The sequence below is a fragment of the Camellia sinensis genome, chromosome 9 (genome assembly GCF_055761805.1).
Source record: "Camellia sinensis isolate YWXY chromosome 9, ASM5576180v1, whole genome shotgun sequence".
In the NCBI taxonomy this organism is placed as follows: domain Eukaryota; kingdom Viridiplantae; phylum Streptophyta; class Magnoliopsida; order Ericales; family Theaceae; genus Camellia; species Camellia sinensis.
The window spans coordinates 120,798,994-120,925,927 of record NC_138969.1 but is presented as its reverse complement, the minus strand read 5'-3'; the positions used below and the strand labels follow the sequence as shown (position 1 = coordinate 120,925,927).

The following is a 126,934-nucleotide window of genomic DNA, read 5'->3' as shown; positions in this document are numbered from 1 at the left end:
GTCTAAGTCAACCCAAGAAAACTGTATACAACATTTTCAAAGACTTTGCCCACATGACCAAAATAAAACAGAATGACAAAAAGGCGAAGTCGGGTCTCGTGCGTGAGACGCAAGGGCTGACTCTTCAAAACCTTTGTTGTTCCTCACAGACTTCATTGAGGCTGGGTTTGAACTTCCCTTGGCTCACCTACAAACACATGAATGAGCGTGAGCGAAAGCCCAGTGAATAATATCAAATAAAGGAGTTATACAAACGGTAAGTAAAACAACATGCTTCAAACGGCCTTGGGCCCAATTCATATTTTTATTCATGTCAAACTGGCCTTTGGCCCATTCATTCATTTGTGTTGAAACAGCCTCTGGCCCATTCATTCATTCGTGTCAAAACGGCCTTTGGCCCATTCCTTCATGTCAAAACGGCCTCTGGCCCATTCAATCATTCTTGTCAAAACGGCCTCTGGCCCATTCATTTATTCTTGTCGAAATGGCCTCTAGCCCATTCATTCATTCATGTCAAAACAACCTTTGGCCCTTCCATTCATTCGTCTCAAAACGGCCTTTGGCCCATTCATTCATGTCAAAACGGCCTTTGGCCCATTCATTCATGTCAAAACGGCCTTTGGCCCATTCATTCATTCTTGCCAAAACGGCCTTTTGTCCATCCATTCATTCGTGTCAAAACGGCCTTTAGCCCATTCATTCGTGTCAAAACGGCCTTTGGCCCCTTCATTCATGTCAAAACGGCCTTTGGCCCATTCATTCATTCTTGTCAAAACGACCTTTGGCCCATCCATTTAGCATAGTAACATTGCCCACCAATCGAATCAACGAACTTATAAAACTTACATAGAAGTAAGTAGTTTGGATAACAACATAATTCAGATATCTTTGTTAAGATATTACTCACAGTGGTCGGCTGGTTGATTTACCCTAGAGCTTGACCCTACACATCACATAACACATATGGGTCACAACCGATTCAATCCGTTCTTTAATTCACATATTCCTCTTTAGGCTTCATTCTTATCTTCTTATCTCATTTACAAAGTTTGACGCATGCCTAAGAGTACTTAGAAGTAAAACAGAACGGAAAAAGAAACATAGAATGCACTTTCAAAATTTCAGAAGACAAGGTCCTCGCTCGAGCGTGGACTTCCCCGCTCGAGCGGACCCATGAGGTTTGCAAAAGTACTGGATGCATCAAAATTACGCTCGAGCGTGAAGTCTGCCGCTTGAGCTGAAGGCCTGTCTACATAGCTCCCCGCTCGAGCGTGAACTTCCCCGATCGAGCGGACATCCAAGTCTGCAAAAATACTGGGAGCATGAATTTCACGCTCGAGCAGCGGTTTCCCCGCTTAAAACTGTTGCATGTTATGCTTCGTTATAGATTTCTTTGCATGATCATGAGTTATGTTCGGCTTCTTGCATTGTCAGTTGCATTTTGCCCCCGCCTTCGGGCGCATATCTTTATTGTGTTGCATGTTTGTCTAAGTCTTCAGCCTTGTCAAAAATGGGTCGTCTCTGGGCTTTGACATTCACTCCCGTCATTGTTATGACTTTCGAGTTCTGTCAAAGAGGGGCAACTGTAGACACCCTATTTTTGACCGTCCTCAAGACTTGGACGTCATCGTTTGAACACTCGGTGATCATCCATGTTCGTGTTCGTCTTGAATTCTAGGAGGTCTCGGCCATGCGCCTTACCTCAAGACCTCTCGACTTGCCTGTTTTGTGTTTTGTTTTGCACCAAACACTTGTGTTTTGCTTTTGAGGAGCAAGGAATGGCTTGTTGGCCATCCCCACATCTCACCGACCATGGCTTGAGGCCACCGGTCATTGTTTTGTTGCCATCGGCCAAATGTTTGGTCGGTCGGCACTCTGTTTGGTCGGTCGGCTATTTATTTGGTCAATTTGGCATTTTTGGCTGCCCGATCACTGTGCATCTGCTTTTGGCAGATATTTTGTGCCAGCTGTGCTAGCTGGCACCCATTTTGCACCCCCTCTATACACGTGTATGGAGGGATTTCACTCTTTCTTAGCTTGTTTTGTAAGCTTTGCAAGAGTGATCCCCAACAAAGGGAGACCTTCTCCTCTCTCCTCAAGGGTTCCAGAAGTTGAAAGAGAGAGCTCTAAGATTAGGGTTTGCATAGTGTATCTATCTATCTCTATATCTCCCTCTCCTTTTGCCTTTGTGTGTGTTTGTTCTTATTTTTGGGCACAAACACCAAGTTCTACACCTTATCTTGGTTGCTGAGGAGCCAATAGGTTGGTCTTGAAGTTTTGGAGCTGGTTTGGACCTAAGGAAAGCAGCTGGAGTGCTGTTCTTGAAGGGGTCTACAAGGGTAAGAACCTTACCTTTGAATACCCCATTTTTGCATAGTCTTTTTGCCTACCTTGCATCTATTTTTGAGCTTAGTGTATAACAAAAAAAAGTTTTTTTTTTACTTTCTTAAAATAGTTATTTAAGGTTGTTTTGGTGTTTAGGGTTGTTTGACCCCTCATAGGCCTTGTTTGGCCCCCATTTTGTGCTATTTTGGTGAGCTCTAGGACCACCTGGTTTGGGCCTTCTCACCACTAAAATCTTGAGGGATTTCAGTGGTGGGGATGGTGCTTTAAGGTCCTAAGAAGGAGAGGGTCATCCCCTCTCCTTGTTGCCTTTAATGTTGGCCATTTTAGCTTCATGTGTGAGCATCTTGTTAAAACCATGTTGGCCATGTCTTAGTGGGTATTTGGTAGTATTTTTTCATGTTTTACCTCAGTTCTAAGTTGGTTTGGACACACCATGCTTGCTTTACATACTTGTCTTGTAATGCCATGAAATTGCCTTAACACGCGCCTAGCATTTAGACCACTATGCTTACTTGTTTTGGCTTAGCTTTGTGAAGCTTTTGTGCATGTTTTAGTATGCCTAAGGTCTGTTTGTGGTTGTTTTGGCCATCCATGACATGCCTTGTATAGCCACCTCGCATTTTGGCTTTTTAGCCTTGGGTGTGTGAGTGTTGAGAGTGTTGAGCATGCATTGCTTGCATCATTTCAGTGGTTTGGAACCACTTAACATGTCATTTTAGTCCCCATGAGATGCTCGTATGCTTGCATTTGATGTTCCATTAAGGCCTTAGAGGGTTTGTGTTTCATGCTCCATGAATGTGCCATTGCGTATGCCATCATGTTTAGGCCTCTAGGATGCCATGTCAATGTGTTTTTTTTTTTTTGGCTTTGTTTTAACATGCTAAAACCCTGACTTTGGTTGTTCAAATCATGTCATGTTTGGTCTTGCTAAGTGTAGTTCAATACCTCTTTGGGGAGCCTTAAGCTTTGGGCTTGCTTGCATGCCTTACTTGCATGGTTCGTTTGGTTTGGCACCTTTTCTAGCATGTTTTCAGAGTTTAACATGTTGGTTATATATCCATGCTTGCCCCTTTTAAGTGTGCTTAAAAGTCCCTCTTTTGTGCCTTAGTCTTTAGGCCAACTTGCATGCATGTTTGTATATATTTTAGACTTCATGTTCTTGGCATTTGGCCACTGTTTTGGGCTTATTTGAGAGCTGCCCAAACTAGTTTAAGTCCCTCCCTTGCATGTGGTCGCATGCTTGCCTTGTGTGTTGTTGCATATTTGGCCTATCGAATGTTATGGCATGCTTGAAACACTTTGCATTTGGCATGCATTTTCTTGGTTAAGTTGCTTAACATGTTGTCACGTGTCTTGCATACTTACATGTCCACATTGCATCTTGTATGCTTGCCATTAGCATAGTTGTTACATGCCTTGCATGTTTGTTTGCTTAAGTTGTGTGCCTATTGCATGTTTGTCCACATGTTCATGTTGCATACTTAGGTCACATGCCTAGGTTGCATTTTGCATGCATGCCTTGCCTCTTGAATCACCATGATAGAGGTTGGGTCCCTTGTTTGTTTTGTGTGCATTACATTTGACATTAAAATGCACACCTTGGCCTCTTTGGCCATCACGCATTGAAATGCGCGATTGGTGGCCCGAGGGTCGAGGATCATCCTCCTTTGAGTCGTGAACATGATAAAGAGGGTGTTGGTGCACACATTTGCTTGAAATGTATTACCATGCCATGTTTGCCCTCTGCTGCTATCAAAACAGGTTTCTGCAGACAAATTTTCCTGGTCGACTGAATATAGTGCCGATTGACCAATTATAGATGGCCGAGAGCTCAATAAATGGTCGATGACCATTACCTTATGGCCAGTGGTGTTCCCCCTTGGCCGATGACCCTCCACAGTGTTCAGAGAGTGTTCCTTGGGAATTGTGCAATCTTCAGAGGAGCAGAACAGGGTAAACAAAGGCAGCTTGTGCATGGCATTGGATTTTCGAGCGAAGCCAATCCGAGCATGCATGCATCCCTCTTCCCGAGGCCCTTTACTACTTTCAGTACCTTAATTGATTCGTTAATTAGTTAAGTGTTGTATGATTTAATTAATTAGCTCGTAGGTTAATTAGTTTGTATATTCTTTTTATTTCTCCCAGCGAGGGAGAATGTGTAATAAGTGTGGGTGCGTGTGTGCATGTCTTCTAACCCCCACTTCTTTCTCCCTTTTACTTACCTGCTTTTGATGGTTAGTATTAGGTCATATTTAATTTAGCATACCTTATGCTATGCATGCGTGCATCCATTCATTTGTAATGCACGCACCGGGCTCAGCGCATCATGCTAACTGCATAGTATTTCAAATCTAACTTGAATACGTGTTACTTGTTGTATTCCATACGCCATCCTAGGATTGGCCGAGCCTATTCTAGATTGCATTTTGTATGAGATGCATTAGCCACTTAACATGGACTTGGATCATACATTTGATTGCTAACAAGTTTCCTGTTTTGGCTCGGAGTACGCTGTAAGTATTTATGCTTTAGCATCTCGCATGAGTGTGAATGTTAACATGACAACATACTTACCATGTGACTATGTGCTTATGTGATATATCTTCCTGAATGCCTGTGGGTGAAGGTTGGATTGTTTGAGTTGGAACAACTCATAGTAAATCCGTGTTTTAGCCTACTCGTGAGTAACAAATTTCAAACCATTTTCCAAACAAACGGATATACGATGCTTTGTTCCAAATTAGGCGATCTAGTCTATACTTTTGTGTTGTGCGCACCATATAGTAAGATTAGCTAATTAATCAGAATAAGAACACATAACGTTTTCAAAACAAGATATCATGGTTAGTAGAGGCCGATCTTCGGATCGGGCAAACGGCGGTGCTCATAGTTGACCTTCCCCAATCGTACCCAAGTTCCCGAGCCGAGGCAACTTTGGTGATGACGGACACGTGGCCTTAGGCAAACGAGTCAGGATTTCCTAAATTCCCATAAAAGAAAATATTTAGGTTGCGACTCTGTATCTGGCAAAGCAGTCCATGTTTGGCACTTCTTTCTAAAAATCTGTTTTCTCAAAACGATTTGCCGGATTTGGACTCTTTGGTTCGGATTTTGAACTGTGACAATTTGAGTCCTGAACTGTAGTGAGCCCAAACGAACAAAACAGGATTCCCTCCCGAGGCGTTTGGGGGACGTCTACAGTTTCTGACGACTCTTCTGGGGAGTTTAGAGAGCTTGACTCGAACTCATGATGTCTTGTTTTGATTACACTTATGTGTTTCTTTGGATTGCATGTGCATTGGTGTGCCTAGGACACCGTGTTTGCTGTCTGCTATTCCTGAACGGTTTGCCGAAGGCTTGCTTTGTTAAAGCGTACCATAAGGCTGACCAGTTACGGGCTCTGCCACGATGGGAACACAAACTGCGGTTGTTGCCGGGGAACCCTTTTTTGACCATTCAACCTAGTGCATATCGGAATCCGTAGTGACTATTCCAAACTAGGACAGGTTGCTTACCCGATTATAGGTTGTTTGAAACCGCTGCGTATGTAGTGAAACCTTAGCTCCTAACAAAATAGGACAGGGAAACCCTACCCCAACATAGGGGTGTTTTGGTGTTTTGGCTCTCATTTACTTGCTATGTGCTTTTAGAGTGTATCTCTACAGGCAATGCGCATGTCAGTTTGCAAGTTCGAATACCAGGTCCGACGGCATCAGTATCAGTGTTTTTGAGAATCAGTTATGTCTGCGGGTATTCGATTCAGTTTTGGGGCAGTGATTTTGGGGAACATTGATCAGTAATAGAGAGCAGTTATTCAGCTATGCTTGTGTCTGTTCTGATTGGGCAGAAATGCTGCGTGTTTTCTCTTTCAGTTCAGAGATTTAGTACAGAATCGCCAGTGTTCTCCTTTGCTGAGGCAAGACAGACATCTGATCCATCAGTCACCGTTTAGTCCAGCAGACTTATGATGACGCAAAGTTCAGAAGAAATTATGGTTATGGCGGCCGCATTAGACTAAGGAATCATCTTGCAGGAGGAGACTAATGTTGAAATACCACATCCGCCCAGGTCGCCTGCCGCGCACCCGATTTGGGAGCCTCAGTTGTTTCAAGCTCGTGAGCCCACCACATTTAAGTTGATGGGAATGATTGGTGACCTTCAGAGGTTTGTGGCTGATCTTGCCTACGGAATGTTGGCTTCACCACCAACCACATCGTATGCCGGGAATTTCATACCGTAAGAGCCCCCGCTACTAGGACGAATTGTGATCGAGCTCAGCCAGCCTGAGGCTATCCCAAGTTATGGCAATGACATGCCAACAACAACCGGGTTTCGCTCTGATATAGCAATCCAAACCCTCGATCAGGCTGAGGCTAGAGGTAAGAATAAAGTGGGAACAGATGCTGATCCCGTTGAACAACGGTTGTGGGCAGTCGAGGCTTTGAAAACCGGGGGGATGAATAAGCAGCAAGTATTCGCAGTCATGACTAAAGCTATAGATGATGCTTTCCCCACTCCAGCCGAGGGCAGTTCAAGCCAGGCGAAAAATCAGGATAGGCCCCGTCATGCCAGAACAGTTCCTTTCACTCACAACCCTGCATCGGGAAAAGATCAAAAAGCCAAGGTAGTGCCTACCGACCCTTTCGCTAGTGCGTCTAACAAGAACCCTCAGACTTCGAAGTATCTGCCCCGAGGGCACAGAGTCTTTCATGCCCTCTACATGCCTTTGTCTAGGGCATTTCAAATTTTGGCTAAAAAAATGGGCATCTTAAACCCCTCAAACCTCGACCTCTCCCGAAGAATCTCCTTCTTACGCATGCTGCTGCCTTGTACTGCGCATACCACCAGCAAACCGGTCACAGCACCGACGGTTGTTTCTGCCTTCGCCATGAAGTGCAAGATTTGATCGACAATGAGGTCATCCTCCCACATACCTCAGCAAAGTCTGTCACCACTGAGTTGTTGGACTTCGAGGATACTACAAGTATGTGATCAGGGGTTGGACCACCTGCGAGCGGCGCTCGGTGTATTTCAGATATGGCATTTGGCACGCACTGTCGGGAGCATTTGCGAATGCAGTTTTGTAATTTGTGGCTTGGGTGTTGAGTCAGTTCTTTGTTTTGTTTTGGGACTGTCTCATTGTCTTGAGTCAGTCTTTTTGCTTAAGGGTCTGTCTTGTTATGTCGAGTCAGTCCCACTATATAGAAATCAGGTGATTCCAGGGTTATTGCCTCGGATATCATTATTTTGTTTTGTAATTATCCTTTTTCTTTCTTTTGAGTCTGTCTCTACTATGGAGCCAGTTGTAACCAGGAAATCTGACTAAAACGGCTGCGGCTATCATGTTTCCATGCTTATTGCTACTTTGAGCTAGTTGTGCCAGAGCATTTGAATGAAATGGTGAAGCATCTCACTTACTCTTCTGCACCTCGAATTCATTACATTGACCTAAGTTTTTCAAAAATTTTCTTAACACTGTGGTGATGAAAACGAAGAGGAAGAAATTCCTCGGGATTTGCAAAACTTTGATCATTTGAGAGAAAGAGAGGCGTGCTAAGCCCTTAATGATTGAAATCATGTTTGTTAACGTAAGTACAGAGAAGGACCCTCGCTTGATCCAGATTGGTTTCGCACTATCTTCAGCGCGAGCGATTTGTCGCTTTCTTAAAAACTTTCAAAAACAAAATGTTTTGCATAGTCCTGTGAAGACCTATGTGGAATCGCTCTCAGCTTCAAGACTTGAGCCCTTGCTTTCAAACCTTGGGCCTTAGTTCAGAATGTTCAACGGTCAACTATAAACATGAGGCCTGCGTGGCCAAATTTGAAGCAACCCTCGAACAAAAGGCCAAGAAAGTCAGATCAAGAAGATCAGACCTCATCAGAAGAAGCTTGCAAAGCTAAATCAGAAGCACTCCTCGAACTAGGGGCAAAAATGTATGATGTGCTCGAAGAGTCGAAGATGGATCTTTCTGTGAATCAATACAACAGCCACTCTCTTGAATACGGATGGCTTCAAAACCCTAAAACCATTTGGCATGGACTTCTTACACTTTTACCCTTTGAGAGGTTCGCTGGGCTGAAAACTCGAAAGGGCGACCCAGGCAAAAGTTAGAGCAAGAGAAAAGTACAAAAAAGAGGGAAAAGAAAAAAAAAAGGAAGAGAAAGAAAAATGCAAAAGAAAGAAAAGATGAAAAAAGAAAAAGGAATGACAAGATACAAAAAAGAATGGAAAAGAAAAGAAAAACAAAGCTCGCAAGGTTGAAAACCCAGAAGGGCAGCCTTGGCAAAACTTAGAGCGTAAAAAAGTGAGGGTTAATACACTAGTGAACCCAAACCCGAACTATGTAAGGCTTGATTCCCATGTTTGGGATACGTAGGCAACTTCATCCTGAAGTCCAGCCCCACGCACTTTCAAAGTGACTGTGTCCATATATTAGTTTTGACCATCTTCGTCTTCTCTTTATCCGAGAGTTCGGCTGCGATCATCACTAACGAGGACTGTTTACAGTATACTGCGGCGTTATCCAGACAAGGGGCAACTTTCCATTGCCATGAGTCGCCATTCATACAAGGGGCAACTTTTCATTGCCATGCAGCTCTCTTCAGGCAAGGGGCAATTTCCCTTTAGATCTGAGGTTGTGCATCTTGAGAGTAAGTTCCGTGCTCGTTGAGCAGGGACCGTTTGTAGAAATAGTTTTTGAGAATTTTTTTTACTGAGGTTGACTATTTTCTCAAAAATTATTCCATCTTTTCCAAAACTGGACCATTTTCTTGGACCCAAAAAAGGAAAATTTTCAGTGCTCATGGCCTGACTTGCATGATTTTCAAATCAAAATCGAACAAGTATGTTAATCTAACTCTCATTTTGGTTAAAATTGTTTTAGTAGAAAACAGAAAAATTGGTCAAAATGATGAACTAAGGGCACAGTTGAGTCAGGCTTCCTATCTTTCCCCCATCGCCAGCATACTTGCCAAAAAGGGCACATCTGAAGCTGTCATTAAAGGGTTGAAAGCTCTCTCAACCTCCAAGCAACGAGGTATCGAGCCAAGTGCGAAGCGCGAACCGGAATGGATCAAGATACTCCACTCCCTTATCAGGAACATTGACTAAACATCACCGGAGGAAATAGCTGCGAGCTGACAGTGTTGGGCATGAACCCACAACCTCTTGTTTATTCACCGACCATATCTGGGGAGGGATGAAAAATCAGAGATTGAAGAACAGAGAGATGTGCGATGAAAGAAAAGTGAGCAGAAGGGTTTTGAGAGAAAAAACCGAGCCTGAGGGCCGAGTGGTGTGAGAATCACAAATAAGAAGGGTGGGAAACAATACTCGAAGAAACTGGCTCCTCGTGATCTGAGGTCTCTTGTCTTTGTAACACGTCTGTGTGTCGTGTCTTTTGTTTTGTTTACCTCAACTCTTGTTTTGAGTCGGTTCCGAGCGTGTCTCGTTGTGTTTAGGTTGTTTATGTTTTGTTTTTCGTTATTGAGTCTTTTTCACTGTGTTCAGTCGTAGGCTCAATACCCGGTTGAAAACCCGTTTCTCAAATCGTTTTGTGCTCAGAGTACTGTGCCATTCTCCACATTTCTGCAAAACATATTTGTTTCTTTTGTAAAAACTACAGGGGTTCGACCCCCCCGGTCACTTGAAAACAGTGAACTTCCCATCTCTTCAAGAGTCAATTGTTTGTTCAGAATGGGCCGTGTGCAAATAAACAGAATACTGTGTTATAGGTTGTGAGTTCAGAATGAGCAATTTTCAGAACAAGCAATGCGTTGTATGAACTATGTGTATAGGCTGTGTGCCGAGTAAACCGAGTACTGTGTTACGAGCCGAGTGTTCAGAATGAGCAATTTTGTTGTATGAGTCGTTTTGCCGTTGGCCGGTTCCTCGTTTGATTATTACGATGCAAGTGTTTGATTTTCAGACAGGAGATCAATCTTATTTACATTGAGGTGTAATATGATGCAATGCAATGCGAAGTATGAAATTTACAAATGTAACACTTTTTTTTTCTCAGACAAAAAGTTTGTTTCATTTCATCATTTTTCAAGTACATAGCTTTGGAGAAAATAAAAACCTGCCTGCGGTAGTAGAAGGTACTCAAGCTACCAACAAAAACTAAAGCAAAACAAAAGAAGAAAAGCAGTAAAAATCTAGATCAGCATCAGTGGTTTCAGGTCTGAGGATCTGTCCTCCTCCTCTTCTTGGACGAGGGTCCAGGAGCATCGTCATCAGTACCACCATCTGAGGTCGAGCCTGAGCCCGAGTCCGAGCCATTGCCAGTCTCCTCCTCGGACAACTCTGCCTCTGCCTCCTCCTTGGACTCATCATCATCGTCAGGGATTGGTGCCCGAGAGCTGCTCCCAACATGAGTGCGCCCCGCTTTGGTGCGGGGATATATTGCCCCACCTCGACCTCCCCCTCGAGCGGGAACAGAAGGTCCAGCTGGAGCACCTCCCGCAGCCGACATCTGGAATGGAGGCTGAAAAGCACAAATGGCAAACGCATCAGTATGCTACGCAAAACAGAGTATGAATACTGTGAGCAGTGTATCAGTACAGAATAAAGTGTATGAGTACAGTGTATGACTGTTGTGAGCAATGTATCAGTACAGAGTACAGTGTGTGAGTACAGTGTATGAATACCATGAGCAGTATATGAATACAGAATGCAGTAACTGAGTGTAGTGTAAGAATGCCATGAGTAATGCTGTGAACAGTCTGTGGGATACAGTGTATCGAATGCCGTGAGGGCCGTATATCAAGTACTGTGTTGATGGTGCGATGCATTAGATTATGCAAAGTTTGAGATGATGGTCGAAAGAACGTACCGGGATACTATAAATGGCCAGCAGGTCGAAGCTCCGCTGTAACATCCCCATCATGGAGGCGTTTAACTCCAGGGATTGGCACGTATACTCGGATGAAGCCTACAAAAGTGTTAGAAGTATCAGTATTCTGCGGAATATCAAAGAGAAATGAAATGAAATGACTGTACAAAATGCAGTAGTACATACCGGAGGCAAGTCATAGAAACCGACTAGCTCGTGATCAGCCGGAGGGTGAGCGAAGGGGATCTGATAGGTCTTCACACCCTGCCCTTGGCATGTCACCATCGTGGGCAGTGCTGGCCAACTAGCCCCCGGTCCTCTCTGGGCCCCACTCCTGCCACGGACCCGAGCCACCCTGGCCGCTCCTGCTCCCGCTCCTGCCCTAGTCGCCGGCTCCGCAAGCCTCCCTCTCTCAGCTCGGCGACCACTGCCCAGAGGCCGCATGATATAGGACTGGACATACTCTGTGTAGTCGCCCTCGCCCCTGAAGCCCTCCGCATCCCAGCCGATCGTGTAATCAGCCATCTCCTCCAGGGTGTACCTCTCTGTGTCCCTCATGTGGATAGGAGGCGGACCTGGAACTATCTGCTCTGGTAAACCTAAGGTCTGGCGCAGGAAGCGCTCGCCCAGGTACCAAGCCCGATAGACCGGGCCCTCCAGCAAGATCCTGAACCGGGCAGTCTCCTCAGCACCGGCAAATTGCTCCCGAACCAAAGATGGCAATGGAGCCCAGGGCTGCCAGGTGATCTGAAAATGATATGTAGTCAGTTATCTACTATTATTGAAAATACAGTGCAAAGCGAAGCTTGAAATAAACTCTAACGTTGAAAATACCTCTGCGGCGATAATGGTATCGAAGTAGCAGCGGAAGAATATGAAAGACTCTCGGGGTCTCCGCACGCATCTCACGTCAAAACGACGGGAAAGTGAAACGCCAAGGGGAGTCTCCTCGTCGGGCACTGGCGCAAGCCTCGGGAAGTAGGCGTTGACCCACAACTGTAGAGCAAATATCAATTTGCTTATTAGATAAAGCAAAATGCAGAATGAAGCAGAAAACGCAGAATCGTGTATCGTGCAATGTATTGTGCAGAATGTATAGTGTGTGCAGTGTACAGTCAGTGTAAAGTAGATTATATATGTACTGTGGGTGCAGTATACAGTCAACGTGAAGTAGACCGCAGTGTGTGCAGTGTACAGAGTACGCGAAATGCAAAACAGAAATGTAAAAGAGAAAGAAAATGTACCTTCTAAGCCCGCCAGTAGCCTCCGAGCAACTGCTCGCTGCACCGGGAGGATGAGCTCATGTATCTATAGAGTGTGGCCAAGGCTGCCCCACCCCAGTCGTATCGCAGGATCTGTGTGACGTCCACTAAAGCGCTTAGCAGACAGAGAGGCACGGTGTTCGCCCGGTCGACGAAGATGGTCGTCCCCAATAAGAACATGAGGAAACCTTGTGCATACTGCTCCGCCTCCTCCTGAGCCATCGGTGCCTCCTCAGCTAAGGCTGGCTGAATCCTGAAGTGCTCCTCGAACCACGAATATCTGACGAAGCTTGGACGAGCAAAAGGCGGTAGGTCACCAATCAAGTACATCTGAGCGGCCTCCCACTCGTCCATGTCTGTGTCAAAGGGGATCGGATCACCCCCTACGCCGATGCTAGTGAGCATTGAGAAGTCATAGGGAGTCATCGTCATGTCTCCTGTGGCAGAGAAGTGGAAGGAGTCGGTGGTGTCCCATCACCTCTCCACCAGAGCGGCAAGAAGAGGCCTGCTCGCAGTAAGGTGTGAGAGTCCCCTGCAGAAGGCGCCGAAGCCGGCCTGGTCGACAATGTGATGGACTGCGTCCGGTAGCTCCATGTACCATCCGCAGGTAGCAACATTCCCATACCCCCGGAAGGCATGGGAATCCCCCTGTATTCAAAAACAAACAGTTGCGAAGCAATATTCAATATATAGTTTTGAAGAGCATTCAGAATTGGTAACAATACAGCGTGTGCGCACGTGTTCAGATTCAAACAGACATTGGATGCCGATGTGCTCACAGTGAACTATAGTGTATGATGTGTCAGGGTGTTTGAGTGTTTCAGGGCAAATACAGTGTGTGTGCGCATGTTCCAATTCAAGCAGATACCGAATGCAGGTGTGTTCACAGTCAACTACAGCATATAGTATATCGGTGTATCCGGATCAAACAGTTAAAGGCAAAATCGACTATGGCAGTTAGGTATTCTACTTTGCAAAAAATGAAATGGGGAAGAATATACCTCGGAAGCGCCGTATGAAAGGTGCGTCTCTGGCTCGCGCAGAAGCAGCTCCAGTGGCACCCTCCTGTCAAAACTCCTGAACTGGCGAAGTCCGTCAGGAGGCAGCACATGAATCGTCGGTCTGTAGGCCGCCAGATCGAATGGCTGGATGTGAAGCGGCAAGAGCTCGGCCTCTAGGTCCATATCTATCTCCGGGGGAGCCCCACCACCTGAAATGTCGTCTGCCATCTCAAGGGTAGCGTGAAAATGGCCGGAAGAGTGAAAACCGGGCAAGAATATGAAAAGTCAACCGAAAAGTCAACCCCGGGAGGGTAAAAAATGGCCGGAAAGGTCGGGGTGCAGAAAAGGCACAAAAATTGAGGTAAACTCGAGGGAAACAAACCCCGAGTGGTGAGAATCGAGAAAGAGACACTGAAACAAAGTTTTGTTCAGTTCAAAATATTCGAAACGCGGAGGTATTTGCGAATCGAACGTCGAAACGGGCCCTAAAACCGAGAAAAATGGCGGATCGAAGGAAGAAAAATAGCCTAGAGAGAAGGAGGAGGAAATTTCGAGCAAGAGGGAAGTGAAAATATAGGGCTAGAAGCCCTATATTTAAAGACCCGTGCCGATTTGACCAAACTGCCCCGATTCAGGCATATTTGGCTGGTCGGCCACATTGTTAGCCAGTCGGCCAAATAGATGGCTGGTGGATTTTTTTTGGTGGCCGATGGATGGCCGATGGATGGCCGGTGACCTCCCCCTATGGCCGGTGAACCTCCTACACCTTTGTTTGGGTCTTTGATGTGGTTTGGAGCCTCCATTGCTCAACACAGTGCAAGAGAGTGCATTTTTGAAGCTCAACCGGACTCCGTTTTGACCTCAGACCGTGTTTTCTATGTGTAGCACTCTAATGCATGCAAGGGTGTATCCTTTTCGTATCCTTTCTGTATCTTGCAAACATTCGGAAACTACTTCAAATGCATTGCATCATTATGCATGCATACACGCATTGTCATGCGCACGCCGACTTGCATTGTTATGCACCTCCACGCAGTCTGGCGAGACCTTAAATACGCTCAGTCTAGGAGACCTTAAGTCCTTTGAAGGTGCAAGACCTTTGGTGTTTGTCATGCCCGAACGACTCTTGGCGGGTTTTACCCTAGGTTGCATTGTCATGCATCCCTCGTTCGCATTGTTATGCGCCGCTCATATGCATTGTCATGCATTTCAAAAGACATGCGTTGTCGCGCGTTCAATTTCATGAATTATCATGCACATTTCATTTGCATTTCAAAAAAAAAAAAAACAACAAACAACAAACAAAAACAAAAAAAACAAACATGCATTGTCATGCATTCACTGTAAATAGTGCATATGCCATGCATCACTATAAATATTGCATTTACATACATTCCATTGCATATTGTATATATTGCATTGTAGCTTGCATGTATTCACTGCATCACATTCATCTACGGTTTGCGCCTTTCCATGTTGAGCTTGGTCTGGTATGTGCCCGTACTTTTCGCGTTGAAGCACGGTTATGATATTATGTGTACGCACCTAGTGTTGTGGGTGACGACACCGTTTTTATGTTAAACGTGGTCTGTATGTGTCCATGCCTTTCCTAGGCGAGATACGGTTTGGCCGCGTCCCTTATCCATTGTGAATATTACATTCCATTGCATATTGTATATATTGCATTGTAGCTTGCATGCATTTATTGCATCACCTCCATTTTTTGCATGCACCTTTCCATGTTGAGCTTGGTCTGGTATGTGCCCATACTCTTTGCGTTGAAGCACAATTATGATATTATGTGTACGCACCTAGTGTTGAGGGTGACGGCACCGTTTCCGTGTTAAACGTGGTCTGTATGTGTCCATGTCTTTCCTAGGTAAGATATGGTTTGGCCGCATGCCTTATCCACTGCATCCATTGCATTTTAGCTAGTAAATATTGCATTGTACATAGCTTGCATTGTCATGCATCTTTCCTTACATGCATTGTAGTGCATTCTTCCTTACTTTGCATTGTCATGCATCTCATTGTAAATATTACATTCCATTACATATTGCATATATTGCATTGTAGTTGCATGCATTCACTGCATAACATCCATCTACGGCTTGCGCCTTTCCATGTTGAGCTTGGTCTAGTATATGCCCATACTTTTTGCGTTGAAGCACAGTTATGATATTATGTATACGCACCTAGTGTTGTGGGTGACGACACTGTTTCTGTGTTAAACGTGGCTTGTTTGTGTCCATGCCTTTCCTAGGCAAGATATGTTTTGGTCGCGTGCCATATCCATTTCATTCATTACATTGTAGTGTAGTGTTTTGCATCCAAGATTTAGGATCACGATCTCTCCTGAGCAGAGCATGCCTCACTTATATCATCCCACCCAATTACTTGTATCTTGTGTCCGTCTACACAACTCATAGTTCTGCATGCGTACGCGCCTATTCCACTGCTGGTATTGTGGTTTGAGGGTGTCGGCACCTTTTCCATGGTAGACGGACTTTACATCTCCATCATCTTTATGATATTTGTGTGGTTTTGAACTGCTTATGGTTTGATCATGTTTCAATTGCATTGCATATCATTTGCATTGTTTATACATAGTTTTGTATATATTGCATTATCATTTTTCATCTATTCCGCATTGTTATGCGTTGTCACATAGGTTGCATTGTCATGCACTCCTTCACTTGCGTTGTTACGCAGCTTAGATTGCATTGTTATGCATGTTGCTAACGATAGCGTACCTGTTAAGTTTTTTTTCTCTTTCAGGCGCGATATTGCATGTACGGTTCATTTGAAGCTGGTGCAACTAGACGAGCCGCACTGGTATTGTATTCTCCGTGTGAGACGTATCGAGAATTGAATAATTCTCTCACATCCTTTCTGCATTATAATGTAGCTGGGTTCTTGCTTAAAACTCTTGCATGTTATGCTTCGTTATAGCTTTCTTTGCATGATCATGAGTTATGTTCGGCTTCTTGCATTGTCAGTTGCATTTTGCCCCCGCCTTCGGGCGCATATCTTTATTGTCTTGCATGTTTTTCTAAGTCTTCGGCCCTGTCAAAAATGGGTCATCTCTGGGCTTTGACATTCACTCCCGTCATTGTTATGACTTTCGAGTTCTGTCAAAGAGGGGCAACTGTAGACACCCCATTTTTGACCGTCCTCTAGACTTGGACGTCACCGTTTGAACACTCGGTGATCATCCATGTTCGTGTTCGTCTTGAGTTCTCGGAGGTCTCGGCCACGCGCCTTGCCTCAAGAACTCTCGACTTGCCTGTTTTGTGTTTGGTTTTGCACCAAACACTTGTGTTTTGCTTTTGAGGAGCAGGGAATGGCTTGTTAGCCATCCCCACATCTCACCGGCCATGGCTTGAGGCCACCGGCCATTGTTTTGTTGCCATCGGCCAAATGTTTGGTCGGTCGGCACTCTGTTTGGTCGGTCGGCCATTTATTTGGTCAATTTGGCATTTTTGGCTGCCCGATCACTGTGCATCTGCTTTTGGCAGATATTTTGTGCCAGCTGTGCTAGCTGGCACCCACTTTGCACCCCCTCCATACACGTGTATGGAGAGCTTTCACTCTTGCTTAGCTTGTTTTGTAAGCTTTGCAAGAGTGACCCCTATAAAGGGAGAGCTTCTCCTCCCTCCTCAAGGGTTCCAGAAGTTGAATGAGAGAGCTCTGAGATTAGGGTTTGCATAGTGTATTTATCTATCTCTATATCTCCCTCTCCTTTTGCCTTTGTGTGTGTTTGTTCTTATTTTTGTGCACAAACACCAAGTTCTACACCTTATCTTGGTTGTTAAGAAGCCAATAGGTCGGTCTTGAAGTTTTGGAGCTGCTTTGGACCTAAGGAAAGCAGCTGGAGTGCTGTTCTTGAAGGGGTCTACAAGGGTAAGAACTTTACCTTTAAATACCCCATTTTTGCATAGTCTTTTTGCCTACCTTGCATCTATTTTTGAGCTTAGTGTATAACATATAAAAGTCTTGTTTTTACTTGCTTAAAATAGTTGTTTAAGGTTGTTTTGGTGTTTGGGGTTGTTTGACCCATCATAGGCCTTGTTTGGCCCCCATTTTGTGCTATTTTGGTGAGCTCTGGGACCACCTTGTTTGGGCCTCCTTACCACTGAAATCTTGAGGGATTTCAGTGGTGGGGATGGTGCTTTAAGGTCCTAAGAAGGAGAGGGCCATCCCCTTTCCTTGTTGCCTTCAATATTGGCCATTTTAGCCTCATGTGTGAGCATCTTGTTAAGACCATGTTGGCCATGTCTTGGTCGGTATTTGATAGTATTTTTCCATGTTTTACCTCTGTTCTAAGTTGGTTTGGACACACCATGCTTGCTTTGCATACTTGTCTTGTAATGCCATGAAATTGCCTTAACATGCGCCTAGCATTTAGACCACTGTACTTACTTGTTTTGGCTTAGCTTTGTGAAGCTTTTGTGCATATTTTAGTATGCCTAAGGTCTATTTGTGGTTGTTTTGGCCATCCATGACATGCCTTGTATAGCCACCTCGCATTTTGGCTTGTTAGCCTTGGGTGTGTGAGTGTTGAGAGTGTTGAACATGCATTGCTTGCATCATTTCAGTGGTTTGGAACCACTTAACATGTCATTTCAATCCCCATGGGATGCTCGTATGCTTGCATTTGATGTTCCATTAAGGCCTTAGAGGGTTTGTGTTTCATGCTCCATGAATGTGCCATTGCGTATGCCATCATGTTTAGGCCTCTAGGATGCCATGTCAATGTGTTTTTCTTTTTTTTTTGGCTTTGTTTTAACATGCTAAAACCCTGATTTTGGTTGTTTAAATCATGTCATGTTTGGTCTTGCTAAGTGTAGTTCAATACCTCTTTGGTGAGCCTTAAGCTTTGGGCTTGCTTGCATGCCTTACTTGCATGGTTCGTTTGGTTTGGCACCTTTTCTAGCATGTTTTCAGAGTTTAACATGTTGGTTATATATCCATGCTTTTCCCTTTTAAGTGTGCTTAAAAGTCCCTCTTTTGTGCCTTAGTCTTTAGGCCAACTGGCATGCATGTTTGTATATATTTTAGACTTCATGTTCTTGGCATTTGGCCACTGTTTTGGGCTTATTTGAGAGCTGCCCAAACTAGTTTAAGTCCCTCCCTTGCATGTGGTCGCATGCTTGCTTTGTGTGTTGTTGCATATTTGGCCTATCGCATGTTATGTCATGCTTGAAACACTTTGCATTTGGCATGCATTCTCTTGGTTAAGTTGCTTAACATGTTGTCACATGTCTTGCATACTTACATGTCCACATTGCATCTTGTATGCTTGTCATTAGCATAGTTGTTCCATGCCTTGCATGTTTGTTTGCTTAAGTTGTGTGCCTATTGCATGTTTGTACACATGTTCATGTTGCATACTTAGGTCACATGCCTAGTTTGCATTTTGCATGCATGTCTTGCCTCTTGAATCACCATGATAGAGGTTGGGTCCCTTGTTTGTTTTATGTGCATTACATTTGACATTAAAATGCATACCTTGGCCTCTTTGGCCATCACACATTGAAATGCGCGATTGGTGGCCCGAGGGTCGAGGATCATCCTCCTTTGAGTCATGAACATGATAAGGAGGGTGTTGGTGCACACATTTGCTTGAAATGTATTGCCATGCCATGTTTGCCATCTGCTGCTGTCAAAACAGGTTTCTGTAGACAAATTTGGCCAGTCGACTGAATATAGTGCCGATCGACCAATTATGGATGGCCGAGAGCTCAATAAATGGTCGATGACCATTACCTTATGGCCGGTGGTGTTCCCCTTTGGCTGATGACCCTCCACAGTGTTCAGAGTGCAATCTTCAGAGGAGCAAAGCAGGGTAAACAAAGGCAGCTTGTGCATGGCATTGGATTTCCGAGCGAAGCCAATCCGAGCATGCGTGCATCCCTCTTCCCGAGGCCCTTTACTGCTTTCAGTAGCTTAATTGATTCGTTAATTAGTTAAGTGTTGTATAATTTAATTAATTAGCTTGTAGGTTAATTAATTTGTATATTCTTTTGGTCCCTCCGAGCGAGGGCGAATGTGTAATAAGTGTGGGTGCGTGTATGCATGTCTTCCAACCACCACTTCTTTCTCCCTTTTACTTACCTGTTTTTGATGGTTAGTATTAGGTCATATTTAATTTAGCATACCTTATGCTATGCATGCGTGCATCCATTCATTTGTAATGCACGCACCGGGCTCGGCGCATCATGCTAACTGCATAGTATTTCAAATCGAACTTGAATACGTGTTACTTGTTGCATTCCATACGCCATCCTAGGATTGGCCGAGCCTATTCCAGATTGCATTTTGTATGCGATGCATTACCACTTAACATGGACTTGGATCATGCATTCGATTGCTAACAAGTTTCCTGTTTTGGCTCGGAGTACGCTGTAAGTATTTATGCTTTAGCATCTCGCATGAGTGTGAATGTTAACATGACAGCATACTTACCATGTGGCTATGTGCTTATGTGATATATCTGCCTGAATGCCTGTGGGTGAAGGTTGGATTGTTTGAGTTGGAACAACTCATTGTAAATCCGTTGTTTTAGCCTACTCGTGAGTAGCAAATTTCAAACTCGTGTTTTAGTCTACTCGTGAGTAGCAAATTTCAAACCATTTTCCAAACAAACGGATATGCGATGCTTTGTTCCAAATTAGGCGATCTAGTCTATACTTTTGTGTTGTGCGCACCACATAGTAAGATTAGCTAATTAATCGGAATAAGAACACATAACATTTTCAAAACAAGATATCATGGTTAGTAGAGGCCAATCTTCGGATCGGGCGAGCGGGGGTGCTCATAGCTGACCTTCCCCAATCGTATCCAAGTTCCCGAGCCGAGGTAACTTTGGTGATGACGGACACGTGGCCTTAGGCAAATGAGTCAGGGTTTCCTAAATTCCCCATAAAAAAAAATATTTAGGTGGCGACTCTATATCTGGCAAAGCAGTCCATGTTTGGCACTTCTTTCTAAAAATCTGTTTTCTCAAAACGATTTGCCGGATTTGGACTCTTTGGTTCAGATTTAGAACAGTGACAATTTGAGTCCTAAACTGTAGTGAGCCCAAATGAACGAAACGGGATTCCCTCCCGGGGCGTTCGGGAGACGTCTACAACATCAAAATTCTGGAAAATCCAGAACATGTTCTTGAGCTTCAATTTGATGTTCAAAGGTTCCAAATGCATGATTTTGGCTCAAACTTCACATATACATATCCTAACATGGCATAAACACCAAATTACAACACAATGAAGCTCAATTTCACAATTTAATCACATGCATGTCTCAAATTAACTCAAACTCATCACCAACACACTAGATTCAAACATGCAAAACTCAAACTCCCATGATTTGCACTTGCATGTGAAATATACATAATATCCTCAACTTAATTGGTGAAGAGATGATCAAATACATGGATTTAAACCAAAAACCCAACATGGATCATACACATTGTGCTCAAATATGGAAATTCATAGTAATTTCCTACATGCATGCATCTATTGACTTTAAATTCAACAAATACAACTCAATTTCCTTATAATCAAACTAATTCATGTTCTTGACCATCAATCAAACTTGAATGCACAATATTACGCATTAAACTCATGAATTCCCTTACCTAGGAGCTCAATCTTCCAAGCTATAGCAAATTCTTGAGTTTAATCTTCAAATTCCCCAAACCTTGAGCCAAGATTACACAATTCTTTCCCTCTCTCTCTCTCTCTATAGCCGGCTCTCTCTCTTCTTTGAGTTCAAAATCAGCCAAATGAAGCTAAAGAGAGAATTGAGGGTGTAGTGCTCTATTACAACCAATTCCACTAATTCCAATACAATAATAATAAAGTAATTGGGCACTAATTCATTAATTTAATCAATTTAATCTAATCCGAATCAATTTTCAATCAAATTTCACCGTAAGCTCTAAAAATTACGCTAATCACAATAGCGTAGTCAATTTCGGGTTTCGTGGCCGATAAGGCCTTCAATTTAAATTCCAAAGCAGAGAATCAAACAGATATTCCTACGGTGAATAGATAAAAATTCAAAATTACATATTTTCACATAAATGGTGCACATAAACATATCAAACATATAATCATACTCATAATAAGGACCAATTAGCATAGTACAGAACAGGGTTATCACAGAACTGGTAGTATTTGAATATGAAAACGTCGTACTTGCTAAGGCTGGGATGTATGTGGGCCATGGATATATGATTGATGGGCTCTTTAAACTTAATGTGTTAACTGTTGTACCAACTATTGATTCTAATAATAAGAACATATCTTTTGCTTATATTGTTGATTCTTTTGATTTATGACATAGTAGGTTAGGACATGTAAATTTTGGTTCTTTGCATAGACTTGTTAATCTAAAATGTTTACCTAATTTTAATTTTGATCCTAATCATAAATGTGAAGTATGCGTTGAAGCTAAAATGACTAGAGTATCATTCAATAAAGTCGAAAGAAATACTGAACCACTAGCTTTAATTCACACCGACATTGGTGATTTAAAATTTGTGCAAACTAGAGGTGGTAAAAAAATACTACATAACTTTTATTAATGATTGGACAAGATATTCTTATGTGTACTTAGTGCGAAATAAAGATGAGGCGTTGAAAATCAACTTGGCAAGAAGATTAAGGTTGTGAAAAGTGAAAGAAGCGGTGAATATGATGCACCGTTTGATGAGTTCTTCTCAAAACTTGGTGTCATTCACCAAACCACTACACTTTATTCTCCTTAGTCAAACGGAGTGACTGCAACGAAAAATCGCACTCTTAAAGAGATGGTGAATGCCTTGTTAATAAGTTTGAGTTTACCCCAGAACTTGTGGGGGGTGAGGGGAAGCTATTTTATCAGCAAATTATATTGTAAATAGGATACAAGAAAACTAACCAAACACCCTATGAATTGTCGAAAGGGCATTGACCTTCTTATAATTACTTAAAGTATGGGGGTGCTTGCCAAAAGTAACAGTCCCTAGTCCCAAAACTACTAAAATTGGCCAAGAACCGTTGACTATGTGGTCATTGGTTATGGAAATAATAGTAGTGCTTATCGGTTTTTGGTATTCAAGTCAAGTATTCCCAATATACACAGAAATATTATTATCGAGTCAAGAAATGCATCTTTTTTTTAACATATTTTTCCTTAAAAAAATGATGATGAGAATCAAATACCTAGGGATATAGATATAATGGCTGAACAAACCGAGTCGTCTGAATTGGAAAATCCAAGTTCAAATAAATAAACTTTTAATGACACCATGGGAGGTGGTGAAGACCGACAGGAAGATGAACCTAGACATGGAAAAAGACAAAGGACTTCTAAATCTTTTGGTCCAGATTTTTTTTTTTCTTTTTGTTTGAAAATGAGCCTCAAAACTTTAAGGAAGCGATATCAGGTCCTGAAGCACCTTTATGGTAACCGGTTATAAATGGCAAAGTTGAATCCATTCTACAAAACCATACTTGGGAGTTAGTTGATCTTCCTCCAAGTTCCAAACCACTTGGATACAAGTGGATTTTCAAGAGAAAGATGAAAGCAGACATTTCAATTGATGAATACAAGGCTCGCTTTGTAATTAAGGGGTATAAATAAAAAGGACTTGACTATTTTGACACCTATTCCTATATGACAAGAATAACATCCATTCGCATGTTGATTGTTGTTGTAGCTTTGTATAATCTTGAAATACATTAGATGGATGTTAAGACCGCTTGTGATGCCCCAAAAATCAAGAACATTGAAGAATATATTAACAAACAAATATAAAGTTTATCTAAGGTTACAAAAGTAGGAAACGTCACTAATGAGTCCTTTGGTTAATAACCAAATAAGATCACTGGAAGGTCGGAGGAGTCAATATAGCCTTCCTTCCAAGTCCAACCATCTTAGATAGCAAAGTTACCATTTTCACAGATCTTGACAAGGTATTATCACAAGGACTACATGAGTTGACGAGAGAATAAGGTTAGGCTACATAGAATTTATATAGATATATAAGTGAAGTAATAATTATAAGATTGTATCTTAATTACGCTAAACGTTTAAACCTATCTCAAAACTTGATTACAATTTTCTAATCTCCTAGGATAGCCTTTAGTCTTCAAATATTTCTGTTTTTCCATTGTCCGCGTAAATTTTGTTAATACCTGGCATGAAACACTAATGAGCTTTGAGTGCTTAGTAAACGCACACACACCCTGTCACTTTTTCCCAATCCAATACACCATCACATTTACAACAAGTAAGTAATGAACCATGATATTCAAGTCAATAACAATGGATTACAAGGTTAGATGTTAGTATTCTAGAAATCTCCCAAAGAGATTTTATCATCCCAACCACAAGAATTGGACACCGGACTATTCGGAACTCCCCCTTTTGCTGTTTTGCATAAGTTACAATGGATACCTACAACGATTATATACCTCGCAGCGCCATTAGTGGACCTCAAAAGGGGTGGCAAAAAGAAAATGATTTTATCATCCTGAATCCAACTTTATCCTTCTAAAAAAGAATTTTATCCTCCTGAATGTCCCATCTAGACCCAACCTTGACTCACCAAATCAAACCATCACAAATAGTCCAAATACGTCCCTTCCATTCTAAGGTTCACTCGATAACCGCTTGTATAAGACTTAACCTTTATTTAGGGAACACATCCTATCCATCCATACTTAACACAATATCATCTCTTTATTATTCAAGTGATCGAAAACCCAATACCACCCTAATTATCTGTGAAGTTAGATGTCTTAAATTAAAGTTCGAACAACTTAACAAGATAGTAATATCCACATAAGCATAAGCATAAGCATCATATGAATAAGAAAAGGAACATAACCATAACACATGCAATATCATACCAAGATATGAACAAGTGATAATAAACACATCCATGAAGTCAAGAACATAAACTTACCAACAAAAGTAAATTTTCAGATTTGATGCACTTTAAAGATTGCGATTAAAGAGGCATTTCTAGATTTTTCCTAAATGTAGCCTTCCTATGGTTTGTAGAGAATTTTATCTAATTTTCAGAACTTCTTTCAAAAGTGGCATAGCTTCCCTAGATTTCCAGTTATTCAAGAAGTACTTTAGCGCTGCCCAAATTCATCGACTGTTACGAAAACTTGGTTCTCTCAAAACACTCACTCTTTTTTGATGGAATTTTTTTTCCATGAAATATAACACTTAAATTAAGGTGCTGAAATAAAAATTAGGCTAAGGAGATTTTTCTGTATTTTTCTAGAATTTTCACAAGTTGTCTGAAAAACTAGTCCTTTGAGCACCAAGCTTGAAATAGGAGAATAAGTTAGCAATGAGGGTAACCATGGATAATTTCACTTTTATTATGATGAAAACATACTAAATAGTATATATTAAACTCAGAAATTAGAATTGAAGATGTGCCTTTGGAAATTATGAGAAATCGTTGTAGAAAAAAATTAGTTTTGTACCAAATAAGAAAAAACACAACAGTGGAATAAGGTTCAACTCTTTTCATTTTTAACACAAGAATACCATTAAAACACATCTGAAATTAATGTTTAGAACTTGTAAGAACATGTATTTGAAAGAGGAAAATAAAAGAGAGGGTTGTGTTGTGACTTACTTGGTGTCTAGGTGAGACGATTGCACATTTTCTTCATTTTCTTTCCTTTCCTCCACCACCAAGCTCTCTCTTTCTATTTTTTTTTTCCTTTTTCTCAGCCATGGGGTAGTGTGTGTGAGTGTGTATGTATTCAACAAATGAGGATGAGTGGTATATTTATAGCGAATTTGGTGCGAAAAGTCCAAAATGCCCATTGATTCCAATTTAATTGAATAGTGCCTTGATTTAGTTTGAATGTAATAGAATAAGAGATGATTATAACCTTAATTATTTTTTTAATCATGATCTAGTTAAGTTTAGGATTAATTAAGTGCCTTCTAGTTACAAGCACATGTATACATATATATGTATATATATATATATATATCAAAATCAAATTTATACCATGTTCATCATGGCTTCCAAGATTTAAGGGATTTTTTTGTCCTAAGTATATCCTAGAAGATCCTAGTGTGTCCTAGCGGAGAAAAGTGGCCGACCATGATCTCAAGATTTTTATGTGTACAATTGGATGAAATATTTGTAGACAAAGATTGAATTAAGGTACATATATGTATATATATATATATATATATATGATTTGATTCTCATAATTTTAGAGAATATTAATTTTATTTGCATTATAATCTAGGGGGTGGTATAACGGTTGGCCATGATAAAGATTTGATGAGATTTTCACTATAACAAAATTGAATTTTTACAGCTTGTAATGCATGCCGTAAAAACTCTTTCATGGCATACACACAAATGTCAGTATATGACATGCCATGGAAAGTTGAGCGTTATTTACAACATGCAGATAAAGTTGTAAAAAGTAATAAATTAAACATTAGTGACATACTTTGTATGTTGTATATAATTTTTTTGGTCATAAATCATCATACTTTCCATGACATAATTTTGCATGCCTTAGATGTTTATTTGTAATATATTTATGGCATACTTTGTATGCTGTATATAATATTTTACGACATTTTGTTACATGTCATAAATCATTACACTTTTCACGACATAATTTTGTATGCTGTAAAAGGTCATTTTTAATATATTTATGACGTACTTTATATGTCGTATATAATCTTTTACAGCATTTTCTTACATGTCACAAATCATTACACTTTTCATGACATAATTTTATATGTCGTAGAAGGTTATTTTTAATATATAATATATTGTAGACGCCCTCCCGGGAACTCTCCGACATCCGCGCTCGCGAGGGGGGCGCGAATCTCGTTTCGTTCCGAGCTTACTGCTACAGTTTGGACTCAACGTCACGGTTCTGAATCTAATCTCGCAAAGTGCAATGCAAGACCAATAAATCACCAAAGAGTCTAAATCCGGCAAATCGTTTTGGAAAACTGATTTTTGTAAAGAAGTGCCAAACATGGACTGCTTTGCCAGATACAGAGTCGCCACCTAAATATTTTATTATGGGGGAATTTAGGAAACCTTGACTCGTGCCTAAGGCCACGTGTCCGTCATCACCAAAGTTGCATCGGCTCGAGAACTTGGGTACGATTGGGGAAGGTCATGCAATGAGCACCCCCGCTCGCCCGATCAAAGATCGGCCACTACTAACATGATATCTTATTTTTTAAAACACATGTGTTTTTATTCTGATTATTAAACCTAGAATTACTATGTGACGCGCACAGCATACAAGTATAGACTAGATCACCTAAGTTGGAACAAAACATTTCATATTTGTTTGTTTTGAAAAACGGTTGTTTGAAAATGGTTTGAAGTTTGCTACTCGCAAGTAGGCTAAAACGAGGATTTGATGAATTGTTCCAATTCAAGTAATCCATCATTCACCCACAGGCATTCAGGCAATTTATCAAATAAGCAAATAGCCTCATGACAAGCATGCTTTCATGGCAACAATAACACACATGCAGTATGCTAAAGCGTAAATACTCACAGTGTACTCCGAGCCAAAACAAAGAACTAGTTAGTAATCAATGCATGATCCTAGTTCATGTTTAAGATGGCTAATGCAACACATGTAAAATGCGACTAGAAATAGGCTCGGCTATTCAAAGATGGCATATGAGATGCAACATTTGATGACATGTATTCAACTTGGAATTGAAATACAATGCAATTAGTATGATGCGCCGAGCTCGGTGCATGCGAGACTGATGAGTGGATACAAACATGCGAGCATAAGTATGCTAATTTAAAAGGACCCTAAACTAACCATCAAAAGCAGGTAAGTGAAAGGGAGAAAGACATGGGGTTGGAAGACATGCATACACGCACACACACTTATTACAACAATATGCCCTCTCGACGGAGGGTCCGAATGAATAGTACAGACCAACTAATTGACTAACTAACAAGTTAATTAATTATTACATAACCGAATGAATAACTAGCTACAACTAATTATTACAAAACTTTATTAATTAACAAATTAACTAATTAAATTACAAAACCAAATGCTAATTAGCAAGTAAGGAAAACAGTAAACAATGTTGTTCCAGCTCTGGTCGGGGGAGAAAAGGATGCATGCTCGGTTGCCACCCCGAAAAGCTCTCTGGTTGCTCTTTAGAGGCTCTGTCTGCAGGGTGTCCTCAAGGAATTCCTGCTGAACGTTACCAAAACCAGTCTGGGGAATACACCAGTGGCCTGCCGGCCATGGGGAGCCACTGCCGACCCCCCTGCCGACCAAGAGTGGGCGCTGCCGGCCATCTACAAGGCACTGCCGGCCAATGATGTGCTGTGACACCAAGCTGCAACAGAGCACAAAATAGAGAAAAGGGAAGGTCTCCCAAGGGTATGTACGCACTATGCCATCCCATATCACCTCAAAACATCAAGGGAGAGGCATAGTCGGATCCAAGACCATCAATCACGCATCCTCGTGCATGATGGCCAAAGATCCAACTTGTGCAAATTCAATGTAAAATGAATGCACAAAAACACATAAATGCCTAGAACTCTATCATGGATAATCAAGAACGTAATTGAGACATGTTTCATCACTTGAAGTATGAAACGTCCCTCGTTTCTCGTGCTCGGATTAACACTTAATCTAAACAACAATGGAATACAAGCATGGCATACACAATGTGACTCAAGCATGCAAACATGTAATGCAATATGAACAACCTAACAAGGCTAATGGCATGCACAGTGCTAATGCACGCAACAACTAAGTATACACAATGCAAATGATGGCATGCTCAATGCAAACGATGGCATACTCAATGCAATGTAACCTAAGCATACACAATGCAAAGTATAAGGCATAGACAATGCGATGTAATGCAAGCATCCAAACAACATGTAATCAACCATGCTCAATGGACTTAAACCGAAACGGACAGACCTCAGATATGCCCAAATCAGTGGCCAAAATGCTAAGATGAAGGCACCGAAAACACATACAAGCATGCATGCCAATTGGCTCACCAATTAAGGTATAAAGGTGCAACTCTCAAGAACACCTAAAGAGTGAAAAGTGTGGAAGTGTAACAAAACTAAGTGCACTGAAATGGGGTGAGAAATGATGCCAAATCATTTAAACAACACAACTAAAGCATACGAAGATCCTTAAAGCATGGAGATATCAAAGAGGACCACAAAGGAGGCATGCAATACATGGCACAAATGCATGAACTAAGCATGGACAGAGCTCAAATAGGTCAAAATAAGGACCTAAACATGCTGAGATGAGGGCTGAAAGACCTAGACATGCAAGCATACAAGCTAAGCTATAAACTAAGCAACAAAGCACAATACTCAAAGGCACTTAAAGCATGATTGAAGTGGGAATATGGCAATGCTATAGGCTTTGAAATGTCATGTTAAGTGATGCCAAATCACGTACACAACACAAATGAAGCATGCAATGGTGCTCAAAGCTTGAGGCAAGCAAGAGCATTTATACTACAAGTATACAAAACATGGAGCACGTGGTTAAGGCAACCCAAAACAGTCCTAGAACATATTAAAATAAGTCTAAAATATGCATGGAAAGAAGTCAAAATATGCTAGCATGGAGGGCATAAGGCATGATGCATACAAGGCAAATAAGGTGGATTACACTACACCTATTAAGACCAAGCATGGGATGACTCAACCAACAAAAATCAGAGTTATGGCATGATAAAACAAGCCCAAAAACCCACTGAGATGGCATCCCAAAGACCTAAGCATAGAGGCATGCACAATGATCCATTCATGAGGCATAAAACACCAACCCCCCCAATGCATTGAAAGCATGTCAAATGCAAGTGTATGACCACATTACATGGACTGGAATAACATAACAAGTGATGCCAAATCATTGAAATAGGCCGAGTGACACATGCTAGTGGGCTCAATGCATAAAGCTAACAAGTTAGCTTGCACTATGGTTATACAAAGCAAGTCATGCATGACCAAATCAATACAAATCAGACCTTAAACATGCTAAAACATGAACAAAGTCTTCTTGAAGTTAAGCCAAAAGCATGCTAAAATGACATTTTAAAGCATGAGACACATTAGGCTAATTCATGGAAATGCTGTACAAGTGTATGGAGCATGCAAGGGCCAACCAAACCAAACCAAAGCAGAGTCATGACATGGCAAAACATCACCAAAAATATGCTGAAATGGACTCAAACCCAGCTATAGTGACATGCTACTTCATGAAGCATACAAAGCTAGTTTAAGAGATTTACACTACAAGTGTATTAACCATGCATGGAGTGACAAAACCAAGTAAAAACAGTGGCATGCTATGCTAAAATAAGCCCAAGTACAAGCTAAGATATGGCCAACATAAACTTACCAAAGGTGCTCACACATGAGGCATTCAAAGCAAGTAAACAAGACATAAAGGAGAGGGGATGACCCTCTCCTATTTAGGACACCAAAACCACTTTCCCACCACTAAAAATCCTCTGGATTTCAGTGGTAGAAAGGTCATGCAAAGGCTTCAACAAGAGCCTAAAGGGATGGCTCAAAACAAGGCCTAACAAGGCCTAAGAGGGGGTAAACCACCCCCAACGAAAAAGTGACCTTAAAAAAAAGATCTAAAGCATGCAAAAATAGAACTTTTTTCAGTTGAAAAAAAGGCCTAAAACAATATGCAAGGATGGCCAAAGTGAGGTACAAATAAATGCTAAAAAGGAGAATATACTCACCCTTGAAGTTCAACTTCGAAAGCAGCAAGCTCTGAGGCTAAAATTCAAGTTTCAAAGCTCAAGTACCACTCCCAAGAACCTCAGCTCAAAGATGGTGGTGTACCTCTATGTGTTGTAGTGCAAAAGTGCAAGAAAAATGGACTTTGGAGCACTATTCTATGCAATATATATATATAGAGAGAGAATGAGAAATGTAGAGAGAGAGAGAGATACAACTTCTCTAATAATGGCTCACCTCTGGTAGGGAGGGAGAGCCTCTCCTTATATAGAAGAAAAACAATGCAAAGCTTGTTAAACAAGCTTGGAAAGGGGCTCATCCCTCCAATTCGTGTATGGAGGAGAGATGAGTGAAAACCAGCTAGCTCAAAAGATCTAGGGTGAAACCTGCTGAGACAAGGGTTCTGCCAGCCATCAGTGGTGGCCGGCAGTGGCTCATTGATGGCCGGCAGTAACAAAGGCATGGTCGGCAGTACACCAAGAGAATTATGCTGGAAGGACCAACACATGGTCCAAAAATGGGGCAGAAAGGATACAGGGTTTGGAAAGCTCAAACCTGTGACGTTCCGCCGCGAAAGTCGAGCACTCGACGAGCAATCGAACTTGTGCCTGGATGTACCTGCAAACATAACCAAGTCTTAAGGACAATCAAAAATAGGGTGTCTACAGTTGTCCCTCTTTGATAGAACTCGAAAGTCACAAAGTGACAGGAGTGAATGTCAAAGCCCAGAGACGACCCATTTTTGACAAGGCTGAAGACTTAGGCTAACACTCAAAATTCAAAATAAACATGCAGAGATGCGCCCGTAGGATGGGGCAAAATGCAAATGACATGCACAATGATGAACATAACTTATGATCATGCAAAGAAAGCTGTAACGAAGCAATTATATTCAATAAATGCAATAATTTAAGTGAACGAATTCAAATCAAACTACAACTCATGCAGAAATGATGTAAGAAAACTGTACAATTCTTACTGTGCCTCACGCAGAGAAGGCTAAAAGCGACTTCCGAGATTACCCGGAGTCTCAAACACAACATCTCTCAGCGTATCACACACAGAAGAGGAAAGAGCAACACTTCTCAGTGTATCACATGCAAGAGAAGAAAAAGGCAACACTTCTCAGCGTATCATACGAAAGAGAGGAAGAAGGTAAACCTCTCAGTGTATGACACGCGAGAGAGGAAGAAGGTAAGCTTCTCAGCGTATCACACGCAAGAGAAGAAAGGTAAAACCTCTTTGTGTATCACACGCGAGAGGGGAAAGGTAAACTTCTCAGCGTATCACACACAAGAGAAGAAAGGTAAACCTCTCAGCATATCACACATGAGAGAAGAAAGGTAAACTTCTCAGCGTATCACACGCAAGAGGGGAAAGATAAATTTCTCAGCGTATCACACACAAGAGAAGAAAGGTAAACCTCTCATCGTATCACACGTGAGAGGGGAAAGGTAAACTTCTCAACGTATCACACGCAAGAGAAAAAAAGTAAACCTCTCAGCGTATCACACGTGAGAGGGGAAAGGTAAACTTCTCAGCGTATCACACGCAAGAGAAGAAAGGTAAACCTCTCAGCATATCACACGTGAGAGGGGAAAGGTAAACTTCTCAGCATATCACACACAAGACAAGAAAGGTAAACCTCTCAGCGTATCACACGTGAGAGGGGAAAGGTAAACTTCTCAATGTATCGTACACAAGAGAAGAAAGGTAAACTTCGCAGCGTATCACATGCAAGAGAAGAAAGGTAAACCTCTCAGCGTATCACATGCGAGAGAGGAAAGGTAAACTTCTCAACGTATCACACGGAAGAGAAGAAAGGCAAACCTCTCAGCGTATCAAACGTGAGAGAGGAAAGCTAAATTTCTCAACGTATCACACGCAAGAGAAGAAAGGTAAACCTCTCAGCGTATCACACGCAAGAGAAGATAAGGTAAACTTCTCAACGTATCACATGCAAGAGAAGAAAGGTAAACCTCTCAACGTATCACACGCGAGAGGGGAAAGGTAAATTTCTCAACCTATCACACGCAAGAGAGGAAAAGTATCAGTCAAACTGAATCGGAACTTGTCTGAATGAACCGTACATACAATACCGTGCATAAATGAGAAAGAAACTCGATAGGTATAATGCAATATAATGCATGATACTAAAGGAATGCAATAAAAAAACATAGCAGTGCTTTAGAAAGCACCTCATGGGGTGAATGGCGATAAACCGGTCTACTCTAACGGGATCTCCCCTTGTGTTCTTCGAACTTTTACCTTCAACTCACAGTACAAAAGGTTCTGAAATGCTGACAAAGAGCAACATCTGTTGGGGAAACCATGGATGCCGCTTTTCTTCCTGATCATACTCACAATTTTCCCTATTCTCCAACGGGGAATGGTACTCAGGGAGAGCACATCTGATTGCCATTCTGGCGTTGAAGCAGCTGGCACAATATTCTGTTCACTTCGAACAAACAGCTCATATAGCACACTGCTTATTCTGAACATGCATCTCACAACACAGTACTCAATTTATTCTGAACACGGCTCGTTCTGAACAAACAGTTCAATCTGAACATACAGAATGCAATAACAGGACATGCAAAAGTTGAAACAAATTCGGATGCTCCAAATTTTCCCTCTTTTCTTTTGCTTTGCAGTCTGGAACCCATGTAGCTTCAGATAGGTCTTGGTTCTACTGTTCTCACATAAACTAGGTCAAACCCTACAGTTTTATGAAAGAACAAATTCTGTTTTGCACAAATGTAGAGAATGGCACAGCACTCTGAGCACAAAACGATTTATTTTTGAAATTGAGAGATGAGTTCTTAACCGGGTATTGAGCCTACGACTGACCACGGTACACTACGACTCAACAAAGGAAAACAGAAAGGTAAACAACCTAAACACATCGAGAAACACTCGAAACGACTCAAAACAAGAATTGAAACAAAACAAAAAGACATGACACTCAGACATGCACAGGGAGTCTGTTTCTCTGGGTATTGTTTCCCACCCTTTCTCATTTGTGATTCTCACCTCACTCGGCCCTCAGGCTCTGTTTTTTTTTTTTTTTCTTTTTTTTTCTGAAAAGCCATTTTCTCACTTTTTCTCTTAACGTACATCTCACTATTCTTCAATCTCTCTCTCTCTCTCTCTCTCGCTTTTTTATCCCTCCCCTGGGTGGTTGATGAATAAATGAGAAGTTGAGGGCTCTTGCCCCTAGCATTCTGCTAGATTCTTCTTCTTCTGCTCACAACAGTGAACTTTCGCACAAAGGGGTTGTGCTACAACTGGGTGTGTAGCAAATCTGCAGCTGACATCGGTTGATGACACCTGCTGGGGAGTTTGGACATGATAAGATGTGTCCAAACAAGGGAGTGGAATATCTAGATCCATTCTAGTTCGTGCATCGCACTTGGCTTGATACCTCGTTGCTCGGAGGATGAGATAGCTTTCGGCATTTTGCTGTTAGAGCTTTCGGCATTTTGCTGTCAGCTTTAGTTGTGCCCTTTTCTGGCAGGTAGAGTGCCCTTTTTGGCAAGTGTGGTGACAATGGGGAAAAGACAGAACACCTGACTTAACTGTGCCCCTAGTTCATCATTTTGACCATTTTTTGTTTTGGCTTTCTACTAAAACAATTTTGATCAATATAAGAGTTTGATTAACATGCTTGTTCAATTTTCTCATTTGAAATCATGCAAGTCCGGCTATGAGTACTGCAAATTTTCCTTTTTTGGGTCTAAGAAATGGTCCAGTTTTGGAAAAAAATGAATAATTTTTGAGAAAATTAGTCAACTTCAATAAAAATTCTCAATTTTTTTTTTTTTTTTTTTTTTTTTTTTTTTTTTTTTTGGCGGACGGCCACTGCTCAACAAGCATAGAACCTAAGCTTGAGATGTACAACCTCAGATCCATCACAATGGAAAATTGCTTCTTGTCCGGACGGCACTGTATGGCAACAGGAAGTTGCGCCTTGTTTGAATAGCACCGCAGCACACTGTATGGCAACGGAAAGTTACCCCTTGTTTGGATAGCACCGCAGTAGACTGTAACTAGTTCTCATAGTGACGATCACAACCGAACTCTCGGATACAGAAATGACAAAGATGATCTGAACCATTACATGGACACAATCGATTTGGAAGTGTTTATGGCTGGACTTCAGAATGAAGCTGCCTACGTATCCCAAACATGGGAATCAAGCCTTATGTAGTTCGGGTTAAGGTACACTCAGGTATTAACCTCTCCTTTTACGCTCTAACTTTGGCCAAGGCCGCCCTTCTAGGTTTTCAATCTTGCGAGCTTTGTTTTTCTTTTCTATTCATTTCTTTTCATTCTTTTCATTTCTTTTTCTCTTTCTTTTTCGTCTTTTCTTTTTTCATTCTTTGCATTTTTTCTTTTTTGTTTTTTTTCTTCTTTTTCTTGCTCTAACTTTTGCCTAGATCGCCCTTCCGAGTTTTCGGCCCAGCGAGCCTCTCAAGGGTAAAATTGTAGCATTGTCCATGTCAAATAGTTTTGAGATCTCGAAGGCATCTGGATCTAGGAGAGTGGCTGCTGTTCGCTGATGATGTAGAAGTCCATCCAATGGGGGCTAAATTTCCCCCTAGTGTTGTTCTAACAACCCTCACCACTATTTACCGATTAAACACTGATTACTGCTAAACTGAGACTGATTATGATAAGTAATTGAATCAACTGAAATACTGAACTGATCGATTGAGTGCACTAGTTTAAATGCATGTTTATCTGTTGACTGTTTAATTATCTGTTCATGTTTTATGTTTAAACTACAAATTGAAGGCCTTATCGGCGGCCGAATCTGAAATTTATTGATGATTTATGATAATTAGAATTAATGTGATTTTATGGTATATTTAATTAAAATGTGATTTGGTATGTTTAAATTAGATTAATTATTGATAAATTGCAAACTTGGACTTAATCACAACCTTGCCATGCCTAGTGACCCACTAAATAAACACTTTAAGCCTCATATACACTTGACCAAAACATTTCATCAGCCTCTTTCCTTATTATTGCTGACTAGAGAGAGTGAGATAGGGAGTTAGAATGAATTCATCTTGTATTGCTTGGAAATTGGAAAGATTGGAAGAGTTTGTGATCAATTGAGCTCCTAGACCTTGAATACAAGACTTAAGGTAGAACATCCACCTTCTTGAACTTGTTTTTGAATTGATTCATGCATGGTTCTTGTGTCCTTAGTGATCTAAGCCGAGATTGGTCCTTATATGTTGAATTGAAGCTCATTTCATGCATGCATGCTTCCATTGTTGAAATTTGAGTTGTTTTCATGGAGAATTGTTACTTGCATGTCCAAGGTCTAGCTAAGGTTCATAGATTCATCTTGTTTTTGGAACAATTGGCTCATTAGAGCAATTATTTGAAGCTTGATAGTTGTTTGAAGTCTTGCATGTTCAATTGAAGTTATGTTCTTGAAATTTGGTTTGAAATTGGGTTTAATTCCCTCACCTTTGGGCCTTGATTTTACAAATTGAGCTTTAAATCATGTCATACTATGTATTTACAAGTGTTTTCCAGGAAATGGGCCCAAAGGAATCGAATTTGATTCATTTGAAGTTGAATTTGGGCTTGAGGTTCAAATCTGGGAATTCCAGATTTTGAACTCACGCTCGAGCGGGGTGACTAGCGCTCGAGCGTGAAATTCGTGCTCCCAGTACTTTGCACTGTTTTGAAGTCAGCTCGAGCGGGGTAATTTACGTTCGAGTGGGACCTTGTGTCTTACGCTCAAGCGGGTGTCGAGCGCCCAATCGAGCGTGAATTTCACCTATCCAGCACTTTTGCCTGTTTTTCAGTACGCTTGAGCGGGTAAGTCTGCGCTCGAGCGGAAACCTTTGTCTGCATTTCCGCTCGAGCAGAGTAACCGACGCTCGAGCGGGACCCTTGTTTTCTGAAAATGCTTTTAAAGTGCGTCTTTGCATCCTCATTTCATCCTAGGCATTCTTAGGCCTAGTTTAAGGCATCTTAATGAGGATATAGATGTAGAACCACACCGAGTCAAAGTGGGGACTAAGTCTTTGTTTCCCGAATGTGAACTTAGTGTGTGTTCATCCAGTAAACTGTGTAGGGTTGGCATCTGAGAACGCGCTCTTGCTTAACTGTAGCCCAGAACTCTATGAGTAACAATTGTGTAAAGATATGTTCAAATATGATTATCTTCTGAGCAATTGAACTGTATTGTTTTTCGAAATGATACTGTTATTGAATGAATGATGTCCTAATTGTGAACTGTATTGTGGCATCCTTAGCAACTACTGTTACTGTTACTGTTACTGCTACTGCTACTGTTACAGAGATCCCTGTCAGTTCCCATGTTGGAACCACTACTTTTTACTGATATGATGGCCATCAACTGACTGTTTGGTCTGAGAAGACCTATTGTACTATTTTGCTAGTGGATGTACCACATATGATTGTAATGACTGAATAACTGACATACTGATTGAAATGATTGTTTTCAATACTGGAAGGACATTCATTCTTAACCTCTTTACGTATTATGTTATTCACTGGGTTTTAGCTCACTGCTCATATATATATGTAGGGTTACAGGCACCGGACCGTTGCTAGAAGCGTCGGGGTAAACTCTAGTTTGGTCAAGCTAACCTATGTGCCTCACTGCGAGGTTCCGAGCCTGCCAAGCTAAGGCTACGTGGTGTTTTAGTTTCCCCCTTTCTGTTCTATTTTTGTATAGACTATATACATTGTACTGTACTATTTTAATTGGGATTAAGTCCCTGTCCTGAACGTTTGTAAATATTGTACATACTGTTTTGCACTAATTGTATATATATATGAAAAGTCTTTTTGCATACAGACTATCAGAGCTCATTGCACATTCTCTATTTACTGTTTTGGCTTCCGCCATGCCCCTGTACTCTGTATTATTGTTTGACTGTTAAGCAGGCCTTCGGTAATCACGGATTACTGGCCAGTTACGGTGCTAAACCCATAGGGGCGTGTTTGGGTCGTGACAGAGTGGTATCAGAGCGATACTTAACCACGAGTTATACTGCACACACGTGTCCAAATGAGCTATAGGGTGTCCTAGAAAAGCAATTAGGGCATCACATGAGCATGAAAAGTGTGTGTAGACATGACATGAATATGTGTTAATGTGTTGAAACATATAACTGCTCATGTTTAAATGTTTAAAGTATGCAACTTCCTATCTTTATTGTTATAATGTTGCATATAGTGAAATGGATAATGCAAGCACTGCTAATGAAACTGAATCCTCTGAGGCAAACATGGCGAGGTTGGAGAGAATGGTGGAACTATTAACCACAAGACTAGAAAAACAACAGAACCAACAGCCCCCACCTGCTCCAGTACAACTAGAGCCACCTGTTAATGATGATATCATAGCTCTGACACAGAAATTTAGTAAGATGAAACCGTCATCCTTTCAGGGAGGCCTTGAACCCTTAAAAGCTGAAGCCTGGGTTCTTGAAACAGAAAAGTTATTTGAAGTGTTCCTGTGCTCTGAAGCACATAAAGTATTGTTGGCCACCTTTACCTTGCAAGAAGAGGCGAGAAGGTGGTGGATGCTAGTCCGTGACACTAACACTGTTGTAACTTGGGCTTAGTTTAAGGAGTCATTCTTTGAAAAGTACTTCCCTCAGTGTGTCAGGGACTGAAAGGTGACTGAATTTGAACAGCTGAAACAAGGTACCATGTCCGTAGGAGAGTACGAAACAAAGTTCACCGAACTTGCTAGATATGCACCACACATGGTTGATACAGATTACAAAAAGGCCAGGAAGTTTGAATGCGACCTGAATGCGGAAATTCTTGACAGAATAAATGTACTGAAACTGTTGAAATATGTAGATGTTCTTGACAAAGCCATCATGGCCGAAGCAAACATTGAGGCATTGAAACAGACTGAAACACCCGCAACTAAGTGGCGCGGGAAGAAATGGGGTTTTAAATTCAAGAAAGGTAGGAATAACCCACTGAACAAAAAGCAAAACTCAGGGTCAACCACCAGCTCCAGTTAGGGAAGTGGTTCCATACCGCCCTGCTCCGAGTGTGGTAAGAAACACAAAAGGGTTTGTTATAAGTTATCTGGTGCTTGTTACAGGTGTGGCAAGGTGGGCCATATGGTAAAAGATTTCCCCACTGCTCCTTAGGGCAATAGTAAAGCTGCAGCCAGCGGCGCAGCATCAACTGCTCCACCAAAACCTAACCCCAAAGCGACTGGAAAAGAGCCTATGAGGCAAGGCTGAGCGTTCGCACTCATACCGGGAGACGTACAAAATACTGAGACCGTCGTGTCAGGTATCCTCTTTATTTGTACCCAAAATGCTTATGTACTGATTGATTCGGGGTCCACACATTCATACGTGTCGCATGCTTTTTCGCAAAAATTGAATAGACCATTAGAACCTATGAATTATCTGTTAACTGTATCTTTACCTGTTGGGGGATCTATGACTTGTGCTTATATGTACCATGCATGTGAAATTATTGTTGGGGATATGCATCTGTATATTGACTTACTGTCCTTGAACATTGACCATTTTGATGTAATATTGGGGATAGACTGGTTACAAAAATATCATGCTACTATTGACTGTGTAACTAAACAAGTGATTTTCCGTCCACCTGGTTTACCCGAATTTGTGTTTAATGGGGTTGGAGTAGTACCTCCCACGTACCTGATTTCATCCATGAAAGCCTGTAAATTGATTAAGAAGGGGTGTAAAGGGTATCTGTGCTATGTATTGACTGTACCTACTGATGATAATGCTAATGTGAACAGTATTCCTATAGTCAGAGAATTCCCAGATGTTTTCCCTGATAGTCTACCAGGGGATTTGATTGATAGGAAGATTGAGTTCACTGTTGATGTAATTCTGGGTACACAGCCAGTATCCAAAGCTCCATACAGAATGGCACCTACCGAATTGAAAGAACTGAAAGTTCAGCTGCAAGAACTGTTAGACAAAAAGTTCATCAGGCCTAGTACTGCACCGTGGGGCGCACCTGTCTTATTTGTGAAAAAGAAAGACGGCTCACTGAGACTCTGTATCGGCTACCGTGAATTAAACAAGGTAACTGTGAAAAATAAATATCCATTGCCACGTATTGATGACTTATTTGATCAGTTACAGGGTGCCCAAGTTTTCTCTAAGATTGATCTCTGATCCAAATATCATCAGCTGAAAGTTAAACCAGAAGACATTGATAAAACTGCTTTTCGAACGAGATATGGACATTACAAATTTTTAGTTATACCTTTCGGAGTTACCAATGCACCTGCTGCATTTATGGACCTCATGAACAGAATCTTCAAACCATTCCTCAATGACTTTATTGTTGTATTCATTGATGACATTCTAATTTATTCCAAGAGTAGAGAAGAACATGAACATCATCTGAGACTTGCCTTATAGACCCTAAGAGAAAAGAAACTTTTTGCTAAACTGTCTAAATGTGAGTTTTGGCTTGATCATGTTATGTTTTTGGGACATGTTATTAGCAAGGATGGAATTTCAGTTGATCCACAGAAAGTTGAAGTAGTGGTAAATTGGCGTAGACCAACAAATGCTACAGAAATCTGAAGTTTTTTGGGATTAGCTGGATGTTACAGAAGATTTGCCAAAGATTTCTCCAAAATTGCCTTGCCGTTGACTCAATTGACTCAAAAGCGGATATCATTTGACTGGACTGACCAAAGGGAATCAGTATTCCAAGAGTTGAAAACTCGACTTGTGACTGCACCGGTTCTTACCCTACCCTCAGGTACAGATGGTTTTACCATTTTTAGTGATGCTTCTCATAAGGGATTGGGATGTGTTTTAATTCAGAATGGGAGAGTTATTGCCTATGCTTCCCGACAACTGAGACCGCATGAAAAGAACTACCCGACCCATGACTTGGAACTTGTTGCAGTAGTATTTGCATTGAAAATATGGCGTCAATACCTTTATGGGGCGACATATGAAGTATATACCGACCACAAGAGTTTGAAATATTTCTTCACACAGAAGAACTGAACATGAGACAGCAGAGATGGCTAGAATTGATTAAAGACTATGACCTACAGATTTTGTACCATCCGGGGAAAGCTAGCACCGTTGTCGATGCATTGAGTCGGAAATCGATTGGGAACTTAGCCTGTTTACTCACCGGACAGAAAGAGTTGCTCTGTGACCTTGAAAAGTCTGAAATTGAGATTGTTTGTGAGAATAAGGTGGAACAATAGCTGCTATTTCTGCTCAACCAGTACTGATTGAAGAGATTAAAGAGAAACAACAACAAGATGACTTCTTGAAGAAGATCATCGAAGAGCAGGAATCTAAACTGAAATCGGACTTCAAATTTGAGAATAATGTACTGAAATTTCAGGGAAGATTGTGTGTACCGAATGACTCTGAACTGAAAAGAAGAATTCTGCGAGAGGGCCACAATTCAAAACTGTCTATCCATCCAGGGAACACAAAAATGTACCAAGATTTGAAACTGAATTTCTGGTGGCCGGGAATGAAGAAAGAAATTGCTGATTTTGTATCAAAATGCCTTCATTGCCAACAAGTCAAAGCGGAACATCAACGACCCGCAGGCTTACTGCAGCCCTTACCTATACCAGAATGGAAATGGGAACATATCACCATGGATTTCATTGTTGGTTTACCTCGCTCCAGTAAAGGTATGGACTCAATTTGGGTTATAGTTGATAGATTGACTAAATCTACTCACTTCTTACCTATCAAAACAATCTATAATGCGGACAAATTGGCTATACTCTATATTGATGAGATTGTTAGATTGCATGGAGTGCCTGTGTCCATTGTTTCTGATAAGGACTCGAAGTTTACATCGAGATTTTGGCAAAGCCTACAGACTGCATTGGGTACTGAACTGAGACTGAGTAGTGCATACCATCGTCAGACAGATGGCCAGTCAGAAAGGACCATCCAGACTCTGGAGGACTTACTGAGAATGTGTGTCCTTGATTTTCAGGGAAATTGGGAAAGCCATTTGCCATTGGCTGAATTCGCCTACAACAACAGTTATCACTTAAGTATTGGTATGGCGCCTTTCGAGGCATTGTATGGCAGAAAATGTCGATCTCCGATTTGCTGGGCAGAAGTTGGAGATGGGCCTTTGCTTGGGCTCGAGATTGTGTAAGAAACGACTGAGAAAGTAAAACTGATACAACAGAGACTGAAAACTGCACAAAGCCGACCGAAAAGTAATGCAGATGTCCGAAGGCGAGACAGAGAGTATGAAGTAGGTGATCACGTTTTTGTGAAAGTGACACCGATGAAAGGCCAGACTCGTTTTGGAGTTAAGGGCAAACTGGCACCGAGATATGTCGGACCGTATGAGATTATTGAGAAAATCAATCTAGTGGCGTATCAAGTAGCGCTTCCGCTTGAAATGGAGCATATGCATAACGTCTTCCATATTTCTATGTTGAGGGACTACCTCTGGGATCCTTTTCATGTGATAGAGCCGACCCGTGTAGTGCTAAGTGATGACTACACTTATGAAGAACGGCCTATTCAGATTGTAAACAGACGGGTCAAGAAGTTGAGAAACAAAGAGATTCCGTTAGTGAAAGTTGACTGGCAAAACCATGGTGGCGTGTATGCCACTTGGGAAAGGGAAGATGACATGGCCAAGAGATATCCTGAACTGTTCCCTCTGAATCCTGTTTTCTTCCAGAATGAAGGTAACTCGAGTTTAGAGGACTAAACTCTTTATAAGAAGGGGAGACTGTAACAACCCTCACCACTGTTTACCGATTAACCACTGATTACTGCTAAACTGAGACTGATTATGATAAGTAATTAAATCGACTGAAATACTGAACTAATCGATTGAGTGCACTACTTTAAATGCATGTTTATCTGTTGACTGTTTAATTATCTGTTCATATTTTATGTTTAAACTGCAAATTGAAGGCCTTATCGGCGGCCGAATCTGAAATTGATTGATGATTTACGAAAATTAGAATTAATGTGATTTTATGGCATATTTAATTAAAATATGATTTAGTATGTTTAAATTAGATTAATTATTGATAAATTGCAAACTTGGACTTAATCACAACCTTGCCACGCCTAGTGACCCACTAACTAAACACTTTGAGCCTCATATACACTTGACCAAAACATTTCATCAGCCTCTTTCCTTGTTATTGCCGACTAGAGAGAGTAAGATAGGGAGTTAGAGTGAATTCATATTGTATTGCTTGGAAATTGGGAAGATTGGAAGAGTTTGTGATCAATTGAGCTCCTAGACCTTGAATACAAGACTTAAGGTAGAACATCCACCTTCTTGAACTTGTTTTTGAATTGATTCATGCATGGTTCTTGTGTCCTTAGTGATCTAAGCCTAGATTGGTCCTTATATGTCGAATTGAAGCTCATTTCATGCATGCATGCTTCCATTGTTGAAATTTGAGTTGTTTTCATGGAGAATTGTTACTTGCATGTCCAAGGTCTAGCTAAGGTTCATAGATTCATCTTGTTTTTGGAACAATTGGCTCATTAGAGCAATTATTTGAAGCTTGATAGTTGTTTAAAGTCTTGCATGTTCAATTGAAGTTATGTTCTTGAAATTTGGTTTGAAATTGGGTTTAATTCCTTCACCTTTGGGCCTTGATTTTACAAATTGAGCTTTAAATCATGTCATACTATGTATTTACAAGTGTTTTCCAGGAAATGGGCCCAAACGAATCGAATTTGATTCATTTGAAGTTGAATTTGGGCTTGAGGTTCAAATTTGGGAATTCCAGATTTTGAACTCACGCTCGAGCGGGGTGACTGGCGCTCGAGCGTGAAATTCGTGCTCCCAGTACTTTGCACTGTTTTGAAGTCAGCTCGAGCAGGGTAATTTACGTTCGAGCGGGACCTCGTGTCTTACGCTCAAGCGGGTGTCGAGCACCCAATCGAGCGTGAATTTCACCTATCCAGCACTTTTGCCTGTTTTTCAGTACGCTCGAGCGGGTAAGTCTGCGCTCGAACGGAAACCTTTTTCTGCATTTCCGCTCGAGCGGAGTAACCGACGCTCGAGCGGGACCCTTGTTTTCTGAAAATGCTTTTAAAGTGCGTCTTTGCATCCTCATTTCATCCTAGGCATTCTTAGGCCTAGTTTAAGGCATCTTAATGAGGATATAGATGTAGAACCACACCGAGTCTAAGTAGGTACTAAGTCTTTGTTTCTCGAATGTGAACTTAATGTGTGTTCATCCTGTAAACTGTGTGGGGCTGGCATCTGAGGACGCGCTCTAGCTTAACTGTAGCCCAGAACTCTATGAGTAACAACTGTGTAAAGATATGTTCAAATATGATTATCTTCTGAGCAATTGAACTGTATTGTTTTCCGAAATGATACTGTTACTGAATGAATGATGTCCTAAGTGTGAACTATATTGTGGCATCCTTAGCAACTACTGTTACTGTTACTGTTACTGTTACTGTTACTGCTACTGTTACAGAGATCTCTGTCGGTTCCCATGTTGGAACCACTACTCTTTACTGATATGATGGCCATCAACTGACTATTCGGTCTGATAAGACCTACTTTACTGTTTTGCTACTGGATGTACCACATATGACTGTAATGACTGAATAACTGATACTGATTGAAATGATTGTTTTCAATACTGTAAGGACATTCATTCTTAACCTCTTTACGCATTATGTTATTCACTAGGCTTTAGCTCACTGCTCATATATAAATGTAGGGGTACAGGCACCGGACCGTTGCTAGAAGTGTCGGGGTAAACTCCAGTTTGGTCAAGCCAACCTATGTGCCTCACTGCGAGGTTCCGAGCCTACCAAGCTAAGGCTACGGGGTGTTTTAGTTTCCCTCTTGCTGTTCTGTTTTTGTATAGACTGTATACACTGTACTGTACTGTGTTAATAGGGATTAAGTCCTTGTCCTGAACGTTTATAAATATTGTACATACTGTTTTGCACTAATTGTATATATATATATGAAAAGTCTTTTTGCATACAGACTGTCACAGCTCATTGGACATTGTCTATTTACTGTTTTGGCTTCTGCCTTGCCCCTGTACTCTGTATTATTGTTTGACTGTTAAGTAGGCCTTCGGTTATCTCAGATTACTGGTCGGTTACGGTGCTAAACCCATAGGGACGGGTTTGGGTCGTGACATTGTGGATAGGAACTCAATTGTCCTACCGCAATACTTTCTTCTTTCTTCCCTTCTAGGGTTTGGCTTTCTTGCCAGTCTTCATTGGTTTACAGAACGACCTCACTTTCACTCTTCGAGCACATTTGACATTTTTACCCCTAGTTCAAGGGTTGCTTCTGATCTAGCTTTACAAGCATTCTTTTGACGATGTCTGACCTTCTTGATCTGACTTTCTTGCCCCTAATTCGTGGGTTGCTTCAAATCTAGCCACACAGGCCTCACATTGTGGTTGACCTTTGAACATTTTGAATCTTAGTTCAAGGTTTGAAAGCAAAAGGGGACGAGTCTCGAGGCTAAGAGCGATCCTAAGCTACACAATCTCAAGAGCGATTCCACACAGGTCTTCGCAAGACCGCACAAAACATTGTTTGAAATCTTTTAAGAAAGCAACAAATCGCTCGCACTGAAGACAGTGCGGAACCTATCTGGATCAAGCTAGGATCCTTCTCAGTACTCACATTAACAAGCATGATCTCATTCATCAAGGGCTTAGCATGCCTTTCTTTCTCTTAGTTGATCAAATTTTACAAATCTAGAGGAATTCCTTCTTCTTTGTTTTCATCATAGTGTTCAAAAAGTTTTGAAAAGCTTAGGTCAATGTAATGATTTAAAGGCGCAGGAAAGCAGGTGAAAAGCACTGCCGTTTCATTCAAGCATCTGGCACAACTGGCGCAAAGCAGAAGCAAACACAAGAGAGTGAAAATTTACTACAGTTTCATTTAGATCTTCTGGTGTAACTGGCTCCATGGCAGAAACAGACTCAAAAGAAAGCGAAAAGACAAACACAAAAACAAGCAAGTGATGTCCGAGGTAACACCCCCAAAATCACCCGACTCTAACAAAACAGGACTGACTCGATACAACAAGACAGACCCAACTAACTTAGTACAAAAAGACTGACTATATGCAAGATAACAAAACTAACTGAATACCCAAGTTAGATAATACCAAAAAAACTAGCATTCGCAAATGCTCAAAACAGTGCGTGCCATACGCCACATCCGGAGTAAACTGAGCGCTGCCCGCAGGTGGTTCATTCTCTGATCACATCACATTATCCTCCAGGTTCACCGACCCAGTGACGATAGACTTTGCTGATCTTGGTGGGAGGACTACCCCGTTGTCAAACAAATCCTGTACTTCGTGGCAAAGATGGAAACAATTATCAGTGGTATGGCCAGTCTGTTGATGGTACGCGTAGTATTGGGTGGCATCATGACTAGGTGGAAGACGACTAGGGAGAGGTCGAGGCTCGAGGGGTTTGAGATGCCCCTTTTCAGCAAGGATTTGAAGAGCCTTGGACAAAGGCATATAGAGGGCGTGGAAGACCCTGCGACCTCGGGGTAGATACTTCGAGGTTTGTGGATTTTTGCTAGATGCACTGGCAAAGTGGTCAGCAGGTGCTGGCTTGGTCTGCTGATCTTTCCCGTGTGTAGAATTAGAGTTGGAAGGAACGGTTCTGGTACGATGGCCCTTCTCTCAATTTTTCCCTTGGCGTGAACTTCCCTCGTTCTGAGTGACAAAAGTGTCATCCACAGTTTTTGCAGCAACTGTGAGCACTTGTTGTTTGCTCAGTCCCCCGGCTTTCAAAGCCTCAACAGCTTGCAGAAGTTGTTCATAAGGATCAGTGTCTGCCCCCACCTTGTTCTTACCGCTCGCCTCAACTTGGTCGAACGTTTGGGTTGCTACATCAGTACGAAGCCCTGTTGTTGTCGACATGTTATTGCCCAAGTTTAGGATGGCTTCAGGCTGGCTGAGTTCAATTACAATTCGCCCCAGTAGCGGGGGCTCTTCTGGTATAAAGTTCCTGGCATGTGATATGATCGATGGCAGAGCCGACATTCTGAAGGCTAGATCAGCCACTGATCTCTAAAGATCGCGGATCATTCCCATTAGCTCAAAAGTGATGGGCTCATGGGTTTGAAATAATTGGGGTTCCCAGATTGGATGTGCGACAGGTGAACTGGGCGGGCGTTGCATTTCAACATCGGTCTCACCCTGTATGGCGATTCCCTGGTTTAATGCTGCTGCCATGACCACAATTGCTTCTGAATTTTGCGTCATCACGAGTCTACTGAACTGAACAGAGGTGATGTGACTGGTGACCAATGGATTGATGGACCGGTGAGCCTTGACTGGCCTTTCTCTGCCTTGCCTCAGCGAAGGAAAACACTGGCTGTTCTGAACTGAATCTCTGACCTGACAAAGTCTATTAGCAAAAGTCCAATGAATCTCAAGGGATATTGGAGCCTTCTGAAGTTACGGTTCCCAAGACTACCCTAGCAAAAGAGAAAACAAGCAGCATCTCAGCCCAATTTCACCAAGACAGATGTAAGCATAGCTGCATGACTGTGCTCTCTACTGAATTCTGCTCAAAATTCTGCCTGTAAACTGATACCCTCTGGTAAAACTGATCCCCAGAATACTGATGCCCTCAGGCCTAATACCCGGACTTGTAAATTGATATGCGCATTCTTGTAGAGGTATACTCTAAAAGCACATAGCAAGTAAATGCGAGTCAAAAAGACCCCTATGTTGGGGTAGGATTTCCCTATCCTATCTTGTCAAGAGCTAGGGTTTCACTGCGCACGCAGCGGTTTCAAACAACCTATAATCGGGTAAGCAACCTGTCCTAGTTTGGAATAGTCACTATGGATTCCGATATGCAGTAGGTCGAATGGTCAAGAAGGGGTGCCCCGGTAAAAACCGGGGTTTGTGTTCCTGTCGTGACAAAGCCCGCAACCGGTCAGCCTTATGGCACGCTTTTCAAAGCAAGCCTTCGGCAAACCGTTCAGGAATAACATATGGAAAACACGGTATCCTAGGCGCACCAATGCAAATGTAACGCAAAGAGACACATAAGTGTAATCAAAACAAGATATCATGAGTTCGAGTCAAGTTCTCTAACTCCCCAGCAGAGTCGCCAGAAACTGTAGATGCGCTCCCGGGAACTCTCCGACATCCGCGCTCGCGAGGGCGGCGTAAATCTCGTTTCGTTCCGAGCTTACTGCTACAGTTCGGACTCAATGTCACGGTTCTGAATCTAATCTCGCAAAGTGCAATGCAAGACCGATAAATCGCCAAATAGTCCAAATCCGGCAAATCGTTTTGGAAAACTAATTTTTGTAAAGAAGTGTCAAACATGGACTGCTTTGCCAGATACAGAGTCGCCACCTAAATATTTTATTTTGGGGGAATTTAGGAAACCCTGACTTGTGCCTAAGGTCACGTGTCCATCATCACCAAAGTTGCCTCGGCTCGGGAACTTGGGTACGATTAGGGAAGGTCATGCATTGAGCACCCCCGCTCGCCCGATCAAAGATGGCCACTACTAACATGATATCTTATTTTTGAAAACACGTGTGTTCTTATTCCGATTATTAAACCTAGAATTACTATGTGACGCGCACAGCATACAAGTATAGACTAGATCGCCTAAGTTGGAACAAAACATTTCATATTTGTTTGTTTTGAAAAACAGTTGTTTGAAAATGGTTTGAAGTTTGCTACTTGCAAGTAGGCTAAAACGAGGATTTGATGAATTGTTCCAATTCAAGTAATCCAACCTTCACCCACAGGCATTCAGGCAATTTATCAAACAAGCAAATAGCCTCATGGCAAGCATGCTTTCATGGCAACAATAACACACATGCAGTATGCTAAAGCGTAAACACTCACAATGTACTCCGAGCCAAAACAAAGAACTAGTTAGTAATCAATGCATGATCCAAGTTCTTGTTTAAGATGGCTAATGCAACACATGCAAAATGCGACTAGAAATAGGCTCGGCTATTCTAAGATGGCATATGAGATGCAACATTTGATGACATGTATTCAATTCGGAATTGAAATACAATGCAGTTAGTATGATGCGCCAAGCCCGGTGCATGCAAGACGGATGAATGGACGCAAACATGCAAACATAAGTATGCTAATTGAAAATAACCCTAAACTAAACATCAAAAGCAGGTAAGTGAAAGGGAGAAAGACGTGGGGTTGGAAGACATGCACACACACACGCACACTTATTACAACAATATGCCCTCTCGACGGAGGGTCCGAATGAATAATACAGACCAACTAATTAACTAACTAACAAGTTAATTAATTATTACATAACCGAATGAATAACTAGCTACAACTAATTATTACAAAACTTAATTAATTAACAAATTAACTAATTAAATTACAAAACCAAATACTAATTAGCAAGTAAGGAAAACAGTAAACAATGTTGTTCCAGCTCTGGTCGGGGGAGAAGAGGATGCATGCTCAGTTGCTGCCCCGAAAAGCTCTCCGGTTGCTCTTTAGAGGCTCTGTCTGCAGGGTGTCCTCAAGGAATTCCTACTGAACCTTACCAAAACCAGTCTGGGGAATACACCAGTGGCCTGCCGGCCATGGGGAGCCACTGCCGACCCCCCTACCGACCAAGAGTGGGCACTGTCGGCCAAGAATGAAGGACTGCCGGCCATCTGCAAGGCACTACCGGCCAATGATGTGCTGTGACACCAACCTGCAGCAAAGCACAAAATAGAGAAAATGGAAGGTCTTCCAAGGGTATGTATGCACTATGCCATCCCATATCACCTCAAAACATCAAGGGAGAGGCATAGTCGGATCCAAGACCATCAATCACGCATCCTAGTGCATGATGGCCAAGGATCCAACTTGTGCAAATTCAATGTAAAATGAATGCACAAAAACACATAAATGCCTAGAACTCTATCATGGATAATCAAGAGCATCGGCGACCGAGAATTGAGACACGTTTCATCACTTGAAGTATGAAACATCCCTCGTTTCTCGTGCTCGGATTAACACTTAATCCAAACAACAATGGAATACAAGCATGGCATACACAATGTGACTCAAGCATGCAAACATGTAATGTAATATGAACAACCTAACAAGGCTAATAGCATGCACAGTGCTAATGCACGCAACAACTAAGTATACACAATGCAAATGATGGCATGCTCAATGCAAACGATGGCATACTCAATGCAATGTAACCTAAGCATACAAGTGCACTGAAATGGGGTGAGAAATGATGCCAAATCATTTAAACAACACAACTAAAGCATGCGAAGATCCTTAAAGCATAGAGATATCAAAGAAGACCACAAAGGAGGCATGCAATACATGGCACAAATGCATGAACTGAGCATGGATAGAGCTCAAATAGGTCAAAATAAGGACCTAAACATGCTGAGATGAGGGCTAAAAGACCTAGGCATGCAAGCATACAAGCTAAGCCATAAACTAGGCAACAAAGCACAATACTCAAAGGCACTTAAAGCATGATTGAAGTGGGAATATAGCGATGCTTTAGGCTTTGAAATGTCATGTTAAGTGATGTCAAATCACGTACATAACACAAATGAAACATGCAATGGTGCTCAAAGCTTGAGGCAAGCAAGAGCATTTATACTACAAGTATACAAAACATGGAGCACGTGGTTAAGGCAACCCAAAACAGTCCTAGAACATATTAAAATGAGTCTAAAACATGCATGGAAAGAAGTCAAAATATGCTAGCATGAAGGGCATAAGGCATGATGCATACAAGGCAAATAAGGTGGATTACACTACACCTATTAAGACCAAGCATGGGATGACTCAACCAACAAAAATTAGAGTTATGGCATGATAAAACAAGCCCAAAAACCCACTGTGATGGCATCCCAAAGACCTAAGCATAGAGGCATGCACAATGATCCATTCATGAGGCATAAAACACCAACCCCCCTAATGCATTGAAAGCATGTCAAATGCAAGTGTATGACTACATTACATGGACTGGAATAACAGAACAAGTGATGCCAAATCATTGAAATAGGCCGAGTGACACATGCTAGTGGGCTCAATTCATAAAGCTAACAAGCTAGCTTGCACTATGGTTATACAAAGCAAGTCATGCATGACCAAATCAATACAAATCAGACCTTAAACATGCTAAAACATGAACAAAGTCTTCTTGAAGTTAAGCCAAAAGCATGCTAAAATGATATTTTAAAGCATGAGACACATTAGGCTAATTCATGGAAATGTTGTACAAATGCATGGAGCATGCAAGGGCCAACCAAACCAAACCAAAGCAGAGTCATGACATGGTGAAACATCACCAAAAATATGCTGAAATGGACTCAAACCCAGCTATAATGACATGCTACTTCATGAAGCATACAAAGCTAGTTTAAGAGATTTACACTACAAGTGTATTAACCATGCATGGAGTGACAAAACCAAGTAAAAATAGTGGCATGCCATGCTAAAACAAGCCCAAGTACGAGCTAAGATATGGCCAACATAAACTTACCAAAGGTGCTCACACATGAGGCATTCAAAGCAAGTAAACAAGACACAAAGGAGAGGGGATGACCCTCTCCTATTTAGGACACCAAAACCACCTTCCCATCACTAAAAATCCTCTGGATTTTAGTGGTAGAAAGGTCATGCAAAGGCTTCAACAAGAGCCTAAAGGGATGGCTCAAAACAAGGCCTGACAAGGCCTAAGAGGGGGTAAACCACCCCCAACGAAAAAGTGACCTTAAAAAAAGATCTAAAGCATGCGAAAATAGAAATTTTTCAGTTGAAAGCAAGGCCTAAAATAATATGCAAGGATGGCCAAAGTGAGGTACAAATAAATGCTAAAAATGAGAATATACTCACCCTTGAAGTTCAACTTCGAAAACAGCAAGCTCTAAGGCTAAAACCCAAGTTTCAGAGCTCAAGTCACACTCCCAAGAACCTCAGCTCAAAGATGGTGGTGTGCCTCTATGTGTTGTAGTGCAAAAGTGCAAGAAAAATGGACTTTAGAGCACTATTCTATGCAATATATAGAGAGAGAGAGAGAGAATGAGAAATATATATAGAGAGAGATACAACTTCTCTAAAAATGGCTCACCTCTGGTAGGGAGGGAGAGCCTCTCCTTATATAGAAGAAAAACAATGCAAAGCTTGTTAAACAAGCTTGGAAAGAGGCTCATCCCTCCATACATACACGTGTATGGAGGAGAGATGAGTGAAAACCAGCTGGCTCAAAAGATCTAGTGTAAAACCTACTGAGACAAGGGTTCTGCCGGCCGTTAGTGGTAGCCGACAGTGGCTCATTGATGGCCAACAGGCCTCATCAATGGCCGGCAGTAACAAAGGCATGGCCAACAGTAGCATAGGATGATCGGCAGTGCAGCAAGAGAATTATGCTGGAAGGACCAACACATGGTCCAAAAATGGAGCAGAAAGGATACAGGGTTTGGAAAGCTCAAACATGTGACGTTCCGCCGCGAAAGTCGAGCACTCGACGAGAAATCGAACTTGTACCTGGATGTACCTGCAAACACAACCAAGTCTTGAGGACCGTCAAAAATAGGGTGTCTACATATATTTACAGAAATATAATCTTGCAAAGTAAGCAGAAAGTAGCTTATAAAATGCAATCTATGAACAAACCAAGCAGAAGCAGCAATTATGAAGTAAGCAAAAAAATGTAAGATCTATACACCAAACAACCTGCATACTATCTTCTATCCTCAACTTTTATCATATCAAGCTGATAACAACCTCAAACATACAAACCAAGAAAAGTATCAAAATCATAAGATTTGAATCTATCAAATATGATAGGAACATATAGCATAACCAATTCCTTAAATTCAATACAACAAGAAAAATGAAGTGTCAATTTAATGAAAGGAAAAAAAAAATTCCAACAATCCAAGAAAACAAGAATGAAAGCGGGAGTCATTTGCTTCTTCAGAAAAAATAAATAAATAATAAATTAGAGGTTATTTTGGCTGCATCTATGTACATGGTTAACAAGCCCTCATTTAAGTGCCTTATGGAAAAAATTCTTGACATGAACTAGTTAATCAATACTTAATAGTTAATACTAAAATAATTCTGTGGTCACTTACAAAGAACGGATACTAGCAAACACCACAATCTATGGTCTCAGAACTACAGCTGTGGACTGGAACCTGCAACAATTCCATAGCATAACCACATATCAATTTTTGGATCACAAAAGCAAATTTTCATTCTAGAAAAAATTGTACATACAGAAGATTTATAAATAAAAAATGTATATATATTTGTAATACGCATACTGAAAAACATATATGAGATGAAATATTCAAAAGAATTATAATATAAAAAAACATTATGAGAAGAGAAACAAGATCTAAATTCTGAAAGTGATAGTTGTTGTTTGTTGAGGACAAATCAGTAGAAATATGCAATGCTTCACACATAAAGTGGGAACATCTCAGAAATTTAAGAGAACTTTTTGGCCCAGTATTATAAACCAATTGCTAATCTTCTGGGCAGACCCAAACTATACCATCCCTTATGAAGAAGGAAAAAATGTCACACATGATGGAATTTAATGTCTAGAATATACTACTTAACCTTATTTTTATAGTTAGCAAATTTGCAAACATTCATTCTCTAAGACATTGAATGACAAAAACAAAAGAGAACCAAAATTGTATGACTTTTTCCTTAAACCTAACCATTTGCAACATAATAGGTACAAGGTCAGGCAAAAGAATGGAATGCATGGTGACCTCTATTTGAAATAGAAGAAAACCAAATATGCTTTAGGTAACAGGATATCTGATTGAGAAATGCATTCTTACATTTATCCATTCATCATTTGGATTGATATCCGCAGACCATCAAGTGCAAGCCATATTAAATCAAGTTACAAAAAATGATATGGATCATTAACATAAAGTAGTATAGAAATTTCTGGTTCCAAAGTTATCTTGTGCCAAAGCTCAAGGTGTTAAGATAAGGGATTTGTATATTCCCATTAAAGTATGCAACAAACTCATGGCCAAGGGAAAAGAAATGTAGGATAAACTCATGATCAGTGACTTGATATTTTAATTATGTGAATTTAATTCCAAGTTGCATTGAGGATGATTCAGCAAGTAGCATTGGATGTTTTTTGGGAATAACCAGTAGATATTCCCTAAAATTAACAACGGCCAATTATAATAAGTATGTGTGGAGAAGTGGTTTGGAAATACTCTTTGGATCCTGTAGGACGCTCGTGATCCTCAGCTAGTCACCTAAAAAGGAATGAACACTCTGGTCGAGGGTGCCAGAATTAGCACTCCAACGGATAAGTCAGTGTATACTCTCTTGGTTGCTTCTATCTCAAGTTAAACTTTTTCTCACATACCTCTCTTTGGCTAATGATCCTCTATTTATATTTTTCTTTTGGGCCTCAGGATCGGGCCCACCCTTAATCCATTGCACGTTTATGTATTCGGCCTTAGTTCGACCAGCTCCACAGTCAATTAAGTTATTCTGCTTTGGGATCATCCAGGATGAAACCGAATACAAATTTTGTCCTTCACTGTCCTCATACCATTATTCGGCTTTATTGCCCCCATAATATCCAGCTCCCACAATTGCCCCCCAAACATCCTATTAATGCCAGTTAGTCGACATGTTTGGTTTTGAACTTGAAAAATCAAGGAAAGAACGGCGGTTATCCTCATTCCAACGCATGTCAGAACACACGCTTTTCTGGCATCATTACATCTTCCCGCCTCTTCGTACGCTTCCTTCATTTAATGCAATTTGAAACTATGTTGTCCCTTCGAGTGTAAGTTTTTTGAATACTCAAAGCTTCTGGTTTGCCTCTCGATATACTTCCATTTCGCGACCTCTGCAACTTCCTTCTGTTTCTCATTGTCTCTTCTGCTTCTTGTAAGTTCTCTTCTTCTTCATTTGGAATCCCATTTCCTTGTTTATTTTTGGTTTCGCATAATCTTTCGGTTGGCTAGAATGGCAAAACACTTGAAAGAACTCCTTTCTCCGAAACAAATTTCTGATTTTCGACTCCATTATTCCATCCTTGACGACATCCATTTGTCACTCGTGGTAGACAGCACCACTGATATGGAGAGGACTGATGAAAGTACAATCATCTTTCCTCTCTTAACAATTGCTGAGGGCGGAGTCCATTTTCCCCTTCATCCATTTTTAAGGGCAGTTCTTCGATACTGGGGTCTAATCCCTTTCCAACCTAATGTAAATTTTTTCCGAATCATAATGGAGATTATAGAGTTAAACTGATGCCTTAGGATTAACCTTGGTATACCTGCACTTCGGCATTGTTTTGCCTTAGTCAAATCTACTGGCCGGCTGGGACGCTATTTTCTCAGGGCCAAGGATACCGATCATCACTTCGTGACTATGCTTGCCAACTCTGGCAATTGTGTTGACGATGTCATGGTCGTTGTCCGCGATAACTGGGAATTTGGCGAGGGTGAAGATCACCTAGATCCAGTGCCTGGGCGAAAAGGCGAACCAGGTGGCCGTATAGTCGCCCACGTATATATGTTGAATATTTATCCGGTTTAAATTCGTCGTACTTACGATTTCATTTTGTGCAGGTAACGACTTGAAAAAAGTTCTTGTTTCGGTCGACGACGCTGTACTTGCACAGATTAAAGCCGCGCTCCAATTCTTTGGCCGTTCAAATCTTTATAAGCAAGGTAGGGCAGCCAACATACTTTTAAGATATGAGCTGACCTTCTCCACATTTTCAGCTGTAGATAATATTCTGGTTCCGAGGGGTGAACAGCAACTCACGGCGATTATTTTTTCAAACTTAAAGAATCTTAGGCAAATTGGTCTTGAAGATTCAGATTTGGAGCCAGCTGATGAACAAGTAGCCGAAGTTGCTGAGCAGCTGGATCAACCCTCGGACAGTTCTGAAAGACTAGAGCTTGACGCGATACTAAATTCGGTTTTTGAGGAAGCCGGCCTCAATCCTCCATCAACTTTGAGCCGACCGGACATCTCCTTCGAAGATATTTTCACCAACTTAGGGGACCTACCCCGCTCATATCCTGATAACATGGCTGGTGAGTCGCTTACTCAATTGGCCAAGAAGAAAAATACTGAGAGGATGGCTACACGCAAGAAAGCTGAAGCCGAACGATCTCAGCCTCCACCCCCTCCACCTGAAGTTAGGACTGAGTCTATACCACCTGCTCTTGTTGAGGAGATGGCTCATGCTGATACGGCTGAAATTGAGCTTATTGTCGATCGACAAGAGGGCCAGGTGTCGGAGCAACGGGGGGAAAAGCGTCTAGCCGATACCGAAGATTATTAGGAAAGCCTGGTTGATAAATGGCCACGCATAGAAAAATTTGGCCTGCTGTACTGTTTACAATACAACCTAGGATAAAGAATGTACCGATTGCTTCTAATGTATCGGCAGTGAAAGATGTTGCAGTGGCCTTGAGCTTGGCCTCCTTAATTTCATTGCCGGTTGACAGGGCGACCTTTCAGGCAAAGCCTGATCTGATATCCATAGCATTAGCCGCTCAATCAGCGATATGGGTATGTGTCTTAATCCTTAGTTTTACATCGATAACTAAAAATTTGTGTATATCACCTATCTTATAGATTTATTAGTTTGTAGGCGGCATGAAGGATAACAGAGATTGGTCGTTACCAACATGACACAATTAAGCAAATCGACTTTCTGACTGCCGAAGTGGAAGCTGAAAAGAACAAAGTAGCAACGGCCTCTCGCCGAACCGAATCTAAGGCCATAAAAGTGGCGAAAGAAAGAGCGAGGGCCAATGCCGAAGCTGACAAGGCCAAGAATTTTGATCGATTGAGATTGACCGCTAAAGGAAGAGCGAACATGAGTGAAGAAGCGCTCAAATTGGCCAACGAGGTGATATCCAAGTTGGAGGCCGACTTGGAGGATTTGAAGAAAGAGAAGGAAAAAGCCGAATCTGAGACATCCTAGGCCTTCTAAGCCGGCCAGGACGCAACCTTAGAGAGCTATGCTGAGGAAGTGCCTAAGTTCAAAAATAGGGGCGTCAAACACGGCTGGCTCAAAGCCTTAGCAGCCGCTAACGTGATATCAGAACAACCAATTTCGTACAAGCAAGTAGACGTTAAGTCGCTGGAGTCTAACCCTGAAAACTAACCTAGGCTCAAAGTGATTTTCATTGTGTTGGTATCTGAATGTATGTAGGTTTTGTTAGATTTTGACTGTATTTTGGTTAGAAGTTTAATCGTAAGGTATCTTTCATGTGTAATTTGACTTATGTATGTACTCAATTTATGAATGAAAATTGCCTTTGCTTTTCTGCTTAGTGAATGTACTCGATTTGTGAGTGAAAATTTCCTTTTCTTTTCTACTTATTGAATGTGTGTGTAAATAGTCAAGTAAGATGTAAAATCATGAAATAAGTTTTAGCGGCACTATTAAATCAATTCAGCGGTAGATTAACTGCTTAGCTTTGTCAAGCCAAATATACTAGTGCACCTGCCCTTACCCCAGCAGATTGAACGTGGTCAACGATTAACGGCCATTCATGAATTGGCTGGGGCAACCTATCTATTCGGCATAAAGGACTTACGTAAGGCCGAATAGATTAATTAATATGCCCTGGCCCCAGCGGATTAGTGAAGGTGGCCAAAGATTATCGGCCATTCATGAATTGGTTGGGGCAACCTATCTGTTAGACATAAAGGACTTACGTAAGGCCAAATGGATTAATTAATCTGCCCTTGCCCTAGCGGATTACTGAAGGTGGCCAAAGATTATCAACCATTCAGGAATTAGCTGGGGCAGCCTATCTATTCGGCACAAAGGACTTATGTAAGGCCAAATAGATGAATTAGTCTGCCATTGCCCCAGCGGATTAGTGAACGTTGCCGCCGATTATCAGTCATTTATGAATTGGCTGGGGCAACATTGAAAAGATCGCTTTGGGAGCGGTGCACCCGTGGGTAATAAAAAGGGTGGTTGCTTCATGCGCGTAGGTCCCATTAGCGTGTTCAGACTCAACTCAAACCAGTCTGTTGAAAAAGGTTAGATAAGTGCGAATGTCGGGTAGACTATTCTTCAATAGCAGAGGAGAAGGTATGACATCGGCTGAGCTGGACTCAGCGATGAATCGAGGTAGGGAACCTTCACGAACGGGAAGTAGGACGTCTAGAGAGCGGGAGAGGCATCACTCTCCACGTCGTCGAAGTAGGTCACCTAGGAGGGAGAAGCGACAGCGGGGGAACTCTCCTTATTCGCGAAGCGAGGCCAATGGGGCACTGTGCCCCGTTGAGTTTTTCAGTCTTTATTGAGAACAAACCAATAACGGAAGCAGATTCGATCATCCGAGATCTAAGCATGGCAGTAGAATTTGTACAACAGATTTTTCCGCCAGAAGCCCAGCAGTCGATGATTGGTCGACCAAATTTCGAAGTGTTTCGAGAGGGCGTTCACGGAGTGGTGAAAGGACTATACACCGCCTATGAGATCGGCATACGTCATCGTGCCACGTGGTGGGAGATCGAACAGAAAGTTGAATGCATTCGTAATTTAGAGGCCCGTGCGGAGAAAGCCGAGTGGGAGTTAAGAAAAGCCAAAACTGCCGAGACTCAGTCGGCCGGCCAAGCTAACCCGATTGTGGAGGAAAGGGTGACCCAGCGTCTTATAAGTCACGCGATTGCCGATCTCGATACGACAAGCATGTTTGCAATAGAAGCTGCAAAGACCAGGGCTTATCAACAAGACTTCCATGCGGGCCGGAAAGTTGGGATAGAGAAGACGAAGGAAAAGCTCACCGAGAAGGTTTGTTAATGCGAGAATCGTAGATTTAAGCATGGATGGGTCAAGGTTCTCCATGCCGTAGAGGCTCTTCGCACAGCAGGCGTTGATTCGGCGTTACCATTATATTAGGGTCATCATTTTCCCTTCTCGGCTTTCGAGGTCAAGAAGAGCGACGACGAGGGTGATACCGAACAAAACTTAATGTAATGTACCGCTTTAACATGAATTGGAAGTGAACTATGTATTCTCAATTAATTTAATGAAACATATTATTTTAAACGTCGGCATGTTATTTCAGTCTACGTTTATAGATTCAGCTATGGTCATCTTTCATTTGATGTCAACTGCGTTTATGTGTGTCAATCACAATATTCATGAAGAGGGCTCCGAATTCAGAAGCTCTTTCGTGCCAACCGTGCTTTCATGAAGGGCGTTCCGAATCTGGAGGCTTATTCGGCCTAAACCTGTATTGCACGGATGGGGCTCCAAATTCAGAGGCTTTTATCTTTGCCAATCGTGATATTCATGAAAGGCGCTCTGAATCCGGAGTCTTATTCGGCCCAAACGTGCCTTGCACGGATAGGGCTCCGAATTCGAAGGCTTTTGTCTTAGCCAATCATGGCATCCACGAAGGGCGCTCCATATCCAGAGGCTTATTTGGCCCAAACGTGTCATTCACGGATAGGGCTCCGAATTCGAAGGCTTTTATCTTGGCCAATCGTGATATCCACGAAGGGCGCTCCAAATCCGGAGGCTTATTCAGCCCAAACGTGTCATTCATGAATGGGGCTTTGAATTCGAAGGCTTTTATCTTGGCCAATCGTGATATCCATGAAGGGCACTCTTAATCTAGTGTCTTATTCGGCCCAAACATGTCTTGTACGAATGGGGTTCCAAATTCGAAGGCTTTTACCTTGGCCAATCGTGATATCCACGAAGGGCGCTCCGAATCCAGAGGCTTTTATCTTGGCCAATCGTGACATCCATGAAAGGCGCTCCGAATCCGGAGGCTTTTAATTTAATGAACTAGATTTCGTATAGTGAGGAAATAAGAAACCTTGCATTGAAAAAGTGAAATTTGTACGTGTTGAACATTCAAAACAAGTGTCATGCCCCACAAGTCGGGTTAATGATAGAATTTATGCAAATGCGCGGAATTCCAAGGACGTGGCAGACTTTTCCCAGACATGTCTTTTAGCCGATATGCCCCCGTGCCGACGATTGACTCAATCTGATAGGGGTCGTCCCAGTTGGGACCTAGCTTTCCGTCGGTGGGGCTCCTAGTAGTGGGAAGGACTTTCTTTAGGACCAATTCTCCGGGTATATAACGTCGCAGCTACACACATTGATTATATGATTTAGCGAGCTGCTGCTGATATCGCGCTATAGACGCGAGGGCTTGGTCTCGGCGTTCTTCAATCAGAGTTAGATCCAAAGCTAACATCATGTCATTACGGCCCAAGTCAAAGACCTTTGCTTTCAAGGTGGGTAAGCCAATCTCCAGGGAAATACTTGCCTGAGTTCCGAAACAAAGGGCAAACAGCGCTTCCCTAGTAAACCACCTTGGTGTAGTGCGATGAGCCCACAACACACTGGGGAGCTCTTCAACCCACCTGCCTTTAGCTTTCTCCAACCGTTTCTTGATGCCGTCCAAAATGGCTTTGTTGGAGGCTTCGGCTTGACCATTGCTCTGTGGATAAACTGGGGTGGAGAAATAGGGCCGAATACCATACGTGCTGTACAATTCTCAGTAGACGCCGCAATTAAACTGGGTGCCGTTGTCTGAAATAAATGCTCTTGGAATGCAGAATCGTGTTATAATATTTCTCCATAAAAATGCTTAACATCAGTATCTCGAATGTGCGTTAGTGCCTCCACTTTGACCCATTTTGTGAAGTAATCTGTCGCGACAATCAAAAATTGCTTGTTGCCTGGGGCACGAGGTAATGGTCCGACGATGTCAAGTCCCTATTGGGCGAACGGCCAAGGACTAGTGATAGAGCTTAACTCTTCAGCAGGAAAATGGGTTAAAGGGGAAAACTTCTGGCACTGTTCACATTTCTTGATGTAACACTCGGCATCAGCTCTCATTGTCGGCCAATAATACCCCTATGTCACAGCTCAATGAGCCAAAGAACGCCTGCCAGAATGGGCACCACAACTACCTTCTTGTATTTCAGTCAGGAGTTCCTCGACTTTATCCGGATGGACGCATTCTAGGTATGGACCAGAAAGGGATTTTTTGTAGAGCTTTCCTTGCGGATCAAAGTAATATCGTAGGGCTTTGTTTCGCAGTTTGTGTGCTTCTTTCTTATCCGTCAGGAGCTATTCAGAAGACAGGAATGCAATGATAGGGTCCATCCAACTTGGACCTGATTCTATGATATTGATTTGAATTGACTCTGAGGGGGCAATGCTCGGCTCAAGGATGAATCCTACTTCAATTGTCCGTTTAATTTTTAAGTTGATGGCGGAGGCTAGGCAAGCCAGGGCATTTGCATATGTGTTCTAATCTCGAGTTATTTGATTTAGTTCATGATGGTCGAATTTTGCTAGCAAAGAATTCACCGTTTTTATGTAAGTTGCCATACGGTCGTTTTTGGCTGCGTATTCCCCCTTCAATTGGTTGATGACTAGCTTTGAATCGCAGAAGATAAGCAGACGCTGAGCACCAAGGAGATGTGCATTCTGTAAGCCAGCTAATAATGTTTTGTATTCGGCCTCATTGTTCGATGCATCAAAGCCCAGTTTAATAGCCTACTCGATTATTGCCCCGTCGGGAGCCATGATCACCACGCCCGCCCCACTGCCACGTTGGTTGGATGATCCATCACAATACAACTACCAAAGGTCCCTAACATAGATTCTCCAGTTCGATTTAGTTTGAATTTGATCAGACTTAAAGTCGACGAGGCATCCAATGAATTCGGCCACAAAGTCGGCGAGCACTTGCCCCTTAATTGAGGTTCTAGGCAAAAATTGAATATCGTACTGGCCAAGTTTGAGAGCCTATTTTGAAACGCGCCCTGATGCTTCTGTACTACAGAGTACTGACTGGAGGGGGTAATCCGTTAGTACTCCAATGGTATGCCCCTTAAAGTAATGCATCAGCTTTCTTGCTACCATGACGAGAGCAAGGACGAGTTTTTTCAACGGAAGGTAATGTGTTTCGGCATCAACCATTGCTTTGCTCACATAATAAACTGGTCACTGTTCCCCAAGTTCTTCGTTTAATAGTACGGCGCTAACGGCCCGGTCGAAAACTGCCAGATATAAAATAAGCGGATCACCTGTCGAAGGTGTTGTCAAGAGTAGAACTGATCAGAGGTAAGTCTTTAAACCATCCAAAGAGGCTTCGCACTCGAGGGTCCATTCAAAAGCTTTACCCTGCTGAAGGGTGTGAAAGAATTGTCGGCAGCAATCTGTGGAACGATTGATGAACCTATTGGTGCAGTGGCCATCCCCATCAACTTTTAAACCTCTTTAACCGACCGAGGAGAGCCAAGTTCTAGAATTGCTATGATCTTCTTCGGGTTGGCTTCGATTCCACAGTGGTTAACAATGTAGCCAAGGAATTTGCCAGATCTGATGCCAAATGCACATTTGGCAGCGTTGAGCTTCATTTTGTATTTGCGAAGAATGCCGAATGTCTCTTCCAGATCGACCATATGAGTTTGCTCTTTTTTGGACTTGACCACCATATCGTCAATGTACAGTTCCATAGTACGGCCGAGTTGTTCCTTGAACATGGCAGTGACTAGTCTTTGGTAGGTTGCCCCACATTCTTCAACCCGAAAGGCATGACCTTGTAGCAATAGGTCGCTCTTGGGGTGAGGAATGCAGCTTTGTCTTGGTCCTCCAGATGCATAGCAATTTGATGGTAGCCTCTGTAGGCATTCAGGAAGCTCATACGTTGATGATGTGCCGTTGCATCTACGAGTTGGTTTATTCTGGGGAGGGGAAAGCAATCCTTGGGACAAGCTTTGTTTAAATCCCTGAAATTCACACAAGCACGCCAAGTTCCATTTTTCACAGTATTCGACAGCCATGTAGGATAGGTCACTTCGCGGATTGCCCCGGTATCAAGCAACCGGTCAACTTCTTCAACAACGGCAATAGTGTGTTCCGCGGCTGACCACTGGCTTTTCTGTATAATCGACTTACATTTGGGATCAACGTTTAAACGGTGCTAAGACATAGATGGATCCACCACTGGCATCTCATATGGTGACCATGCAAATACATCAAGGTTGCCGAGTAAGAAGAAAATTAGTTGTTGTCTGTCGACTTTATTCAGGGAAGCGCCGACCACGAAGAACTTGTCAGGATTCCCGTCAATTTCAACTCGATCTAGGGCTTCAGTTGCCTTTTAAGTTGGAAGCCACCCAACGTCATTGAGGCTCTCTCGATCCGGCACCCCAATTGAATTCACTTCCAACTCTCTTGGTGTCTTTGTGGCAAAAAGATAACATGCTGTGCCGATTTCTAGGAACCTCGAATTTGTTCAATATCGCGTTCAGTCAGAAAGTGAAGTAGTTGATGATAGGTGCTTGGCACAGCCTGTATGGTATGCAACCAAGTTTGTTCCATGATGAGATTATATGGTGAAGAAAGCTTGACAACTAAAAATTCTACATCCACTGATCGGGGAGCCCGCCCGAACTGGTAGTGTGATTTTGCCCAATGAATATTCCGAATTAGCGTTGAAGCCGAATAACGGATAATGAGCTGGAGACAGGTCCGACTCAATGAAGCCGAGTTTGATGAAGGTCTTGTACTACATAACTTCTGAAGTACTCCCCTGATCAATGAGAACACGCACAACGGTAAATCGGTTTATGCGTAGCTCAATGACTAAGGGATCAATTTGGGGGAGCGTTACGCCGGCCAAATCAGAATCATTGAAAGTAATACTCTCAGCTTCATGGGGCCATTTCGCTATTGTGATTTGCTTTTGGGGGTTGGGATGCAACTGAATTGTATGTACGGCGGACGCCGTCGGCAAACTATATATCATATGGATTACGTCGAGTGGGGGTGAATCCTGCCGTAAAACAACTGTTTTGGTTGAGTTCTTTCGGACGTGTTGCTTAAGCCAACCGTCTTGTACCAACTCCTCAATGTTATCTTTCAAAGCATAACAACTGTCGGTATCATCACCGTGGTCTTTGTGATATTCGCACCGCTTATCCCGTCTCCTCGTGTCGGGAGGTCCCACCATTTTGGGTGGCCATTTGAAGAATGGAAGGTGTTGAACTTTAGACATAACCGTGCTGATCAACTCCGACAACTCCGTATATTTCTTGTCTGTGTGCCTTGTGCACTTGCTATCCACTTGAAGTTGTTCATTAACTCGGTGGGAACATTGGTCATTTGATCGGAGCGAATCTTGTCTTTTGTCTCATTTAGCCCGATTCTGTGGTTCAAGACTCTGTGATGGTATAGAATTTATCGGATGAACGATTTCAAATGGGGCTGTCTTGTTGGCCTTGTTCCCGGCTTTGACCCACAGGGCGTCATGTTCCACTTTGCAATATTCCTCAACTTTCTTCATTAACAACCAGACTGTTTTGGGGGGCCTTCTGGTCAAGGAACTGCGGAGGGCACTATTAGGATACATCCCCATTTTAAAGGCGATGATGGCCATGGAGTCATTGTAGGCATCATCTACGAGATTAAAGCATTCCCAATAGCGCGCCAAATACGCACGTAAGGTTTCCCCTGGTTGGATTTGCATTGCCCAGAGAGAACCAGCTTGCTTAGGATGGACCTCATTGGTGATGAACCTTGCCTTGAAGGATTTTTGGAGTTGATGGAAGCTCTTAATCGATGCCGGTTCTAATTTATAATACCATCTGACGGCCAATGGTCTCAAACTGCTCGGAAATATTCGACACATGAGGGCCTCGTCGTCTGCATGCAACATCATGGCTTGCTTATAATGACGGATGTGATCAGTGGGATCCGATTTTCCATTGTATAGGGTAAACAATGGAGATTTGAACTTTTTGGGTAGTACTGCCCTTGCGATCCGTCGCACAAAGGGGTCATGTTGGTCCTCTTCGTCTGAATCATTTCTCCTCCTCTTATTCCGTGCATGCGAACTCCCTTCGGAAGAACTGGAGACTTCAACTCGCCCATTCTTTTTGGATTCTGGGGATGATGAGTCAAAATCACTGCCACTATCTTGTCTCCGAATTCGAGGTCATCAACCATCCTTTCTCAGAGGTCGTCCCAAGTCTTGGCACCGGACCTGTTGGGATTTTGCCACCTCCAAGGCCAAATCCTGTCGAAGATGCTCGTTCTCAATCATCATGTTTTCCAACCTCTGTTCATTTTGCTTCGCCTGATCCATAATCGCTTGCATTGTCTCTTGAGTTGATGTCGAGGGTGAGGTCTGGGCAACTGAGTCGAAGTTCAAGGTCCTTCGTGCGGCAATGTTCTCTGGCCCAAGCATGTTGCTTAGAGTGGTATCAACTCGTGGCGTAAGGTCGTCAGTGACTACCAGAGGATCTTCTGTTACGCCCGCCATGGATGTGCTACAATATTCCCACAGACGGCGCCAATTGTGGAGAAGTGGTTTAGAAATACTCTTTGGATCCTATAGGACGCTCGTGATCCTCAGCTAGTCACTTGAAAAAGAATGAACACTCTGGTCAGGGGTGCCAGAATTAGCACTCCGACGAATAAGTCAATGTATACTCTCTTGGTTGCTTCTATCTCAAGTTAAACTTTTTCTCACATACCTCTCTTTGGCTGATGCTCCTCTATTTATATTTTTCTTTTGGGCCTCAGAATCGGGCCCACCCTTAATCCATTGCACGTTTATGTATTCGACCTTAGTTCGACCGGCTCCACGACCAATTAAGTTATTCGGCTTTGGGATCATCCAGGATGAAGCCGAATACAAATTCCGTCCTTCACCGTCCTCATACTGTTATTCAACTTTATTGCCCCCATAATATCCGGCTCCCACAGTAGGAAATTCACAGAAATACGTCAAACACAACAAGATGGCCAAACCCAACAAATTTTTAAAGTAGTAGAAAGCATACTAAAAGAAAAAGAAGACACTCAAATATGATGTATGTCAAAGCTTCCAAGCTTATACGAACGAAGGACCACACTATTGACCTCTTTTCTTTTCTTTTTTTAATGAAAAATTGATCATGAATAGCATAATTAAAAACTGTAAAATGCAATTGCTTTAACATACCCATGCACAATAGACAATCATTAAACCATCCCCAATAACAAGTCTAATTATGTAAATAGAATCCAAAAATATCAAAAGGAAACACCAAGATGTAAATAAAATCCAAAAAAACTTATACTTAGAAAGAAAATATTTTTTTAATTTTCTAAAAAAATCACTAAATTCAAAAAATATAAAATTTAATATTTTACAACATGAAATGTATGTTGTCTTAAGTGCAAATATTTTTTAATATATTTTTGTATGCCGTGAAAATATATATTTTTTACAGCATACTTTTGCATGTCATAAAAAAAACGAATTGAATTTTTTTATTTTTTATTTTTTTGTAATAGTTTCACGACATTCATTAGCATGTCATGTGAAATTATAATATTTTAGAACATGAAATGTATGTCGTCTTAAGTGCAAATATTTTACGACATATTTTTGTAAGTTGTAAAAACATACATTTTTTACAACATACTTTTACATGCCATAAATATATGAATTAACGACTTACATGGTATGTATGCTGTTATTGACAAAACATTAACGGCTTGCAAAAAAAAAAAAATGTCATAGAATGTACTAACTACGACATGTATTTAATGCATGCCATAAACATGATGCCATAAATAGTTAGTTTTGTTGTAGTGCTTATTAATCATTTCGTGTACAAAAGATCTCCCAGGTGCAACTTGTTTAATTTGGAAATTGGTACAAGTATGTGTATATACATATGTGTGTGTGTGTAAATGTACAAAATTTTTCCATATATCCACATATCTTTCAATATCTCCCATATCTTTCCAAATCTTTCCATATCTTATATTTGATCACAAAAGTACACTATATATACAAAGATGAGATAGCTAGCTATAGTAATTGGATTTGGGGATATTATTTCTTTATTTTTGTGTACAAATTATATCTAATTAGAAGAGATTTATATACAAAATAAATCTAAACTACAAATGTATATATATAAGTACTAATTTAGATTCAATTTGTAATTCAAAAAATGTGAGTGCTAAGGTCTTAATTTATGAATTGGAATATTTATGTAGTGTTTAATTTAATTAGGATTTGGAAATTCAATTCAGTTAAAGTTTCTTTATTTCGAATTAAACGGTGAATTGTAATGAGAGTCAAAAATTTAGGGTTTTTAAGCAAAAAATATAATAATGGAATTAATTTAATTATTATTAGGGCTTTGGAAATGATCCACGAGTTCCCAAGTTTAATCAAGGTTTGCGAATATTCAGTTGTCGCCCGTTTTCGACTCTAGGGTTAAAATTGAAATTAAATAAGAAACTGAAGGTCATTATTGAAATAATTCAAAAGTCAAGGACTTAACAGGGTTTACAAAATTTATGGGTCTCATACCACTTTCTTAAATAGAGAATTAGATGAAGAAATCTACATGGAACAACCGCGTGGGATTCGGATTTCTAGTCAAGAGAAGAAGGTTTGCAGACTTGTCAAATCTTTATATGGATTAAAGCTAGCACCAAAACAATGGCATGAGGAGTTTGATCATGCTATATTTTCGGATAAGTTTAGAATGAACGAATGTGACAAATGTGTCTATGTCAAAAACATAGATAGAGGTTAGGTCATGATTTGTCTCTATGTTGATAATATGCTCATCATTGGCAGCAATATCAAAATGATAAAGTCTACCAACAAAATGTGGAACAAAAAGTTTGAGATGAAAGATGTGGGAGCAGCAGATGTCATACTTGGAATGAAAATATCTGACGGATATGCCTTGTCCCAGCCTCATTATGTTGAGAAAATTTGAGAAGCATGACAACCATCCTGCTAAAACACCTATAGATGATGATGTTCATTTATTAAATAACACAGACAAAAGCCTATCACAATTAGAGTACTCTCAAATCATTGGAAGCTTGATGTACTTAATGAATTGGACATAGCCTGACATAGCCTTTACAGTCAGCAAATTGAGTAGGTACACAAGTAATATAAGGAATGATCATTGGACAGCTATAATTATGGATTACATTATACGAGATATCTAGCAGTACTTGATGTGAATTGGATATCAAAAACCATTGACTCAAAATTCACAAGTGACTATGTCTTTACTTTGGGAGGCGAAACATTCTCTTGGAAATCCTCTAAACAGACTTGCATTGCTAGGTCCACAATGGATTCAGAGTTTATCGCTTTGGATAAAGCTGGAGAAGAAGCAAAGTGGCTCCAAAATTTCCTAGAAGATATTTCGATGTGGCCAAAACCCATACTAGCTATATGCATACACTGTGATAGTGAAACAGCAATAGGACGACAAGTCTAGGCACATTCGTCAACGACATAATACCATCAGGCAGTTGCTCTTGAATGGTATAATTACTATTGACTATGTAAGGCCTAGATATAATACTGCGGATCCATTAACAAAAGAGCTAGCTAGAGAGCAAGTCTTTAATTTATAGAGGGGAATGAGATTAAAGTCTATTAATGAAGAATCACCATAATGGAAACCCAACCTAGAAGACAGGAGATCCCAAGAACTAGGTTCAATGGGACAATTGAATTATGGAGATTCACTAATCACTAGAGAAGTTTACTCTCCTACCCATTTCTATAAGAAGAAAAGTGATCCCTGCAGCGTTGTCAGGATAAGCTTTGCTTTTAATGATTCTTATATCTTGGTTATCCAAGTGGAGTGTGACGGGATACTCTTAATGAGAATCACCTATGTAAGTGTGAACTGAGCCAGTTCTATAAGAATCAAGGGTGAATTCTCTAGAGAACTCACTGAACCAAATATTGTTCAGGGCCAAAATGAACACAGCCGTAGAATAAGACTATGTCTGGTGATACTCTGTGTGTAATCTATTGTCTTAGGTTACACCAACAGCTAAACAGGTCAAGGCATTGCGTCCACTAGATAATTAGTAACTTCGATAGGTTTTCACTAGGGAAGGTTCAAAGCCAAAAACAACCTATCCCGAAACAAGCATCTCCTTAATGTACTCTCGTATTTTTTGCATGTTTGTTGCATATCTGTTTTGGTTAACTCCATTCATGTGGGGGATTGTTAGAAATTTGAGTTTTCTAGGCTTATTTTTGGGCAATTTTGAGCACAAATTAAAGTGGGACCCGTGCACCATTTGAGGTGGGCTCGATTGGTGACATGTTCCTTGCTACGTGTTGAATCATGCCTTGAAGAAGGTTCGTTAAAAACATTTCCAAGTGAATGGAAAGTTGACGTCATTTTCATGTTCATAAAAATGGAAGTGGAATAGACAAAGTGGGTTTGCTCATTAAATAACTTATCCCACATTTAAACAAGTGGAGAGTTTATATGAGTATATAAACTCTAGGTTGGCATACTTAGGATGGGCCCCAAGGGGCACTCCAAGTTTTGTAAAGAGGGGAGTTATGGACAAAGTGGGTTTGACCCAAATCCACTACACGCTTGCACGTCGTTGCCACCATTCAACTGCCCAACCAAGTCGTACCGGGCACGTGTGCATGGTGTGGTTGGGGTCTTAACTTTAATTTTTTGAACAAAATTCATTTCAATTTTTTCAAAACTTTTGCGGAAAAATTCAAAATTTTGAACTATTTTGATTCAAATTTTTGCCAGAAAAATTTTGAATTTGAATTTTATCAAATCTGAACTAGTTCATTCTCTTCCCTTCTCCAATTAGCTCTCTTCACTCTGGTAGTTTTTTGATTCGCACTGTTTGGAGGGTCTCCAAACCCATCCGAACAGTCATCATTGTAATGCCCCGAAAATAATACAAATAATCTAACTCATAAGAGAAATGATTATAATAAAATTGGTATACTTTCATGTGTTAGAGTTCGTATGACAAAAGATAATACATGCAATATACATTCACAAATATTCATTCTGAATCTATAGCATGTAACACCAGTTAACAACAATAAAATAATTTCCCTACAAGCTTACATCTTTCCAAGACATTGCTTGGTTACAACAAAAGGGAGTCATAAGCTTCATATATATGAAGCCCTTGTCCTGAATAAACATTTAAACATAAAATAACAAAAATCGAGCCTCCATCTTCTAAGTCCTCCCAAGCTACGTCCTTGGAGGAAGCATGTTACGGGTACCTGAAAATGGTTTCATAAGTAGGTTGAGCCAAAGCTCAGTAAAAACAATCTATCACATTATATGAGGTTTAACTAATATATAAGTGTCAGCTAACATTCAATAGTTATGACCAACATACAATCTTCCTATGACCATTCAGTAATGATACTCACATCCCAATCCATTTCCATTTATTCATTCCATGTTAATTAGTTTTATTTCAATTCATATGCCAGGTGCATAATTTTCCAAATAACCCAACCGAGACTACAACTCAGTGGTTCTCATTTTATATAACTATCACACAAGAACTTCAGCCTTGTCATTTTACAAAAAATTCGTCCGTGGGATCGGCACCCATGTATGCAAATGATTTTGGGATTTTCACCCTGGACCGTCCGGCCAACTTAGTTTCAATGGAGTCCATCTCCTATCTCCTCTCAAAACATGAAGTACATCCCTTTTCTTCTCCCAAAACATTATACATATACAATGTATTTAAAGTATCATCATATTCACTGACTATCAATTATACATATTCAATGCCTTAACACACCGTCATGTTCAATAACATAATTAAATGATTGGTTTCAATTCACCTTATCCTCATGTAATTTCTACAACAATCATAATTATTCTCCACCGATAGCCCAATACAGTTATTTCTAAACAGCTATATAATCTTTATAACAGATAATTCATGAAATTTCCATACGTGAGTGATTTAACAAATCCAACTACATTATTCATTCATACATCCTCCCAATTTCACATTTCTCAAACCAATTCCACTATTTATACAAAATAATTATTTAACACACATTAGAGCAAACTTCCCCCTTTTTTAAATATCAATTCAAAGGATAAATCCACCATTCTAACCCAAGATAACCTCATATTCAAAACCCCATATTCATTTATAGAACACAACATAGAAATCCCTCTTTTCAATTTGAATCCAAACCCCAGGTTTTCTCCAAACATCCCAAAACTCAGCATTTATACATGACAACAAATAACTAGGTTAAAGATCATAACAAAGTGTAGAATATCCCTACCTTAAGTGTAGAAGGCCAAAGGAAAAGAGGAGGAACTTCAAAAATGATGAAATCAAACTCTATCCGGATGTAATGGTAGCCCTTGAGGTGCTCCACCTTTTTCTCAAAGGGAGTAAGGTAGAGAGACCCTTAGATCCTAGGGGATTTTTAGAGAGAAGTCGGTGTTTAGAGAGAGAAAGAGCCGATCTAGAGTTTTTGAGTAAAAAAGGTCAAAAAAATAAAGAAGAAAGTGCTGTTACGACTTGATATACGCGAAGCTCGCTTGAGCAAAGGAGTTGTTGCTCGAGCGACCAGACACAATAAGTGACCTCGCTCGAGCGCAAGAAGCGTCGCTCGAGTGCAGGATACATGCCTTCAGAAGTTTTACAGACACACATCGTCGCTCAAGCGAAGAACATCACCCTCCCAGAAACTTTGCAAGCCTGGAAAAATGCTAGGAGCTCACAAAGCTCGTTTGAGGGCAAGCAGCCTCGCTCATGCGAAGAAGCAAATTTCTGGACAGTAACAACTTGAACAACTAGCAACCAATCTATCCCAAACATGCCCAAGGCACTCCAAAACTCCAATTCAAAGACAAACGAGGGTAAACAAGACATGGATAACAATATTAAACCACAAAACCCGAGTCCGGAATATAACAAAAGTTGGGTCAAAATCGGGATCGCTATAATCATGGAGCCTATAAATTCAGACCTTGTCGAGCAATTCCTTTATTCGTTTTTTGTATTTTTCTACATATTTCCTAATCTTTTTTTTTTTTTGCGTGTGTGAAAGTTCAACACATTCTATTCGCCAATCCCAATCTTGTAGTGCTACGTTGTTAAGGTGTAGTCGTTGCATCTTGGGAGGTCAGTGTCATTGTTCTCAAGCACCATAGCGAGGACATAATGATCTTCAGAAAAGTGTGTCCAATACACGCCTCAGATTTTCTATATTTCTACATTTTTCTATGTTCTATAAGTTCTATTTATTTTATTTACAATTTGTGATCTTGTTCTTGTAATATACTTCAACAAGAATTTCTTTTCTTATTTGTGTTTTTCAGAAATATTATTCTCTTTCGAAAAGATAATTTTCTTTTTTTCCAAAAAATAATTTACATTATGAAATTATTTTAATACTTTTATTATATAAGTCACTTTTTTTTTTTTTAAATACACATAGTTCGCTAGTTTAATAAATAGTTTCCTTCAAGAGCCACTCTAATTTTTATCAGTTCACAAAGCTCCTCACTATTTGGTTGAAGCTCATTAAACCTACAATCATTCCTATATTTCCATAAGGACCATAGGACAACCATAAGAATTGTTCTCCAAAGCTACATTTCCCCTTTTTTGAATTTCCACCCACTTCACCAGTGCAATAACATATCAACAGATCCAGGCAAAGCCCACTGAACACCCCACCAATCCATTATATTGGACCATACCCTCCAAGCAAAGGGACAAAAAAGCATAATATGGTAAACTGATTCAATATCTAAATGACAAAGAACACATTCTAAACTCACCTCAATACTATAAGATACCAATTCTGTGTAGATAATCAGATGTCTTAAGCCTACCTTTCCAAGCAAGGCAGGCCCATTAATTGATTCACACCATTTAGCAGTGACACAACTGAAATGTTGCATACTAAAATGATACAAATAAAATATTTTGAGGACTAAATATGTAATCAGTAAAAAAATAAAAATAAGAGTAAATTATACTAATAATCTCAATAATTTGTTGTTTTTTAAAAAAAGATTGGAGTTTCAATTGAATGAACTACTGAGTCTAGATTTAAGATTTTAGGATCCTTCTGTTAGTCGTATTTAGTAGGTAAAATGATAAAACCACTCGATCTCCCATCTATACATGTAAAAGTGTATTTATATACACTGCAACAAGAAGGCAAGCTTAAATGAACCATTTCCCAACCTTCTATTATATATTTCTTGATCGTTTTGACATCAATGAATTAGAGTGTTGCTAATAGCACTTCACTTTAAATTCTTCTTTGGCCCCTTATCTTTTCAATAAAATAAAATAAAATAAAATAAAATTTATATTACAATTTTATTTTCTCATACAATTTCAATTTTGTCATTATCCTTTCTTTTCAAAACCCCAACTCTCTCCATCTACCACCACTAACTCTAGCCACTCATCCAACTTTAGATCCAGTGCCAGCCACTACCAGCCCTTCCCTATGACCACCCAAACACCTCAGTCTCATTCTCACTCTTCTCGTCTCTTCTTATTCTCTTATGACACCCATGGCCTCTCCCTACTACCATTCTGCGCCATCCCTATAGATCACAATGGAGAATTGCGTCGCGACAAAGAGAGAGGGAGAGAGAGAGAGAGAGAGAGCATTGGAGGAGAAGGAATGGAGTTACATCACAGGTGAAGGAGTCTTATGGGGCCACGAGGTCTTTGCGCAGGGGTGGCACTATAGGCAATGAGAATTGTGGGTGACCCCAGAGAGACGATGAAGACTGGGAAGAAAGTTAGGGAGGTCAAAGGAAGGGAGGAGTGGGAGAGGGTCCACTAAAGATGAAGGGATTGGGCAAAAGTAGAGAGGGTTAGTGTTGAAAGTGGTAGGAATGCTAATGATGGAAAGTTGGTGGGGATAAAAGGTCCAAAAAATAGAGTTATAGTTGAGATTAAAGTGAGGTTCAACCAAAATGAGTTAGGAAGTCATTTTGGGGGTATGTATCCAAAGAAGTGAAGGTTTTAAAGTAAAAGAGTATGAGCATTTAAGAGCACTCTTAATTACTTTATTGATCTTTTTTTTAAGGGAATGGCTCCTCTCCATACTACTACGCTCTATATTTTATTCTGTGGGCTCCATCATGAGTTCATAATGATGATCTAAACCGTTCATCTCATGGGCTTAGAAATAAAGACGAGTAGCGTAAAAAAGCAATTTTATTAAGCATCACTAAATGCATAAATAAATTACATTTTGTTTTAAATAAAGTGAAAGACAACTATGAATTTAAAATTAAACCATTTATTTTCTAAGAAAAAATGCGATTTGTTCATCAATTTTTTGGGATGATCTAAATAAGTGTACTTTTTAACTTTTTACAAAAATATGTGCGGAAAAGTAAAAAGGTGATGTGACCTAAAAAAGATAAAAAAAATATAAAATAAAAAAGTGTACTTATATAGTGTACCCCAAACCAAGAGCATACAATCTTTATTGTAAGGTTTATAAGAATGGTTTGAATTATCATTGTGCACCTAGAATAGGACTTATAAAATAGAATATGAGAAATAATAGCATAAAGACGAGTCATTCTCAATTGGCAAACACCAATAAGAGTGAATGTGGTTCGGATTGGTTCGGTTTGGGATAAAACCAAGACTAATCTGTTATACGGTTCCATAAAAATTGAAACCAAGTCAATCGATTTAAATCATGGAACCCATTTGAATCAAACCATTTAAACACAGTTCGTTTCAATTTGGAATTACAATGTCACATTATATGTTCATATGAAAAATCACATAACATTCACCAAATAAACTCGTATTAAGAAAACACTGTTCAATATTAATCTATCTATGATTTTTCAAAACATAAACATTTTGATCTACTATTAACTTAAACAAATATAATATCTAGTAAATAAACATATTATTTAACATATAATAAGCATAAAACCCTCATCAATAAATGTTGTTGTGACAACAACAATTATGAAACTAAAATTATACTAAATAATCAATAATCCATTCTGGCGGCATAAAAAAAGAAGATAAAATAGAGACAATATGAATTTCGGTTTGGTTTTATATATAAGAGGGAAGAATTTTATGCATCAGGGTGTATAGTAGGTATATGGCTTAAGTTATATATGGTCTAGTTTGGTTCCAATCTAGAATCGTGGACTTAAATCCGAAACCGATCCATGAAGACCGATTCTACAATTTTTCAAATTAAAATTGAATCACAAATTAAAAAAATCAAACCAAATCTACCGAATTAAACTAAACCGATTCAATTTATAAATTTTTTAGATTACTTGCTCAGCCCTAAACACCTATATGAATTAAAGTGTAAGGTGGGTTCTAGACAATATACCACTTCATCCTAAGTTAGGTTTCCACTCAATCTTTAGCCTCCTGCAATGCTTTTGAAGTACAAGTCATGGACTTTTTTAATATAATCTTATAATGACAACAATTATATACCACCATTGAATTACATGTATTTATTACAAATTTACCACATCATTATAAAATATAATATACTTACTCAAAAATTATAATAATACTATAATATTTGACTATCTCTTTGTACTATATTTTTCTTGTCGTCTTATGCATATATGCATAGCCTGAATTATGCAAAAGTTATTAAGTGCCCTTTTCATAAGCTCACTAAGCCATTGAAGAAAATGTGTTCCATTGCTTAGCTAACGCAACCAGCTTTGGAGCAGCTCAAGCTAAAATTGAAGACAGTTAATCAAGAAGTGCAGCTGCATTCGCAGTGCTTATGTCAGCAAGAAAATGAGAAAGATTTCAATAGATATAAGAGAGATAGATATATAACTGAAAGGTTACAAGAGAGAGTGAGGGAGTTAGAGTTTGTTATAACAAACTCTAACCATCTTGTATAAAGTTGTGTAAACACTAGTTAATTGATTCATTGAGAATTCATTTCAAATTTTGTTATCGTATCAGAGCTTTAGAAGCTCTCATGAGCAAGGTCCAACAATGGTGATTTCTTATCCTTCGTCATCAAATTCTCAATCTATACCATCAAATCTCAGTCTTCTTGTTTCAATTTTTAATTCATTGATTACTATCAAACTTGATTCTACAAATTTCTTGATTTGGAAAAATCAACTTCAAAATGTCCTTCAAGCGACAGATTTCCTTGATTTTGTCACTGGTTTGGTGCCTTGTTCAGTTTCTGAGATTCTTGATTCATCAGGAAGCACAATGTCAAATCCAGAATTTCTTCAATGGAAAACTATAGATGCACATCTTCTGAGTTGCATTACCGCAACACTCTCCCTTTCTGTGTTTTCTTCAGTTCTTCGTCATCAACATTGTTTTCAAGTATGGAGTGCTTTAGAGAAGAGATATACTTCACTTTCTCGTTCTCATATTCGTCAGTTGAAATATCAGTTACAATCAATTACAAAAAGAGATTCTTCAATGAAGGAATATATGACTCAGATCAAAGAGATCTCCAATCAACTTTGTCTTGCTTCTTTAATGATTGATGATGAAGACCTGTTGCTCCTCACTTTGAATGGATCCAACCTCTCAGCCATCTCATTCTTCATCCTCTTCTTCAGGTCCTCAGTTGAAGGCTTATTCCACTATAATCAATCTAAACTCATCTAACCAGTCTTCTTTCCCTACTGAGTCATCTTCTACACCTTAGTACATTGATTCTGCAGCCACAAATCATATCACCAATGATCTTGGCAATCTTCATCTCTATCATCCATATCAAGGACCAGATCAAGTGATTGTAGGAAATGGCCAGAGTGTTCCTATTCAACATGTTGGTAAGGGCTTATTACCTACTCCAAAATATTCTTTCCAGCTCAATAATCTTCTGCATGTTCTTACTATTTCTTCAAATCTCTTATATGTTCATCAGTTAGCTAAGGATAATAATTGCAAAGTTACTTTTGATACTAACTCCTTTATTGTTCAAGACAAGCATATGAATCAGGTCCTGCACAAAGGCCCTAATGTGAATGGTCTTTATCAATTTGTATCATCTTCTTCCCAGTTGTTTTAGGCTCATCTTGCTCACACTTCATCACAAATTTCCTTGCCCATATGGCATCAAAGGCTTGGTCATCCTTCACCTTTGAAGTTTCATCATATTACTCATCATTTATCTACTAGGTTTAAGAATAAGGATTGTACTGAGTTTACTTGTACACAATGTAGTATTGCTAAGATGCATAGACTCCCTTTCAAACTGTCTAGTTCTATTGTTAACCAACCATTTTTTCTTGTTCATAGTGATGTTTGGAGTCCATTTACTACGTCTATTTCTAGTTATAAGTACTACTTGTTTTGTTGATGATTTTACCAAATTTTCTTGGATTTATCCCCTTCATGCCAAAAGTGAGGTGTTTTCTACTTTTTTAGTGTTTAAAGCTTATGCTAAAAACCAATTCTCCACATCTCTCAAAGTTTTACAAACTAATAATGGGACAGAGTTTGTGAATCACAAAATGACTCAATATTTGGCTGATCATGGTATTGTTCATCATCTCACCTGTCCCTATACACTAGAACAAAATGGGATCACTGAACGGAAGCATCAACACAACACTGAGACTGCCATTGCTTTGATTTATCAGTCTTCTCTTCCTCTTAAGTATTGGTTTGAAGCTTTGGCTACTGCTATATTTCTTATAAATCGAATGCCTAGCCTTTCTCTTAACCACAAATCTCCTTTTCTACTTTCATTTCACATCATTCTTGATTATGACTTTCTTAAAGTGTTTGGTTGCCAATGCTTTCCCTGGCTTATGCCTTATGCTTCTCACAAGTTAGAACCTAGGTCTATTCCATGTGTTTTTATAAGGTATCATCCTTCCACTAAGGGTTACAGATGTTTAGATCCTCTTTCAGGCAAGGTGTTTCTTTCTAGACATGTTCTTTTCAATGAGAGTTGCTTTCCTCTCTCTTCAGCAGCTTGCTTCCTCTTCTTTATCTGTTGTTCAGTCCTTTTTCTGGCCTATTTTTGTCTCCTCATTTGATTCTTTGCCTATCTCATCTGTTTCTAATTCTGATTTCTTTACCTCATCTGATTCTAGGCCTGGTTCTATGCCTCGCCCTGCCCCTGTGCCTCAACCTGTTGCTGTTGCACCAGCTCTTTGTCCATCAATTGCTTTAAAGTCTCTTCCTCATTCTCCCACTTCTGCTGTTTCTCCTACCTTACCTACTTCTTCTCCTCATTATCTTCACCCTCTTCCTACAAATTCATCTCCTATTCCTATTTCTTTTATCCGAATTCATTTACCAGTTTCTCCTGCTCTTCCTTCTTCTGCTGCAGTTCCTCCACTTAATACTGATCCTATGCTCACCAGATCCAAGGTCTGTCATCTCACCCATGCTCTTTCCCTTGATCTTACTCTTACTAAGCCATCTAATGCCACTCAAGCCCCGCAGTCTCCTCTTTGGACGGCTGCCATAACTGAAGAATTTCAAGCCCTACAAAAGCAAGGCACTTGGAGTTTGGTCTCTCTTCCTTCTCACAAAACTGCTATTGGTTGTAAGTTTGGGCACGATGATGCGGTGCCTCAACTCAAACCCGATTTGGGGTAGAGTTCTCTAATTTATGTTAGTGATTGGAAGAGCAGTCGGTGAATATATCAATTGATAACTAATGGAGGTGTAATATATCAATCTTTTTTTTTCCCCATATTTAGTAAAACATTCTAATCATGGACAGAAACATTTTCAAAAAATATGTAATACATAAAATTCATCGAACCTTTCATAATTACACACAATACGTTGTTCAAAGACATTACTCAGAAACTTATCAGACCTTTCAAAGATTATCAGATGATGGGATAATTCCCAATAGCATGAAACATATTTAAACTTTGACAGAACAACCTCTGGGCCAACTTATAATAGATAAGACAGAATGACTTCAAGTTCATCATAGAGCATTCATCAAGCATGCCACAATAAATTATCAAATGGGAAACTCATTCATGCATAGAAAAATATCTTTTTCAGAAAACTTGTCATATCCTAAACAATCAGAGTTTCGTAGCATATCTAGTCATTTTGGGGAAATTATTCGGAAAACTCATCATACCATAAACATGTCGGAAGTTCATAGCATATTTTATCATTTCAGAAAATACTTATCATATAGAACATTTCGTAATGAAGATATAGATTTCATTAAACATCGCAGAGCATAGCCATTTTCAAAATCATTTATACAAAAATATCTTTTACAAAGACATTACTCACTTAGGTCCATGGTCAACTCACACAAGGTCACGCAGTATTCATCTATGTCAGAAGTACCAAATTTAATTGATGGTAGGACATCTCTAAATAACACGGATCACATAAGTTTCATTCCAATGATCACTCATTTTCAGATCACAATAAAGGAATAAGCCTTGAATTAATTCTCATACAAATATTTCATCCTTAGTCAATAATGGTGAGTTTATGATAACAATATGTTAGGTTCAAAACAAAAACGCATCAGAACAAAATTATGTCTTTCAGACAAATGGTAGTCCACAAAAGAAACACAATTTTCCTTACATTTACATTCATTCACAAGATTATATGTTCGTGCTGAAATGAGGAACAAAACTTCACTTATCATCCCATAGAAAGATTCACAACATGACCTTCTTTTCACCAATGATCCACTTCAATAACCCAAATAATTTGATTAACAAACATATCATCTCACTACGTTAACAATGCCCGTTCGTATTCTTACACGTGGTAGGACAACATAAGCAGCACCTCATTCTTACTACCTTTCCCTCAAGACACTAAATACAAATTAGCTTAATACATAATATCATATCAAGTAACTCTATGGTTCAAGATTTCAAATAATATTTTCCCTCGCCAGCATACCTATCTCAATTTCCTCAACATACACTCTATCTCTACAAATTAACATACTCAACACCACCAACATTCTATTCACAATTTCACTTTCCCTGTATCACTAAACTTTCCTAAAATTCCACCGAATACTATGTAATCACAGATCATGATACTTGTATTTATTAACATTCCATTTCATCCCTACTTCTAGAGTCATAAGATGCAGACTGTTAACACATCGCATATCATTCATTAATTACACCATAACACATAGGTTCACATCCTTGATTATATAACACACAAGCATACAAAGCTATGGGTGGGGCAGTTTCTTCATCTCTGCTTCTTATATCAGGACATTTTCTAATTCTCATACTCGTTATTAATCATTGCATTTCTCAGTTGCCATAATTCCATACACTTTATTGATTCACCACCACCTCAGTTTCCCCAAAATTCCTCATAGTTACTTTCACATGTAATCCATATAGAAACTACATTTAATCTCTATTCACATCACGTTCCTACAATCATGCTTACACTTCTCAATTTTAACTAAGAACATCAATATTCCACGCCTTTCATAACTTGAGCCTCAATATCATACTCATTACACAAACTCGTTCACATTTCATAACAATTATTGAATTCTCCTTAGTCACAAACTCAATCTATGAAACAATAAATATGGATCTCCTTTTAGTACTCCAAAGTCCATAAGAGATCAAATTCTCAGGCTCAATACTTAACTGATTGTATAAGCTCACATACTTCTTTCAAAATGCACATCATCTCATTTCGTTACTAGATACATGCAACTTAAATGCATTCTACACACTCTAATGCTCAATGGACACGTGTGTGAGATTTTAACTCGTGCTCTGATACCACCTGTCACGACCCAAATCTGCCTCTAAAAGTTTGGTCCATGACCGGCTTGTACATAGGCCTCAAAACAGAATTTTAAAATGATATTAAACCAAATACGGGGCCTTAGGCGGAAGCAATATCAATAAAAGACAACATCCATTGAGCTTGTGCATACATGATGGTTTAATTGGATTTAAGCATTTAAATACATTCCAAGAGTTATATATATAATCACAGAATTCATATAGATCTCACACACTCTTACATAAGACTTAATAATTTATATGACTCCCAACACAAATTATGGCCTTCACATAGAGACATACCCCGGTGACTTGGCAGATAGGCGAACCTTAATACAACTCTAGTGTCAATCTCCGACGACTCACCTACAGAAATATTCATAAAAACGGAGTGAGCAAGGCTCAGTGAATAATAGCAATGTAAGGAGGTTAATTAATTGAGCATAGACTTAGAGAATGTAAATATGCATATCAAACTATACACAGATCTTATACATCATCATATTTTAAAACGGCCTCAGCCCCACATGTAACACAGAACGGCCTCAGGCCCATATATAATACAGAGCGGCCGTAAGCCCAGATATGATACAGGACGACTGTAAGCCCAAAGATAATACAGAACGGATGTAAACCCGGATATAATACAGATCGACTATAAGCCCAGATATAATACAAATCGGCTATAAGCCCAGATACAATACAGAACGGCTGTAAGCCCAGACATAATATAGAATGGCTATAAGCCCAGATATAATACATATCGGCTTTAAGCCCAGATATAATACAGATTGGCTTTAAGCCCACAGATAATACAGAACGGCCTTAGGCCCAACATATTATGCAAAGCGGCCTCAGGTCCAGATATCAACAGATTGGCCTCGGGCCCATTATTAACAAAACAGAATGATTCCAGATACACAAAGATATCATTTGTTCATAATACACATATGTTCCATTTGTTCATCATAAATTCAGATAGTTAACTTGTAGATAACAAAATGTCAGTATTAACTCTTAACAGTAAGCAAAACGTACTACTACAGTACTATTACTCAATAGCGCACCAAGATTTTCCTATGGTTTATTACAAGTCGACATAGTTGTCTTGCGGATAATAGAACATTAATAATAACTATTAACAGAAGGCAAATGTATCACTGCATTAATAGGGACAGAACAATTCACATCATAACGGCCTCAGGCCCACGTCTATTACTAGGGGCAGAACAACCTTAGGGCCCGTTTGTTTTGGGAGATAGAATGGAGGGAATTGATAATGAGGGGATTAATAGTGAGGGGATTGTTAGTGAGGGGATTGATAGTGAGGGGATTAATAGTGAGGGGATTGATAGTGAGGGGATTAATAATGAGGAATTGTTAAATTATTTTTATATAAAATAATAAAACAAATAAAAAAATATAAAAAATTAAACATTATATTTAAAAAAAAATTCCAAATATATAAAAAATAAAAAAATTTCTAATCCCCTCACTATTTTCTAATACCATCCCTACCTCCTCCTTACCAATCCCCCTTCCAAGGGTATTAGCAATACCAAGGGACTAATAGTCCCAACCCTTTCTCTGCAAACAAACAGGGGCTTTAGTAATACCTTGGTAGTACTAGTCCCAATACCCTCTCTATAGCTCAAAACAAACGGGGCCTTAGGTCCATATCAATGCCATTATTCAAGCATATCGATTAATTGAATCAAAGCACAACATTAATGGAATAGACCATTCACAAATAACAATACATAAACCATAATCACAGGAAGTAAGTGAAACATATTGTTACACTACTATTACACACAGTGATCGTCTCCCGGTAGTAATGGGACGATGTCCTCGTCTCGACCTAGAAGTACAGTGCACAACACATAATATGAGTTTATACTCGATCATTTACTTATTCTCTTTGATCATTCAATCAATTAGCCATGGTGGTACCAAGCTCATTATTCCTTAATAAGTTATAATTCATGTCTCAGAAAACTGGAGAAATCGATAGGAAATGGTTTAGGTGAAGAAATGGTACAAAACTGGTTGACAGAAAGTGAATAGTCGTCACTAATTTGGGCATAACTATTTCTGTATTTAGAATTTGAGAGTTAGACCACCACCAGTAGAAACTAGACTTCCAGGGCTTGATTTTAGGCTCAAGAATCACTCAAAACGGAGTCCGAAGGCAAAAGATATGCTTATTCAAAGTTGGCTGAACAGAGCCGTCTCCCGCACGTGAGGGAAACAGAACCGCATGTGCGTAGGAATGACAACGGGGCGGGCCGGGGCCGGGGATCACCCTCCCCGTCCCCGATCCCCGAAGCTACAAAATTTCCCGTCCCCGCCCCCGATCCCCGACGGGGAACCCATCATCCCCTCACCCCCACCCCCGCCCCCTACCCCTAACGAGGATCGGGTTTTCCCGACCCCGAAAAATCCCCGCAGCTCTCTCTCTCTCTCTGTTTAGCTTTCTCCCTCAATCATAAATCATCAACAATAACATATTTTCATCAACAACATCAACGGCAACAACATCAATTTCATCAACAACAACAACATCAAGATAGATAGATAGACAGATCGAGATAGATCGATAGATCTAAAAAAAAAAAATGAAGTCAGATCGAGATAGATAGACACACACACATCTGCTCAGATCTAGTATACATGCACAGATCTGCTCAGATCTTCCGTGTATGAAGGTTCGGTAGTGGTGCGGAGGAGGAGAAAACGGTGGAGGATGATAAGGAGACGACGGGGGACTGCGTACTGCCGCGGAGGAGGAGACGAGACGACGCCATCACCGACTGCAGAGAGAAGAGAGAATGAGAGAGAGCCGTCGCCACTGCGGAGTGAGAGAGAGTGGAGGAGAGAGAGAGAGAGAGTGGGAGTCTCTCACTGAGAGACAGATGAGGAAGGAATATATGAGAGGGTTATATTATTATATGTATATATATAATATATATGAATAGATAGAGGGCCATTATAGTAATTTTCTGTCGGGGGAGAAACGGGACCGGGGTCGGAGTTGAGCCTGTGGAAACTATCCCCGTCCCTAGCCCGAAACTGATCGAGGATTCATTTTCAAATACCATCCTCGGCCCGTGGAGAGTATTTTTCAGGAAAAAACCGCTCTTATCGGGGACGGGGGGTCGGGTCCCCGTCGGGCCAGGTCCAAATTGCCATCCCTACACGTGCGGCCCTGGGCAGTTTGCAGTCCGAAAATGGCTGAAAAATTGGAACTTCTCATTTTCAAAATCAAACCTCAATTTCATGTAGATCAAAGCCCAAAACTCTTTAATACATGATAAATTTCACATCCTTGGCTTCCATTCCAATTTATATCGCCAAAATACTACTCAATTTCTCAATCACAAGAACAAGATTATGAATTAGAACACAAAAACATAAAGTAGCCATGGTTTGGGGTTTAAAACTCATTTTCATGGGGGAACCCTCTTTAACCTCTTTAAGAACCATAAAACCCCTACAAGAAATTAAGTTGTAACATAAATTCATGTTATGGACAAGGATTCAACATCTTATTGCTTGAAGAAAGAAAACTTTACATATAATCATAAATAACCCAAGAACTCATTATTTAGCCTATAATCTTCAAGTATTGAGTGGGAGGATCTTACCTTAAGCCTTCACATCACTTATTCTTGTATAACCATGATGAATTCAAGCCAAATCCTTGATTTCTTCATCATCCTCAAGGTTTCTCTTCTTCTCATGCTTCTCTCTTGCTCTCCCTCCAGATTTTTCTTTCCTTAGATATTTTCTTGGCTCAAAGGTTGAGTTGAACCCCTCATATAGCATACCTATCTATATATATATATATATATATAAGCTTCCACAAATAGGAAGGGTCAAACACGCCCTTATGAATTGCACAAAATTAAATTTTAATTAAATTTTCCAAATGACTTTAAAAATCCCGTTGATCACAAATATGTCATCTGTTCTGGTTTTTGAAGTCTCTAAGGCCTTCAATTTGCAGTACAAAGTTAACCACCCAAACATGCATTAACGAATCAGACAAATTAGATTTCCAATTAATTCTCCCAGATAGTTCTAAAAATTCCCATTAACATACCCAAGTACTCAATTTTGATTTCTGAACCTGTAAAGGTCGGTAATTTCAATTTTAAAGCCGTGACTCAACAGATAATTCCTCAATTTGAACAAATATCGTTAAATTAAAATGCATTAACCCACAAGGACATAAAAGTGATTTCGAATACGGATTTTGGGATCGTTACAGTTTACACAACCATTAGGCTAATTGCCCTGTTGAATTTTATATGTAGATTATCTATAGAAAAAACCAGATTGATTTAATAAGGATAATTACATAATTTTGTTATATTCGTTATCAAAAAATAAATAGTTTATTTTAATTAATGGGGAATTTATTCATAAATCCATCTTCACTTACATATGTTTCACTTAGTCCAAATAATTTTCTTATGTTACAATAAGTTTTATGAGTGACAAAACTATCAAAATACCCCTGATAATAATAGGTTGAAACTTACATTAATATTCACATTGATAGTATGAACGTTATGTTATGTGAACATCCATACTATCAAATATAAATGTTCACATTACCAAATTGTTAAAGGTTCAAAAAATATTTATAAGGGTAAAATTGTTCATAAAATACCTTAAATATGATAATTAGAATTTGGTGGATCAAATATCCAAATAATAAGACTTATTGAAATACAATAATATATATATACATATATATATATATATTAATCAGCAAAAAGAAACTTTATTGATGAAAGGAGCAAGATACATAAAGGACTTACATCAACAAAGCAGAGAAGTGCATTGAGTATCATAACTAACCTCAACAATTCCAACTAGGTTGGCACCGCGAAGGAAGCACAATCATATGTTAGCACTTGACCTAAAGATTGGTGAAATATAAGAATATGTTATGCACTAAATGAGATATAAGTACTTAAAAGAAGATTTCTTAATAAATTCCCCTTTAAAATTATAATTATTGTTAATTTTTTTGAAAACAAATATAACAAAATTATATAGCAATAATTATGAAATTAAATTATTTTTTTGTGAGAATGATCTATCTATAAAACCCGACCAAGCTATCTTATCAATATATTTACCTAAAAAAAAAAGCCTTTAATATAGAAAAATAAATGATTCAAATCATTTAAACAAACTGCCTGATAGACTCCAGAAGACCCAACCAAAACAGCTAATGCTAGAGACAACCCTCACTTCTTTTTTTAAGATGGAAAAGCCATGAGCCTCGTTACGTTATTTTTAACATAAACCAATTACGTTATTAATTTTTTCAAACTCTAAAAAATGGAGAGCATTTAATCTTGTTAAATTTTATAAGAGCATTATTATTGGATTTGGGGCCACAATTGTGCTTGTGTGATTTATGAGATTCATTTTGGATTTTATTTTGATAATTTGAACATAAAAAATTAAATTAATTGAATATCGACGACCTTTTATCAAATCATATTTGTATTTAGTTTAATACATACATATTTTATATATATATATATATATATATGCTTTGATGAAGGAATTATTAGTACTTGATTAATTTGATTTTTTATAACTATATTCTTCTCGATATTTTTTAAAATTTGAACGATTCAAATCATCGAAATAAGATTCAAAATGAGTCTCACAAACCGCACAACAGCCATTGAAGTGCTTGATGCACAACAATGACACCATGTCCATTATTATTTAAGACAAAAAATTAGATCCACTTCTCTAAGTATCAACAAATTATATTACTTATATATCATTGGATCTAAAAATAAATTTAGAAAATAAAATTATATATCATTTTTCATTTTGTTATAATTAACACACAATTTTGAATACGTGTCACAATACAGAAATTTAAAACCATTGCTACATGGTTTACCCACCAGCAGACGGGCACCCACTGCATACAACAACATTAGAAGACTAATAAATTTAGAATTTACTCACAAAAATGAATTAATAGTTGAAATTCATTTAATTGTCTTACATGTCATCAAAGAAAATATTAAGAATTTCAAATATTTTATTAATATTTTTACAAAATATATGACATAAATGTAAACTCTACACTCATATAAAATATTTGATAAAAATATTAATAAAATATTTAAAAATCCTAACATTACCATCTCCTCAATTTAACTTTTATCATACAAATATATTCAAAATAAATTATAACTCAAACATTTTTGCAGCGGATAATTGTTTGCCTGAAGAGTGTAACACGATTCAATCACAAGTTTCCTACACGTGGCAACAGGCCCCAGCAATGTCAGCCACGTCAACCCTTATGCGTGTAACCCTCACAAGCACCCACGTCATCAAGCACACACCTCACCATCATCCCCTCACTCTTATATACCATCGATCCTGTCGTCCTGCATTCAATGTCCTTCCCACTGTGATCATCTAAGGCATCAAACGAGAGAGACTTGAGCCCTCAAAACATATCTGGGTTTTCCAATGGCTTCATCAGGTGGAGAAATACCGGGACTAGTGCCGGAGAAAGGAGAGCCGATTCCGCCGGGGAAGCCGATGTCGACGGAGCAGCGGTTTCTGGATAAAGGTGCTCAGATGATGCAGTCTCTCAAGCCTGTCAACCAGATCAAGCAGCACGTCTGCACCTTCGCTTTCTACAGCCAAGATCTCACTCGCCAGATTGAGACTCACCATTACCTCACCCGCCTCAACCAGGATTTCATCCAGTGTGCCGTTTATGATACCGACGACTCCCACGGTCGTCTCATCGGTACACCTCCCCCTCTCTCTCTCCTTATGTGTTTGTTTTGTGTGTGCATGTGTGGATTAATTGCTGTTTGGATATATATATATATATATATAAATATGAGCATTGACAATTGACAGAGACTCCATTCAATCACCCCCACAACTCTATTCATACGTGACGGGTTGTGATTGGAAGAAGAAAAAAAAAAAAACAAAACAAAACAAAACAAAAAATAGTCAATCAAAAAGAGAGGGTCAAGAGGGTGAGAGAAAATGAAATCTTAAACATTTTTATATATATATTTGTTGAGTAATTCTACTATACACCCTTCCTTTCCTTTTCATATTTATATTATTTTCTTTTTGGTTATGACTAATTTTACTAATGAGATTTTTTTATACGTTATATGTTGTTTTGTTATGATTTTTCTTTATAAATTAGAAGTCATGATATTTTACGCAATATGTTTATTATGTCTATGTTATTTTAATATGTTCAATTTTATCTCTTAATTTAACAGATTGAGTCATTTAATTCAATAAATAACGGTCGTTAGATTTGATGAACGAAAACTCAAACGATGTATCAATTTGATCCCTGCAGTTTACATGATGTACTCATTTGATTCCTGTCAAAATTAAGCAAATTAAAATAATAGTGATCAGATTGACACATTATGTAAATTATAGGAACTAAATTGACATGTTGTGTGAACATGTGACAACTTTCTGTCTAACAAACCTAACGACCGTTATTTATTGAATTAATATGTCACTATTCCTTAAATTAAGAAGTAAAATTGAGCAAATTAAAATAACAAAGATTAAATTATCACATCGTGTAAATTGCAGATACCATTTGCATAATTTACCTAATAAATTAATATATCTAACTTATTTGATTCAAAAAAGTTAACTAATGTGCTTGGTTACAATTTTATATTATAATATATTTCCCTTTTTTTAGTTGTTTAGCCTTAAAAAGTGAGATTTTCTTGAGTTATAATTTGTAGCATTTTAGCTTATTGGAAACTCTTAAATATGTGAAAAGGGTTTTTTTCAACCCAAGAAGTAGGAGCTCCAACATCACTCTAAGATTGGTTAAGAGATTAATATGTATTTGGAATCCTAGTTATTTTAGGCAACTTGTGTATTTTTTTCTTGTGTAATTAAATAATTATCTAAAAATATAAAATTCAATTTTGGTAAATTTTGGATGACCCATCATCTGATTTTTTTATTTTTTATTTTGGTACAATCAAATTGTTCCACAATTGTATTATACAGTTAATATCCGTTGGAAATTTACATACATCAAGCAACTTTGTATATCGTAGAAATATAAAAATATATATTCAAAAAAATAAAATAAATAAAATTTGTCATTTTTTGTTTTTATTTTTTATTTGTTTTTAGTAATTTTTTTTTCATATTTATTCACAAATATTTTAAAGTGTATCGCATCTAAAAAAAATTTAAAATTTGATTGAAATATGGAAAAGTTACTAAAGGCAAAATAAAAAAGGAACTAAAAATACTCAAAATTATTTTTCAAAAATAAAACCAAACATACTTATTTTTGTTAACAAAATTCTACCGCATACAATGTTCTCTGATGTAGATTATAACTAATGTGAATTAATTTTGTTGGTGAAAATATCAGGAAAATTATATTTTATTGATAAAAAATACAAAGAAAATGTTATACAAATAGATCAAGCTGAGGCACGGATATCTCATTTTTTTTAATGAAATCAAGCCCACTGCGGTAGGAAGAACCCAAATACCGATCGCAGCAGTCACGAAAATATGACTTGTCCCCTACAGAATACAACAGCCCGACTACTTTTTGTATGGTTCAGGCCAACTCTGCACAAGATAGTGAACCCAAAACTCCACTAAAAAAAAACTCTTCTTTGGCTAGTAATCTTTTAAGTATAAAAAATAGTTGGTGGAGAAAATAGTAAATGAGATGAACTATTTATAGGCCAGTAGGATTTTACAAATTTTACCAAAAAATAATAATAACCATTAAACTAGAGAAAAATGAGTGTCTCCAAATATTAACTCATCACCAAGTCCATGAACTTCAAATTAATCTTTATTCATAACAAGACAAAAGGTCCCTAAAAATTAATGAATCTCCATTTACCAAACAAAATAAGATTTATGAACAAAACTAAAAAAGTCACAAAAATAAATAAATAAATAAAAGATATTAAAATGGTCCCAAAAAAAAAAAAAAAAAAACTCTTCTAAGGTTAAAATGATGTAGCTTAGGTGTGGCAAGTTGTGAAAAATAAAAAAAAAAATTAAACACATCGTTGTGCGTATAGATCACTTATTCATAGAATCCGGATCCTCGGCCGCCCTACCCCGCAGCCCCCCAAAACGACGTCGTTTTGGGGGTTTTTTGTTTTTTGTTTTTTATTTTTTTTTTCCTTTTCTTCTTCTTCGTTCTTGCCTTCTCTCTCTTCGAACAGAAACTAGAGGGGAGGGGAGAGGAAGAGGGAGAAGAGGGAGGAAGGAGGAGGGAGGAGGCTGCGAGCTCGCCATCGCAGCTCATCGCCTCGCCGCCTGCCGTCGCAGCCGTCCGATCGTCGCCCGATCCAGCTCGTCGCAGCAGCTGCACCGCCGTCGCCTCCGCCTCCAGCCCTGCCTCCGCCTCCTCCTCCTCCTCCTCCTCCCCCACTGGTTATGGCCCCCTCCTTCCCTTCCTCCTCCTCCTCCTCCCTCCTCCTTCCTCCCTCGTCCTCTCCTTCCTTCCTCTCTTCCTCTGCGTTTTTTTTTTTTGAAAATTTGCTCCTAAAACGACGTCGTTTTGGGGGCTGCCAGGTATGGCGGCTGAGAATCCGGACTCCTTATTCATATGCCTTTACCTGTGGAAAATAAGAAATAAGTAAGGCGTCGTTTGGTTTTGACTTTTTTAGTTAGTTTTTTTATTTTTTTAATTTTTTTAATCTGAAATTTTTTTAGTCGTTTGGTATTCTTATTTAACTTTTTTGACTTCTTTTACTTTAGAATAACAAAATTGCCCTTAGTATAGAATGATACTTTTTTGACTTTTTATTTGTATATGGAATAATTTGATACTTTTGTAATTTTTTTGTCTTCTTGTGATTTTATAATTTTTTTTTTTTTTGTCTTTTGTAATTATATAGTCTAGAAGGAAAACCAAACCAAGGCTAACTATACTTCAACAAGTATTTATGGATAAAAAATACAAGTCTCATTTGACTTTTTAAAAATGCTAAAAAATACAATAATCAATAGATACACATTAAATTCAGGTCATGCGAATTCTCAATCATAAACCAAAAATCTGCCATAAAATGTTTTCCCTTAAACTTTCAATTTTGTAGGGATAACAGTTGATATTAGATTAAAAAAGTTTATTTTTTTTTTTTTTTTAAGTAAAATAGTCCAAACCCAACCTAAACTTTCTTCCCAAATGAATCCATACTAACCCACACAACCAATTTTTAGATGCCAATTTTTCACTTAAGAAGAACGATAAACTAGACGCTGATTTTATTATTATTTTTTTGAATTCTTACTTTATAACTTTCTTACATGTGCTCATGAGTAGGATTCGAACCAACCCTTCAAGATTACCGTAGAGAAGCTTCCCCTAAGAACTATATATTTCTTATTCTCCAGAAGTAAAAATACATAAGTAAAAAGACATATATTTCTTATTCTCCATAAGTAAAAATACATATATTTTATAAGTGATCTGATAGTATAGTAATGTACTTAGAATTTTTATTTATTTATTTTATCACTCCAAATTACCTCTCGACCTTAAAAATATATGTTTTAAGTCAATACAACATTATGTCACTTAAAAAATAAAAAAATAAATAAAAAAGACTCAGGAAGGCAAGTTTTTTATTTTCTGTGATTTAATAAAGTGATCACTAGACTATTAAACAACAAAAAATGAAAAACTTGCCTTCCTGGGTCGTTGTCTTCTTTTTTTTTTTTTTTTTTTCACAATCCTATTTATAGGAGAATTTTGGAGGGCTGGGCGCCTCAATTCAAGTCTCAGCAGGTGATATTTCGACGCTGTTTTTTGTTTCGACGCCGTAATTATACACTAGGGGTCTGTTTGGTAACGTTTATATTTTCAGTTTATATTTACAAAAAATTTTTAAATTGGTTTTTGTTTATTTTTAAAAAAACATAAACTACAAACGCATTTAGTAATTGACAAAATATTTAAAAAAATTTAAAAATATAAAAAAGAGTGAGAAATGGCAATTGGTGGCAAGTGGCGGTGGAAGACGGTGGGGGAAAGTGGTGACGGTGGGTGGTAGGTAGCGAGTGGTGGTGGGTGGGTGGCTGACGGTGGCGGGTGGTGGATGGTAGCGAGTGGGTGGTGGGTAGTGGTGGATGACAGGTGTTGGTGGGTGGTGGTAGTGGCGGCGGGTGGTGATGGTAGGTGGGTGGGTGACGGTGGCGGGTGGTGGGTGGTAGCGAGTGGGTAGTGGTGGTGGTGGTGGTAGGTGGTAGTGACAGGTGGGTGACGGATGGCGGGTGGTGGTGGGTGGGTGATGGTGGCGGGTGGCGGGTGGTGGCGGGTGGGTGGTGGTGGCCAGTGGTGGCAGGTGGGTGGCGGATGGTGGGTGGTGGCGGTGGGTGGTGGTGGTGGCGGCGACGGCGGGTAGGTGGCCGGTGGTGGTGGTGGGTGGGTGAGTAACGGTGGTGGGTGGTAGTGAGTGGGTGGTGGTGGTGGGTGGTGGATTGCGGGTGGTAGTAGGTGGTGACGGGTGGGTAGTGGTGGCGGGTGGGTGGTGATGGCGGGGGGTAATGGTGGATGGGTGGGTGGGTGGCAGTGGCGGGTGGTGGGTGGTGGGTGGTGGTTGCAGGTGGGTGGCGGATAGCGGGTGGTGATGGGTAGTGGCGGGTAGTGGTAGTGGTAGGTGGGTGGCTGACGGTGGTGGATGGTGGGTGGTAGTGAGTGGGTGGTGGTGGTGGGGGTGACAGGTAGGTGGTGGGTGGTGGTGGTGGTGGTGGTGGGTGGCGGGTGGGTAGCAGGTGGTGGGTTGCTGGCGGTGGCGAGTGGTGGATGGTGGTGGATGGTAGTGACGGGTGATGGATGGTGGTGGTAGTGGCGAGGGGTATGTGGTGGTGGCGAGTGGGTGGCAGGTAGGTGGTGATTGGTGGTGGCAGGTGGTGGTAAGGGGTGGGTGGTGGTGGCGGCGGAAGACGGTGGTGGAAAATGGTGGCGTGTGGTGTCTAGTGTTAGGTGGTAAAAAAAAAAAAAAAAAAACTAAAAACTCAAAACGGAAACACATTTTTTGAGTTTATATTTTTTGGCCAAATTTATAAACTAAGACTACTAATTTATAAATCAAAAATTTACCAAACAAGTTTTTATTTGAGTTTTTAAAATTTTTATAAATATAAATAGAAAATTAAAAACGTAAGTGTTACCAACGACACCTAGATAACTTGTCCACACATGGTTCTCACCTTTCATGTTTTTGTTATTTTATTACATTTTGACCTCAACTTATTTAATAATTACACTATCATCTTTTTGGATAATACACAATGAATCATAATTTTAAATTAAATTACATTTTATCACACATAATTGTAAAATTAAATCTACTTTTCCCTAATCATGATTACTTGATTTAATGTGATATTAAAATTAATTAAACATTTAGGGTGTCACAGTTTTTCTCGCAGTATAGCCTATTGTGCACTAGCATAGCAAACACCCTTTACTTTGTTATTAATACAGTGTTAACACACGTGATGATTATAAAAAAAAATATGAAAAAATTGTAGTCATTATAGCATTATTAAAAAATAAATATATGAACTTCATTTTTGAAATGTCCAACCAAAACTTACTTATTTTGCCCAAAAGCCTAGAAAAAAATATCTTATGCCCAGACATAGACCGAAAAAACCTCTTTCTCTGAATGCAAAGAGTGAAAAAAAAAAAAAAAAAAGGTTCTTTCTTATCAAGAGGCCAAAAAGCAATCATCTCTGAATGGAGACACTAGACAGGCTGAAATTTTATTTATATAAGAGACCAATAGATAAAAACTTTTTATTCAATGGCTCAACTAAAAAAATCATTATCCTAAGACGTTGCCAATATTAAAGCCTATAATTTTAGTTGCAATAATTGAAAATGAAAATAAATTTTAGATAAAAGATTCACAAATACAGAAAATTATTAAATGTTTGTGGCCAGATTCGTGACCAACAAGCTGCAACCCCTGAGGGTTGATGCTTTGATGGCTCTACGAATCACCAAGGAAGAAGGCCTCAGGGCCTATGCGAAGAGGTACTACGAGGTGTTCAACCGAATACCTGAATGCAACCAGGAAGTAGCAGTCGTATCCTTCAAGAACGGCCTGAAAGATGACTGCCCACTACGGAAATCTTTGGCAAAAACATTGCCAAAAAGCATGGAAGAACTCATGGCAAGGATTGAGAAATACGCCAGGGCCGAGGAAGATACATCGGGAAACAAGGAGGTGAAACAAGAAAAGGGAAACGGCTCGCCAAAGCGAGGCCGAATCAACAATGGACCGACCAAACAAGAAATAGAATTAAGAAATAAACAGGCAGTAACAACGGTATTCCGGATCCCAATCCATAAAATCTTAGATCGGATTCGAAATCAACCTTATTTCAGGGCTCCAGCAAGAGCACCAGGGGAATTCATGGGAAGGAACGTTGGTAGACGTTGCGCCTACCACAATGAAGAAGGGCATCCAACTCAAGGTTGCAAAGCCTTAAAAGCACACTTGGAAGACCTAGTAAGACAAGGCCTTCTGAGGGACTTGGTCGACGAGGCCAGAACGAGGGAAGAACAGGCAAGGTTGCCTCAAGCACCAGCGGCACCCCCTCCCCCAGCAGAGCTACCACAAGCAGGATAACCGAGGGTGGTTAATGTGATCCATTCAAGGGTCAACGAAAACGAAGTCAGAGGAGAAACCCAGAGGGTAAGACATTTACAGCATATCTACCAAGTCGGGGAAAAGAGACATCGGCCAGAAGAATGCCAAGGGCCAATGATAGCCTTTACTGAAGCCGACCTAGACCTGGTCCAACATCCGCATAATGATGCCTTGGTAGTATCCCTCCAGGTTGGGGAGTGCCAAGTAAAACGCATCCTAATAGACCAAGGCAGCTCCTGTGACATCATGTACGTCAGATGTTACAAAGAGCTAGGCCTTCACCCTGATGACCTAGAACAATCCAGCGGCCCGATGGTCGGCTTTAATGGAACGCCGACATGGCCACTGGGCGCAACAAGCTTGGAGGTACAAGCCGGCACTAAGAAAATCAGGACGGAATTCCTGGTGATTGACACACCCTCACCATACAACATCATCCTGGGAAGACCGTGGTTGCATGCAATGGGGGCAGTTCCCTCGACGTTGCATCAACTACTCCGGTTCCCAACAGAGCATGGGATTGAAGAAGTCAGAGGGGATCAACTACAAGCCAAAAATTGCTCCATGGCAGCAATAAAATCCACCTGTAGTATACGAGAGCCAAAGAAAGCAGAAGTTGAAGACGAGGACATGGAAGTCCTAGAAGACGTCGGGAAAGAGCCAGCCGAGAAAAGCGAAGAGGCGCTAAAGAAAATCCTCGTCCAGGAGGGCAACGAAGAACGGTTTTTTCTTCTCGGCTTAGGCTTAGCTAGAGAAGAAGAAAAAGAACTGGAAGATTTTTTAAGGGCAAACATAGAGGCGTTCGCCTGGACACCTTATGAAATGCCTGGTATTAACCCCGAGGTCACTTGCCACAATCTGAATGTCGACAGATCGGCAAAACCTGTGATTCAACGAGCCAGAAGGCCGACGTTAATGCACGTCGAAGCAGTCGAGGAAGAGGTAGACAGACTCCTTGAAGCCAGGGCCATCCGAGAAGTCCAGTACCCAACGTGGCTGTCCAACACAGTAGTAGTAAAAAAGAAGAATGGCAAGTGGAGAGTTTGTGTAGACTTCACCAGCCTCAACAAAGCTTGCCCGAAAGACAGCTTTCCTCTGCTCAAAATCGACCAACTGGTAGACGCCACCTCGGGACATGAAAGGATGAGTTTTTTAGATGCATACAGAGGGTACCACCAGATTGCTATGTACCCTCCAGATGAAGAGAAGACCGCGTTCATCACCCCGAAAGGCCTGTACTGTTACAGGGTAATGCCTTTTGGGCCTGAAAAACGCAGGAGCAACCTATCAGAGGTTAGTGACAAAGATGTTTAGACACCTGATTGGCAAAACAGTAGAAGTCTACATCGATGATATGGTCGTAAAAACCAAGGAATCAAAAGGTCATCTTGTCGACCTAAAAGAGGTCTTTGACATACTCAAAACATATCGGCTCCGACTCAACGCCTCAAAGTGCGCATTCGGAGTTGGGTCAGGTAAATTCCTAGGATATCTGGTAACAAGAAAGGGCATTGAAGCCAGCCCAGACCAAATCAAGGCCATCCTGGAACTACAGAGCCCAACATCGGCAAAGCAAGTTCAAGTGCTCACTGGAAGGGCCGCAGCCCTAAACCGATTCATCAGCAGAAGCTCAGACAAGTGCAGACCCTTCTTTAACCTGGTGAAAAAAGCCACAGACTTCCTGTGGACAGAAGAATGTGAAGCTGCCTTAGCCGACCTAAAAAAGTACTTGACCACAACCCCGGTCCTTTCTAACCCAATCCCAAGGGAGGAATTGTTTTTGTACTTAGCAGTCTCTGAACACGCAGTCAGTGCAGTGCTAATCCGAGAGGAAAAAGGGGAGCAAAAGGCCGTCTATTACGTAAGCAAAACTCTGGCTAACGCGGAAACAAGGTACCTACCACTGGAAAAATTGATGCTAGCCTTGGTAATGGCCTCAAAGAAATTGAGCCATTACTTTCAGGCACACAAGATTGTGGTTCTAACAGAGCACCCACTGAAGTCCTTATTACATCAAGGAGACTTAACAGGAAGAATAGCAAAATGGGCAGTAACACTAGGCCAGTTTGACCTAGAATTTAGGCCAAGAACAGCAATAAAGGGCCAAGTTTTGGCCGACTTCGTCGCAGAACTCACACCTGAAGCCATCACACCTCGGGCTCCGTCGAGCCAAGAGGAACATTGCCCCGACAAGCAAAAAGAATCCCAGTTAAAGACAAAAAAGCAAGAGAAAGAAAAGCTCAGACCATGCAGCATCTACATCGGCGATTCATTCAGACTATTCGTCGATGGAAGTTCAAACCGCCAGGGAGCAGGAGCAGGAGTACTGCTGATATCTCCAGATGGAGAAATTGTAGAACAGTCCATCCGTCTGGGGTTCAAAGCCTCCAATAATGAAGCAGAATATGAAGCATTAATTGCAGGGCTAAAGCTAGCAGCAGCAGCAGAGGCAGACGAGGTAATTGTTTTTTGTGATTCACAATTGATTGTTAACCAGTCAACAGGGGAATTTGCAGCCAGGGACGAAAGAATGTCGGCATATGCAAAGGAAGTCATCCGACTGGCAGCCCTATTCCAAAACTGCAGATTACTCCAAGTAAGCCGAGATGACAACACCCACGCCGACGCGTTAGCCAACTTGGCCAGCTCAATTCAAACTGGAAAAACAAGGACAATTATGATCGACTACATGTCGGCCCCGAGCATAGATAAACAAAGCATTGAACAAGAAGCAATGTGCGTGGGCCTTGGACCAAGTTGGATGGATGCAATCATTGCATTCCTAAAAGAGGGAAAGCTGCCAAAAGACCATAAAGAAGCACATAAAATTAGGCTGAAATCGGCCAGATTCAGTCTAACAGAGGAAGGCCATCTCTACAGGAGGTCCTTCACTGGACCACTTTTAAGGTGCGTACATCCTTTGCAGGTTGAAGATTTCCTTTACGAGATTCATGAAGGAATTTGTGGAAGCCACGCAGGGGGCAGATCGTTAGCCCACAGGGCCATTACCCAGGGGTATTGGTGGCCCTACATGCAAAAGGATGCCGAAGCTTATGTAAAGAAGTGTGAACAGTGTCAAAAGTTTGCACCTTTGATACATCAGCCAGCTGCCGACCTAAACCCAGTATCCAGCCCCTGGCCGTTTGCCCAATGGGGCATGGATCTGATTGGACAACTTCCCCAGGCAACTGGGCAGAGAAAATACTTGCTGGTAGCAACAAACTACTTCACAAAATGGATAGAGGCAGAACCTCTTGCCAAAATCCGAGATGTGGATGTCAAGAATTTTATTTGGAGAAACATAATCACCAGATTTGGGATTCCAAGAGCTATAGTTGCCGACAACGGAACACAATTCGACAGCAAACTTATCAAAAACTTTTGTGCAAAATTCAAGATCAAGAATTATTTCTCAACACCAAGTTTTCCTCAAAGCAATGGGCAAGCAGAGGCATCCAACAAAGTAATCCTGGATGGAATAAAGAAGAGGCTCCAGGCAGCAAAGGGAAAGTGGGTGGACGAATTGCCCAACGTACTTTGGGCATATTGAACTACGCCGAGAAGATCAACAGGAGAATCCCCATTCGCCATGGCATATGGCACAGAAGCAGTCATCCCATTGGAGATCGGCATCCCAGGGATCAGAACCCAGGGAGTAGAGAATGGCACCAATGACATACTCTTAGCCCAAGACCTGGATTTATTGGAAGAACGAAGAGAGAAGGCTGCGATTCAGCTCGCAGTATACCAACAACAGCTTGCCAGAGCTTACAACAAGAGAGTCAATCCAAGAGATTTTCAAGTTGGCGACTTAGTCCTAAGAAAAGTCGTCGGGAACAAGAGGGATCCCAGGGAGGGCAAGCTTGGCCCAAACTGGGAAGGACCCTACAGAGTTACTTCAGTACTTGGGAATGGAGCATATCGGCTTGAGGACAATGAGGGCAAAGCATTGCCCAGACCTTGGAATACTTGTAATTTGAAATTTTTCTATCATTAGAAAAACATCATTGTTTGGCCGATGTTATCAATAAAATCTTTTCAGAATCCTTTCAACATGATCGATTGATAAAGTTATGCATGGATGTTTTTGAAGACATATCAAACTCAAAGCTAAGCCGATGTTATTCCTTAATCCACTTGTTGAAATTTGTAGCAATTTACAAGTTGGAATTAAGCTGATTCCTTATCTTCACTTGTTGAAATTTGTAGCAATTTACAAGTTGAAGTTAAGCCGATGTTATTCCTTAATCCACTTGTTGAAATTTGTAGCAATTTACAAGTTGGAATTAAGCTGATTCCTTATCTTCACTTGTTGAAATTTGTAGCAATTTACAAGTCGAAGTTAAGCCGATGTTATTCCTTAATCCACTTGTTGAAATTTGTAGCAATTTACAAGTTGGAATTAAGCTGATTCCTTATCTTCACTTGTTGAAATTTGTAGCAATTTACAAGTTGAAGTTAAGCCGATGTTATTCCTTAATCCACTTGTTGAAATTTGTAGCAATTTACAAGTTGGAATTAAGCTGATTCCTTATCTTCACTTGTTGAAATTTGTAGCAATTTACAAGTTGAAGATAGGCCGAGGTTATTGCTTAAGTTCTCATAGCAATGTGTGGGTCGTTTAAACCCAAGGGAAGATGCTTAACACTTGTTGAAATTTGTAGCAATTTACAAGTTTATGTTAAGCCGACGTATGATCACCCGCCGAGGTATACAGTAAGTTACAGGTTAAAATAAAGGCTAAGTATATTGTTCATTACTTGTTGAAATTTGTAGCAATTTACAAGTAGGTAGGACTAAGCTTACTATTTAATACTTGTTGAAATCTATGAAAAGACTGCAGGACAGTATCTTGCCGAAGTAAAAGTTTCATGGTTATACCCGAGGTATGAAACCCCGAGGAGATTGCATAAAGAAAGCAACATGAGGAAATATGCAAAAATTTTCTAAGCACAAGACTATATATCACAAGATTGAAACATTCAAGGAAAGAACTGTTGCAGTTACATATTGAAGAAGCCACGTCGGCCAAAAGAAAGAGTTCTGCATTACCCAGAAAGTACAAAGTGCAAAGTACAGAAAAAAGAAGGAAAAAAAGTACAAAAAACATTTTCAAGATTCTTCAGTATCAGCCACTGCAGGAACGGGGACCTCGGACGATTCAGGTGGAATCTCCTCGGCCACTTTCTCCGCTTGTATTTCGGCATCTATCTCTGCCAATGTTGTGTCAAGACTTCTTTCAGTCAGAAGGAGGTCAGATGATAGATACCCTTGAACAGACTCCCTGGGCACTTCCTCAGCATCATCACCCCCCTCATCTTGCGTTAAGTCCATAACCAGCTCAGCAGGAGGAGGGGACTTGACTTCGGCAACACTCTTGGGTTTTCTCACCAAGGCCTCACCATCATATTTTTCTTCATCTTCCTCCTCGGCCTCGGACTCTGATTCACCTTCAGGAGGAGGTGGAGGAAATGGTAACGGAATAGCGTCGGCCTGACGCAATGGCGAGTCAGCAGGAAGGTCAAGCTTCTTTATCAAGGATATCCAACCAAGGGAAAATCCCCTGTTGCATGCCTGCCTGACTTGAAGCTTGTAGTCCTCTGCGACGTCGGCCATACCTTGAGCATAGGCCTTTTCATCGGCCTCTTTGATTTCGACCTCTTTAGTGGCCAGAGCTTGCTGGAGTTCTTTCTCCGCTTGAGCCTTCTGAACCTCGGCCTCTCTTTTCTCGGCCTCAGCAACCTTTTTAACGGCCTCAGCAGCCTCGGCCTTCTCAAGAGCTAGAGTTTGAACCTTAGTTGCAGCCTCGGCTTGATCCTCCAATTTTTTCATTTTTGCTTCAAGAGACCTAATCTCTCTCTTCATAGAAGATGCTTCCCTCTTCATATCAACCAACCTTTGACGATTTTCAAAGGCTTGCATGGAAAATGAGTGGGCATGCTGAATGGCCTGCAAAAAGAACAGAAATGTGAGACAGTACTCTCAGTGAAGAACGGAAGAAAGAATCACAAGTACAGACAGAAATACTTACTTGAGCAGAGTGTTGGAGCATCAGAGCGTAATTTTCATACTCACTAAACTTGGCATTTCGCTCCAAGTCATTTGGTAGAAGAAGAGCAGTGCTAAGGGCGACAGCAACGTTGATGTCATCAGCACTTTCACTAGCCATGATAGGCCTATCCTCCAGGGATAGATCAGGGGCCCAGGGGACGTCGGGCTTCTTCGAAGCCGAGGTCGTCGCAGACGATGACCTTGGCCTCTTTGTTTGTGTAGACCCTGAGGGTTGGCCCTCAGCAGACCTTTTGGCTGAAGTAGAGGCTGATTTTTTGCTTTCAGCTAGCTTCGAAATCGGCAGAGCATCCTCAGCCTCGGCATCTGTAGCCTTGGCCTTAGGCTGAGCCTTTTTTACCCTCTTCGGTTTGGGTGGAAGCATTGTTTGCATTGGTGCGGCTTCGGCGTCAGTTGGAATGTCGGCAAGAAGATCTTGGACGACAGGCCTTGGACGAACCATTTCGGCTGTTTTTACAAGCTTTCTTCGGCGTTTACGTTCTGAAATTGGTATTAAGTAGGGGGCCGAAGTTGATGGAAGATCGGCTGGGTCAGATGTGGATTCTTGATCTGTTCGGGATGTAGAAGCAGTTAAGGTTGTGGCTGTAGGTGGAGAAAGGCTCTTTTTCCTTTTTCTTGGGACGTCGGGTAAGGTGGATTTGTATGTAGGGATGAAGTTTAGTAATACTGGGGCTTTTCATTTATGGATTGGGAGGCCGAGAAGTGTTTTCAGATCTGTTCCTGGGAAGAAGGATTGGCGAAAATTTTTCGGTGGCTGATGAAGATCTGCAAAGAAACAGACGTCAGAAATAAAGTATTAAAGTCTTAAGTAAAAACAACTAAGTGTTGACTCAGGGCTCTTACTCTTGCCCTCTATAAGTGTTCGAGGAAGAGGGTAGAGGTGGACATCTTCATCTGGGCCAAATTCCCAATTTCCAGAAGCAATGAGAAAATCATCTCCAGCCCCCTTGTTGGAGTCTGGGAGGTCGGCTATAATTTTGTACTGAGTGGATCTCGGCTTAAAGTAATAGACAAAACCCCTATCCTTCAGATCGAGAGGGCACATGGTATAACAATATTGAAGGTCGGCTAGGGTGATTCTAAGGTTTTCTTGCCTAGCTAAGGCAATAATACCGTTAATTACCCTATAGGAGTTGATAGTAAGTTGCATAGGGTTCAGCTTATAGAAATGGAGAACTTGACGAAAAAGGGGATCGAGTGGAAGCCGAAGTCCACATTCGGTAAAAACAACTATTGGAAAGGGCATTGTATGATCTGTGGGCACGATGGTATCATTATCCCCAGCCAATTTAAGATGAACATCGGCTGGGATAGAGAATTCTTGCCTAAAGTATTCAAGTTTTGTTGGGGTATTCACCCTATGCCTCCACATACCCATTATGTTGGCTTAAACTAAGAGGAATATGTTTCAGAAGGTGGGCGTTTTTCAGGTTTCCCTAAAGATTAAGGGTTCTACAGACAAATCCCAAATCTATAAGGTATGAAGATAAAAATCGAGGGCACAGATCTAGGGCAGATACAAAAAAGAGAAAACAAAGATGAAGTTTCAGATTCAAGAACAGAGGTATAGTTCTCAGAAACAATAGAAATACAGAAAAAATCAAGGACAACGGCAAAGAGAATGATGAAAAAGCATAGAAGTTCAAGGTAAAAGCCACAAATTCAAGATACAAATAAATCCAAGACCTCGAACAAGATCAGTAATGGCAACAGACAGACAAAAGCACATAAAGAGAATGGAAAAATTAAAGAAGAAGATCTTACCAGGACAAATGAAGCCAAGGCTGTGCTCGCCGAACTCAGAAATTGATTGCAACAGCAAAGAGGGCTTTTGCAAGAATTAAGAGCAGTTCCAGAAGAAAGAATGAGGCAATGGCAGATTCAAAGAAGAATGAGCTTTTCAGAGAGAGAAGGAGCGAGAAGATGGAATGCAAAAGTGAAGAAAAGATAGAGGCAAAAGAAAAGTTTTGTCAAAAATATGAAACGGCGGCAAAATTAGGGCAATCATTACGCCTAGGGTAACGCACGCGTCAGACGGCGCAGATGAAATGAACAGACAGCTTCAGGCGCGTCACTAACACGCTCCAATAAAGACGAAACACGTAAGAGAAACAGTTAGAGATGCATGACAGCTCATGCGCATGGGAGAATACGATCAAAGCCTTGTTCTCCGAAGAGAACACGTCGGCTGAAAGTAGATAAACTTGACAAAATAGTTTTTGAGCCATTACTCAGGAAAGAAGCGATAAAATTTCAGAATAGGTTCCATCACCTCAGAATGCCGAGGTAATAGAACCTAGGGGGCAGTTGTGGGGATATATTTTCTGTATACCAACACGTGGCATGGTGACGCCGACGTGTCAGCCGAGGTGCCACGTGCCCTGGTAGTTTAAGCCGAGGTAATCTCGGAGAAGCCGAGGTCATCTCCGAAGATATCGGAATCCGAGATATGGGGCAAGAGTCCTAAGGCACAAAGGGGATTGAACCAAGATAAGGATAAAACTCTCAAGGAGTTTATCTATATCACTTAAAAGAGTCCAGAGTAAACAGTGAACTAGAATCCATAGAAGTCATACTTCTAGTGGGACTTGGATTGAGTATATTATAAAAGAGAGGCACCCCCATGGGTCTAAGGTATATAACATATACTTTAAGTATTCAATTTAGTACTTGATTATCTTTGAGAGATATACTGACTTGATCGTCGGAGTGCCCCCGGGTGGAAGAACCACCGCCGGAGCTTTTTCTTTCTGTTTCAGGTTACTTTAGCCATCTGTTCTGCTTGTGCTCTCCAGCTGATCACTAAATGGGCAGTGTGGTCAGATTTCACCCACACAGAAATATATAATCTCGCTTATATATTTGTTTTGTATTCTTAGTCGTATAATTAAAAAATTCATCAATTTTGATAGATAGAATGTCCATTAGATTCTAATTTAGATAACAAAAATTGCAACAAAATAATAAAATGCGAGTCTTATGAATTAATAATCTTAATCATATGTAGAATTCAGCCAATCAAATAACAACTTATTACATAAAGATTATTGATGTTTAGGATTTTTCCTATATTTGGGTACATCTTAAGGGTAAAGGCCTTGAAATGATACTAATTAATTGCTAGCATTATAAACCAAGTCATCTAATGCTATTAGGCTATGTTTGTTTGGGCGGACTGGATTAGCATTCCCATGACTAATAGCCCTAGGACTACGAATTTGTTGGATTATGTATCCTATCTTAACTAATAGTCAAGTTTAAAATAATTAGTCCGTACTTCAATTGTTTAACCAAACATCGGATTAATAATTTTATTGGATTATTAGTCCAATCCCAAGCTTATATCCACCCAAACTAACATGGCCTTAAGATATTGTATTCTCGTTGATAATTTTTGTACAGGGGTTGAATACATAATAACAGACGGTATATTTGAAACATTACCGCCTGATGAGCAGAAGCTTTGGCACTCCCATGCATATGAGGTCTGCACCGACTCCAATTTTTTTCTTCATCTTTTCTTTTTTGAAAAATATATGTTCTAGTTATGCATCTACTTTAGTAAATTACATATATAACATTATTGTCAAGTAATGTGAGTATTGCTGGTTCAGATCAAATCAGGCCTTTGGGTGAATCCTCAGGTCCCAGAGCTGGTTCTAAAGCCTGAACTTGAAAATCTCACCAAAACTTATGGTAAATTTTGGTGCACCTGGCAAGTTGATAGAGGTAAGTGGATAATAAATTTGGGTCTCTCTCTCTCTTAGATGATTTGACTATCAGATTAGCAAGATCGAGTAATGTTATTCAAATAGAAAAATTATACAATGTTTTTGTAAAAAAGTGAGATGGTTGAATTGGAATTTTTAACTTCAACAAAACGCTTCCTTTCATCAAGATTGCTCTTAATCTTAGGAAAAATTACACTAGTCTCGATATTTTGCTCATTGTATCAATTTTTAGTATGTGTTGTTTTCATTGACTCAATTTTAACTCTAAATTTTAGTTTTTGTCTCTAATTTGTCCAATTTTGATGATGGCAATTGATTTTTTTTTAATTGAAGTGGAACACGAGCGTAGCATGACATTCTTTAAGGGAAAATTTGAAAAATGGCATTTTAAGTTATAATTTGACTAAAATTTTAAAGGGCTTGATGCTGATGCTCTTAGCAAGTGAGGAGTGTTCTTGAGTAGAGGAAGAGAATAGTTGCGATGTTGGTGAGAGAAATATTTAAATAGTAATATTACAAATATAGAGTTGACTATCCTGATTTATCGTATTGTGATTCAAATTAAATTACTCTACGCGTGGATCTCATATTATACAAATTCAATCTCAATCATATATTTCCATTCGGGATAATTAAAGTGGGATTCATAGACTTATTCATATTTAAATGGATGATTTTTGTCTACAGAATTAGCTGCGTGGGATGCATGTGTGCTACTTTTGTTTGAAAAAAAAAAATTAATAGCAATTTTATTGGATCGATTGGAAACATGAACTAAAATTTAGTGTTAAAATCAAGTCAATTAAAGCAACATGGACAAAAATGACTAATTCTAAAATATAGAGATCATTAGTATGATTTGGTTTTAATTTCAAGGGGTGATTATTAAAAAAAAAAAAACCCTCAAAGTTTGACATTTGTAACAAAATAAACTTTAAACTTTTGATTTTTTTTTTCAATTTAAACTATTCACATAAAAATCGACGGAAAAATAGTATTTTAATCATTAAACTTGAATTTAATGACTAGGGTTAGTCCTCAAAATAATATTTGATTTGTTTTCAATTTAAATTATTTATGTACACTTATATTGATTTGAAAGATTAAAATACTATTTTTTATTGGTTTTAGATGTTTAGATTGAAAAAAAATTAAAAATTAAGGTTTAATAAATTGATAAATTAAAATTTCAAGATTTATTTTGTTATAAGAGTCGAGTGGTAGAGTTTTTCACTATTTTTTCAGGGACATATTACAACAATTATAACACACTACACACATGGTCAGTATTGTGCTATTAGAATATTTCTTTGCCTCTTCCTGAGCTCTTCCTTCGGGGGAAAAAATACTATGAATGGATGTTCTTATAATTTAGCAAGAATAAATCATGATTTGTGGTGTAGGTGATAGGCTTCCTCTAGGTCCACCTTCATTGATGATGTCCCCACAACCTGTGAACTTGGGCAAGATAAGGCCACACTTAGTTGAGAAGAGGGATTGCAAGTACAAGATCTCAATTGATGATCTAAAGATGTCAAGAGTGGAGATTGAAGAACCAGAATGGATCAATCCACAAGCAGACAACTGGAAACAGCATGGAAAGGGCTTTGTTATCTTGGTTGAGCCAATTGAAATGAAGAAGATGGCACCTTTTCCGTGAAAAAGTGCCTAACATGGAGAAAAAATGGACTTCGGACTCCTACAATAGTATAAACATGTAGTATTATAATATCTGCTTATTCATTTAATCAAAAATGATCCGTAGCTCGAATGCGTAAAGCTCGAATGACCCAAATGGTACGAAAAATATTATCTTACTGGTAAGAGAATAAAAAAAAATCCTAAAACGACGTCGTTTTGGGATTTTGAGGCTCGAATATAAGTTCGGAACTCTCCACCATGAATTTGGGCATGTTGTATGAAAGTGGTTGCACTATATGTAGTATATATGCGTCATGCAAATTTTTTTATTTTATTTTATTAAATTCTCTTCTCCCATCTCCATTTATCTTTTGATATTGCTTACTCGTCCCGGAGCAATTTGTCAATCCTTATCTACATGTATGTTTTGATATTACTTATCATTTTACGGGCAATCTGTCAATACTGTGCAGTGATTGGAAAAATATTTTAATTTCTAGTTTGAAAATAAAAGATTCGCAACTTAGATATTCATATAATACAACAAATGTTATCAAGTCATTAGTAGTCAAAAACCTCTCTCCCAAAACCTCCACCTCCGGGCCTCACTTTTGGCCGGCCGGGCGACCGCCGCCTTTTCCTATGGTGGTCGGCTGGCCCAGCTCTCTTTTGTGTTTGTGTGCTGATTTTTGCTTTTAATAAACTTGATTCCCACAATTGCTTTCCACTTTGTTGCCTTTTTTGTTTCATCAGGGGTGCTTGGGGTTGTTTTGTTTTGTATCAACAAGGGGTTGCTTGTTTTGTTGCCTGTTTTGTTTCAACATTGGGGCTGCTTGCTTTGTTTCAATAGGGATGCTTGGGTTAAGGGTCAAAACAGAGTAGAAGGAGGTCGGTGTTGGACCGGAATAGAGGATGTTCAGTTCTGGTTGGATCTTCACTTGGGCGCTCTTTTGCGAGTGGGAGTTGGAGGGATGAGCTTGGGTTCGGATCTATGGAGTTGCTTCGGTGCGTTGTTTGGGGGGTAACATGGGTGTTGAAGTTGATCTAGATCTATCCCAGATTTCATTCGAGCGCTCCTTTTCAAGTGGGAGTTTGAGAGGTGAAATTCATCCAGATGTTTGGTGGTGTCTCGGCGGTTGTTCGATGTTTTGGGTGGTAATGGAAATGGCAGTGGGCCTTGTCCGGCTGTGGTGATGGTCGTGTGCTGTGTTCAGCTATGGCAGTGCTCAGTCCCAATCACACCCACAGTTGTGGTAGTGGAGATGGCAGTGGGCCTTGTTCGTGGTTTTGATCTCAGCGGTTGTGTTCTGAGCAGGGAGGTTCCGATGCAGGTGTTTGCTTAGAAGTTGGCCCTTAGGTGATGTTGCTGGGCGTGGGTTCCAGGTGGTGTTGCTTAGAAATTGGTTGAATGCGGGTGGCATGGGTTCCAGGTGGTGTTTGATTAGAAGTTGGCCCATAGGTAGTGTTGCCGGGCGTGGGTCTTGGCTTTGGTGAATAAAATATTTGGGAGGTGTGGGCATTGGCTCTGTGGAAAGTGTTGGTACAGTGGTATAGAGTTGCTGGCTATGGAGCTTTCCGGCCGGTGAATATTCTCGGTAGGTGTAAAGCTCAGGTGTGGGAGTGTAGCACAGGTGAATATCCTCAGAGGAGCGTGCAGCACAGGTGGAAAGCACAGGTGGGTGCTGGGTGTTGTCAGGCGTAGGTGTGCAGTAGGTAGGCGTTGGGAGTTGACGCTGCACAGGTGGTCAGCTTTAGTTTGAAAATTAGCAGTGGGCGGGAAAGCTTTGGTGTTTGGTGTTGGGTTTTGATTTGGCTTGGTCTTTGTGGCCAGATTTTGTGGGTTTCTTGTATTTTATTTTTAGTTAAGTCATTCTTAACTTCTTTTTTTTTTTGTATAAAAAAAAAAATTCGTGAGGCCGAGGCATTGGTTGTATGGATGCGAGTAGTAGTAGTAGGGGTAATTTGTACTTTCCGAATCGCTCTCGATACATGCCATCTTCTTGTACCTTTGATTTCATGTTGTTAATGAAATTTTTACTTTGCCGATCAAAAAAAAAAAAAAAAAACTTAGATATTCATATATATATATATGATATATAATAGTTGTTCTTATTTTGATGTATGTTTTGATATTACTTATCATTTTAGGAGTAATTTGTCAATACTATGCATAATTTGAAAAACATTTTAATTTCTAATTTAAAATACAAGAGTGGCCACTTAGATATTCATATATATGATATATAATAATTGTTCATCTGTATATTGTGGTGGGTTCAATTGTTGCTAGTTAATGAGGTCAACTTTATCTAAAAGTGTACATAAAAAAATTAAAAACTATGAATCCATCTTTTAAATTTTAGGAATTAGTGTTCTGTTCCTCTTCTTTCTTTTTCTTTTCTTTTTTTTTTTTAATTTTTTTATATAAATGAAATTTTGATATGTACTAAACTATATATTTTGCACGTCCTCTATTTCTTAAATTAAATTGTCCAAGAATTTTTGCCTCATTTGGCTCCAGGTTGTGATATTGTTTGCCGGTAAGGATTTTGTTTGCCGGTAAGGATTGTGGCTAGTGCTTGGCCTTATTCTTAAGTGAAAATGGAAAAAGTCTAAACCTAAAGGCTTCATCAATGACATTTTGGAATTTCATTGTAGAACAAGTTTCTAAAAACTCACTAAGATGCTTGTAAGGATCTTCATTACTAAGCCTATGGAAGGATGGAAGCATTTGAATGATGGTGGCCCTAATCTCATAATGGGTTGCGTCGTCAATTGAATGCAAGATGTTGACACATCAACAGTAGGGGTGAAGTGTGCCTTCAGTGGTCTAGGTTAATCTTTTAATGCTTCAGTCATTGCTACAATCGGTTTAGATTTCCGAAAACTTCTAAGGGTCTGCTCTAGATCAGGGTCGTACACCAATTTTGGATGACAAGAATGATGACTATGCATACAAAACACTTGCTTCTTTTTCTTTTTCTTTTTTAATGTACAAAAACACACATAAACTAGCTAAGTAGGCGGTAGTCTAAAAATATAATAAATTAAAGTGTGATAAAATAAAAGGGGGTATAAGACCTCCCCAAAAAAGAAAATAAATGTACAAAAAAAAAAACATAAAATTAAATAAATAAATGTTAGTAGTCAGAAGTTAGTAATCACTAGTATTTATTTGTCCTCCAAGTTGTATGTCCAGCAGTGGTAATTAATCCACAAGTGTCTAGCACAGGTAAATAGTCCACAAATTATATATTCAGTATGGGTATCTCTTTTCTGTGTCACAGTATCAAAATTTTGTTTTTGTTTTTATTATTATTATTATGTTTTTTTAATTATTTTTTATATTTTTTTCTGCAAAAGAAACCAAACTCAAAATTTTATTTATTTATTTATTTTCAAATTCACATGCATAAACAATTAAAAGCTATACAGAAAGAAATGTTAGAAATAAGAAAAACTAATTGAAATTTCTAAATTAAACAACTTACTAGTAATCCCCAGCAACGGCATCAAAAATTTGATATGGTCGTTTGCACACAAAAATATATTAATTAAAACTAAGTAATAACCACTACTCCGAAGTATAACTGTTGAGAATGGATGTCGAACCACAGAAATTATGAAAGTTGACGTTAATTTGAAGATTTTTGACTGGAGGATGTAGAATAATAAAAGAAAAACCTTAAGCTTAGAATCCACTACTAATCTTATAATTGGGAGTTGTTCGTATTTAGATCGGAAAATTATTGAGATGGGTACTACGATGTGTCTTGGTTAGGACAAATCACTTAAAAAGATTTGTATTTTAAAATTAGAAAGTCACGAATCATCTTCGCTTAGCATTGATCGCCACAACTAAACTAAAGTTGATGCACTACTCCGTCTTACTAGGTATGATTCATCTAATAATTTTATTATACAAGTATAAAAATCATTTGTATAACATATATTAATGACCAGTGAACACATAATTTGATAAAATAATATTTGCATAAAAATCTAAGTTATACAATAGTACCCAAATCAATTAAAAGTCTACAAAACTAAATACAAACTACATGTAACATGCCTGGGGGGATCCTAACTACATATATCAGATAGGGATCCTAAATTTGTTTCTAGATTTTGGCATAGTTTGCAGGAGGCAATGGGAATAGAATTGAGATTTAGTACATCATTTCATCCACAAACCAACGGACAAACCGAGAGAACGATCCAGATCTTAGAAGACATGCTTCGTATGTGTGTATTGGATTTTCAGGGAAGTTGGGAAACTTATTTTCCATTGGCTGAATTAGCTTATAATAACAGTTTTCATGCGAGTATCGGTATGGCACCATATGAGGCACTAGAAGGTAGAAAGTGTAGATTGCCAGTTTGTTGGATAGAGGTTGGTAATAGAGCTATTTATGGGACTGAACTTGTGCAGGAAATGACTGAGAATATCAAAATCATCCAGCAAAGGCTCAAAACTGCACAGAGCCGACAGAAAAGCTACGCCAATCAACGAAGAAGAGACTTAGAGTACAAGGTGGGAGATCATGTATTTATCAAGGTGATCCCAATGAAGGGGCATATGAGATTTGGTAAAAAAGGGAAAATTGACTCCTCGCTACATTAGGCCGTTTCAGATCCTTGAGAGGTTGGGTCATGTTGCTTATCGTATCGCCTTGCCGCCGAGAATGGAACAAATGCATAACGTTTTCCATGTATCCATGCTTCGTGGTTATCTTAGAGATCCGTTCCATATGATTGATTACCACCAGATTGCTCTAGACAAGGATATGATGTATGAGGAATGGCCCGTGCAAATCATTTATCGGCAAGTGAAGCAATTGAGAAACAAAACTATCCCGATGGTGAAGGTCGAGTGGAGAGAACGTTATGGGAAGGAGGCCACTTGGGAGAAAGAGGAAGAGATGCAGCAACAGTATCCGCATTTGTTTCCGTCTGAAGGTAACTTAAGTTTGGAGAATCAAACTTTCTAAGGGGGAGAGAGACTGTGACGACCCTGACCTCCAAACTAGTACATTATATAATTTAAATAAGTTTAATTGCATGATTATGTGTTTAATTGCATAATTATCTGTTGATATATGGAATATCTGTTTAAATTGATAACTTAGAGTCGGAAATTGGGAGCCTAAACGGCTTCAGAAACTGAAATTGACTAGCCCAATAGGCTAATTAGAATATTTAGAATTTTATGGAAACTTTAATTGATGTTTGATTTGGATCAAAATAATTAGAATAAACTGATTGAATTAGTTAGAGTTAAGCCTAATTAATTAATCTTAACCATACTTGATTAGGCTAACTTAATCACATCCTATATAAGACCCAAATTAAGCTTATGAGCTCATTTTATATACACACTCAGCTGAGAATTGAGAGAGAGGAGAGGAGAGTTCAACATTTAGAGAGGGAAAGAGGAGAATTGTAGAGAATTAGTGGAAGATTCAAAGATTGGAGCCATAACACACTTGAACTCAACACTAGGTATGGCATTCATCACTAATTCATGTAGTTATGGCATATAGTAGTTGAATTCCTCTCATTTTTGAACTCATTGGCAAGTTATTGGAGAAAAGAAGCTATGAGTATCATGAAAATGGAAGAATAGAGTTGAATTGCTTACATGCATGCATAATTTGAGTTAGAATTCATGAAATTCTTACATGCATGGCACATTTACACTTTAATTTGGAGAACCCTTCATGTTTTCATGCTTCTCATGCCACTTGATCATATTTTGAACATGTTTTGGAGAAATGTACACTGAAATTGAGTTAAACTTATTTTATGAATTGAGGTTGGAGTCATTGGTTGGGAAATTACAATGATTTTGAATAAATGGGTTCAAATTGGAAGTGTCTTCATGTTATATAGTGACTCTCCACGTTTTTACACCAAAAACACAAGATTTGAAGCTTTGAGTACCATGTTTGAACTTCAAACACAGTTTTGGAAATTCCAGAATTCGTGCTGTCCGCTCGAGCGTGGAATTTGGGCTCCCAAATGTTTCTGAAATTTTACAGTCCGCTCGAGCGACCAAAGTGACGCTCGAGCGAGGACCCTTTTTCTCAGTCTTCCGCTTGAGCGACCATTGAACGGGAATTTATGTATCTAGTACTTTTACAGACCACTTGAGCGACAGAAGTTATGCTCGAGCGATCACATTTGTTTTTGAACCCCTGCTCAAGCATAGAAAGTTACGCTCGAGCGGAGACCCTGTTTTCAGCAAAATTTTACCAACTCTTTTAAGTGCATATTTGTATCCTCATGCCACTCCAAGCATTCTTAGGCACCATTTGGACTTCGATAATCATACAATAAGTTAGAGACGCATAAAGAGAATTGAATTAAAATGAAATGGAGTTTCATTTGTACTTTGTTATGTGCTTCGTTTACGTGGACGTCCAAGGCTTAGTGTCACCCGAAACCACTGTGAGTAATAACGTTATAAAGATATGTTCAAATTATCTTTATTTCCGAAAATGTTATTGCTATCAAAATGGATATGTGGTTGATTGAATGAATTCTTAAAATGATTTGATAATTGATAGCATGACTTAGTGAAATGTTATGTCTTTAATGAATAAAGTTCTGTTTTGAAATGATATTGTGGCATCCATTGAATATAGGCCCTTACTTGAGGGTAACAATACCATGGCTAGGCCCTTGCCTGGGGGTAACAATACCATGACTAGGCCCTTGCTTGGGGGTAATAATACTATGGCTAGGCCCTTGCCTGGGGGTAACAATACCATGGCCAGGCCCTGCCTGGGGGTAACAATACCGTGGCGAGTATGATACGTTATCATTGGAATAATATTTGTCACTTCATGGATGTACCACATATAATGTTATGAATGGCTTTGTCATTGCAAAGAGATGCTGTTATTACTAATCAAAATGTTTTGTTGTAAATTTGATCTAATATAGCGAATATCTCCCTTTGAAAATGATTTAAGATTCATTTCGAAATTGTAAGACACGTTTTTGTACTATTGTCGAACTTCATTCATTTAATATCTTTATTCTGTTATTATTCATTGGGCTCTAGCTCACTATTTATTTATATATGTAATTATAGGTGGGCAAACTGAGCATCAGAGTTGGATAGCCTTGAGTTTACCCAGGTCAGCCTTTTGTGGAGTTTCCAAGTGAAGTAATCAGGCTTGGGTGGAGCCATGCTTGTCAAACCCCTTTTATGTGGTTTAATGGTTTTGTATTTGTACATAGTTGGGGTTGTATTTTTGTAAGACATGAATTTGTACTCATGTTGGGTGTAACTCGAAACAATACCTTGCTTAACATGTTTGCTCTCCTCATATATGCACGGCTCAATGGATGAATTCTATAACATTTTAGACTTCTGCTAAGCCACGTGCTTTATATTAATGGTTTATTTGTTTGGAGGCCGTAGGTAATCTATGATTGTTGGCCGGTCATGACGCTAAACCTATGGCGAGTTTGGGTCATGACATTACGGGTCCGGACACTACGGGTCCGAATTATGTTCCGTCAATTCTCACACGTCCTATTTGTCATGGGGGAACTGTCCGTGTGAGCCACACGGTGGTTCGGGGGCTGTTTTGAATTTCCGTTCCCGAAACGCCTTTTTTTGACTAAGTTTAGGGCGTTTTCAGCTCTAACTCCCAACCTATGGGTTCGAATTACGTTCTGTCAATTCTCACAAGTCCTATTTGTCTTGACGAAGCTATCCGTGTGAGCCACATGGTAGTTCGATGGCTGTTTTGAATTTTCGCCCCCAGAAATCCCTTTTTCAACTAAGTTTAGGGCTTATTCGACTCGAACTCCCAACTTACAGGTCCAAATTACATTATATCAGCTGTCACAAGTCCTATTTGTCATGGGAAAGCTGTCCGTGAGAGCTACATAGTAGTTCGGGGGCTGTTTTGAATTTTCTCTCTCGAAAGCCCTATTTCGACTAAGTTTAGGCTGTATTTGGGTATAACTATAGTAAAGCCATAAACATTCCTAGTGGGTTGATTGAGTGCCAAATGAGAAGTTAATGCAAGTGAAATCTGATTCAGAATTTCTGAAAGAAATTTTCATTCTCCAAGTTAAGGGAGCTCCTAGTTGGTAGTGAAAGCTATAGAGGAAGAGCATCACATAAACAGACAGCTAAATGATTTCTTATCAAAAAGTTGGCTAACATAAAGTAAAAAGTGATTTTAGTTCAAATAGGAATCTTAAAGGAATTATAAAAATAACCAAAACAGACCCAAAAACACTAAAGAAAGTTGTCAAAGTAAATAGATAAGTTTGAGTAAAAATGAACACATGCACGCGTGCACAGATTAACTACATGGACCAAACACGTGACAAAGTACATAAACTATCTTAAAAGGCTTCAAAATTGCATATGGTTTATGAAGGATTAATCACAAGGACCAAACATGTGACGAAGTATCACATAAACTAACTAGCCAATAACAACTATCTTCATTTTTATTTCTCCTTCAGAATGTTTAAGATGATGCAATTAAAACTTACATTAAGTGACCAAAGTATAAGGTTCTTTCTGTGCCAGTAATGTTGATTTCCAGTTCCACAACAAAAACTCATCTCTAAACCATAAGGATGCTCAACCTCCTAATACTTACATTGCTATGATTAATAACAAAAAATTACCAAAAAGATGTATAATTATCTGCACAAAAATAAGGAAAAGATTTGCCCACCTTTATATTTGAACAAGGCAAATTTATGACAATTGTTTCCCTTTATCCTTTCCATATATACGCTAAAGTTCACGAGTAGCAGCTGGGAACAATTCTGAAGCAGAGAAAAAAGAGTGCATGTGAGCAGGAAGGCATTGTATCAAAACATATTGAACTGTCACTCTCTGGTAACTAAACCAAATAACTTGAATTACCTTTCCAAAGACGGAAAGATTTGTGTGTGTTGTTTAACAGTGGGCACATTTTCCTCATATCCACTTTGGGCTAAAGCTGGATGGCAAACAGTAAGCAAAGTTGGAGCATTCAAATGCAATAGATGGGACTCAAAAACCTAGTGGGTTCTATTAAAAAAACAATGGTACGTTGCGAATAAAATCAGGTTTCTTTATGTATAACACGCGTAAATCTGAGATTAATTAAGTCTCCTAATCAACCTTATGTATTCCTCTACTTCACTTGTATTCTGTGAAATGACAAAATGATTGGATCATTTCTTACCAGAAGACTTGTGTATGTAGCTGTAGACGTCCCTGAACGCCCCGGGAGGATGAGTCCCATTCTGTTCATATTGGGTTCACTACAGTTCAGGACTCTCAAATTGTCACGGTTCTTAATCTGAACCAAAGAGTCCAAATCCGGCAAATCGTTTTGGAAAACAGATTTTTAGAAAAGAAGTGCCAAACATGGACTTCTTTGCCAGATACAGAGTCGCCACCTAAATATTTTATTTTGGGAAATTTAGGAAACCCTGACTCGGTGCCAAAGGCCACGTGTCCGTCATCACCAAAGTTGCCTCGGCTTGGGAACTTGGGTACGATTGGGGAAGGTCAGCTATGAGCACCCCCTCTCGCCCGATCAAAGATCGGCCTCTACAAACTTGATATCTTGTTTTGAAAGCATTATGTGTTCCTATTCCGGTTATTAGCCTAGAATTACTATGTTATGCGCACAGCAAACAAGTATAGACCAAATCGCTTAATTTGGAACAAATCATTGCATGCTTGTTTTGAAAATGGTTTGCTACTCATAAGTAGGCTAAAATGCAGGCTTAGAAAACATGGTTTTGCCATCATCTAGTGGGCTTAAAACTCACAGTTTTAATGCATTATTCCAATTTAGGTAATTTAACCTCCATCCACAGGCATTCAAGCAGTTATATCACATAAGCAAATAGCCTCATGGTAAGCATGCTGTCATGGCAACACTCGCACGCATGCAAAGATGCTAAAGCATAAGAACTTACCGAGTACTCCGAGCCAAAACGGAAACTAGTTAGTAATCACATGCATGATCCTAGTTCATGTTAAGACGGCTAATGCAACACATGCGAAATGCAACTAAGATAGACTCGGCTAATCTACAATGACATGTGAAATGCTACAATTAGCACGTATTCAATTTGGATTTGAGATACAAATGCAGTTAGAATGATGGGCCAAGCCTGGTGTATGCAAAACAAATGAATTGATGTAAATATGCTATCATACTGTATGCTAATTGAAACATGCCCTAGACTAACCAACGAAAGCTAGTAAATAAAAGGGAAAAAAGACGTGGGGTTGGGAGACATACACACACTTACGCACACTTATTACACAATTGCCCTCACTCGGAGGGTCTGAATAAATATTACACAACCAAATTAATTATTACAGAATTCCTAACTAATTAACAAATTAAATGCAGAAGAAAGGTGGCCGTAGCCCTGTCTCGGAATGTGTGAATGATGCATGCTTGACTCGTCTCACCCTGAAACTCGCTGCATAGCACTGCTGCCTCTTTTTTCACTGCCTTGCTCCTCTGAAAATTTTGAAAGTCTCTAGACCCCTTTTGGATCATCCTCTGAGTGCTCTGGGATGTCACCGACCAGAATTAAAGTTCACCGGCCATGGTAATGGGATTATTGGCCAACTTTTGTACCACCGGCCAGCCACTGATGGTCGGTCGGCACTGTAGGTGGCCGGCCGGCCATTGTTTCCTGCAGTTGACAGCAGCTGAGGGCAAGCAGTGTATGGCATGGAATTTTCAAGAAAATGTGAGCATGACCACACTCCCTATCATGCAATGGACTCAGGGAAGCATGACCCTCGGGCCATCAACTATGCAATTCGAGGCATGATGGCCTAAGAAGCCAAGTTAGCAACTTAATGTAGATGCATGCAATAAACAAATGAGTGCTAACACCCTATCATGTTGAGATCAAGGGTATTGGCGACCGAGGGTTGAGACGTGTTTCGTCACTTCGGGTACGAACACACCTCTTCCCTCATGCTTGGTTTGACACCCCAAACTAAGCGATGCAATGCATGTATGCCATATACAATGCAAATTGATGCAACTCATGCAAGGCTACACTAATGCATTATGAACATGTCAAGCATACAACAAGACTATATAATGTAATTCAGCTAAGTAACGTGCAAACATGCGAACATGATGCAATGTAAGCATGCAACCAATACAATGCAACATGTCAAACATGCAAAGTGTGCAAGGATGGGCTCATACTGAAATGAGAAGGCCTCAGCCCACCCTAAAACAGTGGCCAAAAGAGTCAAAAAAAGGCACAACTTATGCATGCACGCATACACACACCAAGGCCTATCACCTAAGCATGAAAGGGGATAACTCTAAGCATACTTAAGGGCAATATGTTTGGACATTAAACACTCATGTTAAACTCTGAGAAGTATGCAAAAGATGACACCAAGATATGCTAGGGAATGGATGCAAAATAGAAGGTATTTAAGGTCACAAAAGTGAGCATTGCTCAACACCTACCCCAAGCAAACATGGTATGAGCTAAGCAACCCAAAACAGAGTTTTTATGCATCAAAATATGCCCCAAAACCCACTGATATGGCAGCCCAAATGACTTAAACAAAGAGGCATGCGCACAAGCCCAAACATGGAGCATAAGACCACAACTCTTCAAGGCATTAAAAGGGTAACAAATGCAAGCATGTAGGCATAAAACATGAACTGAAATGGCATAAAAAATGATTCCAAATCACTGAAATTGACCAAATGAGGCATGCTAGCAACTCACACACCCGAAGCCAACAAGTTAGAATACAAAGAGGCTACATAAAGCATGGCAAGCATGGCTCCAAAGACTCAAGACAGACCTTAAGCATGTTAGAACATGACCAAAAACTTCACAAAGCTAAGCCAAAGCATGCAAACATGATGGTCCAAAGTCAAGATGTATTTCTAGGCAAAATGGAAGAATACAAGGCAAGTGTGTTATGCATGCATGAGGTCAACAAACCGACATGGGACAGAGGTAAAACATGCTAAATAAACACCAAATAACCTCTGAAATGAAGCCAAACAACGTTAGGCATACATGCTACCCTTATGAGCCAAAAATGCAAACAAAAGAGAGACAAAGGGAGAGGGGTGTCCCTCCCCTATGCAAGACCTCAAACCCTCTTCATCGCCACTGAAAATCCACTGGATTTCTGTGGTGAGAAGGCCAAAGCACAATAGTATTCAAAGCTTAACAAAGAGAGCACAAAAAGAGCCAAACAAGGCCTAAGAGGGGGAGGTCGACCCCAAACAACAAAACAACCTTAATGAAGTATCTTAAGCATGCAAATACAAGAATTTTTTTAGTTATACACAAAGTCTAAATCAGTGAGCAAGATAGGTCAAAAGCTAATGCAAGATTGGAGAATCTAAAGCAAAAGTGTTGCCCTTGAAGAACACCTCAAGAACAGCAAGTCCAGCCACCTTCTTCTGATCAAAACCAGCTCAAAACCTCAAGAATAAACCGTCAAGACCTTCCAAGTCGAAGTATGGTGTAATGGTGTGTGTCTTAGTGCAAAACTTAGAAGAAAACACACCTTTAGGCTCTCAAACACACACAAATGAGGAGAGAGAGAGGGAGATATAGAGAGAGAAAGTGTATATCAGATATATATATATATATATATATATATATATGTATTTTTCTCTGGTTTTTGCTCAACCTCACAAAGGAGAGGGTTGGGGCTCTTATATAGACAATGCAAAGACTGAGCTTCCAAGGGAAGCTATTCAAAAAGGGTCAAGTCTTTCTAAAGAAGCCAAGGTAAAGGGGCCAAGGCTTCCTTAGGAAGCTGGGACAGGTGTCCAAGCTTCTTGAGGAAGCTAAGACGAAGGTCCAAGCTTCCTCAAGAAGCTAGACCAAAAAGGTGCAAAAGGGGCAAAACAGCCACACTCATGCATGGGGAGAAGGGTCCGTGCATTCCAGCCGCCACAGCTGGCATGCATTATGCCTGTAAAAGGCAAAAAGGTGGTACCGGCCAGAAAAGGAGGCCATCGGCCAAATAGGTGGTCGGCCGGCCACACAAAATGCCGACCGGCCAATAGACTATTTTACCAATGGCCGATAGCCTCAAAACATGGCCGGTGGCCTCAAGCCATGGCCGGTGGGTATCAGGGGTAGCTAGCAAGCTACTCTCTACCCTCAGGTGCAAAAACAAACAAGTCCTTGGGGTAAAACCAAGCACAAAAGAAGCAAGTCGAGAGATCCTGAGGCAAGGTGCGTAACCAAGACCTCCGGGAACTCAAAACAAACACGAACATGGATGATCACCGAGTGTTCAAGCGGTGACGTCCAAGTCTTGAGGACGGCCAAAAATGAGATGTCTACAGTTGCCCCTCTTTGACAGAACTCGAAAGTCATAACAATGACGGGAGTGAGTGTCACAGCCCAGAGACGACCCATTTTTGACAAGGCCGAAGACTTAGACAAACATACAAGCTACATATAAGATATGCGCCCGAAGGCGGGGGCAAAATGCACCTGACAATGTAAGAAGCCGAACATAATTTATGATCATGCAAAGAAAGCTATAACGAAGCATAACATGCATCAGTTTTAAGCAATCAACACAAATCCAACTACATTACAATGCAGAAAGGATGTAAGAGAATCATGTAATTCTCGCTACGTTTCACGCGGAGAATACAATACCTATGCGGTTCATCTGGTTGCACCAGCTTCAAATGAACCGTACATACAATATCGCGCCTGAAAGAGAAAGAAAACTTAACAGGTATAACATTGTTAGCAGTATGCAATCAATGCAATTGAAAGTGCGTGACAAGGCAAGTCGAGTAGGACACATAACAATGCATTTTGGGGCAAGCATAACAATGCTATGAAGGCACAAACACATGTAAGTAAAGAACATGTGACAACGTGTACAATGTGTGTGATGGGGAACTTGAACACATGTGAGTAAAGCAATACGTGACAACGCATGCAATGTGTATAAAAAGGAACTTGAACACATGTAAGTAAATCATAACACGACAACACATGCAATGTGTATAAAAGGAATTCGAACACATGTGAGTAAAGCATAACGTGACAACGCATGCAATGTGTATATAAAGAAACTTGAACACATGTAAGTAAAGCATAACGCGACAACGCATGCAATGTGTATAGAAAGCAACTTGAACAGATGTAAGTAAAGCATAATGCGACAACGCATGCAATGTGTATAGAAAGAAACTTGAACACATGTAAGTAAAGCATAACACGACAACGCATGCAATGTGTATAGAAAGAAACTTGAACACATGTAAGTAAAGCATAACGCGACAACGTATGCAATGTGTATAGAAAGAAACTGGAACACATGTAAGTAAAGCATAACGCGACAACGCATGCAATGTGTATAGAAAGAAACTTGAACACATGTAAGTAAAGCATAACGCGACAACGCATGCAATGTGTATAGAAAGAAACTTGAGCACATGTAAGTAAAGCATAACGCGACAACGCATGCAATGTGTATAGAAAGAAGCTTGAACACATGTAAGTAAAGCATAACGCGACAACGTATGCAATGTGTATAGAAAGAAACTTGAACACATGTAAGTAAAGCATAACGTGATAACGTATGCAATGTGTATAGAAAGAAACTAGAACACATGTAAGTAAAGCATAACACGCCAACGCATGCAATGTGTAACCACCTGAGAATACGTATACACATGTAAGTAAAGCATGCAATAATGCAGGCAATGTGTATGGCAGGAATGAACACATTTTCAGCATAAGTATAGTGAAGGCATGCTACTCGCATTTGTTGAGATGCAACCAAATCAAGACGAGGCATTTGTTGAAAGCAAGGCGCGTAACGAGCGTGGGGAAAGGATGCTCCTTGCATGCACCGAACATCGCACATAGAATACATGGCTCAAGGTCAACCACGAAGACCAGTTAACATTCCAAAGCGCACTTTCTTGCACTATCTCAAGTAATGAAGGTGCCAAACCGTATAATTGACCTGAACAAGGGCGCAGGAGGTGCATCAACCGCAAGGGGAGGTTACCGATATCAATCCCGATACTCTGCTGCCCTGCTCTCCTTTTACTTTACTTTCCTTTTTTATTATTAGTTTTTAGCACATTGCACTGCCTCAGGTAGGTTTTACCTTTTTCAAAAGGCATGATGGAAATGAAACAGCTATTTTGTTCAAAAAGGAGTTACTTTTGTTGTTCTATGCATCGTATCACGCGGTATCACATAACAATATGAATGAAATTGAAATTTGTTTGAAAATTAAACACTTGCATCATAATAATCAGGTAGTGAACCGACTTACAACTCGATAAGCAAAACAAAGAAACTCGATTAGCTAGCCAAGAGCGAGTACAACTCGATAAGCAACACAAAGACTTAAGGAATGTGAAATACAACTCAATAAGCAAATTTACAACAACTCGATAAGCAAATGGGCGTGACGCCGCAAAAGTCATCATCGGAGGGCATTGGAAGTGGTGGTATTCCGCAAATCCTCAGCATGTTCAACATGTAAACAGCTTAGGGAGCAAGAAGGAATATCACCGGCCACAGGGGAAAACCATCGGCCTCAAAAAGTGGCCATCGGCCAGCATCTTTGATAATCGGCCAAAAGTTGTGGTCGGTCAGCACTATACTTGGCCGGCAGGCCATAAATGGCAGAGACCAGCAGAATGCTGACATCTGTCCTCTACTCAACCTTATCCCCTACAAAAGGCTTCAGCTTCGTAGTTTTTCTTAATTCCACACTGATTTGCTCCAAATTGAAGAGTTTCTTGCCCAAAATCTCATAGCTTGGATTGCCAACTTGGACGGCTCGGAAAAGCTAAACTTCCAGGGTTTCAGCATGAATGCACTATTCACGCTGAGTCGCACTCCACTGCACTTTCCGTTTCTCCATGCCGCGGCAAAGTTTTGGAATTCGGTAACACATGTCTTTAGCTTTGGCGGGCAAGAGGTTGTCCTACCTTTGAAGACTTTCAAGCTTTGATGGAATCCGAGCGCGATAAGGAAATCTTGCCTCAGCTTCGCATTGGCCACGCCAAGGCCTTAGGGCGAATGTGTGGACTTACTATGCACGACACTCGATCTTTGATTTGTGACGGAATGTTGGATATTCCGAGTTTGATTTGTCGGTTTTCTGATGCCGACGACTGTAGTGACCATCATTGGCAAGGCTTTTGGCGACATGCCCTCTGTTTGTGCATGTTATCTCATTTCCTGTTTGTCTCGGGCTTGGGAGGATCTAACGTCCGGTTGATCGAGATTGCCCAAGGCTTGAAGGAGGGCAAGAGCTGCGTTGCCATGACTCTGGCTGAGACATTGATGGACTTAGATGCCTTCTATCGCCGAGAGACGACCAGATTCACGGGGAGTCCACTACTGTTGTAGGTAATGTTTCCCACCCAATCTCATATATGTGTTGCTCACATCACTCGGCCCTCAGGCTCGGTTTTTCTCACAAAACCCTTTCTCACTTTTCTCTCCTCGTACGTCTCTCTATTCTTTATTCTCTCATTTTTCATCCCTTCCCAGGCATGGTTGATAGATAAGCTACAGGTCTTGGACTCTTGCTCAGCATACTCAGCTCGCGGTTACTTCTTCCGACAACGTCTAGTCGATGCCCTTGATGAAGGCTAGTGGTTCGACTGGATGTGCAGTTTGTCTGCAGATCGCATTGCTTGGCGGTGCCCTTGGCTTAACCTACCGGAGATGGGTTACAGCATGTCTCGGCAAACTAGGATTCAATTGATTGGCTTAACTCACTGCGTATTCTACTTCCCGTTTCGGTTCCAGCACCAGTTCGGCCATGATTAGATTTGCCCGCTGGAGGGAATAGAGTACCCAACTGTGTTCCCAGCCTGAGGTGTGCAGCTTGCTCGGCAGGCCGCAGCATGGAGGACTAGAGAGCTCCTGGCCCCCGCTCCTACTTTCAGTTGCACTTTGTCTGACGAGTGCGTAGATTGGCTCAATGAAGAGGCACAGATTGGGCCCAGCTTGGCATCAGAGGCTTCAACCAGCTCTGGGAGGGGGCGCAGGAATACCTGACTTATCTATGCCCCGGATTTATTGCTTTATTAGTACTTTCAAGTTTTCTTTATGATTGTAATAAAAACAACTTCAATTTGTATGCAAGGGTAGAAGAACTCTGTATTGAAATCAATGAAATTGAAGGTTGTGAGTACTGAAAATTTTCTAGTTTGGTCCAAAAATGGTCTATGTTGTAAAAAGATTAATTTGAACAAAGTCAACTTTTATCAAAACTTTTCAAAACCATTTTCGATATGGATCAGAACTGGACACGCCTAAGATTTGTCACTAAGATGCACAACCTCGGATCCTAGCAACTGGAAAGTTGCCCCTAGTCTGAATAGTACTGCGGCACTGCATGGCAACGGAAAGTTGCCCCTAGTCTGAAAAGCATTGCACCGGAAATCATAACCAAACTCTTGAATGCTGAATGGACAAAGATGGCTGTGACGATCAAATGGACTAAGTTGATTGGGGAAAAGTTTATAGCTGAACTTTAGGATGAAGTTGCCTACGTATCCCAAAAATGGGAATCAAGCCTTACGTAGTTCAGGCTCGGGTTCACTCGAGTATTTTCACTCTCCTTTTACGCTCTAACTTTTGCCAAGGCCGCCCTTTGCGGGTTTTCAACCTTGCGAGCTTGGTTTTTATATTTTCCAATTTTCTATGCTCTAACTTTTGCCTTGGTCGTCCTTTCGGGTTTTCGGCCTAGCGAGCCTCTCAGGGGTAATATTCCTTCAACTTGTCCATGTTGATCGGTTGTAAGAACTCTAGGCCATCTAGGTCCATCAGAATGACAGCTCCACCCGACTAGAAAGACTTGATGATGTAAGGGCCAGTCCAATTGGGTCTGAACTTGCCCTTAGGGTCATGGATGGGAGCTCGGTTGTCTTTGAGCACCAAATCTCCTTCTTTTAAATTCCTAGACTTAACTTTCTTGTTGAAAGCTCGGGCAATTCTGCGCTGATAACCTTGAACATGGTACAGTGGTTTCAGTCTTCTCTCATCAAAGAGCATGATTTCTTCAAGTCTGCTCTGCTGCCAATCTGCTTCGGCTATCTGACACTCAGCCAGTATTCTCAAAGATGGAACCTCAATTTCAATGGGTAGGATGACCTCCATCCCATAAACCAATGAATACGGAGTCGCCCCAATAGAAGTTCTGATTGAAGTCCGGTAACCCCACAGAGCAAACGGCAGCTTATCTGGCCAGTCCCGGTAGGTTTCCACCATCTTCTGCAGTATGTGTTTGATATTCTTGTTGGCAGCCTCAACCGCTCCATTGGTTTGCGGCCGGTATGTGGATGGCTTATGAAAAGCCACGTTGTATTTTTCCAACAAGTCAATCACTTCCTTCTTCCAGTGGAAACCATTATCTGAAATGATCTCGTTCGGGACTCCGTAGCGACAGATGATGTTGTTTTTGATGAACTTTACAACATACGACGCCTTCAACACCGCATAAGATTGGGCCTCAACCCACTTTGTGAAATAATCTATCACAACTAGGATGAACTCATGCCCATTTGCCCCCTTCGGTGTAACAGCTCCGATTACATCAATTCCCCAAACTGAAAATGGCCATGGCGAAGTCATATTGTACAGCTTCGATGGCGGAATGTTCATGCGGTTTGCATGGATCTGACATTTGTGGCATCGCCGAACAAAGCTGATACAATCCTTCTCCATGGTGGACCAGTAGTAACCCTGTCTGAGGATCTTCCTGGCCAGCATTACCCCGTTCATATGTGCACCGTATTCCCCTCCATGGATGGCCTCCATCAGGCGTTTTGATTCTTCAGCTTCAACGCACAGCTTATGTATTCCCAGATGACCTCTTTTATACAATTTACCTCCACAAATGATGAACTGAACGACCATTCTTCTAATTGCCCTTTTATCCTTGGCATTCGCCCATGGTGGATACGCCTCTTTCTCCAAGAAATTCCAAATATCGTAATACCAGGGGTTCTCGTCTTGAACCTCATCTATGGCAGCAATTGATTCATATGCCAGCGTAAATTTTTGGTCAATGATGATCGGACGCATCCGGACTCCAAACGGGATATCCATCATGGAAGATAGAGTTGCTAGTGAATCTGCGAACCTATTGTTCTCTCTTACTAGATGAGCAAAGTTTAACTTCTCAAACCGAGGAATCAACAAGTCCAAGGTCTGGTGGTACATTATCATCTTTTCTTCTTTGACTTTCCAATCTTCTTTTGCTTGAGACACAACAAGGTTCGAGTCCCCGATGACGTCCAACCATTTTGTCCCTAGTTCCAGGGCTGCTTCTAAACCGGCAATGCACGCCTCATATTCTGATTCGTTGTTTGAGACTTTGAATCAGAGTTTGAAGGCTAAAGAGATACGGGAATTGTCGGGTGCTATTAGCAACACCCCTATCCCATACCCGTACTGGTTTGACGCTCCGTCAAAGTACATCGTCCAAGTTTCATCTTCGATATGTAAAATGGTCTCATCTGGGAATAAGTACTCGACTGCTTCACCCCCTTCCACCGGATAATCAGCTAAAAATTCCACCACTGCTCTTCCCTTGACTGACTTACGCGTCACATATTTCAGATCGAATTCGGAAAGTAACAGCAACCAACGAGCCAGCCTACTCGTAAGCGCCGGTTTCTCGAAAAGATATTTGATGGGATCCAGTCGTGAAACCAACATTACGGAGTGAGCTAACAGGTAGTGCCGCAGCTTCCTGGTAGCCCATACCAAAGCTAGGCAAGCTTTCTCCAATGGTGTGTAACGAGTCTCATACTCTAGCATCTTCTTGCTCAGATAGTAGATGGCTCTTTCCACTTTGTCCTCTGATTCTTGCGCGAGCATACAACCCATTGTAGCTTCAGTTACTGAAAGATACAGAATCAACGGCTTCCCCGGCTCAGGCGGTGACAGCACAAGTGGGTTCTATAAGTATTCATTGATCTATTCAAAAGCAGTTTGGCATCGGCCGTCCCACTGGAATTTATTTCCTTTCTTCAGGAGGTCGAAAAGTGGTTCACAAGTCAAGGTTAATTTCGAGATAAACCGTCTTATGAATTGCACTTTACCTAGAAAGCCTCGCACCTCCTTTTCAGTCCTTAGTGGTGGCATTTCTAAGATGGCCTTGATTTTGGAAGGGTCGACTTTGATACCTCTCTGTGTAATCAGAAACCCCAGCATATTTCCTGCTGTAACACCAAACGTACACTTCTGAGGATTCAGCCGCAACCGAAATTCTCTGATCCTTTGAAAGAACTTTTGCAAGGCGGTGTAGTGGCCCTCTCTTTCTTTGGATTTGACGATCATGTCGTCTACGTACACCTCAACCTCTTTGTGGATCATGTCATGCAATATTGTGGTCGCAGCCCGTTGATATGTAGCTCCAGCATTCTTTAACCCAAATGGCATTACTCTGTAGCAGTATGTCCCCCACGAGGTGGTGAATGCAGTCTTTTCCCGGTCTTCAGGTGCCATCACTATCTGATTATAGCCTGAGAAGCCATCCATGAACGAAAGCAAAGCATGCCCCACTGTGAAGTCTACCAACTCATCAATATGGGGCAAGGGAAAATCGTCCTTCGGACTGGCTCTGTTCAAGTCCCTAAAATCCACGCATACCCTGATCCTGTCATCCTTCTTCGGCACTGGAACGATATTGGCCAACCAAGTTGGATATTCGAACACCAGTAGGAAGCCTGGGTCGATTTGCTTGGTGACCTCTTCCTTAATCTTGATGGCCTAGTCGAGGCGAATCCTTCTGAGTTTTTGCTTGATGGGTCGGGCCTCGGGGTCAAGAGGGATCCGATGCTGTACAATCTCAGGATCGATTCCAGGCATGTCTTCGTAGGACCACGTAAAAACATCTTTGAAATCTTTTAATAAAGCGACTAAGTGCTCGCGTTCCTCTGAAGACAACGTGGACCCGATCTAGACCAGCCGCGGGTCCTTCTCAGTACCAATATTCACAGTAGTGATTTCATCAACTAAAGGTTTAACAAACCTTTCCTGCTCCTGATCAATTAATCGTTGCAAAACTAGAAGAATTTCTTCCTCATCGTTTTTGTCAAAATTTTGAAAGTCCTGATTCAAGCAATAAATCAAAAGCACAGAAAAGTACTCAGAAACCACATCCACATCATTCTCATTAAGTACTTTGAAACCGTCCGATCCTTCTGTTACAACAGACTCAAAAGAGAAAGAAAAAGACGACTTGGACAGGACTGTGGCATCCGGGTTGTCACCCCCAGGAATACCGGACTCAGACTCAGTGGAGCTGGAACTTGATTCCAATTCACAAGACTCGGTGGAATCAAACTCCGGCTCACTACCGGACCCAGTGCTGCTTGACAAAAATCCCTCTTCATACTGCCAGATGAGAGAGGTTGCGATAGATGCATCCAAAATGTTTGCTGGTAGGCCCGCAGCCGTTCTATTTCCAATCATGCATACCGAGAAGTTATCCCCCAAGCACTTCTGTTCGATCGGAGGATCTGAAAGTAGACACGCCAGCGCTACCCCCATTTCACTTTCGGCGTCCTCAGACTCCACTTTCTTGCTCTGCTCAACCTCAGCTAATGGGTCTGTCTGCTCTTCGGCAACGTCATCCCCGGATAATTGCAGGTCAAAGAAGATCTCAAACCCCGGCACGCGCTTCCTTTCCGCGTTCAACCACAGCTTTGGGAAACCACAAAATGGAAAGTCTTCCCCCTCCCGGACGAAGCGTCCGTTTAGGGTACCCTGAATGGGCTGGTGCATTAAGTCAAAAGGCTTCCCTGCCTTCTTCGCTCTGGCTCTCCCAGCCATCTCCTTGTCCTTCCTTATCCAATCCTCTTTGGTGGGCAGATAACCCAAGCCAAAGGTATGT

The 126,934-nt window shown here is 40.3% G+C and overlaps 2 protein-coding genes across 2 annotated transcripts; both read left to right on the top strand.

The window, feature by feature from the left end:
• Positions 1 to 86,280: 86,280 nt before the first annotated feature.
• LOC114314125 (oil body-associated protein 2C) lies at positions 86,281 to 106,878 on the top strand. Its single transcript, XM_082887537.1, has 4 exons — positions 86,281 to 86,670; positions 103,049 to 103,131; positions 103,261 to 103,375; positions 104,781 to 106,878. Exons 1-4 carry the CDS (start codon positions 86,385 to 86,387, stop codon positions 105,035 to 105,037), a joined length of 741 nt encoding a protein of 246 aa, XP_082743663.1. The 5' UTR covers positions 86,281 to 86,384; the 3' UTR covers positions 105,038 to 106,878.
• Positions 106,879 to 109,351: 2,473 nt separating this feature from the next.
• Positions 109,352 to 110,009, top strand: LOC145799714 (uncharacterized). Its single transcript, XM_082889344.1, has 2 exons — positions 109,352 to 109,576; positions 109,788 to 110,009. Exons 1-2 carry the CDS (start codon positions 109,352 to 109,354, stop codon positions 110,007 to 110,009), a joined length of 447 nt encoding a protein of 148 aa, XP_082745470.1.
• The last annotated feature ends 16,925 nt before the right edge of the window (positions 110,010 to 126,934 follow it).

Bases quoted from the DNA above. Each gene is read 5' to 3' on its own strand.
- LOC114314125 (XM_082887537.1), top strand. From the start codon at position 86,385: ATGGCTTCATCAGGTGGAGAAATACCGGGACTAGTGCCGGAGAAAGGA. The intron at 103,132-103,260 runs GTCTGCACCGAC...TTGCTGGTTCAG, and splicing joins GGCACTCCCATGCATATGAG to ATCAAATCAGGCCTTTGGGT. The intron at 103,376-104,780 runs GTAAGTGGATAA...TTTGTGGTGTAG, and splicing joins CACCTGGCAAGTTGATAGAG to GTGATAGGCTTCCTCTAGGT.
- LOC145799714 (XM_082889344.1), top strand. From the start codon at position 109,352: ATGGCACCATATGAGGCACTAGAAGGTAGAAAGTGTAGATTGCCAGTT. The intron at 109,577-109,787 runs GTGATCCCAATG...GATTACCACCAG, and splicing joins GAGATCATGTATTTATCAAG to ATTGCTCTAGACAAGGATAT.